Genomic DNA, 133,101 nt, shown 5'->3' on the forward strand with positions numbered 1-133,101 from the left:
GTAATGTTAAATAAAGGAAGAAAGATATAAAATTGTAGGCATAGAGTTATTCCAGATGTAAAATAAATATAATATGATTTATTCAAATCTTAAATACCAGACAAAATTAAAATCGTGTGTTAAGTAAGCATTTATTGATACACACTTAGGTGATGCATTGTCATGAAGGGCAAGGAAAATGATTATAATGACAGACACACATTCGTGCTTAATTAGTGAGGAAGATTATGATATGGTGTGGTTGTACATTTCCTCACTCAGCTAATGCGAGTTTATTTTGTAATTCTACAATTTCACGTTTATAGTCTCGGCCCATTCACACGGGTCTTATAGTTCACAGTTCAAAATACTGAAAATTATGAGGAAAAAGTAAGCTAACTCACAAAACTATCTCTTTTAAAAAGATTTATTTATTTATGCATACAAATGCTGGGGTGTAGGCCAAAGGTACAGCGTGTGAGTGACTCACCAGACACAGTGAGGAGTACAACAGGTAGATCCACTGAAATCCACTGCTGAGGGGAGCAGCAGGGAGACAGAAGAGGTCTGCTCTGTCTTGGGAGTCAACTCCATGGCCGGGGATCAAACTCAGGTCGCAGTGGTTGGCAATAGCTTGACAGTGCTGAGACTTTAACCCCTGTACCACCAGGGAAGCACTAAAAGTATTTCTCTTTTGATGAAAAATCACAGCTCACTGTTCCTCAGTGTATTTTATTCTAATGTTCAGATTTTCCACAATGTACACAACTCCTTTTCAGTTTCAGAACCAGCCAACCAAAACTAATTTAAAAATTAGTGCAATCAGTGGTTCAATTAGCCCCCTGTTCCTTGGCAGGTGAAAAGTAACCATAGAATATTTTTTAAAAACAGTCTTAAGAATTCTGTTGTGGTGGACCTCCCTGGTGGTGCAAGGGATTAGGACGCAGCCTGTGGAGCTGTCCACAGCCACTGTAGCACAAGTTCAATCCCCAGCCAGGGAGCTACCATCATGGCAAGCAGACCTCTCCTGGTTCCCCACTGCTCCCCACAGCAGTGTATTTCAGTCAATCTACCTGTTCTGTTCCCCACTCTGTCTCTGGTGAATCCTCTCCCCCCACACACAAACACACACTACTGGCCTGTACCCCAGATCTTGTATGCATAAATAAATAAACCTTTTAAAAAAAGCATTCTGTTGTGGTTATATGGCATGGTGGTGCCCAGGAAAGGGGGAGTTCCAGGTCTTGCCCCACCCAAGGGAGGGTGGAGCTGAGCAGGTAGGACAAAAGCTGGACAGGAGACTGGAGAAGGAAGGAAGCAGTGTGGAGAGCAAGATGGAGACCTGGAGGAGACACATGGAGCAAGGAGACATGTGAAAAACTGTGCTTGCCTTTTGGTCGTGGACTGGGTGAAACAGATGAGGGTGAGAGACCCGTGGGGAGGTGACAATGGCGGTTTTTGTCTTGATTTTGATTTTGCTCTTTTCCTCCCAGACTTGTCTGGCTATTTCTGACTCTTTCCTATGCGTCCCCCTGGAAGGTGCTTTGTGGCAGCTTTTGGGCCTGCTCTGGGCCAATCCCATTTGGCTGGACTTTTGCCCAGAGGGGATGGGTAACTTTGGGTGATTAATTTAGAAATTATATTCTTTGTCTTTTCTGTATTGTTTACTAATTGTATTAAAGTTCCTTTCCATTAAAGGTGTTATTTTTGTCTTGATGTGGCAGATGGCAGAACCTATTTAGAGCAGGCAGATTTGGGGGTTCTGGGGTACCCCTCTCCCTGCCCTGTAACAGTTATAAAAGATTCAAGGGTGAAAATATGGCATTCCTGATAGTAAAGCAGGGGTGGACAGAGCAGCTGCATGTCAGTTAATGTCAAGCTCACCTCGTTTTTGTTTGTGTTTTGTTTTCTGTTTTATTACTGAGGGGTGATGGATTATTGGAATATAAAAATTTAGAAAGGAAGATACTGTAAGGACAATTTATAAATCTTTATTAACCCAACTATGGAACGTTCCAGCAATCTAAGGTGGGGTCAGAAAAGATGATCAGCCAGAGGTGGGAGCAGAGAGGATTATCAAACTTAGAAGACCAATCCATTCTGAGACCAAGGCAATAATTTCCACAATAATTCCATCAAGGAACCTTATGAAAGAATACCCCTTACCCTGGCAAAATGCAGCTTTTTTTCTTTCAGAAGCCTGTGTCTATGCAGACGTCTCTCTTTGCTGTTCTCTTTTCTCAATAAACTTGATGCGTGCTAATGAAAAGGAACATTATTCAATTATTTGTCAGAGGGATCCAAGAAAGCCCCCTATACTGAGCGCTATCACCTGAATTCCATCAAGGGTTTTCAATTTTTAGTTTGAACTGAGGCTCCTACTCATTTGTTGGTCCAAATGAACACATTTTACCCTTTTTCAATTTTTAAAATATTTATTGTGCTTAGTCAACAAGCTTCATATAGTTATAGGTAAAAATAAAAAAACGGTGAGAATAATAAGGCACTAATTCAAAGTCCAGACCCTTCCAGCTTTTGATACAAAATGTCTGGGGCCTCTCTCATGGTGCAAGGGGGTAAGTCAGCACTATCAAGCTCCTGGCAGCCACTGTGGCATGAGTTCCATGCCCAGCCTGGGAGCTGGCCCACATGGTGCAGTAGACCTCTCCAGTCTCGCCCACTGCCAACCTCAGCAGAGTATCTCTGCATCTCTGGCCTACAACCCCATCTTGTATGCATAAATAAATAAAAATTTTACAAAATAAACAAGTACAAGAGGCCTGAAACTTGTACAAAATTATGGGAAGAAAAAGACAAAATTTTGAATGGAGCAATGACATTTCATAAAACAAAATTTGAAATAACTAATAAAACCTTCCTGTGACTAGTTCATTGCCTTTAGAAAAAGAAATTTAGAACATAATAGAATGAAATTCCTGTCTTCCAAGTCAACTTGTCACAGATCAATATAAATCTAGTGTCCTACTGTAACAGGGTGGTCCCCAGGAAAGGGGGAGTTTCCAGGTTTCCTGTCCCACCCAAAGGAGGGTGGAGCTGAGCAGGGAGTAAAGAAGCTGCACAGGAGACTGAGGAAAGAAGGAAGCAGGATGGAGCCAGAAGACCTGGAGGAGGCACAGGGAGCCAAGAGACACGTGAAGAAACTGTGTTTGCCTTTTGGTCGTGGACTGATTGACACACATGTGGGTGAGAACCATGGGGTGGTGACAATGGCAGTTTTTGTCTTAATTTTGATTTTGCTCTTTTCCTCTCAGACATGTCTGGTTGTTTCTGATACTTTTCTGTGGGTCCCCACTGGAAGATGCTTTAGACTTGTGGCAGCTTTAGGGCCATGCTCTAGGCCAATCCTGCTGGGTTGACTTTTACCCAAGAGGGAATGGGTAACTTTGGGTGTTTGATTTAGAAACTATAATCTTTGTCTCTCCTGTATTGTTTACTAATTGTATTAAAGTTCCTTTTCATTAAAGTCTCATGTTTTGTGTTGATGTGGTGGATGGCAGAACATATTTAGAGCAAGCAGGTTTGCAGGGTCTGGGGTGCCCCTCTCCCTGGTAGGCAACACTACCAAACAGAGCACTTTCATTTTCTGACTCATTCTAGAACTGAAAACCTGATTATTTCAGTGGAGGTTCCATAATAGACAAGAAATACGGTGATATCAAAATTTATATTGATTCATCTGTGAGTTCAACAGTGAGCCTATTTCTGGGTAAGCCTGCAAACCATACAAGGTCAGAAGCATCATAAATGAAGAGGGTGCTAAGGCTCAAGGAAAAGAAAGAAAAAACACTGGGGGGCCTCCCCAGTGGCTCAGTGGTGGAGCGCTGGGCTGCGAACCTGCCTGCAGCCTCTGCTGCATCGGTTCAATCCCCGGCCACCGGCGAAGGTCCCACATGGCACAGCAGACCTCTCCTGTCTCACCTGCTGTTCCCCTCAGCAGTGTATTTCAGTCAGTCTGCCTGTTCTGTTCCCCGCTGTGGCTCTGGTGAATCCTCTCACCCTCCCGCGCTTCTGACTGTACCCAGTGCTTGTATAAATAAATAAATAAATCTTAAAAAAAAAAAAAAACACTGGGAATAGCAAGAGTCATATGAGGAACCAAAGAATGCCAACAATATTTAAATCCCATTTTTTAAAAAGGAAATTTTATTTTTGCTAAAAAGCTACCCTATAAATGAATTTTGTCAACTGTCAATGACAGTAAGTCACTAGTACATAGCAGACGACTATTGCAATGTCTATCCGTGACCTTTATTGTTTTTGACGGGGTGACTTTCAAAGTGGCAATGATAGCAACAAATGTTGTAGTCTCAACCCATTTGAGCAATGTTGAAATGGAATTGTGTACCGACCCACAAAATGGACATCCTCATCAACATTTCCACCCAAGACGTAAAGACACTCGAGTCTTCCCCATCTATCTTAGAATTTTTAGATTGTCACCATCTTCGGAGGAAACGTGGGCTATTTACCTGTATCTCACTTTGAATTTCCAAACCGTTATGATGCAGCAAGATCATCGGGTGGGTGTCGCCACTGTGAGTCCTGTCCTCCTTTGTCAGGGCTCTCCTAAGAATTGGAGTGAAGTCCCGACCTGGGCCACGGGTGCGTGAAGGTCTGATCACTGTTGTGCTTTGAGTGCTCTGAGCAGAGGACTCAATGGAACAAGGTAAAAATGCACCATGGTCCACCCAGGAGCTCGCCCTGCAGCTGTGTCCATCACACCATGGGTCCCCCTGGAGCTGGTCGCTGCCTGTGACAGAAGCTGCACAGACTCTCTGAGCACCTTCATCCTCCCCGTAGCCAGAAGCTCTGCCCTGGGGGTGCAACAACCACACCATCTCCTCACTGGGCCATGAGGGATTAGCGCCTGCCTGGCAGTGTCATTCCAGGCATCGAGGCCCCTGACAGTTGAAAGAGAGGTGGGTAGGGCTGCTCCAGCACTTCCCCGTGCCCAAGAAGATGCCAGGTCTGTGCTTCCACCTACACTGAATAAGGAGAGAGAGGAGCTGACTGGCAGGGGCACCAAGACTACCCGCTCTTGTCCCGACCCGCGGGATACATAGGCACATAAGAGAAGGGCTGAGGATTGAAATGAGGGCCTTGAGACAACTTGATGCTAGCGCATGCTTCTTTATTTTCCCTTTTCCTTCTCTTACTTTTCCATGTCTTTCTTTTCCCTGTCTTTCTTACTTCCCTGGCCTTCTCTCTGCTCCTCTCGCAGCACTCTCCTCTCTCATGGTTCTCCTCTTAAATCTCTTTTCTTCTCCCGCTCTCTCCCGCATTCTCCTCTTATATCCTGGTAGCTCCTCCCCCGGTACCTCCCAGTCTCATGTAATTTACAGGAAAAACCTGTGGTTCTCCGAAAGCGAAACGTAAAGCGAAACTTAACTCATGGCATGCATACGCAACACGGTGCATGCTCCGGACGGCTCCGGACACCCTCTGCTGAAATGGAAGGTTCTAGGCTCAGGCAGGCCCAGGGGGTGTAGGTTTTTCTTTTTGTGGCTCCAATACCTGAGCCACAGTTTCCTCATCTGTACAAAGGAAAGTATCTCCTCAACTCTAGAGGTGGACACGACCCCTTCACCTGTTGTTGCTGAGCGCCCACTGTCTGCTAGTTGCCTAGGACACGAGCTGAGCTGAACCCACAGCTCAGGACACCCTCACAAGCAATCGGGGACACAGGGAACTTCAACAGACACACAAGAATTCTGACGGGAAGTTTGAGATACCACAATCTTCCCTGGAAGGGGCACCTGACACGCTCCTGGCCAAGGGGGCATCATGCAGGGCTCCAGTGGAATGACCCTTGAAGTGGACTCGGTCAGGTGAATGGGGTGGGGGAGAGAGAAGGAGGCTGTCAGAGAGGGGCCGCAGGCCTCAGACAGCAGGAGCAGATGGCAAGACTCTCGCAAGCTTGTCTGGAGGCTTGGACTTTAGCCTGAGTGAGGACATGGGAGTCACTGAAGAGCTCTTTGAGGCTGTAAATAAATGACGTGACCCACAGGTTTTCTTGTGAGGGCAGCGAGGACCGAGGGAAGGACTGAGACAGCCCTCGGGAAACATCTGGTTCCTCCCTTTCCTCTCCCCAGGGAGGCAAAGATAGGAGGACATGAACCAACCCACCCAAGACAGCAGCAAAGTGCCCTTGCTCGCCAGGTACAAATTCAGACCCCAGGCCCAGCTTCAGAAAGGACCATCCACGGATCAGTGGGTCTGGCCCTGCCTTGTCCAGTGGCGGGTGACCAGCCCACCATCGAGGACTGTGGATTTTACAGACACACGTGACCAGAGACGTGGCTCTAACTTCATTATCCACTTCATGTTTTCCAGTTTCACATTTTGAATTTCCTGACTTAATTCTTCTCCTTGATTCCTTTATAAAGCGTGCAAGTAAGTCACTTAAGTGCAGCATTTTCTCTGGTGGCACCATGAAACAAGTGGCAAAGGGATGATCTTACTGAGCATTTCATCAGCAGAAATGTGGATTAATATCCTAATATTATACGATCAACAACTGGTCACCTATTCTATGATAAAATGCCTTCGCCTTTCCATCTGAAACATCCTCTCTTCATCTCTAGAGAACAGACCTACTTTGTCTGTTTTAGAAGTTATAGAAAATAACACCTTTTTAGAAATTACAGAAAATAACACCTACATTTTTTATTAACACTCCTTTTATGAATGTTCCATAATTGGAAAAATGTAACAAACCTAGATGCGACTTCCTATTTGTATGCAATTTACAGATTCCATGCAATTCCAATACAAATCACCATGGTGTTCTTCAATGAATTGGAACCAATAGGGCTCAAATTCATGTGGCATCACAGCAACCTCTAGTAGCGAAAATTCTTCTGACTAAAAGGGTGGAGGAGAAAGGAGCTATTGTTGCGTTGGGCAACACCACGCTGCTAAAGAAAGGGGAGTCGGGAGTCGTGGAGCCGGCTACATAATGCAGGATGCTGCTGAAGCACAAGATCCTGGCCTTCTTATTGATCCACAGCATCGGTTATAAGTGCGAGGAGCAAAAGGAAAGGGGAAGGAGATGAAGGGATAGGAGATGAAAGAAAGGGGAAGAATGTAGAAGATCAGGGATTGTGAGTCTGCCCTCCAGGCACTTCTCATCTGCTGGATGACTCGGTATTGTCATGGAGGTCACTCCCCAATCCCCAGCCATGGTTCTAATCTTATCAACAAGGCTTCCACTGATCAGCTTCTGGGGTCCTTTGTTATACATCAGTCCTCAGCACCCCGGGGCGTTCCTGGTCATACCTTGGTGATGTATAAGTCGAGAGTACATGTTATACATTGGTCCTCAGCCCCCTGGGTGTTCCCAGTCATACCTCGTGATGCATAGCCTTCCCAGCGTGATCCAGCTTTGTGCTGTTGTTTGATTTGAAAGGGCACCTTGAAGGGTTGGGCTCTGCACCTAACTGACTGGGCCATCTTGACCTTGCTTAAAACTATAGGTGATAAAAACAATCGGTTTAGGAGTAGCAGACCCACAAGGTATTACACTCCCAGACATCAAAGAATACTACAAAGCTATTATAATGAAAACATTATTGGAATAAAAACAGACACAGAGACCAATGGTGAACTAAACTATGTCACAGGAGCTAAGACTATACATTGGAACAAGAATAGCCTCGTCCATAAATGGCGCTGGGGAAACTGGATTGCAACGTGCACAAGAATGCAACTAGACCACTACCTCACACCATACACAAACCAACTCCAGTGGATGAAAGGCTTGCATGTGAAACCTGGCACCATAGAATATACAGAAGAGAACATAGGCAAACACTCCATGACATGATGCTCAGAAACGTCTTTGAGGTTTCTTCTCCAGAAGCAAGGAGACCAGGGAGAATGTACACAACTGGGGATACAGCTAGAGACGGTCATCAACACAGAGACACCCGCCGAATGGGGGAAAATAGCGGCACACCTATGACAGATAAGGGACTGATACCAAAGATATACAAAGAGCTTACATGACTCAACAAAAACAAACAACCCAGTCCAAAAATGGAAATGCAAATCAAAACCACAATGATCTACCACCTCACTCCAGTGAGAAGGCCCCACATTAAAAAAGAAAAACTGGAAACAAGAAATGCTGGAGAAGCAGAGGAGACAAAGGAGCCTCTGACAGTGCTGGTGGGAGCACAAACTGGTCCAGCCACTGATACAGTTAACAAGTTTGTCTTTCCCCCATTTTTTGCAATTCCCCTTATCTAGCATTAACAGGATTGATGACTTGTCTTTCCCATTTGTTGCAGCTTCCCCTCCCCTTGGGAAGAAAAAAAAGCTGGCGCCACCGGTTTCCCTGTAGACCCTTCCCGCTCGCCCTAAGGAAAACAAGTTGGCGATCACCCGTCTCTGTGCCTTGACACCTTCCCCTTCCCTTAAGATGAATGAGCTGACACCCATCCATCTCCCTGTTGAGCTGGCGCCCACTTGTCTCTGTGCGGACCCCTACCCCCTCCCCTTCGCGGATGCCTACCCATCTCCCCCTGTATAAATACCCCTGCCCACTGCCAAAGAGGAGGATGGTGGTTTTTCGGACATGAGTCTGCCGCCCTCCTCATTTGTCGACAAATAAAACCGCTTTCCTTTTCCTCAAACTTAGTTTCCTTTTATTGGCTGAGGGAAACTGAGGCCGGCGTTCGGTAACACCACTATGGGCAGATGTGTGGAAGGTCCTCAGAACACTGAAAACAGGTCTACATATGATCCAGCATACCACTCCTAGGAATCTACCCAAGGACAGAAAAAACAGGAAACCTGAACTCCTGTGTTTATTGCAGCACTATTTACAGTAGCCATGGTATGGAAACAACTCAAATGCCACAAAACAGATGAATGGATGAAAATGTTGAGGTATAGATACACCATGGAATATTACTCTGCAATCAAAAAGACAAATTCATGCCACTTGTGGTGATATGGATGGAGCTGGAAGGGATGATGCTAGCCACAATAAGGCAGGAGAAAGATAAATATCAGATTGGTGCGAGCCAGGCTACCCATGCTGTTTGACAGGGTCCAGGCAGGAGGGAAATTCCTGAAAGGTTGGGAAGCTCCGCAGCCAGCTCCAGCTACTTCCTTTCATTTGTTTATGGCAGTTTTCACAATCATGGAAATTTTCTATAAAGCTTTAAAATGACATTATAAGTATTGACGTTAATGCTTGTTTTGGTAATGCGCACTACAGCAGCTTAACAAATGTACATTCCAATTGTATGGGGGATATAAAAATAAAATTTATTATTTTAAAAAAAGCTAACTAAAAAAAAATTAAAAAATTTGAGTATTTTGAGAGTATAAATAAATAAATAAATAAATAATGTACATTCCAACATAATTGATAATGTGACGATATCCAGTATTTCTCCATGTCCCCTGATTTGTAAATCACTTACCATGAGCAATGCTAAAATCTTCAACAAATCATGCTTGAAGGAACTGTTGGAACCAAACCTGGTAGAAGTCCTCACAAGAGGAGGCACTGAGGCGCCCCAGAGACAAATTGGCCTGAAAAAAATGCACCACATACTGTTCCCACAGTAGGGGGACCCACTGTCCCAGCAAACTAGGAAGCTGCCTTCTGATCTTACAATGCCTGCTTGACCTTTATGTAGTTAACTAGCTTGGCCACATAAGTCATACTCTGTCTAGCTCTTGGTTCTAGTTCTGAGAAATTTACTTCACTTAAAGAAAAACTGTAATCAGGTTAATCATAGACGAGGAAATTTGAGTAAAGATTGTGCACTGTTAATAATTTAAAAATAACCTCTAGAGAATGTAAAAATAAAATCGCATGATTGCATGATAAAATAACAAATTTCCGATGCATAAATAAAACTCCGCTGAGGCTATCAGGAGGAGATACTAGTCACCTGATCAAGTGTCAGTGTCTCCTCATTCCCTCATTCCCGCTGCCGCCTTCCTTACCTTTGTGGACCCTGCCTTGGCTGGAGCTGGACTCCAGCATCAGATGGTTTCACTTACCTGTGAAATATAGAGAAACAGAACAAAAGGTAAAGAAAAAGGCAACCCTAGCAGGCTGACCAAGAGCTGAGGCATTCAGGAGGGGGGGGGAGGGAGGGGGGTGAACAGAGGGGAGGGAAGAACACAAGGCGACGGGTCATGGGTGCTATGGTGGTGGGAGAACTATGGGGACCACCCCTGAGGGGAGAAACCAATAACTACACAGAAATGAACAACTATGTAAGAAAAGAACAAAAGGGCCTCCTGGTGGCACAGGCAGTTGAGCGCAGTGCTGTGAAGCTGTCCGCAGCCTCTGCAGTGGCGGTTCGATCCCCGCCAGCCGCAGATGCCCACATGGCGCGGCAGATCTCTCCTGTCTCCCCTGCTGCTCCCCTCAGCAGTGTATTTCAGTCAATCTGCCTGTTCTGCTCCCTGCTCTGTCTCTGGTGAGTCCTCTCACTCTCCCACATATCTGGCCTGTACCCTAGTTCTTGTATAAATAAATAAATCTTTAAAAAAAAGAAGAAAAAAGAGAGATGCTCTTTAAGGACAGGGAAGACCCTAAGACAATATAAATAAATGAATGCTCCTAAAGGGGGTCTCATCCTGAATAATGCTGCAGGCACTGCCGAGGCATCCCCTCCTCACCAATTGTTCTAGATCTCCAGGAATTTTCTCTGGTAGGAGCAGCAATTAAGCCTGCTGTGTGGAAATAATTGGGAAAAGGCTGTTTTCAACTGCAGTCTCTTGCAAGCAGCAATCACCTTTGGGATTAGAGCCATTCTAAAACTATGAAGTCATTCACGTTCAATATTAATGACAGCATCTTCACGCAGTGGAATGAAACTTGAAAGTTTTGTTCTGTCTTGTTTTAGGCTGAAGCTCCTTCCTTATGGAGGAGGACGCCCAGCACCCAAGGACCTGTTCTGAGGATGGGTGGGGGCGCCCAGATTCCTTCCCTCCCCCGGCCTCCAAGAGGGTTACAATTTACCCTCATTTTATTTATTTTTTTAAAGATTTATTTACTTATTTATCCAAGCACTGGGTACAGTCAGAAGCACGGGAGGGTGAGAGAATTCACCAGAGCCAGAGCGGGGAGCAGAACAGGCAGAAGGACCGAAGGACACTGCTGAGGGGAGCAGCGGGCGGCAGGAGAGGTCTGCGCACCATGCGGGACCCTCGCCCTGAGGCCAGGGATAGAACTGGCGCTGCAGAGGCTGCGGGTAGCTTCGCCACCCAGCGCTCAACCGCTGCGCCACTGGGGAGGCCCTACCCTCATTTTAAAACCTCCAGTTCAGTACAAAACACAGATTTGGGAATCCAAATATATCTGGCCTTTGATCTCAGAGAAGTTACTGATCCATTTTGGACCTCAGGGTCCACGACTACAGGGTAGGAATAATATCTCTATGACGTCATTAATGGAGATCACATAACTAAAGCAACGAACTTGTTGCTCCAGCAGGTGCTCAATAAATGCTGATTCCTTTCTCCTATCCAGAGAAATTCAACTTCTCTCCAAAGCAAGCATAACAGAGGGACTGGCAAGGAAGGAGGTAACATCAGTTTAACATAGTAAAAGGTAAAGTGCAGCCTCCCCCCCCCCCCCGCCCAGTGGTCTAGGGGATAAATCTCAGTGCTGTCACCACAATGGTCTGAGTTCAAGCCTGGCTGGGGAGCTACCCACGTGGTGCAGCAGACCTCTCCTGTCTCGCCTGATGCTCCCCTCAGCAGTGTATCTCGGTAGATCCGCCTGTTCTACTCCCTACTCTGTCTCTGGTGAATCCTCTCACCCTCCCACACCCCTGGCCTGCACCCCAGTTCTTCTATGAAAAAATAAACAAAAACTTATTTGAAAAAAGATAAAATGGAGTATCTCCAAAATGTCCAGTTCCCACATGAGTCACTGTGGTTTACACAATCCCTGAAATAGGAGGAATCCTCTCAGCACCATCTATAGAGAAAAGATCTCAAGAGCTTAGAAAAGGGCCCTTCAGTGCCTCACATACTCCCCGTGAAGAAACTTTCCACCCCAATGGGTGACAGTGCCCAGCTGTCACTGCTGTGGGGTTTCTCGGATGCAGAGAGGGCCACTGCTTTCAATACACTGAATCGGTTAATAATAACCCACATCAGAAAACCAGAGACTTGTAGCCAGAGTGTGGCAGGCCGTGTGGCTCCTGGTCACTCAAGGCTCAGGAAAGCCTGGATTCTATTCAAGGGTTATTGTAAAGTCACCTCATGAGGCAGTTTCCAGGGTCAAACCCCCTTCAAGGCTCTGAATGGCCACATCACCTGCACGACAGGTAGTGATGCCTCGGCCCCCAGGCATGGGCCCGGGGCCCAGCACAGGTGGCATCTCAGACCCCATGAGAAATGCAGAGCTCCAGGCGCCATGCAACCCACTGGGTCAGAACCTGCACCCCGGGAGACTAGGACTCGACTCTGCCCTCCTGCCTGCTGGACCTGGCGTAGGGGGGGTGTCAGGCCCCCGAAAAGTTTACAATACATTCCCCAAATTATATCCTATGTCCACAGAAATAAAACACACAGGTCAATGGAACAGCGTGGAGAACCCAGAAAACCCACCCGGGGGTTGATCAGTGCAGCAAAGAGCAGCTGGCAGCAAACACGGGGGATGCGCCTTCATTCAGGGGCGCTGGGCACCCACAGGGTCACACTCGGCAATGTCCTGACCCCCATGTTCCTCCAGGACCCAAAGTGACCCACGCAGAACTCCCCACAGCCCGCCCCGCCCTGGGCCCCTGACATGCCGCTCTGCATCAGCCACCGGCAGGGAGACGTCCTCACCTCCCTCGCTCTGGGGCCGCTCCTGAAGAAACCGTGTTCCCGCAGGCAAGGACTTCACCCCAAGTCCCAGGAAGTGAGTGCCACAGCGAGCCCGGCTGCTGGGGAGGCGGGAGCCGGGCACAGGGGCGGGGCTGCAGGTGCTGGTGTAGGGGGCGCTCCAGGACTGGGGGCAGGCTGACCCTGACCCTGAACCTAACCCTACCCTTGACCCTGACCCGACCCTGACCTGGATCCTGACCCTAACCCGACCCTTAACCTCTAACCCCTACCCTAACCCCTAACCCAAACCCTAACCCTAAACCCTAACCCTGACCTTGACCCTAAACCCTAAACTCTGACCCTGACCCCTAACCCTGACCCTAAACCCTGACCCTAACCCCTGACCCTAACCCCTGACCCTAACCCTAACCCTAACCCCAACCCTGACCCTAACCCTAAACCCTAACCCCTGACCCTGACCCTAACCCCTAACCCTAACTGAACCCTGACCTATTCTTAAATGGCTCCAGTTGTAGTTCTCATGGGTCCAGGAATAGTCTGGAAACTGGTGAATTGACAGGAATGTAAAAAAAAAAAAAAAAGCTCACTTTGTAGCTTGCACCAAAACTCAAATTGTCCACAGGGAATTTAACTGCAACGTCATAAGATGTGATACTCGATGTGCACATTCTTGAATTCACTATGATGAGTAACACATGACGCCAAATGTTGAGCCATAAAAGAAAACGTTATGGCCCTCCTGGTGCGCAGGGTTGAGCCCCGAGCGTGATTCTGTCCACAGCCTCGGCCAGGGAGTGACCACAGGGCACAGCAGACTCTCCTGACTCGCCCGCTGCTCCCCTCAGCAGTGGATTCCAGTGGATCCGCCTGTTCTGCTCCCCACTCTGTCTCTGGGGAGTCCTCACTCCCGCACCTCTGGCCTGCGCCCCAGTTCTTGTGTGCATAAATAAATTTTTAAAAAGAGAAAACATTATAGCAACGCTTTATAAACTTAAAAGTATCTATTCTGCAAGACCGTCCAGAAAAGCAAAGGTAAGTCACAAGCGTCTCCACGGTGTCTACGGCGCTTTCCCTGAGGGCCGCCCTTTAACTGCTTCTCTCAATTTTTTTTTTACTTTCACATTTAGGGTGATGGCGAGTTATAGGGTGTTACTCTGTCTTCCTGGGAACCTGCCATGTACAAGGGACTGGGGTCTGTGATAAACAGGGCCAGGTGGAGGCGAGTGAGGGACAGGGTGACACAGGCCGTGGAGACAAGCCCATGTGAAGCTGCCAGGGTGGGGTGCATGTCAGTGCCCAGTGAGGACTCCCCAGTGCAGCGCTGGGTGGGGCTGAGCCCTGTCCTCAGGGGACCCTGTGGGTGAGCAGCCAGGCCCTAGGATGCGATCAGCCACCAGGTGGCAGCAGGGGACAAGAGACCGGCAGGGCCATGGGGAGGGAGTCCAGCAGCAGTTACCACAGAAACCCTGCCATGCCCAGGGGTGGCCCAGCTCTTGGCTCCTCAGGTCCACGTTCCATCCCCTGGGCCGCGGCTGCCCATCGCAGGCCTAGCCCATCTCCCACCACCCAGATCCGCAGACCCCAGGAAGCCCCTGCCTGCTGCCCTGCTCCTGCCCCAGCAGTAGCTGCTGGGACCAGCCCCAGTGCTCAGAGCCCAGGGCAGACCCACGGGCACTGGGGGGTGGGGGTGAGCCTGACCAGCAGCCACAGCCCAGCAGCTTGGTCGGGGCCTTGGAGCTCATCCCCGGTCCAGCCATCCATGCCCCAGGCGTGTCCACCCTACGCTGCCTGCCAGCTGGCCCTCCCACAGCACCCAAGCCTGCGTCCAGTTGGCACCCACCTGGCAGGCCAGGGGTGAGGACACACCCTCAGCTGCTCCACCTGCACGCTCACCTGCCAGGTCCTGATGGGCAGGTCAGACCTGCCCTGGGGCCAGGTGAGGCCCCAGGGGTATAAAGCAGGCTGAGGCGGCTCCGAGTCCCATTGCTGCGGCCATGAAGGGGACCAGCACCCTCCTCCTGGCGGCGCTCGCCCTACTCTGCGCCTGCGGTGAGTCTGAGCACCGACGGGTTTCCAGCACTCTCAGGGCGGGGTGGGGGGGGCAAAGGCCCCGAGCCCCTGGCAGTGAGCAGAGCCTGCTCCCAGAGGCCCATCCGCCACCCCTAAGGCCCTGCTGACCCCAGCCCCAGGCGGCCACCCTGGCCAGCAGCCAAGACCAGCAGAGCCCAGCCCCAGCCCAGCCCCAGCCCCAGCCCCAGCCCAGGCAGCCGGGCCCACCCTTGATGCCCAGGTCAGCCCGGCCGCACAGCAGCCGGAAGCCCCCACCACACCAGGGGCTTGCCATCCCCAGCCCCCCACGATCTCGGGGAGCCAGAGTGGACAGAGACAGCCGAGGGTGGGGTGACGGGAGGGCCGGGGCAGGCAGCTGCAGGGTGCTCTGGAGGAAGACCTGGGCAGGGTGGAGGGTGGCAAAAGGGCCACCAGGCAGGCTGGGCAGTCTGGAGGCCAGTGGCTGGGGCTGGGGAGGCCTAGGGCCGGCTGGGACGGGCCCGCCCTGGGTCATCTTGTCCACTGTGCAGGGCTGGCCACAGGACAGGACACCAATGACTTTTTCATGGACTTCCTGCAAACGCTGCTGGTGGGGACCTCAGAGGAGCTCTACGAGGGGCCCCTGGGCAAGTTTGACATCAACGACGAAGCCAGGGCTGCGCTGACCGAGCTCAAGTCCTGCATCGACGGCCTGCAGCCCATGCACAAGGCAGAGCTGGTCAAGCTGCTGGTAGGGCGGCTGGGGGGCCCTGCTCCCTTCAAGACCTCGGCCCTAGCAGGACATAAGCCCTGCTGCCCAGGCCTCTACCGAACAACCAGGGCAGCACCCCCGAGTTACCCCGCAGCCGCCCAGTCACCCAGAGTCACCCGCAGCAGCCTACAGCCACCCAGGCGCCCACAGCGGCCCCAGTCAGCCTACAGCCACCCCAGTCACCCCTAGCTACCCAGTCCCCCACAGTGACCCAGTCACCCGCAGCCGCCCCACAGCTGCCCACAGTCACCCGCAGCCACCCGCCGCCCAGCCTGCCAAGCCAGCAGAGGCAGCCTGGCAGGGTCCCGGGCAGCTGTCTGCCTGCAGCTGGGCCTTCTTGCTGCCCCGGGCACGGCGCCCCAGCTGCTGGCCCACACACGTCCACTTTCCAGGTGCAAGTGCTGGGCACCCTGGATAGCTCCTAGCGCCCTGGGCGCCGCCGCCAGCCAGCACAGCACAGCCAGGACGGCCGACCGCCGCGGTTGCTCCCCAGACTGTTGGATCAATAAAGCCTCGTGCAGCTCAGGCTCAGCTCCTGTCTCCCGCACGCGCCCCCACCCCGCAGGGCCCCGCAGAGCCCCTCCCCACGGCTGGCGCGGCGATGTGGCAGGGCAGGGCCCAGGGTGGCCAGAGGCCAGGTCCGCGGGGTGGCACGAGGGTGGCCGGCTCCGGGAGGGTGGGACGGACAGGTGGGACGGCTGCCACGGCACTGCGGGTGCTCAGGTGGGGGAGCCTGCTCACCGGCAGGTCAAGGCCAGGAGAAGGGCAGCGCTGGGCGCCCGGGCCCGGGGGTGGGGGCTGCGGGGAGAGCAGCCTGAGAAAGGCCGGGCTGGCAGCTCTCCATGTCCCGCCAGACCTCCGCCTGAACCCAGAACCCAGCCAGCCAAGCCGGCCTGCGCCTCGGTTTCCCCAGCGCGCCGGTCTCCACTGGGCAGGGCTGAGGTCAGCTCCGCCCACCCCACTCTCGCATGGCACCCCCCAGAGCAGCCCCTCAGCCTCCCACCCCGCTCCTCTGCCACCCTGTGGGAAGCCAAGCAGGTGCGGGGGTGGGGCCCAGGCAGAGCCCATTGTCCGTCTCACAGCTCTAGAAGCCTCCTCCACACCTGGCATTCTAGAGCTGGGGCGCCCCTCCCAATTCCAGAATCCCCCAGGGAAAAGGAGAGGGAGCGAGGGAGGAAGAGAGAGGGAGGAAGGGGGGGGAGAGAGAGAGGGGGGTAGCGAGAGAGAGGGAGAGAGGGAGGCAGGAGGGGAGGCCTTCTCCTCTCCCCTGTTCCAGACCCCCTAGCACCAAGGCCGGGGGCGCCTCTGAGGAATTTGGTCCGCAGGGTGCTCTGGGGGCTGCAGCTGGACCCGAGAGGTGAGGCCCCTCCACGCAGCCCCTCCCTGCACCCCCAGCACAGCCTCAGCCAAGGAAGGGCCCCACCTGCCACTGCCCCCATCCTCTGAGCCCCTAGAGCCGAAGGCGTGGTCGGCGAGGGCGGAAGGGACAGAGGTGCCAGGCAGGCCTCACGCCACCAGGGCAGGGGCCAGGGCAGAGCGGAGCCAGGCAGGAGCCCTCTGCCCCTAGACCCCCAGCGCCAGACCCCACTGTGGAGGGTGTGGCTGCAGTGCTGCCTGCCGGGGGCAAAGGCAAGGATGGGCTGGGGGGCTGGGCCCCGGCACCCGGTCACCTGCCCACCTGTGCCCGTACCAGCCATGGCGGAGGATGTGTGGGTGGGCACCTGGAGGCCGCACCGCCCCAGGGGGCCCATCATGGCCCTCTACAGCAGCCCGGGGCCCAAGTACCTGATCCCGCCCTCCACGGGTAAGTGCCCGAGGCCGGGCGGGGCTCTAGGGCCTGGGCTGGCCTGTTGAACTTGGGGTGGGCGGGAGGGTGAGGAGACCCTGAGGGGCCCCAACTCCCAGCCGCGGGCCCTGGGCGGTGGGATGGGGTGCTCCAGGCCGCTCACAGCCCCTGCCCCACAGGTTTTGTGAAGCACACGCCCACCAAGTGGCGGGCGCCAGCCTACAGCTTCCGGGGGGCCCCCATGCTCCTGGCAGAGAACTGCTCCCCGGGGCCCCGCTACAGCGTGAACCCCAAGATCCTGAGGACTGGCAATGACCTCGGCCCCGCCTACTCCATCCTGGGGCGCTACCACACCAAGACCCTGCTGACCCCTGGCCCCGGTGAGCAACCGGTGGGCCTCCGCGCTGCCCAGCCCCGCCGGCGCCACCGCACACCCCCCCCCCGGGGGTCCGGGCCCCCTCCCCCACGCAGGGGTCCCCAGTCGTCCCAGCTCAGCCTTGAGACCCTCGCCCTGGGTCAGCCCCGGGTCCATCCCCGCCAGAGGCCTGGGGCCAGGCCACGTCAGGCCCTTCCTTCCGTCTGGAGAGTAGCTGCGGCCCCACCCCCGTGTTTCCACACGGACGTCCTCGGACCGGTCTCGGCCGCCATTCCTGGGGGCCTGAGGCGCCCCGCGAGCCCCGGCCAGGCCGCCTCTGCACGGACGGCCCCGCTCTCTCATCCCAGGGGACTACTTTCCGGAGAGATCGGCCAAGCACGTGCTCGACGCGGCGCCCAGCCACTCCATTTCCGCCCGGACCAAGACCTTCCGTGTGGACAGCACCCCAGGTCCACAGCGACGCTGGCGGGCCCCCCGCCAATGGTTGGGGTCCCAGCTGGGGCGGGAGAGGTGGGCAGCGAGATGCCTGGCCTCCCAGACGGGAAGGCCCCGAGGGAGGAGCGGGGGGGGGGGGGGGGTGTCGCCCAGCCTGAGACTCAGTGCCCACGCGCCCACAGGCCCCGCCGCCTACATGCTGCCCGTGGTGATGGGGCCCCGCACGGTGGGGAAGGCCTCCCAGCCCTCCTTCTCCATCAAGGGCCGCAGCAAGCTGGGCAGCTTCAGCGATGACCTGCACAAGGCAAGGGCCACTGAGCCAGAGACGGCACCCCAGCCTGGGACCGCCAGCTTTACCCCCCTCCCCAGAGGCCACTCCTCATCGTGGGGCAGCCTTCGGGCGCCCAGCCCCCACCGGGTTACTGTCCTGTGGGGGGCAGGCAGTGGACGTGGACAGGACGAGGAGGCCCCGGCCTGGGCGGGTGAGGGCCCGGGCGGGGCCGGGAGCCGGAGCAGAGCAGGGCAGGTGTGGGAGGGAGAAGACAGCGCAGCCACGACGGGAGACACGACGGGAGACGCGGGCTCTGCTGGGAACTGCCCTGTGAAGGTCCAGAGGCAGCCGTGTGCCCAGGGCCCGGAGAGTGGGGAGGCTGGCAAGCCAGGGCCACAGCCCCCTCCTTGCCAGAGCAGCCAGCCCACAGGCCGGACACCCACCGGGCTGACCTCCCTACCTCTGGAGGGGTGAGCAGGGCCATGGAAGAGCAAGGGCGGAGCGGCCCCCAGCCCCGTGCAGCCCCCAGGCCCTGGTGCAGGCCCAGGCCCAGGCCCGCCTCGGACCCGGCAGGCCCCATCTGAGCCCCTCTCATGCCGCAGACGCCGGGCCCCGCGGCCTACCGCCAGACCGACGTGCAGGTGACCAAGCACAAGGCGCCGCAGTACACCATGGCCGCCCGGGTGGAGCCCCCCGGAGACAAGACCCTCAAGCCAGGGCCGGGCGCCCACAGCCCCGAGAAGGTCTGGAGGATCATGGGGCGGGGGGGAAGCAGCAGAGGACGGGTCGGCCCAGGGGGGGCACAGCTGGGAGCGCAACCCCAGGGCTGGGGGGGTCTGGGAGGGGACGGCAGAGGGGGCACAGCCTGGCGGGGTGGGAAGGGTCTGAGCCCAGAGGCCGCACTGGCCACATGCCTGACCTAACCGGGAGCACCAGGCGGCTCCTCAGAGCCTCTCCTCCCCAGGTAACTGTCACCAAGCCCTGGGCCCCCGTCGTCACCTTCGGCATCAAGCACTCCGACTACATGGCACCCCTGGTTGTGGATGTGGAGTAGGTCCCGCTGGTCCTCCGCACGTCCCCGGGGCCTTCCCGGCCAGCAGGAGGCCCCGCTGGCCTGGCTGCAGGGCAGGGCACCTGCTGGGACACCGGGAGCAATTATTTTTTTCTACAAGGTTTTCCCACTTGCTAAGCTTCTTCCCTTCTGTGCCGACAGTCAATAAACCATGGACTCCATTGGTGACAAGGTTTGTCTGGGGTGGGGGCCGAGCTTTTCCAGAAAGGGCGGCTGTGGGATTCCTGCTCCCCTGCCGGGCCCTGCCCTCTGCGTCCTGCCGACTCCAGGTCACTCCTGCCCCAGCGCTCCCTGGGGCCTGTGACCACACCAGGGCCACAACACAGCAAGCGGACGTGCCCCTCACCCCTATGTGAGAGCCCCACAGGAGGCGGGCGCGGCTGCCCACCAGGCCCACGGCCTGAGTGCACCCACAGGTCATCACAGCTGCCGTGAGGGTACTGGTCACATGTCAGGGGAAGCCCGGCAAACACCAGACACCACGGGCACCTGCACTGGCCTCAAGACGGGGTTACCCAAAAGCTGCGCTGGGCTCCACAGCAGGCCGAGCAGGGACTGAGCCCCAGCTCAGCCTTGGTGAGCGCTGGCCACAGGCAGGGCAGGCCAGGCCAGCAGCCACGGGGGTGGGTTATCAACACCCATTACCCACTGAGCCCCGAAACCACGTCACTCTCATGTCCGTCTGCATCCCAGACACGCGGCACGGGCAGGCAGGGGGCAGGCTGTGACCATGGCCGCCCGCACCCCGGCCGGCGGGGCCCCAGGGCCTAGGTCACCTCAGACAGGCTCTCCTCGCCCCGAAGGAACCAACACACCGCAGACCGTGTTTCTTTCATCCTTTCATCGTGAGATTGTTTATTCCAAAGGCTTAAGTGTCTCACCCTCGGCCCTGGGGGTGATGCCTGGCAGTCAGTCCCACTAGGCACGGGGCAGGCCCCGGGGGCATCAAAGCATGCAAGGCAAGCTGGGTGCGGGCCCCACAGCACTGCTCAGCATGGAGGCGCAGGTGTTCTGCCCGTGCCTGAGGATGGGCTGAAGCCGGGTGGGCTGCATGAGCGGTGGAGGCGGGAGCAGAGGACACGCGGGCTGTGGCAACCCAAGTATTGCAGGGTGTGAGTGGCAAGCTGGGTTTCTGGGAAATGCTGGCCAACAGGCCTCAGCGGGCAAAGGAGCACGGGAAATGGGGTGGCTGCGCCCCCGCAGGGGCCGGGCCCACGGAGGTCCCCATGCGAAGTACTTCGCGCTGGAGCCTGTGTGTGAGCCCAGGGGAGAGGTGAGAGAAGGCACCGCCCATGGGGTGCGGGTGGTTGGCCCTCAGTGAGGAAGGGGCGTGCACGGAGGTAGATGACAGTCGCAAAAGCAGAGTTGAGGCCTCACTTCCACGGGAGTTTCAGGCAATGGGAGCGGACCAAGGAGGGAGCCTCTGGTGGGCCCAGATGAGCTACCCGGCCCACGGTGCATGGGAGCAGCTGGGCGGGCCAAGGGCCAGGGAGGGGTGAGTGGGGACGGGCTCAGGACCCCCATGGGGTGGCTTGCTGTGGGAGGAGAGGCGAGGCCTGGTGGGGGTAAAGGCCCTTGCAGGAAAGCCCCACCCGCACGACAGCCCCCACCCCACTGACCGTGAAGTGGGTGGGCTCGTCCCTGCTGATCTGGCCCCCATCCGCCCTCCCCGGGGCATAGCTGCTTCCTGGGAAAACCCAAGTCTGTTCCTGGGTACGAGGCCACACGACCCAGAGGACAGGGCGAGGCCGCAGGCCACTCACCACATCCCTCGTCTCAGCCACAGGACTGAGGACACAGATCTCGGGGCCTTCAGGGGGCACCCAGGGGCTCTGGGTCAAAGGAATCAGCACTGCTTTCAGCTTCAGAGCCACGTCTGCATCCTTTGTCCACACCAGTCACCTCGGATGCCGAAAGCGGCCTTTCCTAGACAAGGATGTCAGAGCCGCAAGGACCAGGAGAAGGACTGGCGGTCACACACAGGCGGCCACGTCCAGGGCTCCCAGCTGCTCCGCTCAGATCTGGCCCCGCTGATGCCTCTGCACCCAGCATGGCAGAAGGGGGCGGACCTGGCTATCGGCCCAGCCAGCATGAGTGCACTGGGTCAGAGGCAGCCGAGGGCTCCCAGCCACGCAGGAAGAAGGCTCCTGAGCCACGACTGGTGTTTCAAAGGAGTATTTCGTAGCAGGTCCTTGGAACCCAACACACCAGGGAGGGGAGGAGCCCTCCGGAGCCCAGTCTCTGTGGCTCACGTCCGTGTCCTGGACACGAGATAGGAGAGGATGAAGAAGGCCACAATCAGGCCCACGGCCATACCACAAAGGAGTCTTCGGTTGTCACGTCCAGACCGTGCCATTGAAGAAAAGCGCTTTACGCTCCCGGTGAGCAGGCCCGTCACACTCGAGAAGTCCGAGTCCTGAGGGGACCAGCGGGGTCACATGGGGGCAGTCCCTCCGGGGTCCACGCGCTGACAGGGGGCGGGGGCAGAGCTGGCCCTTACCATGCCGTCCAGGTACCGGTTCTGGTCCTCTGCGTCTCTGTCGATGTCCAGGGCCAGCTGGTAGGGACAGAGAACTTGGGGTCAGGAACCCTGGGCAGCACAGCACCCCCACCTGGCGGCATCAGGGGCCCAGCCACCACCTGGCTCCATGCAGGCGAGCACGGCCGTGGGGACAGGGATAAGAACCACGCAGAGCCCTCCAGGCCTCTCCCCTCCCTCTGACACCCACGCTGGGGAGCAAAGAAGCGGTGAGTGGACCCCACTGACCGACTTGAGCCTGGTGACCTTGGAGGCCAGGCTGTCGGCCATGCGCTTGTTCTCCCGGTCGAGGATCTCCTCAACAGCGCCAGGGCTCTGAGCTGCAAGAGGAGAGAAAGGCTGGGGGTGGAGCGGGGTACATCCCCGGGGACCACACACCAGGAGCCCCCCCTTTCTGGCTTCGGGATTGTCAGTCCAGCCCCACCTGGCCAAGGTGGCCCTCTAGGGGCCGGGCCCACGGAGGTCCCAGTGCGAAGTACTTCGCGCAGGAGCCTGTGTGTGAGCCCAGGCCCGCGTGCCGCCGGCAGGGGCAGAGCACCCCCGAGGGGTTCAGTTCAGCCTCCACCTGCTGTCACCCCGGACAAAGCACACGCCTGCGCCGCGGGAGCCCAGTCTGGCCAGAGGGCAGCAAGCCTCCCACGGGGGTGGACAAACCCTGGAGGGCCGGGGCGGGAGAACTGGGCCCTGCAGGGCGACGGCCCCAGAAGGCGGGCGGAGGAGGCCCGCGGACAAGCCCCCAGACTGTTCCCGCCCCACAGAGCGCCTCCAGCGGCGCCCGCGCCGGCGAGCGCGGAGGCCCGGCCCGTGACTGGACACGCCCGGCGAGCTGGGGTGAAGTCCTGAGCGGCCCCCCGGCGTCCCCGCTCACGCCTCAGGGCGCACAGCGGCCCAGGGCGCCGGGCACGGGCGTCCCGGGGGGCGGACCGCGGCGGGGCGCGTCCGGCGCGGCCACCCCTGCCGGCGCGGGCCGCGAGGCTCCAGCGACCGCACCGGCCCAGCCCGGCCGCCGCCGCCGCCCTCCCGGGGAGCGCCCCGCTCCGGGCGCGCTGCCCGCGCTCACCCCGCGCCCAGTCGGCCATCGCGGCCCGGCCCTGCCCGTCTCCGGCCGCCGCGGCGCCTCAGACGTGGCGCGTCGCGCAGGACTTCCGGCGCCCGGGCCCGCCCCTTCCGGCCGCGCAGGCGCGTCAGCCCAGGGAGGCCGCGCAGGCGCGTCACCGAGGAAGGCCGCGCCCCGCGGCCGGCGCCCCAGGCGGGGCGGGGCGGGGCGGGGCGAGCGGGGCGGGGCGGGGCGAGCGGGGCGGGGCGGGGCGGGCGCGCTGCGGGGCCCGGAACCGGGAGCCGCGCGAGGACCCGCCCTTTCTCCGGCGCCGTCCCGGGGGCGCCATGGAGCCCCGGGCGGTGGCGGACGCCGTGGAGGCGGGCGAGCAGGACGCGGTCCTGGCGGCGCTGCGCGCGTACAACCGGGAGGTGAGGGCCGCCGGGGCCGCCGGGGGCGCCGGGGGCGGGGGCGGGCGGGCGGGCGGGCGGGGGCGCCGCGGGCCGGGCCGGGCCGGGCCGGGCCGGCCCCGAGCGCCCGCTGAGCCGCCGGCCTCTCCGCAGAACTCGCAGAGCTTCACGTTCGACGCCGCCCAGCAGGAGGACAGGAAGGTGGGCGCGGGCGGGCGGGCGGGCGGGCGGGCGCGCGGCCCGGGCCCGGTGAGACACCCTGTCCCTGCCCGGTGAGACACCCTGTCCCCTGCCCGGTGAGACACCCTGTCCCCGGCCCGGTGAGACACCCTGTCCCCTGCCCGGTGAGACACCCTGTCCCCGGCCCGGTGAGACACCCTGTCCCTGCCCGGTGAGACACCCTGTCCCTGCCCGGTGAGACACCCTGTCCCCTGCCCGGTGAGACACCCTGTCCCTGCCCGGTGAGACACCCTGTCCCTGCCCGGTGAGACACCCTGTCCCCTGCCCGGTGAGACACCCTGTCCCTGCCCGGTGAGACACCCTGTCCCTGCCCGGTGAGACACCCTGTCCCCTGCCCGGTGAGACACCCTGTCCCCTGCCCGGTGAGACACCCTGTCCCTGCCCGGTGAGACACCCTGTCCCTGCCCGGTGAGACACCCTGTCCCCGGCCCGGTGAGACACCCTGTCCCCGGCCCGGTGAGACACCCTGTCCCTGCCCGGTGAGACACCCTGTCCCCGGCCCGGTGAGACACCCTGTCCCTGCCCGGTGAGACACCCTGTCCCCGGCCCGGTGAGACACCCTGTCCCTGCCCGGTGAGACACCCTGTCCCCGGCCCGGTGAGACACCCTGTCCCCTGCCCGGTGAGACACCCTGTCCCTGCCCGGTGAGACACCCTGTCCCCGGCCCGGTGAGACACCCTGTCCCCTGCCCGGTGAGACACCCTGTCCCTGCCCGGTGAGACACCCTGTCCCTGCCCGGTGAGACACCCTGTCCCCGGCCCGGTGAGACACCCTGTCCCTGCCCGGTGAGACACCCTGTCCCCGGCCCGGTGAGACACCCTGTCCCTGCCCGGTGAGACACCCTGTCCCTGCCCGGTGAGACACCCTGTCCCTGCCCGGTGAGACACCCTGTCCCTGCCCGGTGAGACACCCTGTCCCCGGCCCGGTGAGACACCCTGTCCCTGCCCGGTGAGACACCCTGTCCCGGCCCGGTGAGACACCCTGTCCCTGCCCGGTGAGACACCCTGTCCCGGCCCGGTGAGACACCCTGTCCCTGCCCGCAGAGGCTGGCGGAGCTGCTGGCCTCGGTGCTGGAGCGGGGGCTGCCGCCCGCCTGCCGCGTCGCCTGGCTGCAGAGCGTGCGCATCCTGTCCCGGGACCGCGGCTGCCTGGACCGCTTCGCCGGCCGCCGGAGCCTGCAGGCGCTGGCCCGCCACGCCGGCCTCTCCGCGCCCGAGGGCCCGGGCCTCGAGGCCCCCGACATGGACGCGGCGCTGGAGGCGCTCAAGTGCCTGTGCAACCTCGTGCTCAGCAGCCCCGCGGCGCAGGTGCTGGCGGCCGAGGCGCGCCTGGTGGTGCGGCTGGCCGAGCGCGTGGGGCGCCGCGGCCGGGGCGGGCTCCCGCACGACGTCCGCTTCTTCGACCTGCGCCTGCTCTTCTTGCTCACCGCGCTGCGCGCCGACGTGCGGCAGCAGCTGTTCCGGGAGCTGCAGGGCGTGGCCCTGCTGACCGAGGCGCTGGAGCTGACGCTGGGAGTGACCCCCCGAGAGAGCCCCCCCGAGCTCCTTCCCCCTCAGGAGACTGAGCGGGTCATGGAGATCCTCAAGGTGCTCTTCAACATCACCTTTGACTCTGTCAAGAGAGAGGTGGATGAGGTGAGCGCTCACTCGCCGGTGGTAGGCGGGGCTTATCGCAGCAGCGCGGTTCCTGGCCGTGCACCCCAGGGCTCCTCCGCTCTCCTGGGGAGAGGGCCTGCGCGGGCTCCCCTGGTCCACGCTCAGCGTGCGCGTGGAGGCTATGTGCCACACCCCCCCGCGAGGTGGCCGCCAGCAGAGTGTTCCCTCACCCGGGGATCTCAAAGGTGGGAGGGATGGGAGGGCCAGGTGCGTCCGTGGGGCTGCCCAGCGGGCCTTGTTCCTCAGTGGGCACCTGTGGGCCTCTCACCGGAGCCCTTCTCTCTGGTCAGGAAGACGCTGCCCTTTACCGGCACCTGGGGATCCTGCTGCGCCACTGCGTGATGGTGGCAGCCGCCGGGGACCGCACAGAGGAGCTCCGCGGGTGAGGGTGGGCTGGGGCCACCAGGGCTGTGGACCCCGCTCCACCCACGGGAGTCCTTAGCACTTTCTGGGTGGGGCGGACATCAGTTTTCCAAGGAGCACTGAGTACTTCTAATACCTATCGGGACAGGAAGGCATCCCAAGGTGCTTGGGTAGTGGCAGTGGACAATACAGTATCCACTAATATGGACGTTCACCCCATTCTCAGCAACTCAAACCTGCTGGGCCCTGGTTCCCCCAAGCTCACCTAAGGCACTGTGCACTGAGGGGGCACGAGGGGTGCCTGCAGAGCGGTCACCAGGGACCCACCCCCAGCATCAGCCCCGATCCCTGGTGTGCTGTCAGGCCCACGCACTCACGTCCCGTATGGCGGACGGGGCCACCGGCTGCAGGTGCTGGCAGCTGGCACTGACCCAGCCCCTCTCATCTGCCCCCAGGCACGCAGTGAACCTTCTGGGCAACTTGCCGCTCAACTGCCTGGACGTCCTCCTCACCCTGGAGCCACACGAAGGCTCCCTGCAGTTCTTGGGCGTGAACATGGATGTGATTCAGGTTCTCCTTGGCTTCTTGGAGAAGCGTCTGGACCAGGTCAGTGGGAGCCCGCACAGCAGGCTGTGGGCCCTGGGAAGCCTGTGGGCCCTGTCCACCAGTGGGGGGTGGTGGTCTCACCTTGGTAGATCCCAGCAGAAGAGGTCTGCAGGCAGCAGGGTGCTGTTCTCCGGGTGTCTGTGCCCTGCTCGGCCCCGAGAAGCTGCCACCCCTGCTTGTGACCCTAGATCCTCAGTGTCACTGCACAGGCAGTTTCGGGGACACGTGTCTGCGTCTTTGGCTTCTCTGAGGGGACAAGACCACCAGAAGCCTCCTGCCAGAAGCTTCCGGTCCCCGGGCTGCTCCACGGGGCGTTGGCTGATGGGTGCTGGGCAGCCCCTCCAGGAGCTTCCTGTTTCCCCACAGTGGGTGGGGCTGGGCGGAACCCTTGGGACCTGGCATCAGGCCAGAGGGCACTGCTGCCTTCACTGATGGCGTCGGGCCCCAGGGGTGCCAGGGAGGGTCAGGGCCCTGGCGCTGTGTCCCTGAGGCCATGTCAGGCTTGGCTCTGGCTGGTCGCCTCGGTGTAGAGGCGCGTTTGGAGTGGCTGTGTGGTTTCTCTGCGCCCAGCACGCAAGTAGCTGCCTGAGTCAGGGCCCACCCCATCCCTCTCGAGGCTCGCCTGGGCACCGGCTGAGCCAGCTGACTGCAGCAGGTCCTGAGCCCCTGCTGCCGGGCTCTGCTGGTTGTGTCGCCCGCCGGAGGCCAGCCCAGGTGACACAGGCTGCTCCGCAGACGCACAGGCTGAAGGAGAGTGTGGCCCCCGTGCTGAGCGTGTTAACAGAGTGCGCCCGCCTGCATCGCCCTGCCAGGAAGTTCCTGAAGGCACAGGTAGGGCGGAGGGCGGGGCTGGGCTGCATCCCAGACCCAGCCTCTCTGGGCTGGGCTGAGGGACGACCGTCTCCCAGGTGCTGCCCCCGCTGCGGGACGTGAGGACCCGGCCTGAGGTCGGGGAGCTGCTGCGCAACAAGCTCGTCCGCCTTATGACGCACCTGGACACTGACGTGAAGCGGGTGGCCGCCGAGTTCCTGTTTGTCCTGTGCTCCGAGAGCGGTGAGTAGGCGCCTGCCCTGGGCTGGCCCTCAGCAGCCACAGCCACACACTGACCCCCACCTGCCCCTCAGTGCCGCGCTTCATCAAGTACACAGGCTACGGAAATGCTGCTGGTCTCCTGGCCGCCCGGGGCCTCATGGCAGGGGGCCGGCCTGAGGGCCAATACTCGGAGGACGAGGACACGGACACAGAGGAATACAAGGAGGCCAGGGCCAGGTGTGTGCCTCAGGCCCTTGCCGCATGCAGCCCTCCCTGCCCCACACCCATAGACCCGTGTGGGGTGGACAGCGGGCAGGCCGTTCCCACGCCAGGCTCCCATCCCCACGTCACACATCCAGGGGTCACGACATGTTGGAGCAGAGGTGGGCAGCTGGGGCGGTGGGGCTCGCCCAGATGGCGGGAGCTATGGCTGCACCCAGAGGCAGGGCCCTCTTCCTGCGGCCAGGCGCCTCCCTGTTTTCCCCAAAAATGGCTTCTTGCCAGGTCAGCCCATGCAGGGGGCAGGGGTCACCCATTCCAGGCAGCCCCTGTCCTAGAAAGTCCCTCAAGTACCCACCCCTCCCTGGGAAACAGCATCAACCCAGTGACCGGGAGGGTGGAGGAGAAGCCGCCCAACCCCATGGAGGGCATGACGGAGGAGCAGAAGGAGCATGAGGCCATGAAGCTGGTGAACATGTTTGACAAGCTGTCCAGGTAGGCCGCCCGCAGACCCTTGATAGGCTGTCCAGAAGGACTGCCCACAGACCCCCGCCTGCACAGAGCAACCAGAGCAGGGCAGGGCCTCGGGAAGCAATCAGGCGGCCCAAGGTCTGGAGCTGTGGGCAGTGGTTACGGTTGAGGCCTGGTCAAAGCGAGGCCCCACACGGGGCCCGAGTTACGGCGGGGACTGGCGGTGTGGGCTGTGTGGGCGGCAGCGGGCGGGAGCACCAGGACCCTCAGAGCCCGCCCTGCCTCCCCTGCAGACACAGAGTCATCCAGCCCATGGGGATGAGCCCCCGGGGTCAGCTCACATCCCTACAGGATGCCTTATGCGAGAGCATGGAGGGGCAGTTCTCGGGCCCCGACTCAGACCCCGACTGAAGACGGCTGTTCCGCTGCACCCCCTCCAGAACTGGTGCTGCTTCCGGAGGTGTCCTTGGGTCTCTCGCCAGGGAGCCACGCCCCTCCCGCTTGGAGACCCCTTCCTCCCACGTTTTGTTAATGACCTGCCTCTGGCCCAGTACCTGATCTCTAGGCCTGCAAGGGCCTCGTCCTGCCAAAGCTCAGCCTTGGCGTCTGCAAGGGAAGCGGACCCTGCCCAGAGGGGCTGAGCAGGCTGGGGGCCTGCGGGGCTGCCTGTGATGTCAGAAACCCACCTCCACGTTTGCTTTGCCGTCCGTTCCTACCAAGTGCAGGCTGGGGGCCCCTTGTGCACGCCCATCCTGGCTTAGCCGCTGGCCACTGCATCCCCAGTCCCAGGCTCCCGCCAGGTGGGACTGTTGAACCTCAGTCTCCATGCTGGCTTAGACCATCGGCGTGTAAATGGAAAAGTCCCTCGTGAGCCCATTCATCTCTGTCTTGTGTCACAGAAACGCCAGCCGGAATAAAGAGACTTGAGCAAGAGTGTGTGAGCCCAAGCGTGAGTCATCCGGGCGCGAGCAGAGTTAGGAGTTGACTCCATTCTGCTCCGCACCAGCACATCTCGCGATATTCTTGATAAATGAGGCCACCAGGCCCCTTCCAGGTCCTGCTCAGCTAAATTTGCTGAGCAAGCGCCAGCCAGGCAGGGCTAGAAGGTGCCGGCAGGGCGGCCAGGGTTGGGGGCCAGTTAGGGCGGCCTAGTGCAGAAGGGGGGCGGTCAGTGCCCAGCCGGGACATGGAGCCAGGGCCTCCAGTCACCCCAGCAGAGCCCACCGAGATCCCTTTGGTGGGGTCCCTGCACTCCCTTGAGAAAACAAGTGAAGGGGTCCCCACTTCTTACATGAAAGTTTATTTTGTGGCAGAAATGAGAGATAAGGTTTCTCTCAAGTTAATTTTTCTCTAAAAATAACCCTGCTGAGGAGGCCAACTGCTGAGACCCAGGGGCAGCCCTGGGATGGGGGTGGCTGCCCAGCATCCATCTGCCCCAGCTCGAGGGGGTTGCTGTGGATGAAGCATTGGCACTGAGCTTGCGGAGTAGCATGCGCAGTCCTGCTGACCAGCGAAACCCACCCAATGGCACGGGGCTTGTGCTGGGGCCGCCAGCTCTGCTCCGGGCACCTGTTTCCACTGGGCCAGAACCCTGCCGAACTGCGTCCTCCAGGAGAGGTCTCCTCAGTACAGGCTGCTTCCCCTGCAGCCACTGCCGGACCGGGCGGCCACCGTTCTCCTAGCCGTCCCGTCCGCCCAGCTGGAACACAGGAGAGAAGGAGCCGGTTACTCCAGGGCCGGCCTGGGCGCAAAGGTCCATAAAGCGGAAGCTTTCCTATGTGGCAGTGCTGCCACTGGGCCTGTGAGGGTGCAGGGCCGGGGGGGGGGGGGTAGGTGTAGCCATGATGCCCACAAGCTCACAGGTAGCTCAAGCCAGGGCTGTGACTCATCCCCCAAAAGTCAGTCCTGAGAGCCACGCGTTTGACATTAGAAATGCTGGTGTCTGGTCCCAGAGGAGTCCCGCCCACAGCCCAGGGCCACGCAGCTCAGTCCCGCTGCTGCAGGGAGCAGCCGACCTGGCCCCAGGAGGTCCCCGCTGCCCAAGAGCACAACCCTGCAGGAGGCACCGCGCATGCACAGACTTCACTGTCCTCCACGTAGCGAGGAGAGTGGTTCCACTGACGCCGTGGCCCAAGAGCAATGAGGTGTGGGTTAGGGTGAACCCCCTTAGGGGGCTCCTTGGCTCAGCGGAGTGAGAGACCAGGCTGCGGTCAGCAGCTGGGAGGCTGTGGCCTGGGGTGAGGGCTGAGGCCAGCAGGGCGCCCCGCACAGACAGACGCCGCTTGGAGGTGGCTGCGTTTTAGGAGCTCGATGCCCGGATGGACGGGGCTATCCTCGGTCGCATGGCTGCCCAATTCTCAGGGAGACCGCCTGAGCAACCACCCGTCACCAGGCTCAACACCTGGGGCGCGGCAGGCCCAGTGACCACGGGGGCCGCAGCCTCACACCAGTGTCCCGGGGCACCCCTTAGCACAGGGCCCCCCACCCCCACCCAGTTCAGATGTCCACACCAGGCCCTGCCCTCTGGTGCCTCCTGGCTGTGGGGAGCAGAAGGCCATGGCAGGGCCCAGGCAGGCCTCCGTGTGGAGGTGCCAAGAACCCCGACGCCGGACCAGCAGCACAGATGGCCCCAATTGGCTGCAGAGGCACATCCACCAACACCTGCGTCCTGTCGCTGCTTGGGCGCTCAGGGTCTGCACTGAGCTTGCCAGGCCGGAGCCCCAACAGCCGTGCTCAGCAGACTCTACCTTCCCCATCTCCCGCTGGATGAGGTCCTGCAGCTCTGCTGTCCATCCCAGAAGCTCCACCAGCATTTCCACGCCCTGAACCACGTCCCCCAGCTGCACCACGTCCTGGCTGCGAGGGCTCCAAGCCAAGGACCCCACCAAGTCCCGGTTGATGAGCAGTCGGGGCACTGAGCTCCGCACGGCTTCAGACAGGCTGGCAAAAGGCTCCACCTGAAAAACCACCATGGTGAGGAGCTCGGGACACTGCACGCCACAGCCTCAGGGAACAGCAGCACCCCAGCCTGCACTGCCCCACAGATGTACCTCCAGGGAGGTCCCGAGGATGAGCAGCAGGTCTGCCATGGGGAAGTCCACCACGTGCAACAGGAACCTCTGGGGCAGCGGCTCCCCAAAGAACACAATGTCGGGCTTCACAATGCCGGTGCAGACCGGGCAGCGGGGGATCCTGTCCGCCATCACGTCCGCCTGGGCGAGACACAAAGCAAGCAGATCTGACTTGCGTTAAAGCCAAGACATTGTCGCTGCTGTCCTATGTTTCCAACATGACACTCGTCAAATTCCTCTTTCCCAGGCCTCGCCCTCTGAGAAGGGCAGAGGGACAACTCACCCAGAAGCCCTCCCCTGGGGAGGGTCTTCGGCAGACGGTGCAGGTGGCAGAGGCGAAAGACCCGTGAGCTTCCACCAGCTTGGAGGCTGGGATGCCAGAGGCTGAAAGGCAAGGCCGGAGCCGTGCTGCGCCCCAGGGATGGGCTCCGGCCACACCCAGAGAGGGTGCCCCCATCAGGAAAAACATGGCAAGTAAAATCATTTAAAGGCCATCAAAGGGCCCCCCTGGGGGCCGGAGGCTAGTCTCAGGCTGTCAGTGCTGAGGCCTGAGTTCAATCCCCAGCCAGGGCGCAGCAGACCTCGCCTGTCTCCCCGCTGCTCCCCTCAGCGGTGTATTTCAGTGGATCCACCTGTTCTGCTCCCCACCCTGTCTATGGTGAGTCCTCTCACCCCGCACCTCTGGCCTGCACCCCAGTTCCTCTACACATAAAATATTTTAAAACAAAATTAAAAAGATGATCAAAATAGCACCAAAAAATTAGACATTAGTTTAGAAAACTATAGCCATTCATTATCTGGGAAAACATTTTCCATTCCACAGGTAAGTAAAAACAAAAAAATAATATAAATGCGATAATTTCCCAAACAATAGTGGAAACCGGCCAAACAGGAGCTGGTTACAGGGCCTGTCTGGCAAGAGCCCATGGGCTCCTGCCTGGCTGCGGGTGACAGTTGCCGAAGGAAGGCCTCCCAGGGCCAGGACCCCCAGACTCGATACCAGGGAGACCCCACAGGTGCCCCTGAAACTCGCGGAGGACATTTTTGCAGACAAAGATGTTAGGAGTTGGGTGCACAGCAGTCACCAGGTTGGGGACAGATGAGCACCGGGTCCCCAGGCCACCTGGACCCTGCAGACAGGGGCAGGGGGGCGGGTGGTGGCGCGGAGGTGTGTCTGGGCGGGAGAAGGGTGGGGCGGGCAAGTGGGGAAGGTGGTGTGCAGGGCACTGGGGAAGCTGTGGGAAGGCAGGGGCGAGGCAGGGGAGGGCCGCAGTGTGGGCACCGGAGGGCAGGGGCGGCGAGGGCAGGTGGATGCGGCGAGGTGAGGTGGGGCAGTGGGGGGCGGCGCAGGCGGGGTGGAGGGAGGGGGGCAGTGCAGAGAGTGTGGTGAGGGGCGGGGGGGGGGGGGGTGCGAGGGCGGGAGCGAGGAAGGGGCAGGGGGCGCTCCCGTCCCACCTCGCTCCAGCCCGTCGATGTTCTGCGTGTAGAGGCGCAGCAGCAGCCCCTTCTCGTGCAGCAGGCGGAGGAAGTAGTGCGCGGCGTTGGGCCGGTAGTGCCCGGGGTTCAGCTCCTTGGCCAGCGCGAAAAAGGGCTTGGGGTTGTGAAAGAAAAACGTGAGCTCGAAGATGGCCTCGGGGTACGGGATGTCGTACTGCTGGAGGTTGCTGTAAAGGCCGCTCCCCGGGGACCTGCCGGAGGGGGCAGGAAGGAGGCTCAGGGCGGGGCAGCGGGGGGCGCGGGGCGCGGGGCGCGGGGCGCGGGGCGCGGGGCGCGGGGCGCGGGGCGCGGGGCGCGGGGCGGCGGGGCAGCGGGGGCGCGGGGGCGCGGGGCGGGGGCGCGGGGCGGGCACCTGAAGTCCGGGATGCCGCTGGGCGTGCTGATGCCCGCGCCCACCATGGCCACGACCCTCCGGCAGGCGCCGGCGCGCACCCGCTCGGCCACGCCCCGCAGGCAAAGCTTCCGCGTCCCGCCGCCGCCCCCGCTTCCGCAGACGGGCCTCCGGGCCCCCGCGAGGCTGCGGGCAGAGGACAGGGGCGTCGCGCTGGGGCCCGCCCGCGCGGGCTGACCCGGAGGCGGCCCGGAGAGGCTCAGGCCCGGCTGCGGCCCCGGGGCGGGGCGGGGGGCGGGGGCGCCCCTCCAGAAGCCGGGAGCGGCGACACCCCGCGAGGCCGCCGGCCGCTGTCTCCCCCGCAGGAGCGAAGAGACGCGCAACGGGCCCCCAGGCCCCGCGAGCTGGGGCGGGCGTCGGCGCCGGGCGGGCAGGGGGCGGGGCGCGAGGCCCGGGCCGGAGCCCCCCGCCCAGCCGCGGGCCCGAGGGCGCGGAGCGGGGAAACGGGGCGCCGCGGGACGGTCGCGCGCCCCACCCGCGCGCGGGGGCGGCCCTGGCCCCCGCAGAGCCCCGCAGAGCCCCGCGCGGCCGGAGCCCTCACACGCCGGGCCCGCGCCGCGCCCCCCGCCCCGGGTCCACGACGGCGGCGCGGCCGGCCGCGGAGGAGGCGCCGGGTCGCCGGGCGCGCGGCCTGGGCCCGGGGCCGCGGCTGCAGCGGGGCGGGGGCGCCGGCGCAGGGAGCCCCCCTCGCCGAGCGGGTCGGAGCCCCCGAGGGCGCCGGAAGGCGGGGGCGGGCTCCAGGCAGGCCCCCGCCAGGGCGACAGACGCCCGCGGCCCCGCCGCCCCGCCCCGCCCCGCGCCGCCGCCCGGACCAACCGAGGCAGGCCGGCCCGGGCCCGCTCCCCGCCCGGGCCCCAGGGGCGGAGCGCGGGGGCCGCCAGCCGAAGACTCGCCATGTCCCGCGCAGCCCGGCCCGCGACCTCGTCCCCGACGGTCACGTGCCGCGGCCCCGCCCCGGCCCCGCCCCCGCGGTCCCGCCCCGCCCCGCGCGCCTCGCCCCGCCTCCGCGGTCCCGCCCCGCGCCCTCGCCCCGCCCCGCGCGCCAGGGCCCAGGTGACGGGGGCGGGGTCCGCGCGCGCCCCGAGCGCCGGCCTCTCGCCCCGGAGACCAGGCCGGGATTCGGTCCGCGTTCCTGAGCTGCGTCCGACGCTTTTTCAGTCGTGACGGTGACGTTCGCACTTCCCGAGCGCTCCCCGCGGCCAGGTGTCCGCGCGAGGCCCCACGCGGGAGGCACCGCCATCACCCCCCACATCGGCGGCCGGGCCGGGCCCCGAGGGACGCGCCGCGCCGCACGCCGTCACCCTGACAACCAGCGGCGCCGGCCGCGGCGGCGCTCCCAGCCTGCCCCGCGCGACGCCGGGCCGGAAGTGAGTGCGCACTTCCGGCGGCCGCCGATCCCGCCGACTGCTCGCGCGCCGCGTCCCGGGTCCTGCCGCCGCCATGAAGGACGTGCCGGGCTTCCTGCAGCAGAGCCAGAGCTCCTGGCCCGGCCAGGCGGCCGTGTGGCACCGTCTGGAGGAGCTCTACACGAAGAAGTGAGCGCGCGGGCCGGCGGGGAGGCCGGGGCGGGGAGGGCCGGGGCGGGGGGCGCCGGGGGCTCCGGGGGGCCGGGCCGGGGACGGGGAGGGCCGGGGCGAGGGGCGGCGGAGGCCCGGGGGGTCGGGGGGGGCCCGGGGCGGAGGCCGGCCCTGCCTTGGGACTGCCGGGGTCGGGGCCTCACCGGCCCGGGCTGCCCACCGTCCTCGACAACCGGCGCTGCCGTCCGTGCGCGGCCCTCGCCGGCGGTCTAGCGACGGGCTGCGTCCGCCGGGGACACCTCCGGGGTCCCTGCTCGCCGCGGCGCTTCACCTTGGCCCGGCCGGGTGGGCGCGCGGGGTTGCTCGGAGACGCCGCGGCGGGGGGGCGGGGGGGGGCCGAGCCTTGCCAGGCTGTTCTGCGACTCTTGCTGGCGGCGGTCTCGGAAAGGAAATTCTTGTGCTTGGCAAAGGCTTGCTTCTGTTGGATATCACCTTGTGTTTTTTAAGCTTCTTTTTTGCGTTCTTAAAATTTTTCGATTTTTCATTTCACGTGGGGTTTGCCCTCGTCTTGGTAGTCCTGACGTCTCCCACCACCCTCTTCGCAGAGGGGGAAGCTGGGGCTCAGCTCTCGCCTCTGCCTGCGGGTCTCACCGATAGAGAGCCGGGGCTCCGTTAGACGTGTGACCCCAAAGTTCCCGTTTCCTTCAACCTGACGCTAGACTTGGGATAGTCTGGAAGAGCGTCCCCACGTGAAGCGAGAGATTCTTAGAGAAATTTGGTCGGCTCAGGCCCCAGAACCCCCTGGCGGAACCAGGAGGCCTGGGCGGTGGGCCGGGCCTCAGTGGCCAGCAGGGTCTGCCAGCGTTGGTGTGATGAGCCCACGGTCGACGCTGTGACTGGACCTGTGTTTGTGGGTCTCAAGGGACTTGTGTCTTTCAGGCTGTGGCATCAGCTGACACTGCAGGTGCTTGATTTTGTGCAGGATCCGTGCTTTGCCCAGGGAGATGGTCTCATCAAGGTAAGTCATTTGTCACGTTAGATCAGGTTGTGTAAAAGGACTTAAATATCAGGTGTTTCTCTTTAGCAAGCTACAATCACTTTGTGTCAGGCACAATCACTTTGTGTCAGGCACTAATCTAAGCATTTTGCATATTCACTCTCTGTGCCAGGGAGGCAATGCTGCTGATGCCCTGTGTTTTGATATAGAAGCAGATGCTGAGAGGTCAACTTGCCATAGGTTGCAGCTAGTGAGTGACAGAAAAAGATTCCACTACAGGCATTCTGGTTTCTAAAACTCCAGTCGTGTTGTAGCTTGCCCCTGTGTCTTATTGTTCATAGACTGTTTTCTTATTCTTTCATAGACTGTTGTGGTTTTTGGGGGAAATTGCTCAGAAATTGAAAATTTAGAACCTGAGGGGGGAGGGGTAGAGAATTATAGAGGTGGATCACCTGACACAGCTTCTAGGTAACTGCCAACACTCCTCTCCCTTCACCCCCACTGATCCTGCTCGCCCGCCCAAATCTTTGGTCCTGTGCTGCACTTGGGGTGGGTGCCCCATAGGCTACCTCTGCAGTAATGCTGACCAGCAGCACTTCCAGAATTTTGGCGACAGAAAAATAGAAACCACACCCTGCCCCAGCCTTCCCCAGACCCTCTAAGAAGCCCTGATGGGTCCTCTTAAGCCTCCCTGGCAGCCTATGCTCTGACACCTTGCTCTTGGGCCCTGACTGGATTGGGCTTGACACCTGCACTGGCCTGTGTGCACACAGCGAGCTTGGCCGCTTCCTTGCCCCTCCATGTGGCCTCCCAGGAGTCTCTTGTGGTTTTCCCCTCACTTTGACATTTTACTAATGGAAGGAACTTATCATAATCTGTAAACCTGTAGATTTTGTTGGACATTCTGTGTTTTGGATTCTGTGGAGAAATGGTAAATTAGAGATGTTTTAACATATGTTCCCTAAGATTTTTGATCATGGTGGTAGCTAATGTACAATAATTCGTTTCTCTCCTTTGTTTTGTGTTAAAATCACTGTCTACATATAGCAAAGTAGTTCCTAACCTTGTAAGTAACAAAGTATTTGGGTTGTCCACTTCAAGGTTACTGTTTCTGTGGCCAAGGTAAACCTTTAAAAGTTGTTGGAACTTGGCCCACAGAGGACCCACGCAGAGAGTGTTCATGAGTCTCCAGTCACTGGAGTGCCTTTGAGGGTTGGGCTTGTGGGTTTTTTCTTTTCTGTAATTGCATACATTACAGTAGATATCAGAAGAGTTGAGACCTCACCACTTAAAGAAGAATCCTTTGAGATAGTCCTCTGTATTTGAAAAAACCACTTTATTTAAAGGCTCTTAGACAGGTGTGAGCTTTAAATATCTTTTTTTTTTTTTAAAGATTGATATATTTATGCATACAAGAGCTGGGGTACAGGCCAGAGGTGTGAGGGGTGAGAGGATCCGCCAGAGAAAGAGTGGGGAACAGAACAGGCAGATCTACTGAAACATACTGCTGAGGGGAGCAGTGGGGAGACAGGAGTGGTCTGCTGCGCCATATGGCTAGCTCCCTGGCCAGGGATTGAACTTGTGCTGCAGTGGCTGCGGACAGCTTCATAGGTTGCATCTTAACCCCTTGTGCCACCAGGGAGGCCCAGCTTTAAATATCTTAACTGGCTCCCACAGAGATTTTTTTTTTTCCAATTTTATTGTGAAATTATTGACACATAACATCGCTTTATTTAAGGTGTACGGCATGGTGACTGGAGATGGATGTGTGTGAGATGATCACCACAGGTTACACCAACATCTGTCATCACACACACATTTTTTTTTTTTTTTTTTGAGAAGAACTTTTAAGATCTGTTTGCTCAGCAGCTTTCAGTATGCCCTGAGTGCTCTCAGCCGCGGTCACTGTGCCCAGTACTGGCCGAGCTTGACGCTGTGGTTCCTGCCCGTTGCCCGCCCTTGGTGGCCTTGCCTGGCAGCCCCAGTCCGTGCTTCCTTGAGCTCAGCCGTGGAGCCCTTCCGCACGCAGGAAGAGGCAGCCTTTCCCTCTTCGTGGTTGAGGCGTGCTCCATCCTGTCTGTGTAGCCATGTCTGTTAGTGCCTAGAGTACATTCAGAAGAGCGTGTCATCGTGTGATTGCTTGTCGTTGCACAAACGTCGTGGCGTGTGCTCACAACCTGGACTGGCCCGCTGGGGCCACTCCCCTGTGGGGTCCGCTGGTGACCACAAAGCCACGTTAAGTGACATGTGACTGTACAGCACGTGTCCTGTCACGGAAGTGATTCCATCTTCACACCGCAGAGGAACCTCAGATTCTCCTTATCCCAAGTGGACCTCAGTTGCCCAGTCACCTCCTGTGACCAGCCCCCTCTCTCGAGTCGGGTCCAGCTTACCAGCAGGTCTTGCTCCTTCACTCTTGGTCCTAGTAACTTTACCCTTGTCCCCTGCTGCCCTCTGCCACCAGTCACTCTAAAATAGAAGCGTGGTCATGTGCTGTGCCGATTCACCCCGCCCAGGCCAGAGACCGAGCCCCGTTGCTGCCCACTCTGCCCTTCAGAAACACTCCAGAGCTTTGCACCTGTTTGCTGTCATCTGGGGTAGCTCCCAGCTGACTCTTCTTCCACGCCATGTCTGTTCTCCAGCTGTGCTGCTTGCCTTAAGTCTCAGCAGTCGTCCTTTCCGGAGCACTTTCTCGGGGATGCCTCCCTTGTCTGGTTCGCCCTTGTGCTTTTTATCCCTTGCCCTTCCTTCACACCCTTGTGAGTGTGCGTTTACAAGTCTGTCATCTGTGCGAGGGACAGGAGCTCCCCAAGAGCCCCGCCTTTGTCTTCTACTTTGTGTCTGTCTAAAGCATCTGAGTCAGTGGGCTGACCAGGGAGGAATGTGGAGATGGGACATGACTGGCCTGCAGCCTCCTAAAACCTGAAGGAACTGCAGTCTGTCTGGCCAATGAACACTTCTGGCTGAGTCTGTTTTACTTTGGGGCAGTCACATAGGAAATTGTCTTCAGCAGATCTGCATAGAACAGGGTTCTGAGTCCCAAAGCCAGAGGAAGTCCCCCAGCTTTCTTCAGTGACCCGCTGGTAACTGTTTGTGAGGACTTGACAAGCCTAAGCATGGGCCTTGCATCACCTGGCAACCACTGCTGGTGCCTGCTGGGTGATAGGCTGTGTGGGGTTGAGGTCTTGCAGCATGAAAGTGCCCTCTGACGACTGTCCATGTTTTGGCTCTACAGCTTTATGAGAACTTCATCAGTGAGTTTGAACACAGGTAAAGCTCTTCTCAACTTCAGTTTTTTTGTTTTTAATGATTTATTTTTATTTACTTATGCATACAAGAAATGGTGCGGGGGTGAGAGGATCCCCCAGAGACAGTGGGGAGCAGAGCAGGCAGATCCACTGAGATCCACTGCCAAGGGGAGCAGCAGGGAGAACAGGAGGGGTCTGCTGCACCTGTGGGTTCCTCCCTGGCCAGGATTGCACTCGGGCCACAGTGGCTGTGAGAGCTTCACAGCGCTGAGACTGACCCCTGCACCCCAGGGAGGCCCCCGAGTTCACTTTAGCCCGGCACACGCTGATGCTCTCTGGCCCTCAGACTGTGGTTTATCTTTCAGGGTGAACCCCCTGTCCCTGGTGGAGATCACCCTTCATGTTGTGAGACAGATGACGGGTGAGTCTCCCTATGGTTGGAAAAGGAGTGATTCCGAACAGTGATTAAGATGCTTTTTCAGTTGAATCATTGCCTGTCGGTAGGAAGTGTCAGGTTCTAAACTCTGTTCTCGTTGTACTTTACATTCTGACCCGAGAGATCGCCCTGCCAAAAGCGCCTGTGGGGGAAGCCACGCTGTGCGGAGACCCCACTGTGGTTCTAATGACTGTTCTTTTTTTCCCCCTAGATCCTAACGTGGCTCTTAGTTTTCTGGAGAAAACTCGTGAGAAGGTAAATACAAAGTCTGCATCAGAGCCTTGCTGTCCACTGTGCTGGCTGCGCGCACGTCCTTCCCAGAAGCTCCATCCGCCTCTGTGCTCATTCAGCGCCGCTTGTCCCCACCCCAGGTGAAGAGCAGCGACGAGGCGGTGATCCTGTGCAAGACGGCCATCGGTGCCCTCAAGCTGAACATCGGGGACCTGCAGGTCACCAAGGTAAGGCTTCAAGGTGGTCGCGTTCAATGGCTTGTTTAAAACTGGAGGTCTCGCTTTTTCGCGTTAGTGTTTTTAAAAATAATTATTTCTCTTTATGTTTAAATTATAGAAAAGTTGCAGAAGTAGCACAGAGTGTTTTGCCACTTTGCACAAGTGTGTGTGAAAAAGAGAGATTTTCTTGGCCCAGTTGGAGAGAAAGTTGATGGTACAATGATTGCCCCCCTTAACACAGAGCCCCCACCCGAGGCCCCCTGCCCCCAGGGCGTTTGCCTTCCTTCTTCCCCTCCCTGCCGCCTGCCATGGCCACTCCTCTGCCACGCCTTGTTCCTGTGGTGTAATGTTGGAGTCAGCTGTGGAGATGGTGCGGACTGAGGTGGTCGGTCCCCTTGTTTAACTGGAGACCACGTGTTTGTTTTGCTTTGGTGACCAGAGCACTAAAGAGGGCACTCAGGTGTCTTGCACTTGCCCTAAAAATCGCCTGTCCTCTCTGCCTCCCCAGTCTTGACACGTGCACCCTTGCCGTGTGTGTTTTTGGTTTTGTTTTTTGTTTTTTTTTTTTTTAAGATTTATTTATGCATATAAGAACTGGGGTGCAAGCGTCAGAAGTGTTGGGGTGAGGGGACTCCCCAGAGACAGAGTGGGGAGCAGAGCAGGCAGATCCACTGAAATCCACTGCTGAGGGGAGCAGCGGGGAGATGAGAGGTCTGATGCGCCATGTGGGTAGCTCCCTGGCCAGGATCGAACTCATGCTGCAGAGGCTGCCGATAGCTTCATAGCGCTGTGCTTAACCCCTGAGCCACCGGGGAGGCCCACTTGCCATGCTTGTTTTGAAGCATTTATGACGCAGCTGAGGAAACTATAAGGAGTGCTGTGATGGCCACGGCCCTGCAGTGAGGGTGCCCTGGGAAGGCTCCCCACACATACATACACCGCGTTCCATGGCCCTTTGCTTGCCTGGGGCCTCCCTGGAGGTGGGGGAGTGACGGCGGTTTCAGCCGGTTGCCGGGATGATTGGCTTACGTCTGCATGCCTGGTGCCAGTGACCCGTGAATCTGGGGGAATGTTCCACAGCCTATATGTCCAGCCCCCGTTGAAGGGGCTCAGGTTTGTTAGCTACGGTGCTGTGCCTGTGTGAGGGGCAGGTGAGGCTGCAGGGGTGAGGCACACACTCTCCGCCTCCCCAACCTTGCAGAGCATTTCTCCCAGCGACCCCACCCAGCACCAGGCGGGCATCCAAACCGCACTGTGGCCCGTGGCCCTTCCAGGCTCTGCTTCTCACCCCCAGGTGGGGTCCAGGCTCCTGGCAGGCTGACCCTCGCCCCCACTATGGGGGCCACACTCTTCCCTTGTCTTCCTGTTCTTTGCTCCATGCCGCCGGGCACTCTCCCCTCCAGTGTCTCCTCGCCTAGCTGGCTCATTCATTTCTGCGTCTGGTGCGCTGTAGCCGTTTCCAGGCTATGCCTTGGCGGGGGCATCTTATCATATGTCACCTTTAAGGTGCTTTAAGTCACAAGGAAAGCTGGCTGTGCCTTTCTGCAGGAGACCATCGAGGAGGTCGAGGAGATGCTCGGCGCCCTCCCCGGGGTGACGTCCGTCCATAGCCGTTTCTACGACCTCTCCAGTAAATACTACCAGACCATCGGGAACCACGCCTCCTACTACAAGGACGCGCTGCGCTTTCTGGGCTGCGTGGACATCAAGGACCTGCCAGGTAACGGCTGTGCCCAGTGTCGCTGAGGCGCTGTCCACGCTGCATAGAGACGCGGCAGGAGGGATGCCGTCTGGGCCTGAACATCTGCGTTCTTTCCCCTCAGCATTGGGCTCAGGTGAGGTGCAGTCAGCTCCTGCCGGCCTGCCCCACCCCCTCTGCCTTGCCGGAGCCTCTGTCAGAGGCACGGCCGGAGGACACCTGACGCTACAGGTGGGGGTGCTCTGAACCCCACGCCTGAGGCGCTTGTCCCAAAAACTGGAGCAGCTGCCCAGTGGGGCTGAGTCACAAGGCCTTTCAGGGGTTGAGGTGGAAAGGAAAGTGACCCATGAGTTTGGGGGGAAACACAAGAAATACGTGTCTAGACGGGAAACCAGCGTGTCCTCACAGGACAGCGCGGAGGGTGAGGCCCGGAACCACACGGCTGGTGCGGGCTCCTTGCCGCGCTCCAGGAAGCGTGTTGGGAAAGAGCCGAGGGCCGGGGTGAGGAAGAGAAGTGCCTTGTGAGCAGAGAGCAGGTCAGGGCTGTCTTCCAGGGGCTGGACAGGCCCGCGGCACAGGGCCACCCACCCCGCGCGGCCCAGGGTCTGGCAGAGCTGACGCCGAGGGCGGTCACTTTCCTTTCTCGCATGGGCCGTTGGAAGCCGCGGGCCCCGCTTCTCGTGGGCGGGCTGTGACCCGGTGTCTTCGGCCTAGTGTCGGAGCAGCAGGAGCGCGCGTTCACGCTGGGACTGGCGGGGCTCCTCGGCGAGGGTGTGTTTAACTTCGGAGAGCTCGTGAGTAGACTTGGGTGGGGGTGGGGGGCGCGGGGGGCCGCTTCGCCCGCCAACCATCTGCTGTTGCAGCTCATGCACCCGGTGCTGGAGTCGCTGCGGGGCACCGACCGGCAGTGGCTGATCGACACCCTGTACGCCTTCAACAGCGGCAACGTGGAGAGGTTCCAGACACTCAAGAGCGCCTGGGGGCAGCAGGTCAGCGGGCGGGCGGGCGCAGGGCTCCGGGTTCTGTTTGGTAGGGACTCCAAGTCCGGGTCAGGTAACAGTGTCCCTCTGCCTCCCAGCCTGACCTGGCAGCCAACGAAGCCCAACTGCTGAGGAAGATCCAGCTCTTGTGCCTCATGGAGGTGAGCCTGCACCCCGAAACTGCCCTGCAGTCAGACCCTGGGCCCACACCACTCCCTCCTCGCCCTTGTCCTCACTGAGAAGCGTGACTGAGCTCGGAGGCGGGGCACTGAGGACAACTGCCTCTTCCAGCAAACACTGACAGAGACACCCTTGTCCGTGGTCTGACAGCTTTCGTTTGGAAGAATTATTTTTTTTTTCAGATGACTTTCACGCGGCCTGCCAACCACAGGCAGCTCACTTTTGAAGAAATTGCCAGAAGTGCAAAAATCACTGTGAACGAGGTACAGTTCTCAGACTCAGGGTGCTGCCCAGTGGGCTGGGGCTCAGCGCCCACAGAGGGACCCCCAGGTGCCCTTGAGCCTCAGGGCTGCCACCGTGGCGCCTCATGCCGTGCTCCCGTCTAGCCCGTTCTCTGCAAACACAGGTGGAGCTGCTGGTGATGAAGGCGCTGTCCGTGGGGCTGGTGCGGGGCAGCATCGACGAGGTGGACAAGCGCGTGCACATGGCCTGGGTGCAGCCCCGTGTGCTGGACCTGCAGCAGGTGATGGGCCGTGAGGTGGCTGCCTAGGAGGGTTTCCCTGGGCCCCCCTCCTCCCGTCTCCCCCACCCGGCGTAGGTGTCCTCGGGTGTGTCTGAGTCTTGTTTGGGTAGAAGCCACTTCGGGAGACAGCATCGGTCTTGAGTTCCTGCTGTGGGGCTGAGGGTTTCAGAGTCTCGTTTAACGTGAGCCTGGGCCCGGCCCTGCATTTTAGAGCTTACGGAGACAACGGCGCCGCTTGTGCTGCTGGTGCCTTTTAATCCTGAAATTGGTGCCTGCGCAGACACGTTCCTGGTCCTGTGATTCGAGCTCAAATCCCTCTTGTCCGTGTTTGTTGGGAATCTAATCCTGTGGTTTCCTCCATCCTTGCCTGTCGTCTCGCGTGTCTCTCCAAACCCCCTTGCGATAAGAGCTGCCGGGTAATCCCGCCTCCCCCCGCCCCCAGCTCTGGTGTCCTCAGTAGCACTGCCTTGACCTGAGCTGGGACCGGGGAGCCGCCTTGGCCCCAAGCACCTAACCTGTGTCCCTCTCCGCTCGCAGATCAAGGGGATGAAGGGCCGCCTGGAGCTCTGGTGCGCCGACGTGAGGAGCATGGAGATGCTGGTGGAGCACCAGGCCCACGATATCCTCACCTAGGCCACCTGCCCAGCCTCGCAGCGGATGATCCTGACCACCAAGATTTGCATTTGGGGGGCTGTCATTGATGGGGCCCGGCCACAGGGAGAGGCCTGCAGGAGGGAGGGGCCCCTGCAGGCAGGGTGTGTAGATGCCTGAGCGCTGCCTCCCCGAGGCTGCTCACCCTTGCACCCACCTGTGTGACGTTCCCAGCCGCCTGCATGTCTAATAAACACCTTGGCTTCGTCTCTTTCCTTTGGCTTCTCTCCCAGGACCTTGGAGGGTCTCCCCTGCCACAGCCACCCTAACCCTCTGGTGGGGGGGGGGCAGCGCACACAGAAGACTCCGTAGGCAAGTGGGTGGAGGGAAGGGTTTAATAAGTTAGCAGGGCCACGTCCTGTCCTGGAGCAGGGCGGGAGCCTCACGCCGAGCCGCCATGCTTGTAGCTCTGCAGGTTGCCCAGGACCCAGCCTGCGGGGATCAGGAAGCTGAGGAAGGTGACGGAGAGCCCCACGGCCTGCTCCTGGGGGGGGGGGGGGATAGAGACCTGTGAGTCCTTGGGCCAGGACTGTCCCGGGCCCTTGGAACCCAGTTGGGTGGTGTGGAGCCAGGAGCTGGTGAAGGCCTGCAGGGGCTGCCTACAGTCATGGTGGACGGGGGAGGCCTGAACCCCCACCCCCGACTCGAGCAGGCCCCTGACGGGGGCCAGTGCACCTGGTGCTCTGCGGGCAGTGGGCTGCAGCTGGTCCAGGCACCAACTGACCTTTGCCTCCCCTCCCCCCCCCCTGGGGCTGGCCTTGCGCCCTCAGACCTGAAGCCCAGTCAGGAGCCAGCCTCTCCTCAGGCTGCTGCTCCCAAGGACAACTCTGGCCTGGCACAGAAGCTCCTGCTCTTCCCCTGTCGCCTCTCCGGCTGTGTGACCTTGGGCAGTGACCTAGAGCCGGGTCTGTGTTTTAATCTGAAGCTGACCTGTTCTCCCACAGCAGCTCTCTTCCCCATGGAGGGGCGGAGCCTGAGGGCCCTTGTCTGCTCGGAAGCCCCTGGGGCCTCCGAGCAGACCCCAGGCCTGGCAGCTGCCGGGAGGCCCCGGGAAGCTGGCTGCAAGGGCCCCTCTGGGGCTTGGCTGACACCAGGGGTGCTGGAGCCTCAGGCCGCTGGGCACAGTGGCAAAGGCTCTGACCTGTGTCCTGGCCAGAGAGGACGTCCCTTACCCTTCAGCAGCCTGGCCCTCTGCGTCCAACCCACACCTGAGGCCCCCGGGGACCGTGCACCCTCCGGTCAGGTCACTCACTGCAGCAGAAGTAGGCGTCCTGGCTGGCTTGTCTGAGATGTGTGCCCTGGGGACTACCCCAGCCCTCAGGGGGGCTTGCAGCCGCCGGACAGCAGGGACCAGTCTCAGCATGGTGGTCAGGTTGAGCTCCGCCCGAGTCCCGCTGTGGTGTGTCCTCTGCTCGTCCGCTGCTCGCTTGGCCTTTTATAGCTCAAGGGGGAGCGCAGCTGTCCTGTGACTATTTGGCAGGAGGGTGTATGCAGGGCAGGAGAGCCTCACTCTGCGCCCTTCTGCAACCTGGGGGCGCCAGCAGGGCTGTGCATGGGGCCTAGGCGTCCACACAGAAGAGCCAGAGAGAGCTGGTAGGGAAGCGACCAGGGTCCAGCCGAGGACGCAGGGATGAGACGGCTGCAGCATCCGAGTGTCTGCTGGGGGCAGCACGCAGAACCCCCGCCCCCCCCCCCCCCGGGGCTGCCAGCCTGTCTGGGCTGCGGGCGGTGCAGGCAGGACCAGCCTGAGCCTCTCCTCTCCGCCACCCCATTGGCCCAGGCCCTGCATCTCTCCCTGGCTGTCGGAAGCTGATCCGGGACCCTCTGCCACCTTGTGCAGGCTCCTGACCCCTCTCTGGCCGGGCACCCGGTGCTCTGGTCACCTCCCCCCGGGTCATTGCCCCTCCCGGTGGCTCATGCCACATTGCACCAGCTTTCCCTTCCACCAGGGGCATGTGTGCTACCCCAGCCCCGCCATCAGCACCCCACTCGGCCCCCAGACCCCCACGTGCCCCCACCACACACAGGCCAGCCTCCCACTGCCTCTGTTCAGCCTCCTCACCTCCTTCCCAGCCCAGGCCGCCCCTGGCCAGCTCCCGTGCCCAGGCCCCACCTGCCAGGGCTGGCCTCCCTGCTGATTTGGGGGCCCTCGGGCCAGGCCCTCGGGGCGGCCCAGGCGCAGCTCCTGTGGAGGCCTGTGGGCGGCCTTGATCAGCAGACCTCAGGGTCCAGGTAGCGAGCACCGAGCCCAAGACCGGCTCAGACCCCAGGGACACTGAGGCAAGTCAGATGTGGTAGAATACTGCATCAGGACGACCCTGAGACCACCCGACCGAGAGCCAGGCCCAGCCGCTCCAGGCCACTCCTAGGCCCTGGCCACACCAGCACCATCCTGGGCTGGCCAGGCCAGTCTTCACCACGCGCCCGTCAGGCCCTCAGGGTCTGCCCCACAGAACTTCACTGTCCTGCGTGGGGAACCACACAGGCCCTCAATGTGAGGTGCACCTCTGGGCTCCCTGCCCCACACCAGGGCCAGGCCAGACCAGCTCCTGTGACTCGGTTTCCCAGAGGGGAGCCAAGTCTGGGCCCAGAGGAGGCTGCCCTGAATGTTATCTCCCCTGCCTGCCTCAGGCCGTGGGGGGCTCTCTGTGGTAATCCCTTCCGCCTGAACCTTTAATTATAGCTTTGGGTCCCAGCTGGGGATAAGGCCTGCAGCAGAGATCAGTCCTGAGTCACGGATAAGACTCACCCCCCAGGGCTGGCGCAGAGAGGGCCTCCACCCTTGGGGGGGGAGGGGTGGCAGTCGGTAGCCTACTGCACCCCAAGGCCTCATTTCCAGGCTTCCAAATGAGCCCTGGCCAGCCCAGCCCTGGACGTGAGGCCTGGCCAGAGGCTGGTGCAGGGGAGCAGAATGCAGGCCCCCGGCCTGAGACCCCAGTGCCACCCCTGCCCCCTTCTAGGCCATGGGGCTCCTGCGGCATCAAGCTCCAGCCTCAGCCCCGCTGGGTCTTCATCCCCAGAACCACGTGATCAGGCTGAGATCCACACACATCCCTGCTGCCCCCACCCGACTCTGAGGCTGCCCCACCACCCCAGGCCAGCCAGCCCCACACAGGGCACAGCCCGTGTGCTGGACTGTCCTCTACTGGGTCTCCTTCTAGGAGGCCAGGAGGGCCCAGGGAAAGGGATGGTGGTCAAGTGGGGGGTCACACTGAACCAGGAAGGAAAGGTCCCAAGGGGCTAGGTAGGGGGAGTGCCCTCTGTGACCGCCAGAGAAACTGAGGCTTGGAGAGGGGCAGGGCCCAGGGCTCGGGGGCCAAGCCTGTTCTGGGCAGCCTGGGACGGCATGGGCAGCCGTGGCCAGGGCTCAGGTGGACAGAGAGGCCTGGTGCTGGGTCCTCCCTCAGCTTTCCTCCTCCAACACACGCAGTCAGCTCCCGTTTCCTCCTGCCGGTGCCTACCCACGGTGGGAGCCCCGGCAGCCGCCCACAGGCCACCTGAGATGGACACTGTGGGCAGGTGGCGCCACCTGGTGTCCATACTGGGGGCCATAGGAGCTGCTGCAGCAGCCAGCGGCAGCCCAGACGCCCACCCTGCTCCCCTAAACAGCAGTTCCTCCCAGGGCTGCCGGACAGCAGCACAGTGGGCACCGCCCAGGAGCGGCCAGGAGCTCGGCCTCTGCACCATTGCCGTCACAGGAGGCCATGCCCCTCCTCACCCTCGCAGGCGGCCACATCCAGGGAAATCGGTTCCTTTAGGGTTAGCAGGATTCACTGAAATGAGGCCCAAGGGCAGCGGCCGGGAGGCGGGAACTGTCCCTTTCCACCCCGCGCTGGCCTCGGGCTTGTGTCCCCTCCCATGCAGAGTCCGCCCGCCCTCAGGTTTGCTGGTGTGGGGGTTCGTTTCACCCGGGACATGCGCCCAGATATTTGTTCAGGCATTATTCTGTGACAGTGACTCGCCGAGGTGCTTGGGGTAGGGACGGCCCTGCGGTGTGGGTGGCCCCTGCCGCCCACCCGGGGCCCCAGGCCGGGATGACCCCCATGCAGCCACACTGGGGGTTTATGGCCTCCTCGAGGGCGCACAGTCCTCATGAAAACTGTTTAGAAATCACCTCCCTGAGGGCACAGGGGTCAGTCTTAGCCCTATGAAGCTGTCAGCAGCCCCTGAGGCACGAGTTCAGTCCCCGGCCAGGGAGTGACCCACATGGCGCAGAAGACCCTCTGTCTCCCAGCTGCTCCCCTCAGCAGTGTGTTTCAGTGCATCGCCTGCTCTGCTCCCCACTCTGTCGCTGGTGAGTCCTCTCACCCCTGCACCTCTGGCCTGTACCCCAGTTCTTGTATGTATAAATAAATAAATCTTTTAAAAAAACACTATTTAGAACTATTTTGCAAGGCAAATTTTCCTCCCATTTATTATTATTTGTTATTTTCACCATTACTTATTTACCCACTAATTATTACTTATAAAATCATTCACATCAGGGCCTCCCCAGTGGCACAGCAGTTGAGCACAGGGTTGCAAAGCTGCCCTCAGCCTCTGCAGCGCCGGTTCGATCCCCGGCTGCCAGACAAGGGTCCCACATGGCGCGCAGACCTCTCCTGCCGCGCTGCTCCCCTCAGCAGTGTACTTCATCATTCTGCCTGTTCTGTTCCCCGCTCTGGCTCTGGTGAATCCTCTCACCCTCCCGCGCTTCTGACTGTACCCAGTGCTTGTATAAATAAATCTTTAAAAAAAAAAAAATCATTCGGGCCTCCCCAGTGGCGCAGCAGTTGAGCGCTGGGTTGCGAAGCTGCCCGCAGCCTCTGCAGCGCTGGTTCAATCCCAGGCTGCTCCCCGGCCACCAGGGGCGGGTCCCACATGGCGTGCAGACCTCTCCTGCCGCCCGCTGCTCCCCTCAGCAGTGTACTTCGGTCCTTCTGTCTGCTCTGCTCCCCGCTCTGGCTCTGGTGAATTCTCTCACCCTCCCGCACTTCTGACTGTACCCAGTGCTTGTATAAATAAATAAATAAATCTTTAAAAAAAAAAAAAAAATCATTCACATCAGTGTGGCCACACGGATACTTGTCTTAGAGGTGGATTATAATAGCTACTGGATTATTTTTCTACTCAGATTTTTTGTCAGCAGTGTATTTCGGTCTGTCTGTCTGTTCTGTTTCCCACTCTGTCTCTGGTGAATCCTCTCACCGCCTTCCCACCCCTGGTACCCCAGTTCTTGTATGCATAAATAAATCAATCTTTTTTTTTTTAATTTTCTAGAGGCATGTCTTATTTATTTATTTATTATTTGTTTGTTTGTTTGGTTTATACATGCACGGGGTACAGTCAGAAGCGCGGGAGGGTGAGAGAATTCACCAGAGCCAGAGCGGGGAGCAGAGCAGGCAGAAGGACCGAAGGACACTGCTGAGGGGAGCAGCGGGCGGCAGGAGAGGTCTGCGCGCCATGTGGGACCCTCCTCCGGTGGCCGGGGAGCAGCCGGGGATCGAACTGGTGCAGCAGAGGCTGCAGGCAGCTTCGCAATCCAGCGCTCAACCGCTGCGCCACCGGGGAGGCCCATAAATAAATAAATCTTTAAAAAAAAAAAAAAAAGAATCCCTTCCCGCCACGTCCCAGAGGCTTGGCTGGACACTGGGCTGCCTGGGTCTCAGCGGTCACTGGGCATACCGGGTCAGCCGGGCACTCCCAGGCGCTGCTGTCCAGAGCGGGGCACACGGAGCACCCCTAGGCACACTTCCAGGTGCTGCTGCCCAGCGGTCCCGGACAGACGTGGGTGGCCAGGGAGTCTGACCACAGGCACAGGGCACGGAAACCCCAAGGGCCCAGAAAGCTGGAGGGGCTGTGACCTCAGAATGAGTCTGTGCAAGGAAGAGTCAAACCCCAAGGGAGCGCGTGGCATGCGTGGCACCTGACCCCGACCCTGACCCGACCTCGGAGCCCAACCCCGACCCTGACCCTGGCGCCCAACCCTGAACCCAACCTGGTGACCTACCCCGCGGGGCGCACTCCTGGAGGGTGAGGCCTCTTTTCAAAAACTCTGGGGAATGGAGCATACCGGCAGTTGCCGAAGGCAGAGGGTGGGGGTGGGAGAAACAGACACAAGGTGCAAGCTTCCTGCCATAAACTAGATGGCCGAGGGTGTTACCGCAGCAGCTGGGCAGCGGGCAAGGCTTGTGTGTTCCAAAGTCGCCAAGATTGCTGAGGCTTCGCCCTGGGCCTCGGGAGGGGCTTCACGGGCCTCAGCGCAGCGGACAGCGCCCCACTGTGGCCGGGCTTGCGCTGGGGCCTGCGTAAGGCGTCAGTTCAGATGCCTGGTTCACCTGGTGGGCCCAACCACACCTCTCTCCGCTGCCCCTCCCCCACGCCGGTCATCCCCTGGGCTTCTGGCTGTGGTGGCCTGTCCTCTTGTTCAGGGTGGGGGGGTGAGGCCATGCTGCCACCGCTGGTCTCTGCCCTCAGTACTTTGTTCTCGGGCCAATGCCCTCTTGCCACATACGAGCTCCCTCCCATTCCGAGCTTCCTGGGGTGCACCTGTGCGTTCCCCTCCACCCGTTGGTGGACACGCCTGACCCCCAGGACTGGCGGATGCAGGCTGGGCCCCCAGGGTGACAGATGCGGGCTGACCCCCAGGCTGATGCCCAAGCTGGCCCCTGGGCTGCCGTTAGCAGTGCTGCATGGACCTCGTGGAGGAGGTCAGGACTCCTGCTTCCGGCCCTTCGGGGTAGTTCCTGCAGAGGCCCACGCCAGCCAGGAACAGGCCCAGCTTCTGGGCTTCCCAGCACTTGCTTCTCTCCATTAAAGCAAATGGGCGGCCGGCCAGGCGATCAGCCCGGTGGACGCGGTGTGGCTCTCTCCAGGCTCTGTCTGCATTTACTGCGGGCAACTTTGGGCCATCTTCCCGGAGGGGCATTCCTCGCCCTGCTGCGGGGGCGTGCTGTGCGCATCCTGGCCATGACCCCCATCTGTGGGCAGTGGGTCCTCCCAGCATAGGCCCCAGCACAGCAGGCCTGAGCCCAGCGCACCAACTTGTCCTCTCATGGCCCATGTTTCATGCTGTGTCCAAGCGTCAGCCCTCGTGTCCAGACGTCCCGTGCGCGCTCCCAAGAGCCCTACTCTTAGCTCCTAAATTTAAGTTAAATCTCAATTTTGAGTCAGACCTTCCTGGTGGAAAGAGCATCCCGGGCTATTCCCGAAGCCTCAAACCACATTTGGCGCAGTGAGTGGCAGCTGCGGACAGCGGGTCCTGTGCATGCACAGGGGCCAAGTGCCTGCCTGGGCCCCACGCTGTGCAGGGGCCGCAAAGCTGGGAGTCTGGCCCCCATGCATGGCCTTTGGGGACGGGCATGGGTGGAGGTCCTGGGGAGGGGCAGGGGGAGCCCTTGGATGACATTTGAGCAGAGGTGACAGGGCAGAGCCACTCATGCACCAGAGGGCCCTTTGGTCTCCTGGGAGAGGACACAGGAGGGGGCCGTGAGCTGCAGATGCACCCTGGGCAGGGCGGGGGGGCTGACTGAGCACCACGAAGTGGGCAGGGCCCTGAGGCCAGGCCCCACACACAGCAAAGGCCTCAGCTGCCCCCTGCATCCAGCCCGTCCCAGGGCCTCAGTGACAGGAGAGTCCCCCAAGAAGTTCCAGCAGACACTGGGGTTCCAGGCCCTGGGAAAGGCATCTGCATGGGGACCCCCCCATATATCTGGCGCAGCCACATGGTGGGTCTGTGCCCCGCAGCTGAGCACCCAGCCCGTCTTTGGAAGGAGAGCCCCACCCACCCGCCATGGCCTTCGGCAGCCCCCTCGGGAGGCTCAGGGCGAGGCGCCAGGTCAGCAGGAGCCCATGCAGGGTGAGGGCTCCCTGGTGCTGCCATGGCTGGGTGTACAAGGGCCTGGTGGTGGCCACAGCCCTGGGAGCCTGGGCCAGGGAGGCAGGTGTGGGTGCCCACACCTGGGGTGGTGCCCCAGTGCCGTGAGCCCAATAAAACTTTACAGCCGCCCTCCCAGGGGGGCCTGGTCAGCCTAGGCCACCAGCTAGCCCTCGGGGCGATGTCCGGCTGGCCCAGCATTGCGCTGGTGACCCCTCGGGCTGAGGCACTGGCTCTCCTGGCCTAGCGACCGTATGGAGCGTCCGGGACGGGTGAGCTCCCTCAGCCATCTCTGAGCGGGCAGCTCAGGCACCCAGTGCATCCGTCCACCTGGCTGTGCTCCCCGAGCCTGCCGTGCCCCGAGTGAGGCCCAGGCCCTGTGCCACCCACCCCCAGCCCGCAGGCCTGTCTGAGGCACAGGGCCCACAGGGGTGGCTTCCCCCTCCCTGCCGGCCCCGGCCGATGTCTGTGCAGGACAGAGGGGAGGCCAAGGGCCAGAGCGCCCGGTTCCCTCCCGGGGAGTCAGGTCTCACAGGAAACACTTCACTGACCCCCAGGCCTGGCCCTGTGGCCGAGGCAGGGCCTTGGAGACCTGGCTGCGTGGCCATGTTGCTCCACCCGGGACCCCGAGGCTCTGGGGGGCTGAGAGGGTGCCTAGAAGTGGGGGCTTTGGAGAAACGAAGACAAAGGAGAGGGCCATGCTGCTGGGCCCCATGGGGTGTGGATGCGAGGGCAGGGCGGATGGCGCAGCTGGGTGAGCGGCAGGCCCAGCCTTGGGCACAGGCCTTGGCCATGGGCCCCACCTGCTCTGGGGTTGGGTGGTACGGGCGAGGGACTGGGCAAACAGATCGATGGAGCAAAGACCAGCACTGCATAGCTGGGCGGCATGTGGCCAACGGTGGCCCCTATATGACTGTGCCATATAACCTAGGCGTGCCCGCTGGGCCTCAGATCCATGCCGCGGTGGCCCCAGAACCCGCCCCCTCACGGGGCCCTGAGTGCCCGGCCAGGTCCATGCAGGAGAGGCCAAGTCCCCCGATGGGGGCTGACAGGGCAGTCCCTGCGGGCACCAGGGCCTGGCCCAGGTAGCAGGAGCTCCTGGCTCCTTCCAGGAGGGCCACGAGGCTCCTGGCCCGGCGGCAATGTCCTAGCCCAGCTCCACCTGCCACGGAGAAGGGACCGAGGGGAAGCTACTGCTAAAAGAGCAAAAGGTCCCCACGGGGAGAGGACATTCGCAGAAGACGCCGCTGATGGATGACAGGACACATACCACCGGCTCAGGGGAATCCAAGACCAGAACCTCAGGGGCCAGGCGGGTGGCCGGCAAAGGGGCGGCGGTCCCCAGGAGGGCTCTGGGGTAGGGCAGCCGCCAGGTCCGACTGCACAGAGGGGCTTCGAGTGAGCAGGAGCGGGGACAGGCCTGGGGGCTGCAAAGTAGTGGCCCTGACTCTAAGGGGCCCGGAGGCGGAAGTAGGCCCGCGGTGGGGATGGGGACATGCGGTGCCTGGGGCGTTTTGTGGCCGGGAAGCTGGGTGACCTGGGCACCGCACACGCGGAGCAGACGCCAAGGCCAGCCCTCCGGCCTGCGCACTGAGGCCCTGGCCTGGCGTCGCTGCCGCATGGAGGCCACCGGCCCCGGCCCCCGCAGGCCAGCGGCTCCCTACACCTCCCAGGAGCTTTCTCTGCCACCCTAAGGGGAGCGTGGGGCCAGGCTGGGGAGACGTGGGCAGCGGGCAGCGGCGGTGAAAAGCGGGAGCCAGGGGTTGGGGGACCCAAGGGTGAGGCCCTCATGCAAGGCAGCTCCCTCTCGGAACGCAAGGACGGGTCAGGCGGCCAGCTCCAGGGCTCTCCGGGACATGCAGCCGCCTGGACCCCAGCCGACGGCCTGGGCAGGTCCAGTCAGCCTCCCGCGCCAGCCCCACTCTTCCCGTCCACTCGGGCCAGACCCCCACGGCCCCAGTGGCCCAGGAGGGGTCTGGGTGGACGGGGCTTGGGCCACGAGCACAGACGGCCCCTGTTCTGGCCCCCAGCAGGCAGGGTGGCCTCAGTGCCAGGTGTGGCCAGGGCTGAACTTAGGCTGGGGACCCTGGTGGGTCCCCTCAACAGAACCCACAGGCCTGAGAGCCCAGGACTTGAGGCCGGGCCAGGCCGGCAGCTCAGCTGCAGTACCCCAGCCGCCCACGGCACTGCCCACCCTGCCGTGGCCTTGGGTCTGGCTCGGCGGCTCCCTCCCAGGCAGGGCCGCCCTCCAGGGACTCTGATTGGTCAGTTTTATGGTTTTGCCTGTCCTGACCGCCCTGGCTCCTCGGGCGTGCGCATCACCTTTTTGATGCTGTAATTTGATTTCCAGTTTCAGCATCCGCTGCTGGTGCTCAGGGAGCCCGCGGCCTCCACAAATCTGCCTGGCGTCTCGAGGCCACCCCCACTCCGCCCCTGCATCCACCTGAGCGCTGGCATCACTCGCCCGGCACTGACCCGCCGCGCCGTGTCCGCTGATGGGCCCGTCCGGAGACACGGGCTGTGTCCAGGAGGCCAGGGCTGGTAGCTCCCTGCAGCCGCAGATGCTGCCTCCTCCGCAGCACCAGGGAGCTCCTGGTCAGCCGTGGCTGCCACTTCATGGCCACGAGGTAATGAGAGGGACAGGGACAGGAATTCCCAGGAGACCGCACAGCCACTGTCAGGATCGTCATCCACCAGGGAGAGAGAAAGTTCACGTCTCTGGAAAAGAGACCCCACCATGTCCCCTCCGGTGCAAGGGGTTCCCTCCCCGGGCCTGGGTCTGACCCCCACGGCACCCCTCCAGCCTGGACATGGGAACCGGGAGTAAACCCGACAGTCGCCCCGGCCCGGCTCCCCACCAGGCTCCCTCCAGCAGCTGCTCTGGCACCAGGTTCTGGGCTGCCTCTGGTCCCTCCAGTTTCCAGAGACTCCAGGCCGTGACCGCAGTTCTCCGGGGTCCACGGCAGCCTTGCGGGGCCTGGAGCGGGCTCCGCTGCCCAGGGCGGGCAGGCGGGGGGTCCTGACCCTGCAGGGTACGAGCTCCTGGGCTCGGCAGCCTATAGCCGTGGTCGCAGCCGGTCGCGGTTGGGTCCCTGTCGGGGTATGTTCAGGTTGAGTTTGTCCTCAACACTGGGGTGAGCCCACCATCCGCCCTGTGCTGTGCCCCTGCCACCACGAGTCCGGGGCAGCTTTGGGCGGATGAGGCAGCTCAGGGACAGCACAGGGAGCAGAAGCAGCGGAGACAAGGGCGGAGACATTCGGGAGGGTGGATGAGGGCAGTAAAGTTTAGGAGACGTTGGCCAGGGGAAGTACAAAGAGAAACTCAGATAAGAGCTGGCAAATGGCAGTCTGCCTCTGCGGAGGAGTGTGGCCCGGGAGAAGAGCCCCCCGGGGGATGATGAGGCTTTAGGAAAGGGCTCAGTGCCCCAGCAGTCTCGCCTCCTGAGGGCAGTCCCTGGGAGTCCTGGCTTCCGTCCTCTCGATAAACTGTTCTTCGCTTTCTTAAACAAAGTTTGTCTCTCTGCTCACTTCCCTGCAATGCCTGCGAATCCTTTGCTGGCTTCCTGGACAAGAGCCTGCGCTGGTTCAGGGCTGAGTGAGCAGCACACACGGCGCCCCCGTACTCTCGTGTCCTCACAGCGAGCCCCTGGCTTTATTCACTCCTTTTCTTTTTTTTTTTTTAATTTACATATTTATAAGAGCATATAAGAGCTGGGGTACAGGCCAGAGGTGTGGGGGGTGAGAGGACTCCCCAGAGACAGAGTGGGGAGCAGAACAGGCAGATTGAAACACACTGCCGAGGGGAGCAGCGGGAGACAGGAGAGGTCGGCTGTGCCCTGTGGCTTGCTCCCTGGCCGGGAGTTGAACTCATGCTGCGGAGACAGGCAATAGCTTCATAGGTTGTGTCTTAACCACTTGAGTCACCCGGGAGGCCCCCTATTTACTCCTTTTCTTCTGTCGCTTGTGGTTTGGGACCAGAGAAGCCGTGGCCTGACCCAAAGCTGCCCCGGGGCTTCCTCTGGCCGCTCCCGCCCCTTTCTGAGCCACGCAGGGGCGAGGTTCAAGATCTGCCTGCGCTAACCTGAAGGCCTTCACTCCGTCTTCCCGCCCAACTCCGTGGCCGAAGCACCGTCCAGCCAGTGGGGCCAGCCACCGCGGGCAGGGTCCGGCGGGTGGCCGCCTCTCGCCCTCATGGCCGACAGTTGTCAGCCGCTGAGGGCTGGTCTGGGGGCGGCTGCGGCGGCCTACCTGCTTCTGCGCAGAGGGCCGCTGGGCCCGCCCCCTTCTCTGCAACGTGTGTGGCGCTGGTGGACCCGGGATAGCCCCAGCCAGCCCTGGCCTTCGCAAGCGGGCCCACCCGTGCTGAGGGCTCTGCGTGTCGCCGTGGCCGGCTCTGGTTTCTTGTGAAGCGTTTGTCGGTGCTGCAGTCAGGGCGCGTGGGGACGCGGCCCCACGCCCACATCTCTAGGGATTGGTGAAGAATGGACGGTCTGCTAAATGCGCAGCCTGGGGCAGCCTTCATGGCGCTCAATTTGCCCCTGGTCTCCCCTCACCCACACCTCAAAAATAGCTCGTGGCACCTTCAAAGGCTCTTCCTCTGAGGTCAAGACGTGAGAATGGGCGCCGGGCGAGGGGGCGCCAGGGGCCTGACTGGCAGCTGCCATGAGGACGAAGCGTAGGGCTGTAACAGGGTGGTCCCCAGGAGGTGACAGTGGTGGGTTTTGTCTTAATTTTGATTTTGCTCTTTTCCTCCCAGACTTGTCTGGCTGTTTCTGACCCTTTTCTGTGGGTCCCTGCTGGAAGGTGCTTTAGGCTGTGGCAGCTTTGGGGCCTGGCTCTGGGCCAGTCCCGCTTGGGTGGGCTTTTACCCCCGAGGGGCGGGTGACTGTGGGTGCTGGGTTTAGAAGCTATGTTCTTTGCCTTTCCTGCATTTACTAATTATATTAAAGTTCCTTTTCATTAAAGTCTCATATGTTTTGTGTTGATGGGGTGGATGGAAGAACATATTTAGAGCAGGCAGGTTTGCGGGGTCTGAAGTGCCTTCTCCCTGACCCGTAACAGATTGAGGAAAAAACAGTCAGGACTTCCATGGGGTCCAGCTGGGGAGCCGTGTCCCCGAGGGACCCCCTGGAGTGACAAGCCCACGTTCCCCTTTGCAAGCGGCCAGTGGGTGGCACAGGCTGATGAGCTGGCATGGCCCGAAGGGGCTCCCCACCCGTCCATCCCTGTCTTTCCCTCACCCCCTCCTCCTGCCCCCACCCTGGCCTTCTCCACAGCTGTGCCCCTCCCAGTCCCCACCTCCTTCCCGTCCACAGGGCGGTCACACCCCCCAGAGAGGGCCAGAGTGCTGTTCCTCTGTAAGCACCTTTTCCAGAGCTGGGGCCAATAGACAGTGAGGGTTTATGGGGCACAGAGTCCACCGAGGGAAGGGAGGCACCTTGGTATCAGGCCAAGTCCCTGCCCGCAGCCTCTGGCTGCATCCCGCACGTGCTTCAATGAAACTGGGCAGTGCAGGGCTTGGGGAGGGGAGGCAGAATCAGAACTGGAGAGCTGGGGAAGGGGTGTACCGTTGGTGACCCCAGAAAGCTCAGCTCCAGAGGGAGCAGCCATCACTGAGGTGATGGGGCCTCGCTGACACCCTGGGACCCTCGGCACCTGTGGCGATGGCCGCAGTCGCCCAGCTGTCGGACACAGGGCCCCAGAGTCTGGCCCCAACAGTCCTCGAGCTGGCAGCCTCTGTCCCGCATGGCAGCACAGGGCCAGCAGGGGCCGAGGGCCTGCTTTTGTGGGGTGCGGCTGCCTGTGGGCTTCTGGGCCTCAAATAGCCAGTCTGGGGGGTGCCTCAGGGTCACATTGGGGGTCAGTGAGGGTGCTGTGAGGGCTGCAGGGGGGCCTTGCAGGGCCTGGGGACTGCCCATGCATGGGCCAGGGGCTGCCCTCTGCCCTGTGGATCGCAGCTCTGGCCCGTGGGGGCCTGAGGGGGCTGAGGGGGTGGGCCTGTGGTCTCATGGTCACCACAGGGTTCTGCCTGAGCAGTCGGGGCTTCTCCCCAGGACCCGGACCCCTGGAGGGAGCTAAGCCCTGGGGCGCCCTGGGACGGCAGGTTTGCTTGTGTGCAGAGAAGGGAGTGAGAAGCGCCCCGTGTGTGCTGGCGGGGCCCAGCCCTCCCTCACTCGGCCCCGCCTGGCCCTCGTCACTCCTGACCTCGGAATTTAACCCACTGAGGCCTGAGGGCCAAGGACTGAATCACACTCCTCTGCAGCAGCCCACCCTGCCCTGCAGCACTTGCACCTGCCAGGCCACACCCCTGTGCTCAGGGCACTGAGCCCATAAAGGACCAGCAGCGATCAAAGGTCACTAGACAGTCTGCTGGTTGCACAGCTGCTGTGGGGCCCTGCTGGGAGCTTGCTGACCGCGGCAGCATCCCAGGGCCAGCAGGGCTGGAGTCTTTGGGCCTGGCTCACGTTGAGCCTGGACACCCCTAGCCTGGGTAGGGCCACCTCTCTGACTGCCCCCTGCTTGATCGCTGACCCGGGGCAGTATCCCATGGACAGGGAAGAGGCCTCTGGCTGCCAGGGCAGGTGAGTGATGGCCCCTGGGGGGGGGGGGCTCTAAGCCACACCCTCACCACCTAGGCCAGGCATCCACAGTCTGCCCAGGGGTGTCCTGGGGAATTCAATGCACAGTGTGCAGGATGGTGCTTCTGGTGCCAGGTCTGGGTGGGAGGAGAGTCTCAGGAGTCTGACCAGCCCGGGGTGTGAAAGGGGCCGGGCGGGAAGGGGGTCTGGAGCAGGAGGGAGGCCCAGCAGCGGGTCAGAGGTGCTGGCTGCCAGGAGGGACCCCACTCCGGTGACCCCCAAGGGTTACCGGGCGTGCACCGCTCCACCGCCAAGCCCCAGCCTGAGTCCTGGGAGGGGGCTCCCTCCCCGCAGAGCCGCCCAGAGAAGGGCGCTAGCATCCCTGCCGGGCATCCAGGGCGGGTGGCGGGGAGGGGCGCGGAGGCGGCCAGGGCTCCGGCCGGTTGACCTGCCCGCCCCACCCCAGCGTGGAGTCCCGCGCCGCCGCCGCCCGCGAGCTGCTCCTGGCGGCGCTGGAGGACCTGAGCCAGGAGCAGCTGAAGCGCTTCCGCCACAAGCTGCGGGACGCGCCGCTGGCCGGTCGCAGCATCCCCTGGGGGCGGCTGGAGTGCGCGGACGCCGTGGACCTGGCAGACCAGCTGACCCACTTCTACGGGCCGGAGCCCGCGCTGGACGTGGCCCGCAAGACCCTGAAGCGGGCGGATGTGCGCGACGTGGCCGCGCGGCTCAAGGAGCAGCGGCTGCAGCGTAAGCGCAGGGGCGGGGTCCCGGGGCGCCCCCTTACCCCCACTTGGCCAGAGGCCGGGTCACAGGCCGCCCTCCTCGAGCCACCCCAGAAAAGGCGCGCTTTGCCCACCCATCCGCAGGCCCCAGGGCTGGGGTCAGAGTGTTCCTGGGAGCCGCCCCAACCGCCAGCTGCACCCCCCGGCGCCTCACTGCTGGTCTCCCTTCCAGGGCTGGGCCCCAGCTCCTCGGCGCTGCTGTCCGTGTCGGGTAGGTCGGTCTGTCTCTCTGGGTGGGAGGCAGGTCTCCGGCTGCCCAGCCCACCTCGGAGTCCGCGTCGGCGCGCCGCCCGGGCGCGGGAAGCGGGTCGTGGGAGAGGGCTGTGGGGCCGCGGGGGGACTGAGGCCTGTGCCGCGCGGACGGCGAGGGGCCCGGGGGTGCAGCTGACACCGCCGGCCTCTCCTCGCCGCCCCAGAGTACAAGAAGAGGTACCGCGAGCACGTGCTGCGGCAGCACGCCACGGTGAAGGAGAGGAACGCGCGCTCCGTGAAGATCAACAAGCGCTTCACCAAGCTGCTGATCGCGCCCGAGGCCGCCGTCCTGGAGGACGAGCCCCTGGACCCCGCGGACGAACCCCGGTCTGAGCGCGCGCGGCGCTCGGACACCCACACCTTCAACCGGCTCTTCGGCCGCGACGACGAGGGCCGCCGGCCCCTGACCGTGGTGCTGCAGGGCCCGGCGGGCATCGGCAAGACGATGGCCGCCAAGAAAATCCTGTACGACTGGGCGGCGGGCAAACTGTACCAGGGCCAGGTGGACTTCGCCTTCTTCCTGCCGTGCCGCGAGCTGCTGGAGGGCCCGGCCACGCGCAGTCTGGCCGACCTGCTCCTCGAGCAGTGCCCGGATCGCGGCGCGCCTTTGCGGCAGATCCTGGCGCAGTCGGAGCGGCTGCTCTTCATCCTGGACGGCGCGGACGAGGTGCCCGCAGATGCCGCGCCCTGCACAGACCCGTTTGAGGCGGCAGGGGGCGCGCGGGTGCTGGGCGGCCTGCTGAGCAAGGCGCTGCTCCCCCAGGCGCGCCTGCTGGTGACCACGCGCACGGCGGTGGCCGGGAGGCTGCAGGGCCGCCTGCGCACGCCGCAGTGCGCCGAGGTGCGCGGCTTCTCCGACAAGGACAAGAAGAAGTACTTCTACAAGTTCTTCAAGGACGAGCGGCGGGCGGAGCGCGCCTACCGCTTCGTGAAGGAGAACGAGACGCTGTTCGGGCTGTGCTTCGTGCCCTGCGTGTGCTGGATCGTGTGCACGGTTCTGCACCAGCAGCTCGAGCTCCGCCAGGACCTGTCGCGCACCTCCAAGACCACCACCTCGGTGTACCTGCTCTTCATCACCAGCATGCTGACCTCGGCGCCCACCGCCAGGCCTCAGGTGCGGGCCGAGCTGTGCAAGCTGTGCCGCCTGGCCCGCGAAGGCGTCCTCGCGCGCAGGACGCGGTTCCCCGAGTGCGACCTGGAGCGCCTGGGGCTGCATGGCTCCGAGGTCCAGATGCTGTTTCTCAGCAAGAAGGAGCTGCCCGGCGTCCTGCAGACCGAGGTCACCTACCAGTTCATGGACCAGAGCTTCCAAGAGTTCCTTGCCGCTCTCTCCTACCTGCTGGAAGAGCAGGGCGCCCCCGGGGGCCCCGCGGACGGTGTCGGGGCGCTTCTGCGCCGGCACGCCCATCCGCTTGGCCACCTCACACTCACCACGCGTTTCCTCTTCGGGCTGCTGAACGCGGAGAGGATGCGCGACATCGAGCGCCACTTCGGCTGCGCCGTGTCAGAGCGCGTGAAGCAGGACGTCCTGAGGTGGGTGCAGGAGCAAGGCTCCCCCAGAGCGGCACCAGAGCTGCCCCAGGAGGCCGCAGGGCTGGGGAACGCTGCGGCGCGGGATCAGGGGGCGCAGGAGGCTCCGGAGGAGCAGGGGGCGCAGGAGGAGCTGGAGGAGCTGGGGGCGCAGGAGGAGCCGGAGGAGCTGGAGGAGCCGGAGGAGCGCAGCTTCCCGCTGGAGCTGCTGTACTACCTGTACGAGACGCAGGAGGCCGCCTTCGTGCGCGAGGCCCTGCGCGGCCTCCCGCGGCTGGTGCTGGAGCGCGTGCACTTCAGCCCCATGGACGTGGCGGTCCTGAGCTACTGCGTGCGGAGCTGCCCCGCGGGACAGGCGCTGCAGCTGGCGGGCTGCAGACTGGTCGCTGCACAGGAGAAGAAGAAGAAGAAGAGCCTGATGAGGCGGCTGCAGAGCGGCCTGGGCGGCGGCGCGTGAGTCTCGGGGCGGGCGGCTGGGCGCGGGGCCTGCCTGGGCGCGGGAGCCTTCCCGGGCCACCGCGCCCGAGTGTCCCTCCGCGCCCGTCTGCTCACCCCACGAGAGGCGGGACTCGGGGCTGGTTCTGCCCCCCCCATGCCAGGCGCCTGCCGCTGCCCATCCTCTGCCCCAGCTGTCCTCGCGCGCCCACCCCACGTGGGTCACCCCAGGCGAAGCCCCAGCGTGGCGCCCGCCCGGCCCGCCTGCCCCCGGCCGCCCGCCCCGTGCAGCTTTCTCACAGGTGCCAGGCTATCCCCGAGCCCGCACGCACCCGCCGTCCCCCCCGCCCAGAACACTCCGCCCCCTCCAAGCCCCGGGCTCCCCTCACGGCCCGCAGCCCCTCGGCCCCTCGGCCCCTCGGCCTGAAGTGACCCGGCAGTGCCCGTGACACCCGCAGCTCCCCGCCGGCGCGACCCTCGCTCCCCCTGCCGGGGCTCACCGGCCGCCCGGGCCGGGCAGGTGCTCGGCGTGAGCGCAGAGCGGAGCGTGGCCAGGGCCGGGGACGCGGAGCCACTGCCCGGGCGCGAGGCAGCGCGGAGGGGCGGCCCTGGCTGGGGCGCCGCGCGGCAGGGCGCGGGGGGCGGGGGGGGGCCGGAGAGGGGCTTCCCCAGGGAGGGGCTGGGGCGGGGCTCACTGCCCTCTCCCGGCCAGGAGCGCGCCCACCGCCGCGCGGAAACCGCAGGCCTCCCTGCTGCGTCCGCTCTGCGAGGCCATGACCGACCCGCAGTGTGGCCTGAGCAACCTCACGTGAGTGACCACCCCGCCCCTTCGGGTCAGGCTCGGAGCAGGCGCCCGGGCCGGGAGGTGTGGGCGGCCCGGGTGGCGGAGCGACGGGCTGAGAGCCCGCGGGCAGGACGTCCAGGGCGGGGTGGGGCGCGTGGGGCGGGGCTCCTGGGCGGGGCTCCTGGGCGGGGTGTCCTGGGCGGGGCTTGGGGGGCTCGTGTGGCGGGAGGGGTCAGGAAGGCGGGGCGTTTCCTCCCCAGCGAGGCCCCCGGCGCTGCTGGGACCCGGAGCCTCTCTCCGCGCCTGGGCCTGTAGGTCCGTTTTCGCCGTCCAGGGTTGACGTGAGAGTCGGCGAGGCCACGTGTTTCTCAGTCATGGTCAGAGCTGGGCCAGCTGCCCCGGGTCGGCAGGAAGTAAGGGAGCCACAGGACTAGTTCTTGGGGGGTGACCAGGCCTGAGCGCGGCCAGCTGGTCTCCTGTCAGCTGCGCAGCAACTGGAGGCCCGCAGATGCGCCCTACGGTGCTGCCTGGAAGGCAGGGCGGACTGGAGGGGCACCCACGCTCCGCCCCACAAAGCTCCTGGGTGCTGAAAGAGAGGGCAGGGCTGGGGCCTAGCAGCCTGCAGGGGCCTCTGCCCAGGAGGGGGGATGCGGGAGGTGGGGCTCCAGCGACCCCCCCCTGCTTCCTGACCACAGGCTGGCCCACTGCAAAGTCCCGGACCTGGCCTGCCGGGACCTTGCTGAGGCCCTACGGAGGGCGCCCTGCCTGGTGGAGCTGGGCCTCCTGCACAATGCACTCAGCGCGGCCGGCCTGCGAGTGCTGGGCGAGGGCCTGGCCTGGCCCCAGTGCCGGGTGCACACGCTCAGGTGAGACAGGTTGGCCGGAGGGGTGGGTGGGGACACAGCAGCGTCTGACACCAGTGCCCCCCAGGATGCAGCAGCCCAGCCTCCAGGAAGCCCTCCAGTGCCTGCTGGGCGTCCTCCACCAGAGACCGGCACTGACCATCCTGGACCTCAGCGGCTGCTGGCTGTCGGAAGCCACGGTGACCTGCCTGTGTGCTGCCCTGCTGCACCCAGCGTGCCGCCTGCAGACCCTCAGGTGCAGGAGGGGGTGCTGGGGACACAGCTTCTCCCCGGGGGTGGGGGTGGCCTAGGGCCTCGCTAGACCCCAGAGAGGAGCCCCTCCCGGGCCCTCCCAAGCACTGCCCCAACCCCAGCCTCAGGTCTGTCCTGAGGAAGGAAGCTCTACCCAGCCCAGGCAGGCTCTGGTCAGAGAACTATGTGCTGCCTGCTGCCCCGGCCAGTCTGGGCCAGTGACCCCCACAGCCTTCCATTCCCCTGAAGGCCCCGGCCCCTGCCTCAGCCTCTGACACTCTCTGACTGGCCACCTGCTGGCACACTGCTCCTCTGGCACAGCCCAGGCCCCTGCCTGTCCACCACGGCTCCCCTCCCCACCTCTCCCCACCCTGCCCCCTGTGACACCCCAGCCTCACGGGCACTGTCCTGCGCCCGTGCTGCAGGCTGACCTCGGTGGAGCTGAGCCAGCTGTCGCTGCAGGAGCTGCAGGCTGTGAAGGCTGACCGGCCTGGTCTGGTCATCGAGCACCCAGCGCTGGACAGCCACTCAGAGCCTGAGCTGGGGTTGAGCAGCACCCTCTGAGGCCCTGGGGGCCAGAGGGGGACGGTGGGTGCAGGCTCCAGTGACCGGCAGAGTTGACCTCCCCATTCCAGGGGGAGAGGGTGTGCTCTCTGCCCTGGGCCTGGACAGGCCTCAGGCGTGACCCTCCCCCACAGGTTATGCCTGTGTCCTCCGCAACCTGGCTCCTCGCCCCAGCCCTGCACCCGCAGACGCCCCCCTGGTGTGCATAGCCAGACCAACCCTTTGCCGGTCCCACCCCTCCGCAGTGCGGCCCCTCGCCCTGCACCTCTGCCAGAACTGAGCCTGAGGTGTCCACTCATGTCCACAGTCATCAGGAGTGGAGCTGGAAGAGTGGCCGGCACTGGGCGGGAGGTGATGGCCAGGTGGGCGGCCTTCGTGCCATAATAAATTCTCCTTGGGGAGCCTCCCTGGTGGCGCAAGGAGTCAAGCACAGCACAGTGAAGCTATCAGCAGCCTCTGCAGCAAGAGTTTGATCCCTTGGCCAGCCAGGGACACCCACATGGCACAGCAGACCTCTCCTGTCTCAGCTGATATACCTGTTCTGTTCCCCACTCTGTCTCTGGTGAATCCTCTCACTCCCTCTACCTCTGGTCTGTACCCCAGTTCTTGTATGCATAAATAAATTTTTACAAATAAATGAATCAATGAATTCCCCTTGGGCCTGGCCTTGGTCAGCTTCTGCCGCACACAGCCGGACGCTCCTGCCCGCCGGCCTGGAGCCCCACCTCACTGGGGGACAGGGAGCTGGGAGGTGAGGCCAGCAGTGGCAGCCCCCAGACATTGCTGGGCAGCCAGCACCTGAGACCCCGGCCCAGGTGGGAGGCCCTGGAGTCAGCCCCTGCCCTCCCCAGGGGAAAGCTCCCTCCATAACCCACCCTCATCCAGGGGCGCATTCCACAGGCCCCTCTGGGCAGGCGTTCTGGGCGGGAGTCACCAAACCCACAGCCTCACGGGCTCTGGCGGCATCCGGGAGTGCAGGGGCCTGGGGCCCGGAGGCTGACCGGGTGGACACACGCAGGCGGGCAGGCGGGGCGGGGCGGGGCTGGCGAGGGAGGGGCGTCTCCGTGCAGGAAGGCTGGGGAGCGCACGCTCGGGCTCCGGCGGTGGAGGGGGGCGTAAGCCGGGGTCTCGGACAGAAGCTGCAGGTGCCAGGCCGGGGTGCCAGGGGAGGGCGGCGGCTCCCGGGGCAGCAGCAGGGGCGGAGCTCACGTCTCGCAGCTCTGGGGCTGGGACCCCAGATCAAGGTGGCCGCCATCGCCGTCTGCGGAGGCCCCTTGGCCCCGGCTGTGCCCTCCGGGGCCCAGCTCCCTGGCCTCCCCGGCCGCTCTCCAGGGCGCCCAAGGCCTGGTCTCCAGCGGGCCCCGCGGGCCGAGCGCGGACGGCGCGGGCGGGAGCGCGCCGGGACCGCGGGGCAGAGCGAACGGGGCTTCGCGGGGGCGGGGCCGCGACACTCAGGCCTCCTGCCGGCCCCGGAGCCCGGGAGGCGCGCGGGGGCAGGCGGGGCCGCGGGGGGCGGCGTCGCCCCTCGGAAGGGGCGGGGAAGCGCCCCGAGGCGGCGGGGGGCCAATGGCGAGGCCCGCGCCGCCCCGGGGCGGGACCCGGTCGCCGCCCGCCCGGCCGCCTCGGGGGGAGCCGGGTCTTCGGCCCTCGCGGACCCGCCTCCCGCCCGCCCTCCCGGGGCCTGCGCGACCCGACGGGACCCGCCGCGGTGAGCCCCAGGGCCGCCCGCCCGGCCTCCCCCACCAGCTTCCGCAGCTCGGGGCCCGCGGCGCCCCAGGCCGCGCCCCTGCGCGCCCCTCCCGGCCCCGCCCCGGGCGCGCGACACCAGCCAGCCCGCCCCAGCGCTGCAGGCCGGGGGAGGGGGGGAGGGGGCGGACAGGACAGGGGGTGCAGACAGGATGGGGGGGGGCGGCCCCAGGGCTGAGCCTCCCGCCGCCTCCGCACTTCCCCGGGTCCTGGGGCCCGGCCTAGGGGCTGCCGCGGTGACTGGGATGCAGGGGCTGTCGGGGGACCATCAGCCAAGTCCCAAGGGGGTTTGGGGGCTCACAGAGAAAAGGAGCCCCAGCCGCAGCGGGGGCTCTGACCCCTCCTTCTGTAGGCTCCCTGACCGAGCAAGCCTTTCCATGGAGGGTGCTGGCGAGGACCCCACCATATTCAAGGCCCATTCCCTGCCCGGTGACCCCCGGCTCTTGGCCACGGTGACCAGCCCATACCTGGGCACACGTGTGTACAGCGCCACCCTGCACGTCAGCGGGGTGTACAACGGGGCTCAGGGGGACGCACACCGGGCCGTTCTGCCCAGTCCCCTCAACGTGGGGCTGGAGGCCCCTGCAGGGGCCAGAGAGCAGTTGGTCAGCACCTTCATGCTGGACACTAACACAGGTAACTGTACCTGTCCTGCTGCCCCGTCGGTCCAGGTGAGGGGGGGCCAACAGCAGGGCCTGCCACCGCCTCTGACTGGGCCCGCCCGGCTCACCAAGAGGAGCGGGCCTGAGGCCCCCAGACCCCCGCCTGGCTGGCTGCTGGCTCTGGCCCAGACGGCCCCAGGCAGGGTCATGGGGGGCGGGGCCTCTGCTCAGCCCAGAAGGCAGGTGGCTGTGCTGCCCCGCTGGGCCGCAGGGACCCACCCGTGTCTCCCTCTCCTTTCCCAGGCTCCTTCCTGCACACCCTGGAGGGCCCTGCCTTCCGGGCCTCCCAGCGCCTCTACGCCCACCGGACCCTGCCACACGTCCTGGCCTCCAGCGTGTCCATCGCCCGCCGGGCCCCGGGACGCGGTCTGGTCACGGTGTTGTTGCGGTCGGCCTTCTCTCCAGAGAGCCCAGACCTGGCCCTGCGTCTGGGCCCTGACCACCGGGGAGCACGGTGAGAAGCGTCCCGGGGGCCGGGGGGGCCCGGGGCGCCTGTCCTTGAGACCGGCTGTCTCTTGCAGGTACCTGTATGGCCACACCCTCACTCCCGAGCAGCCCGGGGGGCCGCGGCAGGAGCTGCACATGCTGTGGACCCCAGTGCCGCCTGCCCTGACCCTGGGGGCGGACGAGGAGGAGGGCACCTGGGAGTTCCTGACGGTGGTGGGCGGCAGCCGGGCAGAGGCCCAGGCCCGCCTGGACGAAGCCCTGAGGCTGCAGGAGGGGGGCGCGGTGTACGGAGTGCATGTCCAGGCCTGGGCCCAGCTCTGGGCAGGCTGCGGCCTGGACGTGGCAGGGCCCCTGTGCCTGCGCCAGGCCCTGCGGGGGGCCCTGTACTACCTGCTCAGCGCCCTGCCCCAGCCCGGGGTCCCGGGGGGCGCCTGCCATGGCCTCAGCCCCGGGGGCCTCTCCAACGGGAGCCGCGGCGAGTGCTACTGGGGCCACGTCTTCTGGGACCAGGTGTGACCCCCACTCGTGTCCTGCCAGCATCTGCCACAGGGGGGCGGCTCCAGGGCTGCAGGCCCCCCCAGGAAGGGCTCGGCTGCCACCTCTGATGGGGGTCTCCTGGGCAGCCCCTGCCACAGCTAGGAGGGGACACCTGAGGTGGGGGGGTGTTTCGGCCACAGCGGGGAGGTGTTTGGTGAAAAAGAGAGATGCAGGCCAGGAGACCAGCAGGCGCCAGAGGCCCGAGGCATCTACCCTGGGCCTGCGGAAGGCGTGCGGGAGCTGGCGCCATCAGCTGGGGAGCGGCGTGGGCACACGTGTGTGTTCTGGGAAGGCCCTGCTGCGTGGGGTGTGGGCAGGGCAGGCGGACGCTGGCCTGAGACCCTGGGACCCTGGTGGGACAGAGGAGGGAGGCTCCAGGCCTGAGACCAGACTAGGACGCCAGAGCAGTGCCAGGGCTGGAGATGGGGCAGCCCAAGTGGGCAGCATGGAGGAGGCAGTGAGGATCCCCAAGAAGCTGCCAGGTGTGGGGGGCAGGTGCCGAGAGGGTGGGCGCAGCAGGGCCTGCTGTGCCCCCAGGACCTCTGGATGTTCCCGAATGTGCTGATGTTCCACCCTGAGGCCGCCAGGGCCCTCCTGCAGTACCGCATCCGGACACTGGGCGGCGCCCTGGAGAACGCCCGGAAGCTGGGCTGCCAGGTGAGGGGCCTGCGTGTGCACCCTGTGGTCATCCCTGCCCCCCCAACCCCACAGCCCCACACACACCCCCACCCCGGCCTGCTCGGCTCCCTCGGCGGGGCCAGGGCCCCCAGGATTCTCACGGGGCTCAGCCACCCGCAGCCTGCACTGCACAGGCGGGAGCGGCGTCTGGGCCCTCGCAGCCGGCCGGGTCAGCACACGGTGGGACCCACGTGACTTCAGCCCAGCCACCTCGGGAGGGCACCGGGGCGGGGGACAGGGGGTGCCCTCAGTGTCGCCTGGGGGGTGGACTAAGGCCAGGCGCCCGGTGAACAGCCAGTCTGCCGCCCTAGGGAGCCAAGTTCGCCTGGGAGAGTGCGGGCTCCGGCCTGGAGGTGTGCCCGGAGGGCGTCTACGGCGCACAGGAGCTGCACGTCAACGGGGCCGTGGTCCTGGCCTTCCAGCTGTACTACCACGCCACCCAGGTGTGAACACCAGGCCTGCCCACCTGCTGAGCGCGGGCCCGGGCCGGCTCTCACACTGGGCACCTGGCGGGGTGGACCCGGGCAGCGGGATCCGGGCCCTGGGTGCCATGGCCTCCGTCCCCAGGACGTGCAGCTCTTCCGGGAGGCTGGCGGCTGGGACGTGGTCAGCGCGGTAGCCGAGTTCTGGTGCAGCCGCGTGGAGTGGAGCCCCAAGGAGGGGCAATACCACCTGAGGGGTGAGGGCCGTGGGCGTGGGCTGTCTCGGGTACAGGGGCGGTGGGTGGGGGCGGTCTGGGGGCCGCAGGCAGGGGGGCATCCTGGGCAGTGGCGGGGGGCGCAGGTGCTCACTCAGGCTGTGATGTACAGCACCTGGTGTCGCTCGCCTCGCACTGGCTCAGGGTGGGCCCTGACACTTGCACTCAGTGCGTCTCGCCCTTCGTGCCCAGGAGTCATGCCCCCTGACGAGTACCACTCAGGGGTGGACAACTCGGTGTACACCAACGTCCTGGTCCAGAGCAAGTTAGCGCGCCCCACCTTGTCCTGCCCCCGCACCTCCGCGCCCCGCCCTGGCCCCCCCACCCCCCCCACCGCGCCCCCCACTGCACACCCCCAGCCAGGGCCCTGGGAAAGCTCTCCTGCAGCCTCCCTGCCCCTCCCCAGCCTGCGCTTCGCTGCCGCCCTGGCCAAGGACCTGGGGCGATCGGTGCCCAACCTGTGGCTGCGGGTGGCTGAGGGAATCAAGGTGCCCTTCGACCCGGAGCGGGGCTACCACCCGGAGTTCGACGGGTATGAGCCGGGTAAGTAGACATGAGCTCCTTCCGGGCATCTGTCCCCAGCCCCCTCCCAGCCACCCTGCTCACAGGCCTCTGCTTCCAGGGGAGACAGTGAAGCAGGCGGATGTGGTGCTCCTGGGGTACCCGGTCCCGTTCTCCCTGAGTCCTCGCGTCCGCAGGAACAACCTGGAGGTCTACGAGGCGGTGACGTGCCCCCGCGGCCCGGCCATGACCTGGGTGAGGCAGGCGGGGTGCAGGGCTGGCCTGCGGGGTGCGGGGCTGGCCTTCTGGCCGCAGACAGGCCTCACGCCCTGTCTTCCCAGAGCATGTTTGCGGTGGGCTGGCTGGAGCTACAGGACCCGGCGCGCGCGCGCGCCCTGCTGGACCGAAACCTGGCCAATGTCTCGGAGCCCTTCAAGGTCAGCCCGGTGGGAGCACACACCCGCGGGGCCAGGGCCGGGGCCAGAGCCAGCGTCCTGGGGTCCCACACGCACGGCGCTGCCTGCAGGTGTGGACAGAGAACGCAGACGGGTCGGGAGCTGTGAACTTCCTGACAGGCATGGGGGGCTTCCTGCAGGCAGCACTCTTTGGATTCACCGGGTTCAGGTGACGGGGGTGGCAAGGGGGCAGGCGGAGAGCCGTGGGGGGGGGGGCGGGGAGGCGAGAGGCAGGAGTGCTTACAGAACCACCCCACCCCCAGGATCACCCAGGCAGGCCTGACCTTCGACCCCGTGTGTCCCGAGGGGGTGTCAGCAGTGAGTGTCCGGGGAGTGTCCTACCTGGGGAATAAGCTAGACTTCTGCTGGGCCGCGGGCTCCGTGACACTGGAAGTCACAGCCCCGGGGGACCCCAGCGCCCCCCCACTGGAGGCCGAGCTGTGGCCCTCGCAGGCTCGGCTCCCCCTGCTCCCAGGTAGGCATCTGCTCCAGGTGATCGTGGGGCGTGGGCCCTGCAGCCCCTGCTGCACCGCACCCCAGGACACCCCTCTGCCCGCAGGACACAGGGTCTCTTTCCCCTACTCAGCCGGCCGGGTACAGCGGGCACTGGCCCAGGGGGCAGCAGGCTCCACGCCTGCGCCTGGGAGCACTTTCTGAGGACATGGACAGCTGCCCTCAGAGCCTCTCTGGACATCCCACTCCAGCCCCCAGGCTCCTCCCTGCCCCGCTCAGCCAGGCTGCCGGCTTTAGGAGTGTCTCTCGGGTCCTCGCCACAGGCTGCACCCACCTCTTTCGGACACCCTCCGCCCGCCACCCCAGAAGTCTGCTCCCGGCCCAAGGAATTAAAGTCCTGACTGGAGCACGGTGTCCGGGGTCCATTTGCAGACCAGGCGGGGGGCTGTGCCCTGCCCGGGAGGGGTGAAGCGCTGGAGCGTGAGCCTGTGCAGCCCTGCCCTTGGCATCCACGTTCCCTGGACGCAGACACCAGCCCATGCACTGACAGAGCGTCGGGAGGCAGGGGGAGGAGGTGGCAGAGCTGAGGCCGGTGGCTGTGCGGTCAGGCAGACTAGTCTTCCAGCCCCGGCGCTGGCATCAGGTGGGCAGCCCTGTACCCACAGGCCCCAGGTGTCCTGTGCCCGACAGCGAGCAGTGCCTATGCACCAGGGCCTCTGCACACAGTGGGGCAACTTGAGGGACCATGGTGGGCAGCTGCTCAGGGGCCCCCACTTGGCCAGGAGGCTGGGCCAGCAGCAGGATATGGCTGCCGGTGACCTTTCCTCCTGCCTGTCAGGACGATATCTGCATCCCTCATCAAATGAGGGGCTGGCAGAGCTCCCCACTTTGGGAGATGCACCCAGCTCCCAGCTGCAGTGTCCACCAGGGGTCACCCCTTTTGGGGCCAGAGCTCAGGCTGGCAAGTCCACATGCTGGTCTGCGGCCCCTGGCTGGGTCCAGTGTGGCCTCATTGACCACTAGGGGCCAGCGTGCCAACCGGCGCACACCTCTGCCCCAGGGCCACATGGGCAACAGGCCTGTGGGGGTGGGGAGCTGGACCCCCGGCACACAGCCCGACCCCATCTCTCCTGGCTCTAGGGGGTGTCTGGGTTACTGCAAGTCCAGACGCCTCCCAGCCCGGGCCCGGGGCGGGCCCAGGGTGCCCTGGGAGGGACAGGGCCTGGGCGGTGCCCCCAGCCTGGCCTGGCCTGCAGCTCGGCCTCTACAATTAGCTGGCCCTGTCATTGGCCCGGCCACGCGGGGCGTGTGCGTGACCACAGGCCTCTGTTGGTTCCTGGGGGTCGGGCCCCAGAATGCCCAGAGTCCATGTGTCCCTGCCCTGCTTGTGAGTGGGCAGCTGGCACCAGCACAGCAGCCCCTGCTCACGGGGTCCAGCCCCATGCCAGGCGAGGGGGCCCTGTGGGGACTGATACCCTCGAATTAAAGGGAGATGTGGGGCCTCCTTGGTGGCACAGGAGTTAAGTCTCAACACTGTGAGGCTGTCCACAGCCTCTGCAGCCCGAGTGCGATCCCCAGCCAGGGCCAGGGAGCTGCCCACAGGGCGCAGCAGACCCCGCCTGTCTCCCCGCTGCTCCCCCCAGCAGTGTGTTTCAGTGGATCTGGCTGCTCTGCTCCCCGCTCTGTCTCTGGGGAGTCCTCCCCTCCCACCTCTGGCCTGCACCTCAGCTCGTGCGCGTAGATAAATCTTTAAAAGGAAAAAAGTCTGGGTTCCCACACTTCACCCTAAGACACTCAGTGCTGGCGAGGGCCGTGGGCGGAGGGGGGAGGGGTGTGCCCTGACAGGAAGACAGCCCCTACCCGGCAAGGGGCCAGGACAGAGGCACAGGAAACACCTTCTAGAACCAGCCATTTTAATCGAGAACTCACGCCGAGCCTGGTGAGGGGACAGGGCAGCAAGGGGCCTGGCCTGGGCAGGGCTTGGGGGAGGGGACCCAAGTCAGGGTCTCTGGGGTCACATGAGGTGCCCAGCAAGCTGAGGCTTCGGGGGGGGGGGGGCGTCCTGCGCTGGGGTCCTGGGTCGGGCCAGGGCCCAGCCTTGGGGTCAGTCGTAGTCTGAGTCGTCAAACTTGGTGCTGAAGAAGGCGGCGGAGTCCTTGGCCAGCCGGGACAGGTGCAGGGCACCGGTCACCACCAGGGCCAGCAGCAGCAGCGGCGGCACCAGCGTCTACATGGCGGCCAGGATGTTGTAGCACTTGGCTCTGGAGCCGAGACGCCGGGCCGCCTCCAGGTCCCCCGCAGCCTTCTGGTCTCGGGCCTGGGGACCGGGCAGCACAGGTGTCCACCTGCGCCTGGGGCGGGCGCGGCCTCTGCCCCAGTGCCCCAGCGGGGAGTGGGCTGGACAGGACATCTGGACTAGGGATGGGGCGTGGGGGCTGAGGCACCCTCTCCACGGCCCCGCCTGACCCCCAGGTGGGGGGGGCACCGCCCCCCACCCAGCTCTGGGCCCCGGGGCCATGCCACGCCACGGAGGTCTCCAGGGCCTTCTGTGGGTGGGGAGTCCTCTGGGTGTGGAGACCCCCACCCCACCCGGGGAGCGGAACCAGGGAGGCCCCTCTGGGAGCGACGCAGTCCAGGACAGCCCCTCCCTCTGGGGGGATGGCACCCCCGGCAGAGGGGAGCAGCGCTGGAGGGCAGGGCTGGGGGACACCCTCTAGCTGGGGCGCAGCTCCTGGGGAGAGGCCTCCCCCGCCAGCGCGGCCGGCACCCCGGCACCCCCGCCCGCCGGGCCCACCTTGATGGAGCGGGCGAGCGCCAGGAAGCCCAGGCAGCACAGGTTCAGGTAGAGGGTGCCGAAGGCCGACCAGATCAGGTGGTCTCGGGGCGGGGGGCGCGGCGCCCCCAGCGGGAGGGCCGTGTGGGCCGCGCCGTGGGCCGGGGGGGCGGGGGGGGGGCGCCGGCGCCCGGGGGTCCTCGCGGGGACGCGCCGTGTCCGTGGGCTCCAGCGCCGTCTGCCGCGCGGCTGCTCCAGGGTGGGCCCCGGGGCCGCGCTAAATAGACCCGCAAATTACAGCCCCGCGGCCGCCCCGCCCGCGCCCAGCCCCCCCGCCGCCAGCCCGCGGCCGCGGGGGGCAGGGGGGCCCGCGGGGGCGGGGGGGGGGGCCGGGGGGGGGCCGGGGAGGGGCGGAGGAGCCCCTGGACCCGCGCGCTCCGGCCTGACCTGCGGAGGGCGCGGGGGAGCAGCGGGCTGACGGGCCGGCGGGGCCGGCGGGGGGCTCCGGAGCTGGGGGGCAGGTCCTCGCGCGGCTCCTCTGACGCTGGAAGCAGACCTGGGGGTCGGCAGAGGCAACAGACCCGAGACAGCTGCCCTCGCCCAGCTGCGGGGTCGCCCCCTTCCTGGGGGCTCTGAGGGTGCTGGAGGGTCCGCTTGGCTTGTGGGTTCAGAGCAAAGGCCCTCCCCCTTGGGGGTGCTCCTGCTCCCCCTGCTCCAAGCCCCGCTGACCCCCATGTGCCGGCGGGGCGCAGCCGCCCACTGCCCAGGCCCAGCACCCCAGACCCCAGAGCCAGGCCCAGTGGGCGGGCAGAGGCCCTCCTGGACCCAGCGCGCCTGCAGCTGGGCACCTGGCACTCAAGGGTCTTTGGTGATGACAGGGGGTGCCCGGGTGCCCCTGCCCTCAGCCCCGCCTGCCCTCAGCAAGTGTGGGCAGCGCTGACCCCAGCAGGGCACACAGGACCCCCACAGCGCCAGTCCCTGCTTGGACACGTTGCCCACTGAGGAGTCGTGGCTGCCTGGGCTGTCGCTCCACCTGCTCAGGGTTGTTGCGAAAAAGACCCCGACGGTGGGGTGGGGAGGGCGGGGGGTGCCCGCCACTGGGGCAGGTTCACGGGCACTGCAGGGGCTCCCAGTTGCTCTGCAGCTCCCCCAGCCGGGGCTCTCTGCCATGCCCCGTGAGGCTGTGGCGGCCAGCCTTCACCTGCCCCCTTCTGCCCCCTCAGCGGGCACCAGGCCGACGGGGCCCAGGCGCCCTCAGCCCTGCGCCAACGGCCAGCGCCCGCACATCAGCTCGTGAGCACAGGGCAGGGCTCCCACCGCCCCACAGCCACGCTCTGGCCCTGAACTCAGTGGCCAGTGCTGGACCCACTCCAAAGGGCTCAGCGGGTCCTGGGCAGCACCAGTGCAGGGGAGGAGAGGCTGGTACCGTGCGGGCCGGGGCGAGGTGTGGGTCTCCCCAGCGGGTTCTGGAGTAGAGGGCTTGGGAGCAGGCCCCAGCCCCGCGCCCGCTTAGCCCTGTCCCCCAAACCAAGAGCAACCAGATATTCACCACAAAACGGATTTACTTGAAAACACAAAGTCAGTTTGGATTGTGCGGTCTAGGGCGACTCCAGTCTCCTCTGTCTCCCGCGGGTCCAGAGGGCGCTCTGCTGATGGCTCTGCCCTCCGCCCCCCAGGGGGCCCCTCTCAGCTCCCACAGCCCCGCAGCTGGCCAGGCCAAAGACTGGCCCTGCAGAGTTGCTCACCCGGAGACATACCACTGTCTCCTCAGGGCACCGGGCGGCGGGGTGGCTGGAGGGAGAGGGGTGCTGGCCCAGGCTAAGCTGGGTTGGGGGGCGGGGAGCTGTGGAGATTCAGATGAGGCTTTAACCTTTAAAATGTTATTTTACGAATAATATTCGGGGGGCCTCCCTGGGGGCACAGGGGTTAAGACCCAGCACTATGAAGCTGTCCGCAGCCTGAGTGCAATCCCCAGCCAGGAGTGACCCCCAGGGCGCGGCAGACCTCTCCTGCCTCCCGCTGCCCCCCTCAGCAGTGTGTCTCAGTAGATCTGCCTGTGCTGCTGCCCACTCTGTCTCTGGGGAGTCCTCTCACCCCGCACCTCTGGCCTGCACCCCAGCTCTTGTGTGTGTGAATAAATAAATCTTTTAAAAAATAATAATAATAATAATATTTGGGTACCATAAAGGCTTTCTGTTAGCGCCGTAATCAGCGCTTACCCTGACTCCATCCCTGGCTTCCCAGACTAATGGCACAGTTACTGCAGCCCAGGCCTGAGGAGAGAAGGCCCCGGGCTCCCCAGGACCCCGCCCGCTGGAGCGCCCTCAGGGCCAGGGCTGAGGGGTGGCCCCAGGGGCTGCAGGTGGCTGTGCAGAGGGGTCCTGCCGGCTCAGGGCAGGCTGGGGGAGGCCAGGGGACTCCCAGGCGGGAAAGGTCCCCAGAACCCACCCAGAGCCCTAACAGAGGGCGGGGAGGGGCCAGCTGGACCAGCCCCCTGAGGCCCGGGATGGACACCCCCCAGGACCTGGACCCACCCCTGAGTAACCTGACACTGTCTCCGGTCCTCCCTCCCCACTCCCAGCCAGTGAATCAATTTACAAAATTCCAGGAAATAAAAACTTCAGGGAAACTGCTCTACAGAGACACCCGCTGAACCTCCACCAGGCTCTCAAGGGACCAAGCCCACTTCCCCAGCAGGATGCACAAGGAGGAGCACGAGGTGGCGGTTCTGGGGATGCCCGGCAGCCTGGCCCCGGGCATGGCTCCCGACAGCCTGGCCCCGGGCATGGCTCCGGACAGCCTGGCCCCCGGGGCCACCACCACCACCGTGGTCACCATCCAGCCCGAGACCGCCGAGCCCGACCACGTCGTGTGGTCCCTCTTCAGCGCCCTCTTCATGAACTTCTGCTGCCTGGGCCTCGCGGCCTTCGCCTTCTCCGTGAAGGTGCGTGTGCCGCCCCAGGGCCCGGGCCACCTCGGGAGGGGCAGGCGCCAGAGCGCGCCTGCTGGTGTGCCCGGCTGGGGACCGTCCCCCTGGCTGGGAGGGCTGGGACGACATGGCGTGGGGGGCCAGGCCCGGGGGGGGGGTGACCTCCCGGAGGCTGAGAGCCCGTGAGGAGGAGCCGGAGGCCCCAGCGGGACACCGGGATGGGGAGGCTGGTCCTCAGCCCTGGGCAGGGCAGGTGGGGCCGCCCCGGTAGAGCCCTCGTGAGCCCCGTCTCCTCCCCAGGCCAGGGACCGGAAGATGGTGGGCGACATCCTCGGGGCCCGGACCTACGCATCCACCGCCAAGTGCCTGAACATCTTGGCCCTGTGCCTCGGCCTCCTCCTCAACGCCGGCCTCATCGCGCTCCTGGTGATCGCCGGCATAGCCGTTTATGCAGCTATCCAGGAACGCAGACGCTTCTAGTGTCTGCCCTGCTCACCTGCCCCTCCACCCCGGCCCCCTCCCCTGCGCTGTCCCCTGCCTGTCACAATAAAGACCGCCCGCTGTATCTGATGGTGCCTGGTGCTTCCTGCGGCCCCGGCCCAGCCTCCTGAGACGCCCCCTCACGCCTGTGTCCTCTCCCTGCGGAAGCAGCACCTGGGCCAGGCGGCCAGGAGAAGGGACCCTGCCCCTCGTGAGCCCTGGGCGCTCGAGGTGTCCCCAGCTCACTGCTGTCCTGCTGGCAGGCGGGCAGGCAGGTGTCCACGTCCATGGAGCGGGGTCCTGGGGGGCATCTGTGGGCCTGGCCCAGGGTGGTCCAGCCACTGCCTGACCGCTGCCGCCGCCTCCAGCCCCCAGGCTCTGCCTGGCTCCGGGGGAGGGGTGGCCTGGCTAGAGGCTGTGCTGGCAGAGTGCAGGGCTGCAGAGCCCATGCCACTTGGAGCCCACACTCCAGGGTGCCCTGTGAGGGAGCCTGGCCTAGCACCCAGAGGGGCTGCCATCCTGTGGCCCCTGCACACCCAGGCTGCAGGCTGGGGTGGGGCTGGTCAGCTGCGCTGGGGGGCCCTCCAGGGCGATATATGACAAGGATCTGCAGTGGGTCGGTGCCCAGCAGCTGGGGACCCCTCTGTGCCCAGTGTCCATGTGGCTGGACACCCTGGCACGGCTGGAAGCCTCGGCTGCTCTCAGGGAGGTGGTGTGGCTGAGGAGACAGCCCAATGGCCTTCTCAGGTGCAGAGTGGTGTGGAGGGGCGCGGGGGGTCCCCGGGGGTGGCCTGCAGAGAGGAGCCTGTCTGGAGGGCATGGGAAGCGTCTCTGCCTGCATGGCCCGCGGTGAGCCCTGGAGTGGAAGTTTGGGCCAGACCCCAAGAGGCCCAGAGCACCCACACCCTCGTGGGAGGGGTCTGGGTGGGGCAGGACTGAGTGCCCCTGGTCTGCTTCCCCACCCCACGCTCCCCCCCTCGCCAGGCCAGTGCACCTCTCGGGAATCCACAGACTGAGGTGTGTCCCTCCAGGAGGCGGACCTGGGCCCTGGCGGGGAGGCTCCCTACTTGGGAGAGCCAGCCCCCACCTGCCAGGGACCGCGTCGAGGGCCACGCCGGCCACCAGAGCAGGCTGCTCCCTTGGAGCCAGATGGGGGCAGCCAGGGCACACTCAGCCACCCAGGTCTCCGCCAGTCGCACCTGGGCAGGTAGGAGGGTGGCGCGCAGGGCACGGTAGGGCTCCATTTCGGGCAAGCACGGCCACTCAGGAGGAAGGGGCTGCAGGGGCCCTGCCCAGGCACAGCTGCCTGTGGATGCTGCAGGGCCAGGCGCCGGGGTGTGGGGAGCCGCCAGGGGAAGGCGGTCAGAGCCGTTGCTGCAGGGCTGATTCCCACTCACATGTCCACTCCCCCTGGACCCGGTCACCTGGGGTGTCGGCTCTGTGGTCGCCCCGCGAGAGGCAGGGGAGCAGACCTGTGTCCCCCACGGCACAGGGGCTATGGGGTGTGCCTCTCCACCGGTGTGGATGTGGACTTGGGGCCCCTGTTCTGGGGAGAGCCCCCCTGTGTCTCCAAGGGACGCTGGGTCCTGCCGCGGGCTGTGCCGCCCCCGTGGTGGTGGGGGGGTGGTCTGCTCTCTAATGCCAATGACACGCCGGACACGGCCTGTGGGTGAGAGGCATTTACTGACTTGGTGGCCACAGGCCCGTCTTAGAATGGCAACCGGGCACGGCCACGGTGAAAGGGCTGGTGGGCCGGACAGCCGCTAGTAGCCTCTGCTGTGCTGGACAGCTGCATAAATGGCCATGCCGGCCAATACCAGGAGCGCGATGAGGCCGGCGTTGAGGAGGAGGCCGAGGCACAGGGCCCAGATGTTCAGGCACTTGGCGGTGGATGCGTAGGTCCGGGCCCCGAGGATGTCGCCCACCATCTTCCGGTCCCTGGCCTGGGGAGGAGACGGGGCTCATGAGGGCTCTACCGGGGCGGCCCCACCTGCCCTGCCCAGGGCCGGGGACCAGCCTCCCCATCCCGGTGTCCCGCTGGGGCCTCCGGCTCCTCCTCACGGGCTCTCAGCCTCCGGGAGGTCACCGCCCCCCCCCCCCCCGGGCCTGGCCCCTCACCCCATGTCGTCCCAGCCCTCCCAGCCAGGGGGACGGTCCCCAGCCGGGCACACCAGCAGGCGCGCTCTGGCGCCTGCCCCTCCCGAGGTGGCCCGGGCCCTGGGGCGGCACACGCACCTTCACGGAGTAGGCGAAGGCCGCGAGGCCCAGGCAGCAGAAGTTCATGAAGAGGGCGCTGAAGAGGGACCACACGACGTGGTCGGGCACGGCGGTCTCGGGCTGGATGGTGACCACGGTGGTGGTGGTGGCCCCGGGGGCCAGGCTGCCGGGCGTCCCCAGCACGGCCACCTCACGCTCCTCCCTGAGTACCTCACAGCTGCCCCGGGGGAAGCCGGGCTGCAGGGGCTGGGACATGTGGTTCATGGCTGGGGTGAGGCCGACAGGCTAACCGGGTCTGGGATCCCTGGACTCTCCTTCCTGAGCAGTTTCGATTTCTCTGAAGTTTCCTTTTCCTGACTTTTGGGGGTTTGGAATTGGCTGAGAGCCTGGAGGGAGGGAGGAAGGAGGCTGAGAGTCAGGTTACATGGGGGCGGGGCCGGCCCAGGTCTTGGGGGGGTTTCCTGTCCAGGGCCCTCAAGGCCCTTGTCTCAGCCTGCCCCTCCCTGCCCTCAGCCCTCAGGTGTGGGGGGTGCTGGGTGTAGGTCAGGACCCTTCAGAAGCCCCTGGCCTCAAGGTGTCTCCTGGGGTTTTGGGGCTTCTCCAGGGTGGGCCTGTGGCAGAGGCATGACAATGGCCTTTCCTCTTGGGCTCCCCAGGCCTGGGGGCAATGGAGGGAGCTCTTGAGCAGAGGGCTGCTGTAGGTGCCCCTGCTAGCCAATGCAGCCCAGAGCTGGGCCTTGCCCTCCCTAGGAGAGGTGGGGTTGGAGCCGCTGCCTTTGCCCTGAGGCCCTCGGGGCCCAGCTCCAAGCTGTTTTATTAAAATTTAAAAAGTTAGGGCCTCCCTGGTGGCTCAAGGGGTTGAGCACAATGCTGGGAAGCTGTCCGAAGCCTCTGCGGCATGGAGAGCTGTACCCACAGGGCACAGCAGACCTCTCCTGTCTCCCCGCAGCTCCTACACGAGGCAGAGAAGTTTACATTGGGTCAGCCCATCACTGTGTGTGTGCCACATCAGGTTTTGACATTGCTGGAGCAGAAGGGTGGACTTTGGTTAACCGCTGGGCGAATGGGAAAATATCAAGCAGCTGTGTTGGACAATCCTAATGTGAAGCTGCAGGTTTCTAATTCCCTGAATCCCGCCACACTGCTTCCAAGCAATGCAGACGGACTTGAGGATGACACTTTAATCCATAACTGTTTAGAAACCATAGACACAGTGTATGCCAGCCGACCAGATCTAACGGACCAGCCTCTGCTGGATCCAGAGTGGCAGCTATTTACAGATGGCAGCAGCTTCATGGACCAAGGCCGTCGATGTGCTGGATATGCAGTGGTGAAGCTCCAGAACACCGTGGAAGCCAAGGCTCTTCCGGCAGGTACATCAGCACAGAAAGCCGAATTAATAGCCCTGACCCGTGCCTTGGAACTCTCAAAAGGTAAAAGAGTCAATATATTTACTGACTCCAAGTACTCTTTTATGATTCTCCACATGCCTGGGGCCATTTGGAAGGAGCGGGGACTTCTTACGGCTAGCAACAAGGATGTCAAACACCCATTAGAAATCCTGGCCTTGTTAAAGGCAGTGGCTTTACCATCAGCTGTCGCTGTGATGCACTGTCCTGGCCACCAAAAGGGTGGGTCTGACTTGGCAAAGGGCAACAGGGCAGCTGATCGGGCAGCTAAGGCCGCTGCCCGTTCTGCCCTCCAGGGTGCACTCATCCCTCTTGTGGACCTGACTCAGTATGCTCCTGAATACACCGAGCGGGAGGAGGAGAGAGCTCGTGCGTGGGGATTTACTGAGTTTGACCCCAGCTCCACTCGGAGAGTAAACTCCCATGGGATGATCCTCCTCCCGGAGGCCCTGGTATATCCGGTGCTAAAACATCTTCACGAAGGATCCCACTATGGGAGAGATGCCTTATTAGAAACTGTGCGCCCATATTTGAAGGGACCATATTTGCATAGAATAGCACAACGGATCACCCGAGGTTGTCAACTATGTGCCAGGAATAACCCCAAGACTGACTCCCACCCCAAAGCCGTTGGGGTTCAATATCGAGGCAAGTGCCCTTTTGAGGACTGGCAGGTGGACTTTACACAAATGCCTAGAACAACAGGCAACTTCAAATACCTGTTGGTTTTTGTGGATACGTTCTCGGGATGGGTGGAAGCATTTCCCACAAAGACGGAAAAAGCTCCCGAGGTTGCAAAACAGCTGCTAAAGGAGATAATTCCTCGCTTTGGGTTGCCGGATTCTATCCAGAGTGATAATGGGCCAGCATTTGTCTCTGATGTTACTCATGCAGTAAGCAGTGCCTTACAGATCAACTGGAAATTGCATGCTGCATGGAGACCGCAGTCTTCTGGGCAAACAGAAAAGATGAACCACACCTTAAAGAAAACCTTGGCGAAACTGTGCCAAGAAACACAGCTTCGTTGGGACCAGGTACTATCCCTTGCCCTCCTCCGCATAAGAATGGCACCTAGAAGTGGGCTACAATTAAGCCCCTTTGAAATTGTGTTTGGAAGACCCTTCCAGGCCTCAGTTCTGAAAGCGAGTCCGGAAATAGCTCAAGATTGCCGGATCACACAATATGTGAAACACATCCAGGAGGTTCTGACAGTAATTCATAACTTTGCAACCTCGAGAATCTCTATGCCTCCTGATCAACCATTGCATCCCTTCAGACCTGGAGATCAGGTCTTACTGAAGACCTGGCAGAGTGGGGACGCCCAAAACCAGCTGTCAGAAAAATGGACTGGTCCCTAGGACGTTCTGCTGAGCACCCATACTTCTCTGAAACTTACAGGTATAAAACCCTGGGCACATCATTCCAGAGTTAAGAAAGCGCCAGAAGGAACTGACCCAGAGACGAAGTCCCATTGGTCTTGTGAACCCATTGAAGATTTGAGATATTTATTTAAGAAACAGAAAGAAACTTGAATGTTACCGACTTCTTTTCCAGTTATTGTTGCAGGATACCTAAGAACTCTTTTTTTTTCTGAAGGAACCCTGAGAAAAAAAACTAACATGCTCTAACCAATCTCTTCCTTTCAAAGTTTAGGAGATGTGAAATAACATCTAGGATCATGCATATGCTGACAGTATTTTTTTTACATAGAAAGGTTTTTAATCTTGATTTTGTTATTTCCTGTCAACTTTTGTTTTTTTACTTTGAAGTTTTTTTTCTGCTTGTTTTTTTTTTTATTGTTACTTTGGCCTATCAGACAAACTGCAGTTGTATGGGATATCCCACGCGTGATGAATGGTAACTAAAGAGCTCTTTGTGTCTGTATGTTGTCTGTCTGTATGTCCTTGTGTCTAACCGTCTTGACCTCCAGTGATCGACAAATTGGTATACATGGTGCCCATATAAGTTGAAAAAAAAAAAAAAGAGTCTCCAGTTATGAGAAAAACAAAAAGTTATGGTTTGATTGTCAACATTGTGCTACTGAACTAAGCCGGTGCCTTCATAGAGATTGAATATTGTTGTTTCTGCTAATTTTCTGATATTTATGGCAAAGCTTCCCAAAAATCTAAATTCAAGTACAAATTTGGTAGCCTGTCATTTGACTGATGCAAGGAAATTTTGTGGAACCTCAGTAGAGCTCCTGAGACACTCCACGAAGTTTCTCCTTTTACTCCTGGGAAGGCATTACATGAATTTGTTCTATTTGGCTTTTACCTAATGAAGTAAAACTGAAAGGGAAGCATTGTCACTTGGGAAAATGGTAAAACTTTGGTATGTACAAGATGTTAACAGTAGTATCTGGTATGTATGTAAATTGTCAATGGTGATTGTCACCTTGTATTATTGTATAATTCAATTGTTTCACACCTACAGAAATTGTTTCCGGAAATATAGGGAGAAAAGGTCTCAACAGATTCCTATTGATGGAACTGTTGAGAGTAAAAAACTTTCCTACAAAGGACTGAATAGACCTGGAAATACACCTGACATTTACTAAGGTTTCTTTGACATAATACTGGAAAATTTTTTTTATGCATTCTGTCCTGAATCCACGAAATTTTTGTTTTGTTTTGTTTTGTTTTGACTAACCAGGATCTGCAGAAAGGTTGTAATTTTTTTTCCAGCAAAGCTAACTTGTCACATTTTCTCTCCCCTTGATACCAACACAGCATACAAATAGTGGTAGTAATTTTTGCTACTTATTTCAGAGTCTGTTTTTGCATAACTTCCATAGGGATTTAGTCTGTTTTAACAAAAATTGGACGTGGGTTTGATTGTGTGGCTTTGTGTGGAGTTCTTCCAAAAAGTTGAAAAAGAGCTGAACCAAGAAGAGGAGAACCTGTTTGCCTTGTTTGTAGGGTTCCAGAGACCTCCAAAGAAGGTGAGGAAGCCGCCTCCATGGGCAGGACTGGACAACCCGGCCAACGAAAATGCCCTGGTACCCTCGAGAAGAGGAAAGCCCAGGTGGAGTCTGATGAGACCAACTTTATACCTGAAGCCTACATCGACTGGATGCCACCGGTTCGCTCTGATCCTGTATGGAATATTTCAACAAAGCCAGCTAAAATTGCTGTTAGTTATTTCTACCCTGTGATTTTATGCAAAAATAGGAAAAATGGTTTAAAAGTAGATTTAGTTTGCAAACTTTTGCTTTGCTGTTAAAAGTTTGGGATCAAGGTTGAGAAAATTTGTGTTTTTACATCAGTTGAACCATTTTAAGATTTTTTTTCCTGAAATTTTTACATATCTGCTGACTTGTTTTGGCTAACGCCTCCAGATTTTTTTTTTTTTGGCTTAAACTGATGAACTATTTTTCCTGGAGTGGAGGACTTTTGCTTTCCACAGTGGACAAATACCTGGAGAGACTGGTTTTCTTTCACACTGGAACCTGACAAAACGTTCATCTGAGACTGCATCCCAACCTCCATATATTTGATCTTCATCACCATGGAAATGGTGGCAACAAGTGAAAGGGGGGAATTGTTAGGGGAAAAGGCGGTCCCAAAGCAAATTCCATACAGCCTTTGTGGACTCCACCCCCACCCCAGGTCAAAGCCAAAGACACTGGGAACTCCAAATCCCATCACCACCCAAGGGAAGGTGGCTGGGACCTGAGGGTGGGGTTCAGCAGCCAGGTGGATACAAAAGGCAGACACGTGGGCTTTGGGGGGGTCCCCCATTTTGGCTCTCCGCCAGCTCGCACCGTCCAGCCAGCTCGGAGAGTGACTTTGGGTTTCCAGGTCGTCGGATCGGGTAAGACGCATTAAAGACTTTATTTCCCTATTTTCTCCCGGAGTTGTACATTTTCCTTATTTCTTTTTCTCTTGTAAATAAACCTTTTATTAACCCTTTTGCGTGTGTCTGTGGTAGAGTATTCATAAGTCCCTTTAAAGCGCGCGGGTGAGGACCCACAGCCAGGAACCCGTTTAATATCGGGGCTGCTCTATAACAGGAGCGGCCGGCGTCCAGGGCTGCTCCGAGCCGGCCTCCGGCAGCGGCTCCCCCTGCACATCCTCAGAGGCTGGGGCCTCTGCCTCGCCCGCCTGCCCCCGGGTGTGCCCAGCGACCTCGCACCTTCCTGTTTTTAGTTTTACTTGTGAGCTTTGTGTTCGTGACACCTGCCCTGAGGGCGGGCTGTGGCTTCGGGAGGAAGCAGGGGTGCCCTCCCCACCCGCCCCCGGCAGCGCCCCGTGGGTGGAGAGACTTAGGTGCCAGGCCCCGGCTGCATCCGGTGAGAGTCGGGGTCTCTGACGCTGACTCGGGGCTCAGGCCTCTGCCGCCTCCCCTCACCCTGGCCCCTTCAGCCCCCCGACCCGACCCCCAGCGCCCTGCACCCCGAAGCGCCTCGGCCCCGCCCTTCCCAGCCGCAGGGGCCAGGGCTCCGCGGGGCCGGGGCGCACCCCGCCTCCGGGGGGTCACGCTGGGCGCCCGAACCCGCCTTCTGAGGGCCGCACCCCGCGCGGCTGCACCCCACTCGCGGCCGGCCCCTGACGGCGGGGGCTGCACCGGGCTCGGGCAGGGAACGGGGCGCCCGCGGGGAGACTTGGGGAGACTTGGGTCGCCGCGGGTGGCCGGGAGCCCTGCGCGGAATCAGGAGACCTCGGCGGCCAGCGGGAGGGAGGCCCGACCCACCGGGCCGGGGAGACACAGCGCGGGCGTCCGAGCGCCCCGGCGGCAGCGGGCGGGGCCTGCGAGGGGCGGGGGGCCTGCGGGGGGCGGGGGGGCGGGGGGCCTGCGGGGGGCGGGGGGGGGCGGGGGGCCTGCGGGGGGCGAGGGGGGGGCGGGGGGCCCCTTCACGAGGCCGCGGCTCCACCCCAGGCCTGCGGGGCAGGGCCCGGCCGCAGCGCGCTCTTATGCAAGTGCCGACTTCCTGGCTCCTGGCATGGACCAATCAAGTGCCAGCTGCGAGCTGATTGGTGCCAAATAGCCCAATCAGCCACAGGGTGAAAAATGGCCCAACCAGACTCGTGTAACCAAAGCCAGCCCCGCGCCGGGCTCGGGCAGGCGCGAAGCCCGCTCCTGGGTCATGGACGGGCCAATCAGCGCTGTGGGCTGAGGGGTCAGCGTCCAATCAGCCACAGGGTTGAAAACTGGTCCAATCAGACTTGGGGGCGGGGCGCCCTGAAGCGGCTATAAGGGGGGGGGCGGGGGGCGGGGGTTGTCAACCACTGGAGGTCAAGACAAGGACACAAGGAAAGGACATACAGACAGACAACATATAGACACAAAGAGCTCTTTAGTTACCATTTATCACGCGTGGGATATCTCATGCAACTGCAGTTTCACTCATTGGCCAAAGTAACAAAAAGAAAGCAGAGAAAAAAATCTCAAAGGTTAAAAAAAAGCAAAAAGTTAAAAAAAAATAACAAAATCAAAATCAAGATTGAAAACCTTTCTGTGTAAAAAAAAAATAGTGGCAGCATATGCATGATCCTAGATGTTATTTCACGTCTCCTAAACTTTGAAAGGAAGAAGATTGGTTAGAGCATGTTGGTTTTCTCAGGGTTTCTTCAGGAAAAAAAAAATGAGTCCTTGGGTATCCTGCAACAATAACTGGAAAAGAAGTCAGTAATATTCAAGTTTTTGTCTGTTTCTTAAACAAATACCTCAAGTCCTCAATGGGTTCACAAGACCAGTGGGACTTCGTCTCTGGGTCACTTCCTCCTGGGGCTTTCTTAACTCTGGAATGATGTACCCAGGGTTTTATGCCTGCAAGTTTCAGAGAGGTATGTGTGCTCAACAAGACATCCTAGGGACCAGTCCATTTTTCTGACAGCTGGTTTTGAGCATCCCCACTCTGCCAAGTCTTCAGTAAGACCTGATCTCCAGGTCTGAAGGGATGCAATGGCTGATCAGGAGGCACAGAGATCCTTGAGGTTGCAAAGTTATGAATTACTGCCAGAACCTCCTGGATGTGTTTCACATATTGCGTGATCCGGCAATCTTGTGCTATGTCTGGACTGGCTTTCAGAACTGAGGCCTGGAAAGGTCTTCCAAACACAATCTCAAAGGGGCTTCATTGTAGCCCACTTCTAGGTGCCACTCTTATGTGGGGGAGGGCAAGGGATAGTACCTGGTCCCAACGAAGTTGTGTTTCTTGGCACAGTTTTGCCAAGGTTTTCTTAAGGTGTGGTTCATCTTTTCTGTTTGTCCAGAAGACTGCGGTCTCCAAGCAGCATGCAATTTCCAGCTGATCTGCAACACACTGCTCACTGCATGGGTGACGTGAGAGACACATGCCGGCCCATTATCACTCTGGATAGAGTCCGGCAACCCAAAGCGAGGGATTATCTCTTTCAGTAGCTGTTTGGCAACCTCGGAAGCTTTTTCCGTCTTTGTGGGAAATGCTTCCACCCATCCCGAGAACGTGTCGACAAAAACCAAGAGATAGTTGAAATTGCCTGTTGTCCTAGGCATTTGTGTGAAGTCCACCTGCCAGTCCTCAAAAGGACACTTGCCCTGATATTGAACCCCAATGGCTTTAGGGTAGGAGTTAGTCTTGGGGTTATTCCTGGCACATAATTCACAACCTCTGCTGATCCGTTGTGCTATTTTGTGTAAATACGGGCCCTTCAAATATGGGCGCACTGTTTCTAATAAGGCATCTCTCCCATAGTGAGATCCTGAAGATGTTTTAGCACCGGATATACCAGGGCCTCCGGGAGGAGGATCATCCCATGGGCGTTTACTCTCCAAGTGGAGCTGGGGTCAAACTCAGTAAATCCCCACGCACGAGCTCTCTCCTCATCCCGCTCGGTGTATTCAGGAGCATACTGAGTCAGGTCCACAAGAGGGATGAGTGCCCCCTGGAGGGCAGAATGGGCAGAACGGGCAGCGGCCTTAGCCACCCGATCGGCTTCCCTGTTGCCCTTTGCCAAGTCAGACCCACCCTTTTGGTGGCCAGGACAGTGCATCACGGCAACAGCTGATGGTAAAGCTACTGCCTTTAACAGGGCCAGGATTTCTAATGGATGTTTGACGTCCTTGTTACTGGCAGTAAGAAGTCCACGCTCTTTCCAAATGGCCCCAGGCATGTGGAGTATCATAAAAGAGTACTTGGAGTCGGTAAATATATTGACTCTTTTACCTTTCGAGAGTTCCAATGCACGGGTCAGGGCTATTAATTCAGCTTTTTGCGCTGATGTACCTGCCGGAAGAGCCTTGGCCTCCACGGTGTTCTGGAGCGTCACCACTGCATATCCAGCACATCGACGGCCTTGGTCCATGAAGCTGCTGCCATCTGTAAATAGCTCCCACTCTGGGTCTGGCAGAGGCTGGTCAGTCAGATCTGGTCGGCTAGCATACACTGTGTCTATGGTTTCTAAACAGTTGTGGATTAAAGTGTCATCCTCAAGTCCGTCTGCATTGCTTGGAAGCAGTGTGGCGGGATTCAGGGAATTAGAAACCTGCAGCTTCACATTAGGATTGTCCAACAGAGCTGCTTGATACTTTCCCATTCCCCCGGCAGTCAACCAAAGTCCACCCTTCTGCTCCAGCAATGTCAAGACCTGATGTGGCACCCACACAGTGATGGGCTGACCCAAGGTAAACTTCTCCGCCTCGTGTAGGAGGTCACAAGTGGCAGCTACACCACGCAAACATGGAGGCCATCCCTTAGTGGTGTGGTCCAATTGTTTGGACAGATATGCAACAGGCTGCATTTCTGGTCCCAACAATTGGATTAGTACTCCAAGGCCAACACCCTGTCTCTCATGTACATAAAGTCTGAATGGCTTCCTAAGATCTGGAGGCCCTAATGCTGGTGCTGAAATCAACTTTACTTTTATTTCTTCAAAGGCCTTTTGACATTCTGAGGTCCAAGACAAAGGTTCAGAGTCCAGGCCTTTGAGAGTATCATACAAGGGTTTTGCTATTAATCCAAAGTTAGGAATCCAAATCCTGCAAAACCCAGCCATACCCAAAAATCCACGCAACTGTTGCCGGTTGCTGGGGACTTTAAGGGCTGAAATTACTTGTTTCATTTCTGTCATCAAGCTCCGTCTGCCTTTCCTAATTTCAAACCCCAAATACGTCACCGTTTGTTTACAGATCTGTGCCTTTTGGGGTGACACCTTATAGCCACATTCTGCCAGGTGGTTCAGTACCACTATGGTTTTTTCCAGACAAGATTCGTAGTCTGGACTTGCAATCAATAAATCATCTACGTATTGCAATAAGACTCCCTGGTTTAGTTGAACCTTCCTGAGATCCCTGGCCAGTATTTCCCCAAAAATAGTTGGGGAGTTCTTAAACCCCTGTGGAAGCACAGTCCAGCAATACTGGAGAGTGCTCTTGGACTTAGGGTCTTGCCACTCAAAGGCAAAAAGCGGTTGATCCTGGACATCTATTGGGATACAGAAAAAGGCATCCTTCAGGTCTAATACCGAAAACCACCCGAAGTCACCAGGTATGGCAGTTAATAGGTGTAGGGATTAGGCACAGTGGGATGTAAATCCCGAACAATGTCATTAATGGCCCTTAAATCTTGGACAAAACGGTACTCGCCTGTATGGGGTTTCCTCACTGGCAGAATCGGAGTGTTGTACGGTGAGCGACAGGGCCGAATGAGTCCAGATTGAAGGAACCTTTTCAATACTGGCTCCATTCCCCTCAAGGCCTCCTCCTTTAAGGGGTATTGCTTCCTCCTCGGGGTTCTGCTCCCCTCTATCACTTCTATTTTTACAGGCTCAGCATTTTTCGCACGTCCTGGGGTTCCATCAGCCCATACCCATTTACTTACTTTTTCAACAATTTCTGGAGGTAAAATTTCACCTTTCGGTGGAACATCTTGAGTAAGTAACATCTGGAACCGCAGAACATGCTGGCATGCTGTAGGTGAAGCCTCTGATGTTTTGGTGAGAATATAATTCGTGCGTTGAGCTTACTTAAAAGGTCACGACCAAGGAGAGGGATTGGACAGTCCTCCATGTATAGGAAGCTATGCTGGAGCTGTGTGGTGCCCGGCCGGCACTCCAAAGGTTGCAGGAAGGGTGTCTGTTGTGACTTCCCTGTAACCCCAATGACTGCTGCCGTCTCTTTGCTCATTTTGGTTAATTTCGAATTCAAAACTGAGTGTGTCGCTCCAGTGTCCACCAAGAAATCAATGAGACGATCCCCCACAGCGAGGGTTACCCGGGGCTCTGAGGGGGTTATTCTAATGGGCTTCTCTAGATCTAGTGGAGCCCCCAGGCACCCCTATTCTGCATCTGAACTTTCTCCATGAACTATCATTTGTCTCCTCTGCACTTGGCTCTAGATTCCTTCTACTCTGTCTGTATTCCCTCCTATCTTCACCTGAGGCTCTGCCCTGTGCTGTCATTTGTCTCCTTTCCTCTGTGCTGGGCTCTCGATTCCTTCTCTGTCTGTATTCCCTGCCATCATCTGAGCCTCTACTCTGTGCTAACATTTGTCTTCTTTCCTCTCTCCTTGGTTCCTGGTTCTGTGTGCTCCTTCTATATTCCCTCCTGTAACCCCTACGTGAATCATCATGTCTTGGGGTTCTCTGTCTTCTATGCTGCCTTCTATAATTATTGCGTCTGCCGCTTCCCTGTAACCTGGGACAACTGTACTTCCCATGTCCCTCTTCCCTACAGAAAGCACACTGATTTCTTCCTAGGGGTTCGCGTCTCTGTCCATTATTGTTTCCCTGAAACCCTGTCCTGTGCTCTCTTTGTAAGAAAACAGTCGCAGGTTTCGGTCTCCTGTCCTCTCTATTATTAAAAACCCTAAATGCCAGGTCCACTACCTGGGACGGACTCATCTCTGTGACGCCGTCCACCTTAGCTAACTTTTTCTTTATGTCTGGGACACTATGGGTAATGAAAGCCATAGTGATCAGATGAGCATTTTCTGGGGCATCTGGGTTTATATCCTTGTGGTTAGTGTAAGTTTGAATAATCCTCTCAAGGAACTCTGACGGATCCTCATTAGCTCCTTGCTCGAGTTGCAATATTTTGTTAAAGTTTTTTTGTTTGGGGATCCCCTGCTGCAGTCCTACCAATAAACATTTTTTGTACAGCTCCAACATCGCCGTTCCTCCATTGTTAGGGTCCCATCCAGGATCTCTCTCTGGGACAACAACCTCCGGCTCTGGGGACTGCCTATCCTGTTGGTGGAGACGGTCAGCCTCCTCCCTGGCTTTCCTGAATACCACCCTCTGCTCATCCAGCGTTAATAAAGTATGCAGCATGGACTGTGTAATAAAGTATGCAGCATGGACTGTGTATCTGCCCAGTTAGGGCGGTGGGAGACGAAGATAGAGGCAAACAAGTTCGCCATCCTCTGAGGAGCCTGCCGGTACGGGGAACAGAGCTCCTCCAATTCAGGAGGTCTGCAGTACTGAAAGGATGGTGCGACCAAAAGTACCCAGCAGGTCTCCCATGTTCATTTAAGCCACCCATTGGCATCTGGCGAAGGGGAAACTGCCCTGCCTCAGGGTGATCCTTCCTGCCAAAATGGGTGCCGAGTCTAGTGTGGGGAGGAGACGCCATTTTAGTGTCCTCCCCAGAGGGCAGTGGAGGCTGTGCAGCCTCAGGGGTCTGCACGGGAGGGGCCTTGTCACGTGGAAGAGGATTTTGTCCTGATGTATTTAAAGTATTTAAAATATGATGCTCCTCCTCTTCTAACTCTGCTCGCTGGCAGTCCTCATGGAACGGGGAAGGTCTATCCTTTCTCTGCACCATTAGCCTAGCCTTCGCCTCCGCCATATCTAATTTATGGAGGGCGGCCTGTATTTGGTCCTGCATACCTTTAAAAGCTGACTCAAAAGTCCGATTTTGTTGTTGCACTTGATACAGCATGCCTTGATAAGCTGACTCAAAAACGTTACGATTTTCATCCCTTATACTCTTAATAGTTAAATCAAAAGCCTGAATTTGTTGTTGCATGGCTATGTTAAGAGCCTGAATGTGTTGTTGCACATTCTCAGTATGTGAAGTAGAACTTCTACCTCTCACAGAAACAAGAATGTAGCAAATTGCGCTTACACATATTACCAAAAAAACACCCAGAAGCACAGTCTGTAAAGGGATGGCTTGTAAACCACCCATGTATGTATACAGTAGTAAAATCATGTGCCATACACCAGGCTTCATCAAATTATTTACATTAATGAAACTGGTGGTGATATTTAATGGAAGCAGGCTACTCAAATCAAGGCCGGAAGGAAACTGAAAGAACTCAGGCTAGGGATGAAACTGTATAGGCTCTTGGTTGAGGCCATATTTGAGTCAAAACGCACCCACAAGGGCTGTACGCACAGGGAACAAACAGACTTTTCAGGACTAGAGACAAATATGACACTGCGAGTCCTGCAGAACTAGTGCGCTTATGGTGACCAACGCAAGGAATGTTACTTTGGGCTGGTCAACCGCGGGTGTAACGTGGAAACCACGCTGGGCGCCAAACTGTTGTAGAGCAACCCCGATACAAAACGGGGTGCCTGGCTGTGGGTCCTCACCCGCGCGCTTAAAAGGACTTATCAATGCTCCACTGCAGGCACACGTGAAAGGTTCATAAAAGGTTTATTTACAAGGGAAGGGGAAAGGAGGAAATGTACAGCTCTGGGAGAAAAGTGGGAGACAAAGTTTTAAATGAGTCCTACCCAGTCCGCCGATCAGGAATCCCAAAATGGCGCTCTCAGAGTTCGCCGCCAGCCAGGAGCGGTGAAGCCAGGAGGCGAGCGATCGCGAGCCAGAGAGAGAGCCCAAGGCCCACGTGTTTGGTTTTTTATATCCATCCTGGCTACCCAACTCCACCCTCAGGTCCCAACCACCCTCCCTTGGTGGTGATGGGATTTGTCTTTCCCAGGGTCTTGATGGCTTTAGTCTGGAGTGGTGGTGGCGTCCACAAAGCCTGTATGGGATTATCTCAGGACATCATTTCCCGCTAACAATAGCAGGAATCTAGAGAACCTAAACAAGGGACTAGGAAAAAGAATAGCTGTAAGAAAGTGAAAATCAAAATCAACAGGCAACTATAAACCACAGACACTCTATGGGGGGTGGGGAAAGGAGGGATTGGGGTCAAAATAAGGGGGGTTGTAATTGCCTGGGGAATATAAAAATAAAATTTAAATTTAAAAAATAAAACAGGTGCAGCATCTGAAGCATGGTGCTCCCTCCTGCAGCTGCCTGGGGCCCAGCTGCAGACTCCTCTCTAGACTGGCCCTGTGGGCTCCCTGAGGAGGGGAGGACCTAGGGAACCCAGACCCATCAGCCCATTGGCCCCACGCCAGCCATGAACCACGTGTCCCAGCCTCTGAGCTCTGGCGCCTGCCCCAGCAGCCCCAGCTGCTATTGTTATAGAGCAACCCCGATATTAAACGGGTTCCTGGCTGTGGGTCCTCACCCGCGCGCTTTAAAGGGACTTATGAATACTCTACTACAGACACACACAAAAGGGTTAATAAAAGGTTTATTTACAAGAGAAAAAGAAATAAGGAAAATATACAACTCAGGGAGAAAATAGGGAAATAAAGTCTTTAATGCGTCCTACCCGATCCGACCTGGAAACCCAAAGTCACTCTCCGAGCAGGCCGGACGCTGCGAGCTGGCGGAGAGCCAAAAATGGAGGACCCCCCCTAAAGCCCACGTGTCTGCCTTTTATATCCACCTGGCTGCTGAACCCCACCCTCAGGTCCCAGCCACCTTCCCTTGGGTGGTGATGGGATTTGGAGTTCCCAGTGTCTTTGGCTTTGACCTGGGGTGGGGGTGGAGTCCCCAAAGCCTATATGGAATTTGCTTTGGGACATCCTTTTCCCCCTAACAATTCCCCCCTTTCACTTTTTGCCACCATTTCCATGGTGATGAAGATCGAATATATGGAGGTTGGGATGCAGTCTCAGATGAACATTTTGTCAGGTTCCAGTGTGAAAGAAAACCAGTCTCTCCAGGTATTTTTGTCCATTGTGGAAAGCAAAAGTCCTCCACTCCAGGAAAAATAGTTCATCAGTTTAAGCCAAAAAAAAAAAAAAAAAAAAAAAAAAAAAAAAATCTGGAGGCGTTAGCCAAAACAAGACAGCAGATATGTAAAAATTTCAGGAAAAAAAAAATCTTAAAATGGTTCAACTGATGTAAAAACACAAATTTTCTCAACCTTGATCCCAAACTTTTAACAGCAAAGCAAAAGTTTGCAAACTAAATCTACTTTTAAACCATTTTTCCTATTTTTGCATAAAATCACAGGGTAGAAATAACTAACAGCAATTTTTAGCTGGCTTTGTTGAAATATTCCATACAGGATCAGAGCGAACCGGTGGCATCCAGTCGATGTAGGCTTCAGGTATAAAGTTGGTCTCATCAGACTCCACCTGGGCTTTCCTCTTCTCGAGGGTACCAGGGCATTTTCGTTGGCCGGGTTGTCCAGTCCTGCCCATGGAGGCAAGCTTCCTCACCTTCTTTGGAGGTCTCTGGAACCCTACAAACAAGGCAAACAGGTTCTCCTCTTCTTGGTTCAGCTCTGTTTCAACTTTCTGGAAGAACTCCACACAAAGCCACACAATCAAACCCACGTCCAATTTTTTTGTTAAAACAGACTAAATCCCTATGGAAGTTATGCAAAAACAGACTCTGAAATAAGTAGCAAAAATTACTACCACTATTTGTATGCTGTGTTGGTATCAAGGGGAGAGAAAATGTGACAAGTTAGCTTTGCTAGAAAAAAAATTACAACCTTTCTGCAGATCCTGGTTAGTCAAAACAAAACAAAACAAAACAAAAACTTCGTGGATTCAGGACAGAATGCATAAAAAAATTTCCAGTATTATGTCAAAGAAACCTTAGTAAATGCCAGGTGTATTTCCAGGTCTATTCAGTCCTTTGTAGGAAAGTTTTTACTCTCAACAGTTCCATCAATAGGAATCTGTTGAGACCTTTTCTCCCTATATTTTCAGAAACAATTCCTGTAGATATTAAACAATTGAAGTATACAATATTACAAGGTGACAATCTACATACATACCAGATACTGAGAGGTTTTTTGTATACACATTTTAGAAAACTACTGTTAACATTTTTGTACATACCAAAGTTTTACCATTTTCCCAAGTGACAATGCTTCCCTTCCAGTTTTACTTCATTAGGTAAAAGCCAAATAGAACAAATTCATCTAATGCCTTCCCAGGAGGAAAGGGAGAAACTTCGTGGAGTGTCTCAGGAGCTCTACTGAGGTTCCACAAAATTTCCTTGCATCAGTCAAATGACAGGCTACCAAATTTGTACTTGAATTTAGATTTTTGGGAAGCTTTGCCATAAATATCAGAAAATTAACAGAAACAACAATGTTCAATCTCTATGAAGGCACCGGCTTAGTTCAGTAGCACAATGTTGACAATCAAACCATAACTTTTTGTTTTTCTCATAACTGGAGACTCTTTTTTTTTTTCAATGTCTGTGGGCACCATGTATACCAATTTGTCAATCACTGGAGGTCAAGACAGTTAGACACAAGGACATACAGACATACAACATATAGACAAAGACAGCTTTTTTTTTTTTTTAGTTATGCCACGTAGAATATGTTATGTAACTGCAGTTTCACTCCATAGGCTCAGAAAAAAAAATGTCAAAGTCCAAAAAAAATGTGGAGTGTTGCCGGCAGAAAAATTTCAGTTGTCATCCTACAAACCTAAGACTTTGGAAATAGGAAGGAAAAGTTTTATTAATCACAAGGGTTACACGACCTTGTTTATCACCTTAGGGTTTTCAGTGTTGAAGACTTTTTATTAGAAGTCAATCCTGGGGTATTCTGTACAGCAGCTGAAAGAATAAAAGTAACAGTTAACTTTTAAGCAAAAGTGTTAGGGGGAAAAGGATGTCCCAAAGCAAATTCCATACAGGCTTTGTGAACTCCACCCCCACCCCAGGTCAAAGCCAAAGACACTGGGAACTCCAAATCCCATCACCACCAAAGGGAAGGTGGCTGGGACCTGAGGGTGGGGTTAAGCAGCCAGGTGGATACAAAAGGCAGACACGTGGGCTTTGGGGGGGTCCCCCATTTTGGCTCTCCGCCAGCTCGCACCGTCCAGCCAGCTCGGAGAGTGACTTTGGGTTTCCAGGTCGTCGGATCGGGTAGGACGCATTAAAGACTTTATTTCCCTATCTTCTCCCTGAGTTGTACCTTTTCCTTATTTTCTTTTTCTCTTGTAAATAAACCTTTTATTAACCCTTTTGTGTGTGTCTGTAGTAGAGTATTCATAAGTCCCTTTAAAGCGCGCGGGTGAGGACCCACAGCCAGGAACCCGTTTAATATCGGGGCTGCTCTATAACAAAAGGAGTCATCTCTTGTTAGCCACCAAGCAGGCACTCCTTGGGTTTCCTGGAATAGAACCTGAAAAAGCAAAATCAAATTATCAGTAATTAACTTTCAATTAAAAGGAGTCCTCTCCTTACTTCTGTTAGCCATTCTGGGACAGAAGCTGAAAGAGCAGATTCAACATCTTAGCACAAATTACACCTCCCCCACACTAGGGAGGGACAGCAACAACACAGGTATGAAAACCTGGTACAGTTACATGATGCACCCTAAAGAGTGCTTTCCACAACAGACCTTCCTCAATAGGAAGCAGAACTTAGAATCTTGTCTTACACCAGCAATTGAACAAATCCAGGATTCAAAATGGCAAACATGCCCAAAACAAATTGTGTAGACAAAATTCACAGCAGCAAATCCTTTCAAAATCTTGTTAATTTTTCTGATCCAGACTTTGCAAAAATTCAAGTTATCTCCAAGAATCCATCAAGGCTACCAGCAATTACCAGTTACTGCTTAAGGGTACTCTGCACTTAACACCCAGGCATACATTTGCTAATTTAAACACCACTGCTCCACAATTGGCTGGCAAAATGCATCAGGCAAAGAGCAGGAAGTAGCCAAAGACAAAGCAACATACCACTGAAGAACCATTATTGCCTTTAGAAATGCTAATGAGACAGTAGAGATTACCAAAAAAAGTCCCAAAGTCCTAGCAACAAGAACCTCTGAATTTTACAAGAGCCCGCCAAGTGGCCTCAGACGCCATCTTTGATCTGGCCACATGGTCCAATGCACTGCCCAATCTTTTGAGTAAAACTGGCACAGAACAATTTCCACAAATTAAAATCTCTTAGCAAGTCACCACAAACAAACTACACACAAACACACAGAATCTTCACAAAGCCCAAGCCAGTTTTTCAACAGCAAATCGACATATGAAACAAACACACCAGAGAAACCAAAAATCACATTTGCGCTTATGGTAGCCAGTGCCACAGGGAAGCCCAGCTTCCCCATGGGGCTGACTAACCACGGATGGCTCTGTCCTAAATCACGTTGGACGCCAAATCTGTTATAGGACAGGGAGAGGGGCAGCCCAAACCCCGCAAACCTGCCTATTCTAAATGGGTTCTGCCATCCGCCGCATCAACACAAAACATAGGAGACTTTAATGAAAAGGAACTTTAATAAAACTAGGAAAGAATACAGGAAAGGCAAAGAATCTAGTTTCTAAATGAAGCACCCAAAGCGACCCGTCCCCTCGTGGGTAAAAGTCCATCCATATGGGATCGGCCCAGAGCAAGGCCCCAAAGCCTGCCACAAGGCTAAAGCACCTTCCAGTGGGGACCCACAGAAAAGGGTCAGAAACAACCAGACAACCCCGGAAGGAAAAGAGCAAAATCAACATCAAGATAAAAGCTGCCATGGTCACCTCCCCACGGGTCTCACCCACATCTGGGTCACCCCGTCCACGACCAAAAGACAAGCGCAGTTTCTTCACGTGTCTCTAGGCTCCACGCGCCTCCTCCAGGTCTCCTGGCTCCATCCTGCTTCCTTCCTCAGTCTCTTCTGCAGCTTCTCCTCTTCCTGCTCAGCTCCACCCTCCCTTGGGTGGGGCAGGGAACCTCCCCCTTTCCTGGGGACCCTCCTGTTACAATGAGGAGCCCTGGTAGCTAAGAGGAGTACAAGGTGGCCGCGCTGGGTCGCCCAGCAGCCTGGCCCCTACGGCCAGCACCATAATCACCATCCAGTCTGAGACCTTCATGCCCAGCTCTATCTGGTCAGAAAAGAACCAGGTGGAGCATTACAAAGTCATCAAAAAGGAAGGACTGAGGACCTCCCCTGGAGGTGCAGCGGTTGAGCGCTGGGACGAGGGTCCCACATGGCGCACAGACCTCTTGTGCAGCCCACTGCTCCCCTCAGCAGTGCGCTTCGGTCCTTCTGCCTGCTCTGCTCCCCGCTCTGGCTCTGGTGAATCCTCTCCCCCTCCAGTGCTTCTGACTGTCCCCAGTGCTTGTGTAAATAAACAAATAAATCTTAAAAAAAAAAAAAAAAAGTGCAGCTTCTTCACATGTCTCTCTGCTCCCTGTGCCTCCTCCTGGGTCTCCATCCTGTTTCCTTCCCTCCCCAGTCTCCTTTCTAGCTTCTTTAAAAAAAAAAAAAAAAAAAGATTTATTTATTTTTATACAACAACCGGGGTACATGCCAGAGGCTCAGGAACATGAGAGGATTCACCAGAGACAGAGTCGGGAACAGAACAGGCAGACTGAATAAGTACACTGCCGCAGGTGAGTCAGGAGAGGTCTGCTCCGCCATGTAGGACTCTCGCCGGCTGAACAGGATCAAACCCACGCTGCAGAGGCTGTGGACAGTTTCACAGTGCGGCGCTCAACCACCTGAGCCGCCAGGAGGCCCCTCTTTTCTAGCTTCTCCCAGCTCAGCTCCACCCTCCTTTGGGTGGGGCAGGGAACCTGGAATTTCCCCTTCTCCTGGACACCACCCTTTACAAAATTTTACCTGAGTAAAAAAAATAATGTGACTTTAGAGGCCAACAAATGACTGCAGAGCAGCTGCAGCCCTCAGGCATGTGGCCGGTGCTCAGGGTGGATCCATCCCGGCCATGTGGCCTCAAGAAGGGCCTGGGGGCAGGTGCCAAGGCCCCTCCGAGGCTGCACGGGACGGGCATGGCTCTCTACACTGACCTGGCAGCTCCCTTCAAGGTTTGGGGCACAGGGTGCCAGGCTCAGAACGGGTGCAGACAGGTTCTTTGGAGGATAAGAATAGAAAAACTGGAAAGGAGGCCCCACAAGACCAGAACGCTGGCTCACACAATGCCAAGTGCTGGAGGTGGGGGTAGAGGGATTAGCATAGCCCTTAACCAGCTACCGGAACTAGGATCCTCAGGCGCCAAAGCCCAGATCACAAAGCCCAAGACCCAAGCAGTGTCAGAGGCTGCAGGGGGTTTCAGGGGCAAGACCTGAGGGTAAAGATATGGAGATTGAGGCCATTGTAGAAATCTGGCCCCTTTCAAATTCTACATAGTTTATTCAAAACAAACCACTCCGCCGCAAGGAGTGAGCCCCTCCCAAAGAGCGGAAGACAGTATCAGGGCAGCCTCCGCCCTGGCGCTGGGCAGCCGTCTGTGATTATGCTGGGGCTCCTCACCAGCTCTCTCCTCTGCAGGGCAGCAGCTTCCTGCCTGTCCGAGACCTGGACCAGGCCAGGGCTTCTCTTCACTGACCTCCTTCAGCAGAGGTAGCGCGGCTCAAGGCCGCCAGCTGCAACCAGGCAGGCCTCTCTCAGCAAACCTGTTCCTTTCAGGGCAGCTCTTCCTGCCCAGTGGGGTCCATGCAGGTGTCCTCTATTCTTCTGTCCCTTTCTCTAATAAACCTGCTCTTTAAATACGACTCATGTCTGTCTTGTAGAAAAATTTGCCTGGGAAATGCACCGCATGCAGCTCAAAGAGGAGCTCTGGGGAGACCTCGTCCAGAGTGAACCCAAAGCCCCGCTCCCCAAACCCACTGACTACAAAGAACCACATCAGGTTTATGGCCGGTTTCAATAACGGCTTTTTGTTTCCCTTATCAATTCAAGGTTTTATGGCCCATTCCTATGGCAACATCCTGGTTCCCCCAGTCCCTTCAAGCCTCCCAAGCTGCCTTGGGGAGCAAAGTGCAGGGGCTGAGTTTGCATACCCCCAAGTGTCACCCCACTGACCCCCAACAGCAGAGAGCCCTTCTGGGTGAGCTGCTGCCACCACGCTCCAACAAGGACCCTCAGGGTGGCCAGGGACAGGTCCACACGGGAGTTCCCACTACTAGGAGCCCGGTCCAGGCCCTCACTGACCGTGCCACAGAAGGCATGGATGGGCCCTATCCTTTCCTGAAGGCCCAGGGGGCCAGCCCACCTGAGTCCCCCTCAGGGCCAGGGCAGACAGGGGGCCTCAAGGGGCCTGGAGCCCGGTGGGGGGAGTGGCCCTGGAGGTGGCTCATCTGGGGCTGGAGGTGGCTGTGCGGGGGGGGGGGGGGGGGGGGGGGGGGGGGAATGGCTCAGGGCCGGGCTGGGGGAGGACAAGGACAGGACTCCCAGGCAGGAAAAGGTCGCCAGAGCCTACCCACAGCCCTCACTAAGGAAAGGGAGGGGCCCGCTGAGACCAGCCCCCCCTGAGGGCCCTAGACAGGAAACCCCCCCAGGACCTGGACCCGCCCCCATGTAACCTGACTCTCAGCCTCCTTCCTCCCTCCCTCCAGGCTCTCAGCCAATTCCAAACCCCCAAAAGTCAGGAAAAGGAAACCAGAGAAATCGAAACTGCTCAGGAAGGAGAGTCCAGGGATCCCAGACCCGGTTAGCCCGTCGGCCTCACCCCAGCCATGAACCACATGTCCCAGTCCCTGCGGCCCGGCACCAACCCCGGGAGCTATGAGGTGCTCAGGGAGGAGCACGAGGTGGCCGTGCTGGGGGGGCCCGGCAGCCTGGCCCCCGGGGCCACCACCACCACCGTGGTCACCATCCAGCCCGAGACCGCCGTGCCCGACCCACGTCGTGTGGTCCCTCTTCAGCGCCCTCTTCATGAACTTCTGCTGCCTGGGCCTCGCGGCCTTCGCCTACTCCGTGAAGGTGCGTGTGCCGCCCCTGGGCCCGGGCCACCTCGGGAGGGGCAGGCGCCAGAGCGCGCCTGCTGGTGTGCCCGGCTGGGGACCGTCCCCCTGGCTGGGAGGGCTGGGACGACATGGGGTGGGGGACCAGGCCCAGGGGGTGACCTCCCGGAGGCTGAGAGCCCGTGAGGAGGAGCCGGAGGCCCCAGCGGGACACCGGGATGGGGAGGCTGGTCCCCGGCCCTGGGCAGGGCAGGTGGGGCCGCCCCGGTAGAGCCCTCGTGAGCCCCGTCTCCTCCCCAGGCCAGGGACCGGAAGATGATGGGCGACATCCTCGGGGCCCGGACCTACGCGTCCACCGCCAAGTGCCTGAACATCTGGGCCCTGTGCCTCGGCCTCCTCCTCAACGCCGGCCTCATCGCGCTCCTGGTGTTCGCCGGCATGGCCATTTATGCAGCTGTCCAGCAAGGCAGAGGCTACTAGTGTCTGCCCTGCTCACCTGCCCCTCCACCCCGGCCCCCTCCCCTGCGCTGTCCCCTGCCTGTCACAATAAAGACCGCCCGCTGTATCTGATGGTGCCTGGTGCTTCCTGCGGCCCCGGCCCGGCCTCCTGAGACGCCCCCTCACGCCTGTGTCCTCTCCCTGCGGAAGCAGCACCTGGGCCAGGCGGCCAGGAGAAGGGGCCCTGCCCCCTCGTTCAAGGTGTCCCCAGCTCGCTGCTGTCCCGCAGGCGGGCAGGCGGGTGTCCACGTCCATGGAGCGGGGTCCTGGGGGGTGTCTGTGGGCCTGGCCTGACGGCTGCCGCCGCCTCCAGCCCCCAGGCTCTGCCTGGCTCCGGGTGATGGGTAGCCCGGCCAGGGCTGTGCGGGCAGAGTGCTGGTCTGTGGGACTGTAGAGCCCATACCACCTGGAGCCCCACTCTGGGCTTCCCTGGCTGGGAGCCTGGCCCAGAACCCAGAACTTTCAAGACACCCAGCTCGCCCCCTGTGTGTGTGTGACCCCCACGGCTGTCCTCGCTGCACCTCAAGGCTGTGCTGATGGCCCATGGACACTGCTTCTTGGGCACCCCCATTTTATGGAGAAGTAGCCCATGTGGGAGCCTCCCTGGGGACCTGGGGTTCAGTCTCAGGCTGTCACTGCTGAAGCCTGAGTTCTATCCCCGGCCAGGGCGTGACCCACATGGCGCAGCAGACCCTGCCTGTCTCCCCGCTGCTCCCCTCAGCAGTGTGTTTCAGTGGGATCCGCCTGTTCTGCTCCCCACTCTGTCTCTGGGGAGTCCTCTTATACCCCTGCACATCTGGCCTGCACCCTAGTTCTACCCAAAAATAAAATCATACCAAAAAAAAGATGCAGTCCTTGTGTGTACACAGGCCAGTTATTCAAAGGTGAAAAAAAAATTTTTTTTTTAAACATTTATACAAGAACCGGAGTACAGGCCAGATGCGGGGGGGGGGTGAGAGGATCCACCGGAGACAGAGCGGGGTCCTCCGTCTGTCACTGATAATAGCTTTTGTTGGTTATATTGAGGTGTCTGGATGGATTAGTTCAAATATACTAAATAATGAAAACTCCTGTCACCCTTTGGCTTTATTGAAATGTAGCTACTGGCATGTGTACCCGAAGTGTCCCCACTCAGCCCTGGGTGACCTGCAGGCAAGGAAGGGCTTGCAGCTGCCCAGCAGGGCCTGTCGAGGTGCCCAATGGTGCCTGTGGGTGCAGTGCTGGGACCCCGATCAGAGGCGGGTGCTGGGCCTGACTCTGGTACGCAGCCCTGGAGCCCCATGCGGGTGCAGGACCTTCAGGTACAGGGTTTGCCCCAGTTACTTTGGTGGGGGGGAGGGCAGTGCAGTCTGGGCACCGCCCCGAAACGCCTGCCTTTCCTTGCAGGGAGGACCAGCGGCCCGCGGCCCTGCGGCTCCTGGGGTCCAAGCGGGCCTCCCAGCTTGAGACGGCAGGCGAGGCAGTCCCGGCAGCGCCCCTCAGAGAAATAGGGCAGAGCAGGAGGCCTCACAGCCGTGACAGCCATCACAGTGGCCCTTGAGCACTGGGCCCCTCAGCAGGCCCCCACCTCCTGGGCTGGTGACCCAGCAGTCAGGAGCGCCCCCTCTGCCCTCAGCGCCTGCCAGCCTGTGCCAAGCGCCCAGCTCCGAGGCAGGACCGGCCGGCGGGTGTGCTCAGTGGTGAACAGTGGCCCACGTGCCCGCAGGGCAGCCCCATGCTGGGGGGTAGGGGCGCTTCCTTCGAGGGCCAGCGTTGGCCGCCCCTGCCCGGCAGGTGCATGTGGCCTTGGCTGGTGGCTGGAAAGCAGGGGGGCCGGGGTGCAACCCATCGCGTTCGGCCCCACAGCCTGTGAGAACGACAGAGTCTGGGATGCAGTTTCTGCCCCCGTCAGGGTGTGCGTGGGGTGCCGCTCGCGGGCGCGGAGGGGTCACAAGCTCAGGCCAATCCCAGAAAGACCGGGACAGCAAGGGCTGAGGGGGTGGGCTCCCCTTTCATTGGGCTCCTGGGGACTCGCTACTGGGGGGTGCTTTCCCACTGCCTTGCTTTGTCTCATCACCCTTTGTCGCCCAGGGCTGTGAAGCCCCCCAGCTGCTGCTCTCCCCACCCTGCCCTGCGGCCGCCCCCACAGGTGCACCCGACCTCCTCCCTCCAGCCCCCCAGGTGTCCAGTCCGGCCCTTAGGTGCTTCCAGGTCACCCCTGCCTAACAAAGGGCCACACCAAGGGCTTGGGGCGCGGGAGTTGGGAAGCGCAGATGAAGACCAGATACATGGAGGGGCGCTGCAGCCTCTGCACGCTGGGGCGAGGGGCGCCGGGGCTGGCAGGGTCACCTGGATCCCCTCCAGGCCGCTCCAGGGCACATATCGCTGCGCTGGAGCCACTTTAAGAAGTTTCTCCTCAGCGTCCACTTCAAATTTAGCAAGAAAAGGGGGTCTCGTCAAGTCAACCACAGCTGCCACTGTGGTGCGGGCCCGGGACCCCCTGGCCTGGCCCCGGTCCAGTCATGGTTGCCACAAGGAGACCTGCGAGCCTCCGCTTTAGAAGAGCCCCTCACCCAGCCCAGAGGGCAGGCGGAAGATGGGGTGCCTGCCTCCCTGTGGGGAGTCCCCTCGCTTCCCACCCCTCCTCCCTTCTCTCCCCTCCCTCCGCTCCCCCTCCCCCTGCCCCCTTCCCGGGCCCTCCCTCCCCAGCAGCCTCTCTTCCTCCCGGGGTCCGGCTGTCTTTGTTCAGCGACTGCCCGTTGCACTGAGTCCCAGGCTTGAGTGTCGCTGGGGCTGGACGCCTGGCAGGCGCTTTGCTGGCCGGGAGGCAGCGGCTTTCATTTGTATTTCTCCAGTGACGAGTGACTTTTAATTTTTTGTTTGGAAGCCGTTTTCTCTTTTATGGAAACGGCCTCTTTTCCTCACTTTTCCTGCTCAGCGCCTAAGATCTCCTGCCCCAGGAGGCCAGCGCTTGCCCTGCGCTCCCCACTGGTCAGCGCTTGCCCTGCCCTCCCCAGCTGCCCTGTGCTTGGCCGGGCTCTTGTCACGCCAAGCCGGCCCCTGCAGTCAGGCTCACCCCCCTCTTCCGCTGTGGCTGGATTTCAGACCCCAGAAAGGCCCTTCCCGGAGAGGGCGGGCTGTTCCCAGTGTCCGCAGCTTCAGCCTGGCCTTTGGACCCCAGCCTAACTTGGGGTCTGTGCAGGGCCTGGGCCTCCGGTGGGCCCCGGGTGTCGGCTGACCGTGCACAGACCACGTTCCCTCAGCTCCTCCTGGCTGGGGGTGCCGGGTGGCTGCTGGGCAGGTGCTGGGGTTACTTGGGGGCTTCTGGGGGTGCTGGGGAGATGCTAGGGTGCTTGGGAGGCACTGGGGATGCTGGGTGACTGCTGGGGAGGTGCTTGTTGGTTACTGTAGCACTCCTCACTGCAAGCAGATGGCACAAGGAGAAATGGAGGCCCTGGCCAGTGAGTCGTACCTGCAGCAGTGCTGGGGCTGCTGGCAGGCTCCTGGGGTGTTGGGCAGCTGCTATGCAGGTGCTGGGGGCACTGGGGGTGCTGAGGGCTTCTGGGAGTGCTGCTGGGGGTGCTGGGGGCATCTGGGAATGCTGGGGGCCCTGGGTGGGTGCCGGGGGTCTTCTGAGGGTGCTGGGCAGCTGCTGGGGGTGCTGGGAGCTGCTGGGTGGCTTCTAGGGGTGCTGGAAGCATTGGGTGGCTGGCTGCTGGGGGGGCTGCTGGGGGGGCTGGCTCTGCTTGCCACTAATCATGCCTTTGTGTCCAGATGCAGCGGCCGATGAGGTAGCTGCGATGCTATGCAGGCGGCTGGCTGCTTCCTCCTCGGCTCTTGGTGTAAGGGAGCGGCTCTTACTCAGTGGGCGCGGCTGTCTCCAGGCACCGGGTGGGGGGACACTTTTCTCCAGCAAACAGGAAGGCCCCTGTGCACAGAACTGGGGGCCTGCGGCCCGCAGAGGTGCTGGCCAGTGGGCAGCTCCCCTTCCTTCTTCCCACCCCTGGTCTCTGCCGGTGGGGGCCTGGGTTTTCTCCTCAGGAAGTGGACAGTTTCCAAACGGCCTGCGGGCCCTGGTCGTGAGGGACCAGGCAGAGCTGGACGCCCCGGGGCGGAGCCGCAGCGCCCCAAGCAGAGCCCCGCTGAAAAGCCACCAGCAAGACCACCCTTCGGCCGTGACAGCCAAGCCCAGGCTTGGGGGGCCAAGGCCCGAGGCTCCCTGGGGAGCCGCCGGCCCCGCCCGCCTTTGTCTCGGAGCCCTCCGGGCCTGGGCTCTCCAGGTCAGCGCCCGCCCTCGGGCTCGGCTCGCGGGGAGGGTGCCGCGGCCTGGGGGCCACACACGCCCTGGGCCCACCTGCCACAGTCTCCCCTGAGAGAGACGCCCAGGTGCCCTGGGCCTGGGCGCGGACCCCGCGCGGCCAAAGGGTCAGGCCCGGCAAGAGGCGGCAGCGACCCCGCCCGGCGTCTCCGGGGCCTGCGGGCCGGGGGCGGCGCCGTCCGGTGGGCAGGCGGCTCGAGAGGCCGCCGCCGGCTTTCCGGGCCGTGGGACCGGCCAGCAGAGGCCCTGCCGGGCCCGGGCTCCGGCTCCCCAGGAGCGCCGGGCGCGCAGGCCTCCCGCGCGGGCCGGGCGGACCGGCCCGCTGAGCCCAGGCCCCGCCCGGCGCAGGCCCCGTCAGGGCGCAGCGCCTCCCGCGGCACCTCGGGGAACCGCGACGCCCCCGGAGCTCCCGCCCCCGCCGCCCCCCGCGCCCCCCGCGCCCCCCGCGCCCCGCCGTCCAGGCTGCCCCCTCCGCCTCCGGCGCACCCCACGGGGGGCCCCCACGCCCCGCCTCCCCCCACCCCGCCCCCTCCCACCGGCCCGGGCCCCGCCCCCGCGCGAGCGGCCCCAGCGCCGACCCTCCCCGCCCGGCTCCCCGCGCCCTGGGGTCCGGCTGGCCGCGCGCAGGGACCCCCGCCCCCTGACAGCCTCCCGGCGCCCGCCCTGGGGCAGCAGGCCAGGCGCGCTGGCCCCCGCGAGTCAGGAAAGGCGCCGCCCTCCCAACACCCCACACACAGCCCGGGGCCCCCCGCAGGCCTCGCTGCGGACCCCCGCGGCGCGCCCCCCGTTCTGGGGGCGCAGGGCCTCCCGGAGCGCGGGCCTGCGGCGCCCCCTGGCGGCCCCCGGCGGATCGCGCCGTGAGCGGAGCGGGGAGACCAGGCGGGTCCCGCGGCCCCAGCTTTGTCCAAACCCCCAGATCAGTTGTTGTTTATTTATCTATGCACACAAGAACCGGGCACAAGCCAGAGGTGGGGGGTGAGAGGACTCCCCAGAGACAGAGTGGGGGGCAGAACAGGCGAGTCTCTGAAGCACACGGCCGAGGGGAGCAGCGGGCAGACAGGGGGGTCTGCTGCGCCCCGGGGGTAGCTCCCTGCCGGGGCCCACCCTTGTGCTGCAGGGGCTGCAGACAGCATCTTAACCCCGAGCGCCACCAGGGAGGCCCAAACCCACAGATCTCAAGGGCGCAAAGCTGAAGCGCATGCCTGGAAACCCAAAGTGGGCTTCGGGCCCGGGGCCCGCAGGGCCAGAGGACACTGTCAGGGAGCAGGGCCCGCGGGCGGGACACACCTCTGCAGGGTGGGGAGCGGGGCAGCCCCCGGGGATGCAGGCGCCGGCAGGGCGGCGGGGATGGGGGTCACCCGGAAAGGCGTGAGGGCTGCGCGTGTGACCACGGGTGTCACCGCGGGGGCACCAGCCTGGACCTCTTGTCCAGGACCCTGTCTGGTCAGAGCCAGGCTCCCGCGGAGGAGGGGCACCCCGGGCCGGGCTGTCAGCTGGCAACAGTGCAGGGGAGCAGGCCCAGAGCACCGGACAGGGCTGTGCCAGGCAGATGCCCATGCCACGGCTCGTCCCGGCAAGGGCTGGCGGATTGAGGAGGGGGTGCAGACAGGACTCCCCGCAGAAACTTCCAATGGGTTATGTATGCCCCACCCAAAGCGGGGAGCAACACCAGGTGCCCAAAGCGCGGCTGGGGAGTGTAGGACTTCGGGGGCCCCTCACAGGGGTGTGAGGAAATGGGTGGGGCCCTCTCAACCCAGTCGCCCGGTCCCATCAGCAAATGCCTCCAGCCCTGGCGACCCTCAGTCTCAAACCTGGTGCCAGAGGGTCCTGGACAGGGTCCCGGGCAGGGAAAGCCAGTGGGGGGAGTGCGGGGAGTGAGGGCCAGCAGTGACGCTCACCTCAGTGCCATTCAGGGGGCAGCTGGGCCCTGGGGTGGGGGGTGGGCCTGTGGCTACCAGCTCAGCATTTCCATGAGCTGGAGCCTGAGGCTCGTGTCTGGACGCTGACCAGGCTGCATCATGTGCCCCAGCGAAGGCAGAGGGGACACGGAGCAGGGAGGCTGGGGGGGCCGACACAACGGGCCCGGGGCTAAAACACAAGGAGGGGAGTTGGTGTCCAGGGGCAGCCTGTCTCGCCCCACCCTGCGGCCTTGGGGCTGCCGTGGTGACAAGGAGCCAGAGCTGCCTCTGCAGGGTGTGTCTCCGCGCTGGGTGACCACCCCGAGGCAGGAGCCCCCAGCCTCCCCCGGACACACACACCCTGGGTCAGGGAAGGTGCCGGCCGCCCCTTGGGCCTCCTGCCCTGGATGCAAGGGGCTGGCGGCCTGGAGTCGGGGCCGCCACCAACGTTGGGCTGGTATGGGACGTGGGCAGGGAGGCAGGGCACAGGGAGGCAGGGAGAAGAGCGCTGGCCGGACGCCGGGAGGGCACGTGAAGTGGGCGAGTGGGTCACACACCCGCAAGACAGCTCCGCTCCTGCCCAGCTGACCCCCAGGGCCCCCACCCCGCTCGGCTGACCACCATGGACCCCAAGTCAGGTCCAAGACTAGAGAGCTGGGCTGAGCAGCCCTCCTCCCGGCTGCCCAGATGTCCTGTACTCCAGCCCGCCTAGCTCTGTCCTCAGAGGCCTCCACCTTGCCCCTCTGCTGCCCTGTCCAGCTGCCAGCCAGGTGACACCCTGGCGCGCCAAGCTGAGGCCCTTGGGCCTTCCTCATCCCCCTCAGGGGAAGCCGTGGGCTTTTGAGACCCTCCTCAGCCTTCCTCCCTCAAGCCCTTGACCCCTGCCCCCACTCGTTCCCCCAAACTTCCCTCCTCTTGCCTGAGTTCAGTCCCGCGGGTGGGGCTGTCCTGTGGGCAAGAGGCCCCACTCCACGACTGGGCTGAGCCCGTCGCCGCCTTTCCCACGCCCCAGGCCTCGCGCCCCCATCACCGCACACCTGGTTGCTGGGTCCGGGTTGTTCTTGCCCCCTAACCCCATGCAGCCCGGACCCTGCGTCCCTCCCCGTCCTGCGCCCCTCTGTCCCCGGTCCCCCCAGCCAGGGAGGGTCCTCACACAGCCCCCCACCCCGCACCCAGCGCGGCGCGGGCGGGCCCCTCCCCGTGCCGTCCCTCCCTCCACCCCCCGGCCCGGGCCCGCGCCCCTCGCGCCCCCCGCGCCCCCCCACCCCCCCCGCGCCCCCCCACCCCCCCCCGCGCCCCCCCACCCCCCCCCGCGCCCCCCCACCCCCCCCCGCGCCCCCCCACCCCCCCCCCGCGCCCCCGCGGGCGCGCCCAGGTGGATGCGCGTTGCGCGGAGACGACGAGGGCGCGCGCCCCAACGCGCCGGCCCGCCCCGCGCGCGCATTGGCTCCCCGCGGGCTGCCGGGCCGCGATTGGCGGGCGCCGCGCGGCCGGCCGGGCCGCCCCACGGTGGTGGCGCCGCAGCGTGGATGCCGCCCGCGCCCCGCGGCCCCCCAGCAGCGCGCAGCCCGAGCGGCCGGGCGGGGCCGGGCCGGGCGCCGCCGGGAGCCGCTCCGCCGCCCACCCCGGGCCGCGGCCGAGGGCAGCGGGGGGCGCGGCCGCAGCCGGTGGCCGCGGGCGGCGGACAAAGGGCCATGCGGGGCCGCGGGGCGCGGCGCGGGAGCCGGGGGCCGCAGCGGCGCCGCTGAGCGCGGCCGGGCGGGGCGGCGCGATGCCGTGGCTCCCGGTGAAGAAGCTCCGCAAGCAGGTCAAGCTGCTGCTGCTGCTGGTGCTGCTCACCTGCGCCGCGTGGCTCACCTACGTGCACCTGAGCCTGGTGCGCCAGGGCCGCGCGCTGCGCCAGCGCCTGGGCTACGGGCGAGGTAGGGGCGCGCCCGGCGGGGGGGGCGCGGGCGGGCGGGGTCCCCAGGCACCGGGCCGCGCCGTGGGCCGGGCCCGCCCGGAGGCCCCGTCCGCCCCCAGCGCGCAGGTATCGGGGCGGGGGGCGCGGCGCGGCCGGGCCCGGCCGCCCGGTGACGTCATCAGTGACGCGCGCGACCCTCCTGGGAGCGTCCCCGCACCTGGGCGGCCCGGGAGGGGGGCGGGCGGGCCAGCGGCGCGGTGCGCGGGGGGGGGGGCTCTTGGGCGGCCCGGCTCGCCGGGGTTTCCTGGAGGCCGGGTCTGGGGGAGCCTCCACCAGTTGCCGGTTCCCCCGCTGCTGGGGAAGGCTGAGGGGCAGAATCCTCCACCCCACACCCCCCCACACCCCCCCACCCCCCGGGGCAGGGCAGAGCTGACCTGCCCTGGAACACCTGCTCTAAACCTGTGACCTCCTCAGAGACGGCCATGGGGGGCACATAAGGCGGCAACCGGCAGCCCCACCACACAAACCCTCACCCCCACAACAGCCTGCAGTGTCACCTCCCAGGCCTGGGAGCTCCCCTAACTCTGGCTGGGACAGACCTGAGTCCACAAAGCCAAGCCCGTCCTGCCCAGCGCCGTGGGGACGTCTGCTTTGGCGAGGGGGCTCCTGGAGGGGCTCTTGAGCTTGTGGCCTTTGACTTGCCTTTCGGGAGGAAAGGCACTCATGAATTCTTGGGGTGCGAAAAGGAGGCGGGGCCGGAACCCCGGGGGGATGGGAGAGAGGGGAACACCGCAAGGCAGAATTAGATGCCCAATGGGTCCCCCTCCCCCCTTCCACCTGCTGAAGCCCCCCCTCACGTACCTGCAGCCCCAGCTCCAGACACCCCAGAGTCCTCGCACCTCAGAGCCAGGGGCCCCCAGCATCCCTCCGTGCCTAAAAGAAGTCCCCCAGCTGTCAGCACACCAGGCAGGCAGGACCCCGAAGTGTGACCCAGTGACACAGAACAAAACCAGTTCCCCCTCAGCCACCTTTGCAGCTTTCCAGGCAAGCCCAGTCCCGGCCGGCCTGACCAGCAGGTCCAGCTGGGCATCTAACTCAGCAGCTGGGGGCGCAACACCCACCTTCCAGCCAGACAGAGGCCCTGTGGTGGGGAGACCCCAGGAGGGCTGGCAGCCACGCAGCCTCTCCCCAGGAGCGGCCCAGCCAGATTGCAGGCTGCTGGCTCCCTTGGGTGCCTGCAGTGGCCCCGGGGAGAGTGGCCGTGGGGGGCACCAGCAGGCACCGCACTGGGTAGTGAGTCCTCCTGCTCTGAGGCTCAGACCAGAGTGTGGATCCTCCTCGGGGGGCAGCGTGGGATGTCCAGGCCCCAGCTCGGGGAGGGGCCTGGAGAGCTGGGACAGTGGGTCAGGCATGGTCTGCTCCAGGATAGGGCTGTGGGACATGCAGGCTGTGGAGATTGCCTGGGAGTGTCCCCGGAGGACAGCCTGCCTCCAGGCTGCCCTGGCTCCAGGTCCTTGGACTGTGTGCCTGTCCCCCTGCCCAGGTGCTGCCCAGCGCCCTGGGCAGCTGCAGCACACTCTGTGGGCTGGCCTCCCTGGCAAGCCCTGGCACCAACCCACAGTGAACTCACTCCGCATGGGCAGAGTGCCCTGAGGGCACAGAGCAGGCCAGGGGGCCTTCCTGGAGGTGGCGCCACGGATGAGCATGGCCAGATGGGTGTGCTGGGCAGGAGGTGGGAAGAAAACCTCCAGGTCGGGCCTCTGGAGCTCCAGGGAGGCCAGGGGAGGCTCGGCAGGGCACACGCCGGCCTTCCTCCACCCCAGCCCCGTGCGGGGGCCCAGTGACGCCCCGCGCCCCCGCAGATGGAGAGAAGCCGAGCGGCGTGACGGACGGCGGGGGCGCGCGGGCCGCGGGCGCCACGCAGAGGGCAGAGGACTCCAGCGAGAGTCGCGAGGAGGAGCAGGCGGTGAGCTGGGGCGCTCGGCCACGGCCGTGGACAGGGCTGGCCCGCGCAGACGGACGGCGCGCTGGGGCGGGTGGGCCCTGAGGCCCTGAGGCGTGCCCGCCGGGGGCTTCTGATGGGCGCGTCTCCCCAACCCCCTCCTCTCCTAGCCCGAAGGTCAGGACCCGAACTCGCGCCTCCCCGGGAGGGCAGGAAGGCCCCCCCCACCCAACCTCACGCAGCAGGCGCCGCCGTGGCGGGAGGAGGTGAGCGCGGGCGCGGGGGTGGGGGGCCCCTGCTGAGCGGAAGCTGAGCCCCCTTCCCCCCAGTACAAGGGGCAGGTGAACCTGCACGTGTTCGAGGACTGGTGCGGGGGCGCCGTGGGCCAGCTGAGGAGGAACCTGCACTTCCCTCTGTTCCCGCACGTGAGTGCCCGGCGGAGGCGTGCGGGAGGGACCGAGGGGCGCGGCGGGGCTGCCACAGCGGAGGTCACTGCCCCGCAGACGCGAACCACCGTGAAGAAGCTGGCCGTGTCCCCCAAGTGGAAGAACTACGGGCTCCGGGTCTTCGGTTTCATCCACCCGGCGCGAGATGGTGCGCGCTGCCCGGGGCTGGCCGCGCTGGGGTGGGGGGGACCGCCAGCCCCAGCTGGCCCTGAGCCCGCCCCGCGCCCTGTCCCGCGGCCTAGGAGACGTGCAGTTCTCGGTGGCTTCAGATGACAACTCTGAGTTCTGGCTGAGCCCCAGCGAGAGCCCGGCAGGCGCCCAGCTGGTGGCCTTTGTAGGCAAGGTACGCCGGCCCTGACCCAGGACCCGCCCTCCCACCCAGCCCCTGCCCACGCCCCAGCCGCCCTCGCCCCTGGCCGCCCTCGCCCCCGACCACCCTCGCCCCCGACCGCCCTCGCCTGGCTGCTGTGGCCTCGGTCACCGTCTCTACCAGCTCCTCAGGAATGGGGAGCTCGTGGGCTGGTACCCCAAGACGGGGGTACCAGCCACCCTACTGCCCCTCTGTGTCACCCACCAGACTGGCTCGGAGTGGACAGCACCTGGGGAATTCACCAAGTTCAGCTCCCAGGTGTCCAAACCCAGGCGGTGAGTGACTGCGGGTGTGTGGGGGGCTGGGCAGGCGCGTATCTTCACCTGCACACCCACTCCATGCACACCCACTCCACGCACACCCCGTCCACGCACACCCACTCCACGCATACCCTCTCCACACACACCTGCTCCATACACACCCCCTCCACGCACACCCTCTCCACACACACCCCCTCCACACACACCCCCTCCACGCACACCCCGTCCACGCACACCCGCTCCATGCACACCCACTCCATGTACACCCTCTTCACGCACAGCCCTGCCACGCATGCCCGCTTCACGCACACCCTCTCCACGCACACCTGCCATGCACACCCTATCCACGCACACCCACTCACACCTCACCGTGCACCTGTCATGTCCCACCAATCCACAGTCCACCCTCGCCCAGGGGCCAGCCCTGAGCCAGCTCCTCTGGGCTCTCCGTCCGTCCGTCGGACTCCTGGGCATGGCGGGACCCCCGACTCCTGTGTCCCCAGGCTCATGGCCTCCCGGCGGTACTACTTTGAACTACTGCACAAACAGGACGACCGCGGCTCGGACCACGTGGAAGTGGGCGTGAGTGAGGCGCCCGAGACCCTCTGTCTGCCCCCCTGAGGGGCTACGGAGTGGACCCTGCCCTGGCGAGCAGCACTGCTGGGGGCTGGGCAGGCTCCGCGGGGATGTGGGTCTCGGGCAGCTCAGGGAGAGGCCGTCACGGGAGCACGGGGACCAGAGAGGCTAGGTGGCGCATCCGGTGCGGCCCGGTCTGACACGGCCGAGGCAGCACCGCCCGTCTGTCGTCCTTGGGAAGCTGAGGGCCCCGCGGCCAGATGGGCCTGTAGCGCTCCCTGGACGGCTAGGGCTGTCCCAGGGACGAGCCTGCTGGGTTTGCGTCTTAACCCGTGGTCACTGAGGAGAGGCCAAGAGGCTCCTGAGCCAGGGAGGTGGGACTGGAAGAAATGGGGAGGGGCCACAGGGCGGGACAGGCCTGAGCCCTGCGGGGGGGGGGGGGGGGGGGTGTCTGGAGGGCCGTGCTGGGCCACTGTACTCGCTGCTGAGTGGGGTCGCCCTAGTGCCACTTGGTGGAGGGTCCTGGCTGGAGACCGTGGGCACCGAGAGGGTGGCCAGGAGGGTCCCGGCTGAGCAGGGGACAGAAGGTGGTGTGAGTTGGCCCCCCAGAGCCCAGTCTGAGGGGGTGGGAGGGGTGGTATGTCGGGAAGATTGGGTGGTAGCCAGAGTGAGGCAAGGGGACCTGGGAGGGCCAGACTGGAGCAGATGTGGGCAGAAGCCAGAACCTGCTCTGGAAGTCAGGAGGGCTGGATGGGGCTTGGGGACCCCAGCATTCTGGGCACCCCTCAACTTCCCCGCTACCCCTACTCGAGGCCCCAGCGACCTTGCCACCCACCCGCCAAGCTTTCTGATTCCTCCAGAGGGTTGGCCACAGGGGACCCCCGCCCCAGGTCAGGGCAGACCACTCCCTGGCCGGGGGAGCTGCCCCAGCCTGCCCTGACCCTGCCGCCCTCTCTGCCCCCAGTGGCGAGCCTTCCTGCCGGGCCTGAAGTTCGAGGTCATTGGCTCTGCTCACCTGTCCCTGTACACAGGTGCCTGGGGGGGGCTTGGGGCTGGGCTCTGGGGAGGGGCCTCTCGGCGCCCCTGGCCACCCACGCCTATGTGCCCTAGACGAGGCGGCCCTGAAGATGGACCAGGTGGCCCACGTGCCCCAGTCTCCGGCCAGTCACGCGGGGGCGCGTCCGCCGCCGGGGGAGTCCGGCGCCGACATGCTGCGGCCAGACCCGCGGGACACCTTCTTCCTCAGTGAGCGGCGGGAGGGGGCGGGGACCGGGGGCGGGGGGGCGGGGGGCGGGGGGCGGGGGGCCGCCCCTGACCACCGCTCCCACAGCGCCGCGGCTGGAGCCGTCGAGCCTGGAGGACGTGCTGCCCCCCTGCGCCTACGCGCCCACCTACGTGGTCAAGGACTTTCCCATCGCGAGATACCAGGGGCTGCAGTTTGTAAGCGCCCCGCCCGCCCGCACCCCCAGACCCGCGCCCGCGCGCCCGCGCTGAGCCCTGTGCCCGCCCCAGGTGTACCTGCCCTTCGTGTACCCCAACGACCGCACGCGCCTCACGCACATGGAGACCGACAACAAGTGCTTCTACCGCGAGTCGCCCCTGTACCTGGAAAGGTGGGCCGCGGGGCGCGGGGGGCGGGGCCTCCGCGGGGCCGGCGCTGAGGCTCCCCGCCCCCCAGGTTTGGCTTCTATAAATACATGAAGACCGACCGGCCCGAGGGGGCCGAGGGGCCCGAGGAGGAGGAGGTGCAGCGCCGAGCTTTCCTCTTCCTCAACCCGGACGGTGAGCGCGCGCCCCGCCGCCCCCCGCCCCCCGCCCCCCGCCCCTGTGAGCGGGGCCCCCAACCCGCCCTTGCTGGCCGCAGACTTCCTGGACGACGAGGACGAGGACGAGGGCGAGCGCGAGCTGCTGGACAGTCCGGAGCCCACGGGGGCGCCCCCGCCGCAGAGCGGCCACCTCGTCCCCGGCCCGGCGGCCCCCACGGAGGCCGAGGCCGAGGCCGGGGCGTCCCCCACGGCGCCCTCGCCCCCCAGCCCCCCGGACCAGCGGACCCCCCGGCGCGCCCGGGCGCTGAGCTGGGCCGCCCGCCCCCGGCCCCAGTTCCTGGGCCGCGCCCCGCCCCCGCGCCCCGCCCCGGAGCGGCCGCCCCCGAAGGTGTACGTGACGCGCGTGCGGCCGGGACTGCGGGCGCCCCCGCGAGCCCTGGCGCCGCTCGGCCCCCGCGGCCCGCCCTGGCCGCCCTTCCCGGGCCTCTTCCTGCGCCCCCGGCCTCTGCCCCGGGTGCAGCTGCGGGCGCCCCCGCGCCCGGCCGCGTCGCGGGGCCGCAGGACCGGCGGCCCCGGGGCCACAGCGCCGAGGCCCCCGACCCGGCCGCGGGCCACGCGCGGGAGCGCGCCGGGACTCGAGGCGCCCACGGCGGACTTGAACTCGTCCGAGGCGCGGCCCGTGACCTCCTTCCTGAGCTTGTCCCAGGTGTCCCGGCCGCGGCCGCCCGGGGCGGGGGCGGGGGGCGCGGAGGGGGCCGCGGACGACGAGGGCGCCCCGGGCGAGGCCGCGTCGGAGGACAGCGCGGAGGCGGCCGGCCCGGCGCTGGGCCGCTGGCGCGAGGACGCCATCGACTGGCAGCGGACCTTCAGCGTGGGCGCCCTGGACTTCGAGCTGCTGCGCTCCGACTGGAACGACCTGCGCTGCAACGTGTCGGGCAACCTGCAGCTGCCCGAGGCCGAGGCGGTGGACGTGGTGGCGCAGTACATGGAGCGGCTGCACGCGCGCCACCGCGGGTACGCCCTGCCCAGGGCGCGCGGCCGCCTCCCCCCAGGAGCGGAGGGGCCGGGCTGCTCCACCCAGGGCCCCTGCCCAGTGCTGGGGCTCCCCAGGCCCCAGGGCCGACTCCCAGCCCTGCCCCTCCCCATCTCGGGCCTGAACCGGCACGGGCCGAGTCAGCCTGGCCAGATGCACCCCCCTGGGCCTGGCCTTCCAGGGCCACGCTGACCTTGGTCTCCCGAGACCCAGGAGCCAGTTGTGTTTCCACCCCACGTGGACGGGACAGTGGGGGGGCACGAAGGGGGCACAGTCGGCAGGTGATGGGCGGGGTGGGGGCCTGTGACCTTTACAGCCAGGCCCGGGACACTGGGACAGACTCAGCAGAAGGGGGGCCGGCCTGTCTGGGTTGAAGGTGGTCACTTAAGAGTGTGGGCAAAGCCCGAGGGGGCATGAGGGGCAGGCTTGGTCAGGTGGCGGTGAGGGGGCCCAAAGGAGCCCCCCCCACCTCCAAGCATGGACGGCGGGCTGCCCAGCAGCGTCAGCCAGAGAGCCAATGGACACCCAAAGCTTGGGGGGCGGCCCTTGACCTGGAGAGCATGGTGGGCAGGGCGTGCCCTGTTTCTGAAATGAGGAGAAGCCTGTGCCAGAGGGCACAGTGGGGGAGAAAAGTGGGGTGCTTGACAGGGCTGGGAAGGGGATGCAGGGCTAGCAGGGGCTTCCAGCCTTGGGATTCAGCCCCTGGACTGAGGGGTGCCAGCAAGGCAAAAAGGAGACCTCTCAGACGACCGGATGAGCTACCCAGGGCCCTGGAGAGGAGGGGTTGGGACCCCCAAGACAAAGACCCCTGGGAAGAGGACACTAGCTAAGCTAGTCCAGTAGCCCCAGGCCACACACGGCCTGCCCCCCCCCCAGACTGTACCTAGGACGTTGGACCCTGCCGCGGGCAGCCAGGAGGGGGGTCCCCACGCTGGTCAGATGTGACTGGGCAGGAGTGGCCCCCCCCAAGGAAGGGGTCTGGCCTCAGGAGGGCGCTGCAGAGGGTGGGGGCAGCCACCGGGAAGGGCCTGAGGGGTGAGGAGGCAGCAGCTCCGCGGGGTGCTGGGACGCCCCACTTGGCTGAGTCCAGAGCCCTCCTTTCGGGCTGGTGGCTGCCTGCGGGGCGACTGCGGGCAGCGGCTAAAAGCCCCAGGGACTGACCGGCCCCGCCTTCCAGGCGCTTCTCCCTCCTGCGCATCGTGAACGTGGAGAAGCGCCGCGACTCGGCGCGCGGGAGCCGCTTCCTGCTGGAGCTGGAGCTGCAGGAGCGCGGGGGCGGCCGCCGGCGCCTGTCCGAGTACGTCTTCCTGCGCCTGCCCGGGGCGCGCGCGGGGGACGCGGACGGCGACGCCGCGAGCCCCGAGCCGGGCCCCGCCGCCGCCTCGGCGCGCCCCGACGGCCGCCCGGAGCTCTGCCGGCCGCTGCGCCTGGCCTGGCGCCAGGACGTGATGGTGCACTTCATCGTGCCAGGTGCGGCGCGGGGGGCCGGCCGGGGGAGGGGGGGGCCCGCCGGGCGCCGGGCTCAGCCGCCCACCCTCCTCCAGTGAAGAACCAGGCGCGCTGGGTGGCCCAGTTCCTGGCCGACATGGCCGCGCTGCACGCGCGCACCGGGGACTCGCGCTTCAGCGTCACCCTCGTGGACTTCGAAAGCGAGGACATGGACGTGCAGCAGGCCCTGCGCTCGGCGCGGCTGCCCCGGTAACTGCGCCCCCCCAGCCGCCGGGGAAAGCGCCCCTGTGCTCCTCGCGAGGGGGTTCCCGGTCGCCCCCAGGCGTCCTGCTCGCTGACCCCTCCCCCCAGGTACCAGTACCTGCGGCGAAGCGGGAACTTCGAGCGCTCGGCGGGGCTGCAGGCGGGCGTGGACGCGGTGCAGGTGCGCGGGCGCGTGCGGGGCGGGCGCGGGGGTGGCCCGGGGAGCGGGGCTCACGCCGCACGCGCCTCCAGGACGCCAGCAGCATCGTTTTCCTTTGCGACCTGCATATCCACTTTCCCCCCAACATCCTGGACGGCATCCGCAAGCACTGCGTGGAGGGCAAGCTGGCCTTCGCGCCGGTGGTCATGCGCCTGGGCTGCGGGAGCTCCCCCGAGGACCCGCACGGTAATGCCCCGGGCCCCAGGAGCTCCGCGTCCCCCCCACGCCCGCGGGAAATCTGGGGCCCCCGGGGCCATGCCCGCTCCCAAGAGCCGCCCCCAGCACTGCGGCCAGGTGGGGAGCCCCGGGTGTGGCCCGGGATGGAGGGGACCCCGTGCCAGGCCCCTGGGGTCGGGGGTCGCCTGCGGGGTCGGGGTCACGGGGCCGGCTCTTCCCCAGGGTACTGGGAGGTGAACGGCTTCGGCCTTTTTGGCATCTACAAGTCGGACTTCGACCGCGTGGGCGGGATGAACACCGAGGAGTTCCGGGACCAGTGGGGCGGCGAGGACTGGGAGCTCCTGGACAGGTGGGCGCCGCGGGCCCCCCTCGCGCAGCCCCTGCACCCCGGGGCCCGGCACCGGGCGGAGGCGCCCCGCTCCCACCGGGCCCTCCCCGCCCCCGGCCCCAGCCAGCTCGCACCCCGCTCGCCCTGCGTCCTCACCGCCCCCCCAGTCCTCACCGCCCCCCCGCCCCGTCCTCACGCCCCCCCAGCCAGCACGGCCCCCTCACCCCCTCGCCCCCAGGGTCCTGCAGGCGGGACTGGAGGTGGAGCGGCTCCGCCTGCGCAACTTCTTCCACCACTTCCACTCCAAGCGCGGGATGTGGGCCGCCCGCAGCCGCCGGGGCCCGCGCGGCCAGCCCTGAGGACGCGGGGCCCGCGCGGGCGGCCTGGGCCGGACCGGGCGCCGGGCCGCGCCGGCCCATCTGCGATGATTTCTGTGAAATTTACGGTAGCGATGACGTTGTTTTCAGGATTTCCGAGCGTTTCGTCTGTTCTGTTTTTTATTCAGAATGAAATGAAATATTTTTTTTAGTTCTGACTGGTCCTGTGCGCCTGCTTCCTTGGGAGGACAGAGCTGGCCTGGGGGTGGCCCGCGCGCCCAGGCCCTGAGGTCCCAGAGACCAGCGCAGCGGCCAGCAGAGAGCCTCCCCCTCCCCCCTTTCCTCCCCTCCCCCACCCCTCCCCCCTCCCCTCCCCTCCCCTTCCTGGGTCTGGCAGACCCAAGGGCGGGCATTCGCAGGGGTCAGCAGGGACAGCCCACGGCCTCCCTTCCCTTGGGCTCTTGGGGCTGAGCTGCCCGCCAGGCGCTGGACTCTGCTCCATGGGTGGCTGCGGGGCAGGGCCCTCAGCTGGAGGAGCCTGGCTGTGGGCCCAGAACCGGGGCTGCCCTCAGAGGACCCACCCGAGCTGGAGGGGCCGGACCATGTCCCGGCAGTTCTGGGGTTTCCCGGAGCTGTGCTTCGGGACCACCTGCCGGTCTGGGAGGCTCTGGCGGTGCCTGCTCCTTGGCTTCCGGCTCCTTTCCCCGTGGCCGGGCCAGCATCCCGCCTCCCTCACCTCTGCTTCCATGTCACCCCGCCCAGCTCTCGCCCTGCCCCTGCGCCAGGCCCACCCGGGGCCCAGGCGTCTCAGTAGCCGTTCACCTGGTCCCCCCTGCGTGTAGGCACCAGGCGCAGCCAGTCCCAGCGCCCTGCGGGGTCCCCATGACCCTCGGGGAGGAGGCCCATCTCGGGCGACTCCACTCTGGTGGCCCCTGACTGGGTGCAGGGCAGCAGCAGGGCCGGGTGGGCACCAGCCTGGCCCCAGGAGGTCCCAGAGGGGATGGGGAGGGCGCAGGTGACCAGGATACGGGCCGCAGGGAGGGACACTGCCCGCCCGCACGTGCCCACAGAGGCCGCCAGGGCCCAGCCACACTGCCCACTCCTTCCTCGGTGTCCAGTTTCGAAGGATTGTCTCAGAAAAGGCTCACACTGGGGTCAGGAAGGGGGCTGGCGGGTGCACGGCAGGAAACGCCTCTGGGAGCTGCCGCCCAGCGAAGGCTCCCGTAACCTGCTGACCTGCGTGAGGTGCTGGCCGCTGTGCCTGGCACTGAGGGACGTCTCAGCCAAGAGACAAGGCCCTGGGGCTTGGGCCTGGCCTGCGGGAGCAGCTGGCAGAGAGCTGCTGGCAGCGGCTGCAGAGAAAACCAAAGCCCTGAGGAGAGCGGCCCTCGGTCAGGGTAGCCCGGAGGCAGGCCTGAGAGGGTGGCGCCCTGCAAAGCCTGAGTGGAGATGGGGCTGGGGGCAGACCCCCAACCTCCCGCCCAGCACAGCCGGGGCCCAGCAGTGAGATGCAGCAAGGAAGCCAGAGACGCCGGCTGGGAAGGAGAGTGTGGTCCAGCTTGCAGGGGCAAGACCATCCGCGCCGGGAACCCAGAGGAATCACCAGAAACGCCCCCCGGGCTGATCAGCGCTTGGAGCAGAGCCGCGGGCCCAGGGCCCCTGGGGAGGGGCCGCTCAGGAGACCCCACGCTTCCCCACGCGAGGCCACAAACAGCGGAGTTTGAAATATTTCTAACGCGTTGACATTGGCCCATCGGAAGTGCGATCTTAGGTATACGTCTAGGAAAACACGGGCACGATCTCCATGAGGAAACCACAAAACTGATGGATGGCTTCAGGAAAATTAGCACCCAAAAGAGCTAAATCAATGGGGGGCACCAAGCCTGTGGGCAGGGAGACTGGACACCAAGATGCCCACTTTCTCAATGGAATCTGTGTGCTCAGCCGTCCCAACCCCACCTGGAACTGCCTCGACCCCCAGAGCAGCCAACGCGCCACCCAGCAACCCCAGAGACATCCCAGCTGGGGGCCCTGTGGCTGGCGCGAGGACTGGCGGCTCCACGGGACAGACCAGTTGCTCCGGACAGATGGAAACACAGGCTGCGAGTCCTGGGCAAAAGCACAAGAGCAGAGCTGGGCAGACGGGACATCTACAGCCAGCTCGGAGCAGGTCAGACCTGGATGTAAAATGTGAAACTAAGTCCCCGAAGGTGGCAGGAGAAACCCAAGGTAAACTTAGGTATACCTGGGCCTCCCTGGTGGCGCAGGCGGTTGAGCGCAGCGCTGGGAAGCTGTCTGCAGCCTCTGCAGTGCTGGTTTGATCCCGGCCGGCCGCGGAGATACCCACATGGCGTGACAGACCTCTCCTGTCTCGCCCGCAACTCCCCTCAGCAGTGTATTTCGTCAGTCTGCCTGTTCTGTTCCCCGCTCTCTGGTGAATCCCTCTTACCCTCCTGCATGTCTGGCCTGTACCCCGGTTCTTGTATAAAAATAAATAAATCTTTCGGGCCTTCCTGTTGGCGCAGGCGGTTGAGTGCAGCTGTCCGCGGCCTCTGCAGTGCCGGTTCGATCCCCGCTGGTCTTGGAGCAACCCACATGGCGAGCAGACCTCTCCTGTCTCACCCGCTGCTCCCCTCAGCAGTGCATTTCATCAGTCTGCCTGTTCTGTTCCCCGCTCTGTCTCTGGTGGATCCTCTCATCCTCCTGTGCATCTGGCCTATACCCTGGCTCTTGTATAAATAAAATAAATCTTAAAAAATAATAATAATAAATAAATAAATCTTTAAAAAAAAAAACTTGGGTATAGCAATGACTCCTTTTTTAAAGATTTATTTTATTTATTTATTCACACAACAGCTGGGGTGCAGGCCGGAGGTGTGGGGCGAGGGGACTCCCCAAATACAGAGTGGGGAGCAGAACAGGTGGATCCACTGAAACACGCTGCTGAGGGGAGAAGCAGGGAGATGGGAGAGGTCAGCTGTGCCCTGCGGGTCACTCCCTGGCCACCCAGGGACCGAACTCATGCTGCAGGGGCTGCAGACAGCTTCACCTGTGCCCTCAGCGAGGCCCTGTAACAATGACTTTTTAACACAATAACAAAGGCATGATCTGTGAAATAATAAATCGACAAGATGAACCACACCAAAATTAAAAACTTCCTCTCTGGAAGACAGTATCAAGAAGGAGATGATGTGTCACAGACTGGGAGGAAATATTCTCAAACGACAATCTGATAAAGGACTATTGCCCAAAAATATGTAAATGCCTTTTAAAACACAACAACTGGAAAACAACCTAGCTGAAAAATGGGCCACAGACCTTAATAGACACCTCAAAGACTTACAGGCAGCCAGTAGGCGTAAGAAAAACAGCTACGTCATCAGGGAAATGCAAATTAAAATCACAACCAGATACTCCACATGCTCATTAGACGACCCAGATCCGGCGCTGACCCCGTAGGGCCTGCTCCTGGGGAGGGAGGATGGTGCAGCCTCTGGGGGCCCCAGTCGATGGTTCTCATAAAGCTAGGCACGTTCTTACTACTTAGTTCAGCGCAGCGCCCTCGTGTGCCCAAGGAGCTGGAGGCTTCCGTGCACACACCCAGCCCGGGGCGTCTCCAGCAGCTCCAGCAGCTCCAGCAGCCAGGACAAGCCTCGGAAGCATTCATGAAGCCCGCCGGTTGGGGAGTGGACACAGCGGGCCCCCAGATGTGGTCTGCTATTCAGGGCTGCAAAAATGAGCGATCGGACAGTGAAAAGATGTGGAGGGGCCTCCCTGGTGGCACAGGGGTTAAGTCTCAGCACTATCAGGCTGTCACCACTGCAGCCCGAGTCCGATCCCGGCCAGGGAGTGGCCCACAGGGCACAGCTGCTGTCTCCCCACTGCCCCCTCAGCAGTGTGTTTCAGTGGATCCGCTTGCTTTGCGCCCCACTGTCTCTGGTGGGTCCTTACCCCACACCTCTGGCCTGCACGCCAGCTTTTATATGCATAAATAAATAAATCTTAACAGGAAAAGATGTGAGGCGTTCTCAGTGCCTACTACAGGTGCAAGAAGTTGGTCTGAGAACGCCACACGCTGATGAGCCCAATTCTCTGGGATTCTAGAAAATACAAAGCTGTGGGGCCAGAGGAGGCGGGCGAGCGCGCAGAACAGAGAGGACTGTGACCCCGAGTGGGGGACGCAGCAAGCCAGGAATACACACCGCCACGACCAAACCCTAGCCTGCGCGTGGCCGTGGGTGACGAGGTGTCAGCAGAGGGTGACCGCAGCTGCTGCAGGCTGGCGGAAGGTGTCGGTGACCAGGGAGGATGAGCGTGTGGGCGGGCAGGGAAACAGGAGAAATCTCTGTGCTCCTCCTGGCCAAGCTGCGAATCAAAAGCTGTCCTTGAAAAACACAGTCTTTAAAAGCGAATGACAGGGCCTCCCCGGTGGCGCAGCGGTTGAGCGCTGGGTTGCGAAGCTGCCCGCAGCCTCTGCAGCCGGTTCGATCCCCGGCTGCTCCCCGGCCCCGGAGGAGGGTCCCACATGGCGCGCAGACCTCTCCTGCCGCCCGCTGCTCCCCTCAGCAGTGTCCTTCGGTCCTTCTGCCTGCTCTGCTCCCCGCGCTGGCTCTGGGGGATCCTCTCGCCCTCCCGCGCTTCTGACTGTACCCAGTGCTTGTATAGACAAACAAACAAACGAACAAATAATAAATAAATAAATAAATAAGACATGCCTCTAGAAAATTAAAAAAAAAAAAAAAAGCGAATGACAGAAGTCCCCGTTTATTTTCTGGGTGTTGTGATGTGTATTTCCTAGTTAAAAAAAACATTAAATGATTGACGGAAGCAAAGGAAATCTAAATGATCTGACCCTAGGGAGGGGGGGTAAGAGAAAAATAAAACCTCTACAGAAACAAAAGTCATTTTAGGAACTTAAAGAAACAAGAACAACTATTGCTGAAAACTCAGTCGGAAACACAAAAATCAGGCTGGAGAAAAGCCGTGAAGAGAAAGGGAAAGTGACGCAGCTCAAGCAGCTCCCGGGAGACGCAGCGGCGGACGCGAGAAGGAGCCGACAGGGAAGACGTGACAGAAAATACGCAAGAGACGCAGCAGAAGAAAACGCGTCTGAAATGGCGCCGGGGACCGGAGCGACAGAGTCCCAGGGCGGCGGGGCCTCCGTGGGGCGAGGGCGCGGGGCCGGGCTCGCCTGCCCCGCTCTGTCGCGCCCCCCGTGGGTGGGGGTCCGCGAGACACCCCCCGACTGCAGGGAGGAGCCGCCCGGCCTGGCTCCGGCGCTGACAGCCCAGCGCAGCCCCAGCAGCCAGGAGCGGCCGCCCCACGAGACACGCGGCGAGGACGGGCCGGGCCGGAGCGGCGCTCGGGGCAAGACTCGGGCTCTTCCCGGACCCGAGAAAGTTGCCCCAGGAAGCAGCCCAGCCCTGGCTTGGGGGCCTTGGGGCGTCTGCAAAAACGTCTTCCCACCAGCCAGCGGGGCCTCCCAGGCTGCTGCCGTCCGTGGGGTCCCTGCGGGCCAAGGACAGAGTGAGGGCATCGAGCCCCGGTGCTCGGGCCACCCCGTAACACACCCGGCGTCTTCGCTTATCCGGGACCCAGCCCTGGAGCCCGGCCCAGGGCACTGGCTGGCCCCTGCAGGCGTGGGCACTAGCGGCAGAGGGGCGGCGGCCACTCCTCACCCTCCCTCCGGCCACCAGCCGCCCTGCCCCCCAGTCTCTGCTCCCTCAGGTCTCTCTCCTGGAGACGGTAAGGGCGGCCCTTCCCAGCACGCACCTCAGGGCGCCCACTGCGGCCGCCGTCTCCTGGCGGCTCCGCTCGCCCACCCACTCCCGCGTGGGTCCCTCGAGCAAAGCCTCTTCCTGGAGCCTCCTCTGCTGGGAAGGGGGGCGCCCACGGGGCTCTCGGGGCTCAGCAGACTCCATCCTCTCAGGCAGCAAGGCCGGAAGGCCTCAGCTCACGGCGGGGCCCAGACCCAGGAGGGGTCCCGAGAAGCGTCAGCGCCCCCAGGGAGGGGCTGTGCGGTGGGAGCTGCCCCCCTTCTCCACCCAAAGGCGCCGGCCTGGCACGGCCCAGCCGGCTCGCGGGGGAGGCGGGCGCTGGGCGGGACTGGGCCCGAGGCCCAAGCGGGCCGTGGAGGCTGGGGCGAGCGTGGGTGCAGCCGCCAGCGTCTGACGGATCTGCCTGCGGGCAGTGCCCCCGGGCTGCGGAGGGCGCTGGGGCCTCCCAGGGCAGCCATGTTGGCTCGGGACCTACCTGGAGTCCCGCTTCCGGCCTGAGCGCTGCCCTGAGCCTGGTCCGCCGCCTCCGGCTCCCCCGCCCGGTCCCTGGCACGGTCAGGGCCCCCTCGTGAGCACGGCCACTCAGGCAGCGGCAGGGCCCCCCCAACCCCTGCCAGCACCCCCCACTGGCCCTCCGCACCCCATCCCGTGCCTCCTTTAGAGACTCGTGGTAGTAGCCGGGCCCTCGGGGCTCCTTCCTGAGCAGACTCTGTGGCCCCCGCGCCTCACTCGCCTGGAGGATCTGCGCCCCACCCACCCAGACCCCGGGCCGGCCACCTCCTCCAGGAAGCCCCCCGTGAAGCTCAGGCTGCCGAGTCCTCCCGGTGCCCCCCAACACGCCGGTGCCGGGGCCAGAGGGCCGTGGCAGTGAGGAGGCACAACCCCAGGCCTCGAGGGCGCGGAGCCCGGGAGGCTGCTGGGCGCCGCCGCCCTCCCTGTCCTGAGAGGGGTCACCCCACGGAGCCGGCCTGGGGCCCTGCCAGGCTGTTGACAAGAGGCCCAGGACACTCCCGCCCACCGCCCCTGCCCGTCGCCCTCCAGGCCACCGAGCCCTGTCCCCACTGGCTCCTGCCTCCAGCGGACACGCTCTGGCCAGGCTGCCCCTCTTGGGCCCGGCCCACCGGCCAGGCCTCTGTGCCCGGGGCCGGGGGCGGTGCAGGGCGGGCCGGGCCTTGCCAGGCGTGCGCCTCGGGGCCGCTCAGTGCCGCACAAACTTGTCTCCCAGGATTTTTCCACACAGAACGCGTCTCCCAGGGAAGCAGCCGGTCTGATGGGCTGGGCCTGCGCCTCCCCACCCCGCCCCGCGGCGCCCCCAGTCCCGTCCCAGCCAGAGGCCGCCCTGCGGAAGCACGGGCCCGGATGGAGCCCAGGACCCCTGCGCCCTCGGCGGCCTCTGCGAAGAGCCACAGGGCCGGCAGCATGCAGACCACTAGCCTGGTAGGCCCCCCGCGACCCCCAGCCTCTGCCGCTATTTCTGGAGACTCGCCCTCCCCCCGCTGCCCGACCTCGGCTCTCTCCGGCCTGCCCAACGTGGGGCGCACACTTAGGGTGGCCTCCGAGCCCCACTTTTCACCCCAGGCCGCTGCCAAGCAGCCCCATCCCCATCTGGGCTCGCATGACCCCCCAGGACTGAGCAGATGGAGGCAGATGTCCGGGCACGGGCGGGGTGGGGGGTAAGGGTCTCCCGTGGGAAAGGGAGGAGGCTGTGAGGGGCCGGCTCAGCCCCATCCCTCCGGCCCTCCTTGGCTTGCCCCCCCATCCTCCAGGGCCTGTGCCGGGGGCCTGACAGTGGGGTGAACCCCCAGGCCTGGGTCCCCTCCCGGTCCAACCGTTCTTGGGCCCCACTTTCCCGACTCCGGGGTTCCCACAGCACACCCCAGCTCCTGCCCCCGGCCCGGGGAGGGGGGCCCCTCTGAGTCAGGCCCCTGGGGCGGCCCCGCCTGAGCTGAGCCCTGACTCACGTGTTGGGACAGCCTCCCACCCCAAGCCCGGGGCAGGAGCCAGTGAGGGGTGCAGAGAGGGCCAAAATGCCTTTGGGGCGCAGTAGAGGGGCTGGGGTGACTTACGGGGTCTACAGGAGGGGTCTGGGGACCCTGGGCCCGGGGCTAGGCAGGCTACCACACACCTCTGGGCTCTGGGCTCCGAGACCAGGGAGACCAGGACGGGGCTCCAGGCCCAGCCCACCGGCCGGCCCCGCCCAGACGCCTTGTTTTCTCCCCCTGATGCCGGGGCACACCAGCCCTGGCGCTGCCCGCAGAACCCCGGCCTCCCTGCCCCTCCCCAAGGCTCAGGACCTGAGGGCCTGGCCAGCCCAGCCCAGCCCGCCCCACTGGGTCCTCAGCCTGGTGCAGAGCCCCTGCACCCCCACAGGCAGGCCCCGCTGGAGGTGGAGCTGGCCGGGCCTGGGCAGGCCAGTTCTTCCGCACAAATTCCACCTCACGCAGGTGGCGGCCCCTCCCTCCCACCTGGCCCCAGTGTCCCCGCCCCCAGCTGAGCTCAGGGCTGGGCGGGCGTCTGTCTTCAGGCCAGCGCTGGGTGAGGCCAGCAGGGAGGGGACTGCGGGGACAGGGCCGTTGGGGACAAGACGGTGAAGACAGTTCAGGCTGGAGGCGCCGCCGTGGCCCAGGCCCGGCAGACCCAGCCCGGCCCGCCTGCCGCCATGCAGGACGGCAACTTCCTGCTGTCCGCCCTGCAGCCCGAGGCCGGCGTGTGCTCCCTGGCGCTGCCCTCAGACCTGCAGCTGGACCGTCGCGGCACCGAGGGGCCAGAGGCCGAGCGGCTGCGGGCAGCCCGTGTCCAGGAGCAGGTCCGAGCCCGGCTCCAGCAGCTGGGCCAGCAGCCGCGGTACAACGGGGCGACTGAGCCCGAGGGGGGGGCCGAGATGGCCAGAGGTAAGCAGCCGCGGGCAGGGTGGGCGCCGGGCGGGGGCTGTGGTGGGCCGGCGGCCGGTGGGTGTGGTGGTGGAGGGCCAGAGGCCGCCGGGCCAGCTCCAGGTTCAGCTCCTGACTCACCAGGCCATACCCTGAGTCACTGCCCCGCCCCGCAGGCGTGGGAGAAGCCAGCCGGCCTCCTGCTCCCAGCAGGGACCCAAGTCCTCCATCCAGACAGCTGGGCCCACTGGCCCCTTCGCCCCGGTGCCCCACGGTGGGGGTGACGGGAGGGAGTCGATGGGCATGTGGGCTCGCCAGGCCAGGCTGTGGGCACATGGGGCGGCACTGTCGGGCCCTCCCCGCACAGGCCGGCACGTGGGCTCAGGGGCCCGGCACCCCAGACGGAAGCTGCCCCGCCCTCGGGGTGAGCAGGCCAAGGGGGAGGGTGGCTCCAGAGGCTGCACAGGAGCCACCTGCCCAGCTGGGCCAGGGTCTGGAGTGGGGGGGGAATTGCAGGGGGCACCAGTGACCCGGAGAGTTGGGGGTGGGGGCAGGGCCTCCCCATCAGATCCACCTGCAGGAAGCCAAGCCACCAGTGTGTGTGCACACGGGGTGTGTGCGGGTGTGCATTCCTGTGAGTGTGTGAGCATCACAAGTGTCTGTGTGCACGTGAGTGCACACATGTGTGCTCCACTGTGTGTGTGAATGTGTGTGAGTGCATTGTGTTAAGTGTGCGCTGTGGTCGTGTGTGTGTGTACAGGACTGTGCATGCATTGTGTGTACACGTGTGAGCTGTGTGTGTGTGTACACGTGTGAGCTGTCTGTGCGTGTACAAGGTTATGCTGGCATTGTGTGTATGTGTACTCGTGTGAGCTGTGTATTAGGTTGTGCTGGCATTGTGTGTAAACATGTGAGGTGTATGTATATGTGTACAAGGTTGTGTGTGAGTGTGTACACATGTGAGCTGTGGGTACGTGTACAGGGCTGTGCTGGCATTGAGTGTGAGTGTGTACACGTGTGAGCTGTGCAGAGCCATACCACCCAGTGCGTTGGGGCGCTGGCCCCAGAAACGCTGCCATTGCCCTGCCTGGCTGCGAGGGGGCCGTGGCAGACCGTCGGACCTCAGGGCTCTCGGGGCTGGACCCACCACCGCGGGCGCAGGCCCTTCCCCAGGACTGGCCCTGGCTGGGACAAGAGGGTCAGCGAGGGAGCGCCGGCCTTCCCTCCCTGGACCTCGGCCTTGCTGGTGGCCAGGCCGGTGCCGGGGTCACCGGCCAAGGAAGGAGCAGGGAGGGGTTAATTACCACCTGGCCACCCTGCCAATTAGGAGGCAGAGGATTATAATTTGGGGGTGGGGGCAAGGTCCCCGGGCGGGGGTGTGCCCCCTGGGCTGGCCTCACTAGCGTCAAAGGGTTAATAGCCCCTGCCCAGAAGCCTCATTAACCAGGGCGGGTCTGGGAGCCGCTGGGCGGGGCGCTGGGGCCGGGCTGGGGGAGGGGCCAGGCCTGGCCCTTCTCCGCACCCCAGTCCCTCCGCAGGCCCTCCTGCCAGGCTGCCGGGCATGCCGCCTTCCACCACGTTTTGGGAAGCCCCTGCAGGGATCCCAGCAGAGGCTGACCCCAGGACCCCGGTCCAAGAGGCGCTCTGGCATCACCAGGCGCCCCCACTGCCTTGTACCCCACTCTGAGCGATCCGGTCTCCAGCTCTTCCTGTGCCCCGTGTGTCGGGACCTACCGCCAGCCACGCCCTGTCCACCTGTCCCCCCAGTAGCCATCCTCCTTCCACCTCATGCTACCCGGCCCTTCACCCCCCAGTCAGTCTGTCCAGGCGGCTCCCTCCTTCCATCCCCTGCCCCCACTCGCCCGACTGTCCACTCGCCACGGAGTCGGGCTGGCACCCCGAAGGGGCCGGAGTGGCTCTGCCCAGTGGGACAGGGAATGCCCTGCAGGGGTCTGGTCCACGTGGCCCACGCGGCCACAGGAGCAGGCGCCCCGGGCTGGACCGCAGGCCGCCGGCCAGCCTCCCACTGTCCATGTCCCCAGGCGCGTCCCGCGGCTACTACCATACCCTGCAGACCGGCTTCAGCTCCCGCTCCCAGGGCCTGAGCGCGGAAGGCGGCTCGGTGAGTGGAGCCCGGCGGGCCCTGCGGTTTTGCGGGGGGCTCGGGGAGTCGGGGCGCCCCCTCACCGCCCTTCCCGCCCGCCCCACAGAGCTTCCGGCCCATCGCCAAGCCCGCCTACAGCCCGGCCTCCTGGTCCTCCCGCTCGGCCGTGGACCTGAGCTCCAGTCGGAGGCTGAGCTCCGCCCACAACGGGGGCAGCGCCTTCGGGGCGGTGGGGTACGGGGCAGCCCAGCAGGGGCCCCCCATGCCCGGCCGGCCCATGTCCTTTCACGAGCGTGGCGGGGCTGGGGGCCGCGCGGACTACGACGCCCTGTCCCTGCGCTCCCTGCGGCTGGGGCCTGCGGGCCTGGACGACCGCTACAGCGTGGTGTCCGAACAGCTGGAGCCGGCGGCCCCCGCCAGCTATAGGGCGTTTGCCTACGAGCGCCAGGCCAGCTCCAGCTCCAGCCGGGCAGGGGGGCTGGACTGGCCCGAGTCTTCTGAAGGGCCTCCCAGCCGGACCATCCGTGCCCCGGCCATGCGGACACTGCAGCGATTCCAGAGCAGCCACCGCAGCCGCGGGGGTGTAGGGGTGGGCCCGGGCGGGGGCCTGGAGCCCATCGCCCGGGCGCCCTCCGTCCGCAGCCTCAGCCTCAGCCTGGCCGACTCGGGCCACCTGCCGGACGTGCGTGGGCTGGACAGCTACGGCGGCCATCGTACTCTGCAGAGGCTCAGCTCAGGGTGAGCGGGGCCCGGCTCTGGAGGAGATCCTGCCCTGGCCCCGCCCCCCCATGACCCCTGACCTCTGGCCCCTGGCTCTGCAGCTTTGACGACATTGACCTGCCCTCCGCCGTCAAGTACCTCATGGCCTCGGACCCCAACCTGCAGGTGCTGGGCGCAGCGTACATCCAGCACAAGTGCTACAGCGATGCCGCAGCCAAAAAGCAGGTGACTGCCGTGTGCCCCGCTGTCCACAGCCCCCCACGTTGTCCACAGCCCCAGCACGGGGGCCAGAGAGGTGACTTGCATCTATTTGCATCTCCCTGCTCTCATTTATACACACCTCCATACCTGCGCACACCTGCACACACCTGCACATCCCAGCATAGTGTGCACACCTGTGCACGTCTGCACACAACTGTACATGCCTGCGTGCACCTCCATATCTGTGCACACCTGCACACACCTCCACACCTGCACACACCTCCACACCTGCATCCATCTGTCTCACCACAGCGTGTGGCGGCGGCATGAAAATGCATTACCCACGTGCAGAACAGTGAGGAGCCCAGAGGGAGGCACCAAGAAAGTGCAGCCCAGCTCCAAGGGCCACCTCGCTCTTATTTAGAATCAGGAAATAAAAAGAGCAAAGACGCAAGCGGGCAACGGGGAGCGCACACGGGCACGGGGCGTGCGTGTCCAGCTGCTCCAGCTGAGGCTGGGAACAAGGAGGAGGCGAGGTCGTCTCGGTGCTCAGGCCGCTCCGGCCCTAACAGCCGCGGCTGTTTCTGCACGTGCCGCTCGCGGCAGGCGCGGACGCCCACACCCGGGCTCTCGCCCCGAGAGGCGCCCATCGGCGCCCCTGCTCCCGCACCGAGGGGCGCAGAACAACGCAGGGGCGGCCAGGCAGAGGCCCGCGAGTCGCGGCGCTGAGTCAGGCCAGCTCCGCCCGCACCCGCGCGCCTGCGGCACGCGCCCCCCCCCCCCCGCCCCGGACGCCCCGTGCCAGCTGCCGCCCGGTCCCCGCAGGCCCGCAGCCTCCAGGCGGTGCCCCGGCTGGTGAGGCTCTTCAACCACGCCAACCAGGAGGTGCAGCGCCACGCCACGGGCGCCATGCGCAACCTCATCTACGACAACGCCGACAACAAGCTGGCGCTCGTGGAGGAGAACGGCATCTTCGAGCTGCTGCGGACGCTGCGCGAGCAGGACGACGAGCTGCGCAAGAACGTGACAGGTGGCCCGGCCGCCCCGCCCCGACGGCCCCGCCCCGCCCCGACGGCCCCGCCCCGACGGCCCCGCCCCGCCGGCCCCGCCCCGCCGGCCCCGCCTGTGGGCCCCGCCCCGCCCCGACGGCCCCGCCCCACCCCGACGGCCCCGCCCTGCCCCGACGGCCCCGCCCCGCCCCGACGGCCCCGCCCCGACGGCCCCGCCCCGACGGCCCCGCCCGTGGGCCCCGCCCCGACGGCCCCGCCCTGCCCCGACGGCCCCGCCCCGCCCCGAAGGCCCCGCCCCGCCCCGACGGCCCCGCCCGTGGGCCCCGCCCCGACGGCCCCTCCCGTGGGCCCCAACCCGCCCCGCACCGATGGCCCCTACGGCCCCGCCCCAGGGCCCCCCTCCGACCCCCGGACCCGGCCCTGCGCCAGCCCCGCTGCCCGCTGTCCCTGTCCCCAGCCCCCCGTTCGTGCCCCCAACTTGTCCCGTCGCCTTCCTTGGCACCCACGGCGGCTCCTGCGGCCCTGGCGAGGGGTCAGCCCGGCCGCGCGTCCCCCCCGCGCCGCTCCCCGGAGAGCCGAGGGCGCGCTGACCGCCCCCGCCCGCGCAGGCATCCTGTGGAACCTGTCCTCCAGCGACCACCTGAAGGACCGCCTGGCGCGGGACACGCTGGAGCAGCTCACGGACCTGGTGCTCAGCCCGCTGTCGGGCGCGGGGGGGCCGCCGCTGCAGCAGCAGAACGCCTCGGAGGCCGAGATCTTCTACAACGCCACGGGCTTCCTGCGGTGCGCGGGCGGGGCCCAGGGGGCCGGGCGGGGTGGGGGGTGCGGGGGCCGGGCGGGGGCCGGGCGGCCGCGGAGACGCCCCGGTGGTCGCCAGTCGCCGGGCCCAGGGCGCGGGCGCAGGTGTCGCCGCCGCGGCCCTCGCGGGTCCCAGGCCCTGGCGGGCACGGGCAGGCCCGGGGCAGGGCGCGCGGGGGCAGCGGGCGGGCGCGGGGCTCAGGCCCCGGGCCGGGTCCCCGCTCGGCGGCTCTGCCGGCCCGCGGGGGTGTCTGATCGGCCCCGCCCGCAGGAACCTCAGCTCGGCCTCCCAGGCCACTCGCCAGAAGATGCGCGAGTGCCACGGGCTGGTGGACGCCCTGGTCACCTACATCAACCACGCGCTGGACGTGGGCAAGTGCGAGGACAAGGTGAGGCCGGCGGCCCGGGGGCGGGGGGCGGGGGCGCCCCGGCTCTGACCGCCCCCCCCCCCCGCCCCGCAGAGCGTGGAGAACGCCGTGTGCGTGCTGAGGAACCTGTCCTACCGCCTGTACGACGAGATGCCCCCGTCCGCCCTGCAGCGCCTGGAGGGCCGCGGCCACCGCGACCTGGCGGGGGCGCCGCCCGGGGAGGTGGTCGGCTGCTTCACCCCGCAGAGCCGGCGGCTCCGGGAGGTGCGCGGGGGGGGGGGGGGGGGGGCGCGGGGGGCCCCGCCGGCCACTGACCCCGCGGACCCCGCCCTGGGCCCCGCCGGCCTCCCCGGGTCCCCCTCGGTCGCCCTCTGGCCGCTCCCACCCGCCTCCGGTGCCCGCCGGGCCCGCTGACCCTCGCACCCCGCACCCAGCTGCCCCTCACGGCCGACGCGCTGACCTTCGCCGAGGTGTCCAAGGACCCCAAGGGCCTCGAGTGGCTCTGGAGCCCCCAGATCGTGGGGCTGTACAACCGCCTGCTGCAGCGCTGCGAGCTGAACCGGCACACGACGGAGGCGGCCGCCGGGGCGCTGCAGAACGTGACGGCGGGAGACCGCAGGGTGAGCGGGGCGCGGGGTCCCCCCCGGGGGGCGGGGCGGGCGGGGGCTGGAGGCCCGTGCTGGGCGGGGCGGGGCCTCGCGTGGGGCCGTGGGGGGCCGGGCATCCCACACCCGGGGCTCCGGCGTGGGCTGTCTGCGAGGGGCAGCTGGGCTGACGGGTGAAGGAGCCGGAACAGCGTCAGGGCTGAGGCTCTGCCTGGAGGGCCCGGACTACTGGGCTGCAGGGCACTCGGCCAGCAGCCAGAGGGACAGGGGTGGGCGCTGGGAATTGGGCGAGGCCTGAGCCCAGGCCCACGAGGAGCCTTCCCGCTGGACGCGAAGGCAGGAGAGGGGGCACCTCGGAGCGGCTGGCCAGCCTCAACGCTCCAGGCTGAAGGTGGGGCCCTGGGGGGCCACCGGCTGACCTGCCCTGCCCCTGCCCTGTCCCTGCAGTGGGCAGGCGTGCTGAGCCGCCTGGCTCTGGAGCAGGAGCGCATCCTAAACCCTCTGCTGGACCGCGTTCGGACCGCTGACCACCACCAGCTGCGCTCACTGACCGGCCTCATCCGGAACCTGTCTCGGAACGCCAGGAACAAGGATGAGATGTGTGAGTCCAGTCGCAGCGGCCGTGGGTCCTACTTGGGTCTTGACTGATGTGGAGCTGCTTTTCGGGCAGAGGGAGCCGGTGGTGGGCAGAGGTGCCAGGTGGCTGGGAGTGGGGGTGCAGATGGTCCCCAACCTTCCACAGCCACCAAGGTGGTGAGTCACCTGATCGAGAAGCTGCCGGGCAGCGTGGGTGAGAAGTGCCCCCCTGCCGACGTGCTGGTGAACATCATCGCGGTGCTCAACAACCTGGTGGTGGCCAGCCCCGTGGCTGCCCGGGACCTGCTCTACTTTGATGGCCTCCGCAAGTTGGTCTTCATCAAGAAGAAGCGGGACAGGTGAGTGCCCCCTCAGCCCCAGTGCCCGGCCAGCTGCCACTGGCCATGCCGTCCCGCTAACCCTTGCTCCCTGCAGCCCCGACAGTGAGAAGTCCTCCCGGGCCGCCTCCAGCCTCCTGACCAACCTGTGGCAGTATAACAAGCTGCACCGAGACTTCCGCGCGGTACGTCCGCATGGGGCGTGGGTGCCCAGCTGAGCCTAGCCCACTGGGCAGCCAGGGTGCGGGCAGGGCGGACCAGCAGTGGGCAGGTGCCCTGACTCTGTCCTCTGTCCACTGTAGAAGGGCTACCGCAAAGAGGACTTCCTGGGCCCATAGGCCCCCCTGCAGGAGGAGAAGGCAATGGGGCCCAGCCTCGAGGACGGACGGCTCAGCTCGGGCTGTCCCCGGCCAGCCAGGAGGGGAGGGAGGGCCCAGGGCCCGGGCCTCTCGCCAGAGCCCCGCACATCTTCGAGGGCCT

At 62.8% G+C, this 133,101-nt stretch overlaps 15 protein-coding genes across 17 annotated transcripts; 10 read left to right on the forward strand and 5 right to left on the reverse strand.

Moving 5' to 3' along the window:
* Positions 1-14,807: 14,807 nt before the first annotated feature.
* Positions 14,808-16,038, forward strand: SCGB1C1 (secretoglobin family 1C member 1; the record flags this gene model as incomplete). Its single annotated transcript, XM_084230948.1, has 3 exons — positions 14,808-14,862; positions 15,393-15,592; positions 16,006-16,038. 3 exons carry the CDS (start codon positions 14,808-14,810, stop codon positions 16,036-16,038), a joined length of 288 nt encoding a protein of 95 aa, XP_084087074.1.
* A 1,270-nt stretch (positions 16,039-17,308) lies between these two features.
* Positions 17,309-19,535, forward strand: CIMAP1A (ciliary microtubule associated protein 1A; the record flags this gene model as incomplete). 2 transcript variants are annotated; one of them, XM_084249701.1, is made up of 6 exons in its annotated part: positions 17,309-17,417; positions 17,579-17,779; positions 18,123-18,224; positions 18,393-18,514; positions 19,084-19,224; positions 19,446-19,535. In XM_084249701.1, 6 exons carry the CDS (start codon positions 17,309-17,311, stop codon positions 19,533-19,535), a joined length of 765 nt encoding a protein of 254 aa, XP_084105827.1. The 2 variants fall into 2 exon arrangements, with proteins under 2 accessions (XP_084105827.1, XP_084105828.1); XM_084249702.1 differs by lacking the exon at positions 19,084-19,224.
* Positions 19,536-21,801: 2,266 nt separating this feature from the next.
* BET1L (Bet1 golgi vesicular membrane trafficking protein like) lies at positions 21,802-23,171 on the reverse strand (the record flags this gene model as incomplete). The annotated part of the gene is made up of 4 exons (XM_084249667.1): positions 21,802-21,969; positions 22,054-22,110; positions 22,321-22,412; positions 23,153-23,171. 4 exons carry the CDS (start codon positions 23,169-23,171, stop codon positions 21,802-21,804), a joined length of 336 nt encoding a protein of 111 aa, XP_084105793.1.
* Positions 23,172-23,475: 304 nt separating this feature from the next.
* On the forward strand, positions 23,476-28,994 carry RIC8A (RIC8 guanine nucleotide exchange factor A; the record flags this gene model as incomplete). The annotated part of the gene is made up of 10 exons (XM_084242475.1): positions 23,476-23,559; positions 23,692-23,739; positions 24,822-25,412; positions 25,724-25,815; positions 26,252-26,402; positions 27,138-27,233; positions 27,311-27,455; positions 27,527-27,671; positions 28,029-28,148; positions 28,418-28,994. The coding sequence occupies 10 exons, from the start codon at positions 23,476-23,478 to the stop codon at positions 28,533-28,535; spliced, it is 1,590 nt and encodes a 529-aa protein (XP_084098601.1). The 3' UTR covers positions 28,536-28,994.
* A 495-nt stretch (positions 28,995-29,489) lies between these two features.
* On the reverse strand, positions 29,490-33,130 carry SIRT3 (sirtuin 3). The gene is made up of 6 exons (XM_084249303.1): positions 33,045-33,130; positions 32,651-32,883; positions 31,479-31,579; positions 31,175-31,336; positions 30,872-31,081; positions 29,490-29,823 (listed from the first exon to the last, which is right to left on the reverse strand). The coding sequence occupies exons 1-6, from the start codon at positions 33,089-33,091 to the stop codon at positions 29,803-29,805; spliced, it is 774 nt and encodes a 257-aa protein (XP_084105429.1). The 5' UTR covers positions 33,092-33,130; the 3' UTR covers positions 29,490-29,802.
* A 1,393-nt stretch (positions 33,131-34,523) lies between these two features.
* PSMD13 (proteasome 26S subunit, non-ATPase 13) lies at positions 34,524-43,972 on the forward strand (the record flags this gene model as incomplete). 2 transcript variants are annotated; one of them, XM_084245308.1, is made up of 13 exons in its annotated part: positions 34,524-34,618; positions 35,540-35,618; positions 38,833-38,867; positions 39,211-39,266; positions 39,493-39,536; positions 39,653-39,739; positions 41,279-41,450; positions 42,144-42,223; positions 42,293-42,418; positions 42,508-42,570; positions 42,772-42,852; positions 42,996-43,112; positions 43,650-43,972. In XM_084245308.1, 13 exons carry the CDS (start codon positions 34,524-34,526, stop codon positions 43,743-43,745), a joined length of 1,131 nt encoding a protein of 376 aa, XP_084101434.1. In that variant the 3' UTR covers positions 43,746-43,972. The 2 variants fall into 2 exon arrangements, with proteins under 2 accessions (XP_084101434.1, XP_084101433.1); XM_084245307.1 differs by lacking the exon at positions 35,540-35,618 and having other exon boundaries at positions 38,833-38,888; positions 39,150-39,266.
* Positions 43,973-44,094: 122 nt separating this feature from the next.
* On the reverse strand, positions 44,095-45,159 carry LOC311180405 (cytochrome c oxidase subunit 8B, mitochondrial-like). Its single transcript, XM_084248224.1, has 2 exons — positions 45,016-45,159; positions 44,095-44,247 (listed from the first exon to the last, which is right to left on the reverse strand). The coding sequence occupies exons 1-2, from the start codon at positions 45,124-45,126 to the stop codon at positions 44,146-44,148; spliced, it is 213 nt and encodes a 70-aa protein (XP_084104350.1). The 5' UTR covers positions 45,127-45,159; the 3' UTR covers positions 44,095-44,145.
* A 12,122-nt stretch (positions 45,160-57,281) lies between these two features.
* NLRP6 (NLR family pyrin domain containing 6) lies at positions 57,282-63,637 on the forward strand (the record flags this gene model as incomplete). The annotated part of the gene is made up of 9 exons (XM_084248258.1): positions 57,282-57,403; positions 58,104-58,199; positions 58,663-58,943; positions 59,151-59,189; positions 59,395-61,213; positions 61,908-62,003; positions 62,675-62,845; positions 62,910-63,077; positions 63,499-63,637. The coding sequence occupies 9 exons, from the start codon at positions 57,282-57,284 to the stop codon at positions 63,635-63,637; spliced, it is 2,931 nt and encodes a 976-aa protein (XP_084104384.1).
* Positions 63,638-65,760: 2,123 nt separating this feature from the next.
* PGGHG (protein-glucosylgalactosylhydroxylysine glucosidase) lies at positions 65,761-70,181 on the forward strand (the record flags this gene model as incomplete). Its single annotated transcript, XM_084235129.1, has 13 exons — positions 65,761-66,019; positions 66,289-66,499; positions 66,567-67,002; positions 67,567-67,686; positions 68,019-68,150; positions 68,275-68,386; positions 68,597-68,669; positions 68,811-68,947; positions 69,027-69,160; positions 69,247-69,342; positions 69,432-69,529; positions 69,624-69,835; positions 69,920-70,181. 13 exons carry the CDS (start codon positions 65,761-65,763, stop codon positions 70,015-70,017), a joined length of 2,118 nt encoding a protein of 705 aa, XP_084091255.1. The 3' UTR covers positions 70,018-70,181.
* Positions 70,182-71,917: 1,736 nt separating this feature from the next.
* IFITM5 (interferon induced transmembrane protein 5) lies at positions 71,918-74,341 on the reverse strand (the record flags this gene model as incomplete). Its single annotated transcript, XM_084249510.1, is given in 5 exon segments — positions 71,918-72,040; positions 72,044-72,130; positions 72,608-72,764; positions 72,766-72,835; positions 74,332-74,341. Coding segments are annotated over 5 exon segments (447 nt in total).
* A 943-nt stretch (positions 74,342-75,284) lies between these two features.
* LOC311181211 (interferon-induced transmembrane protein 1-like) lies at positions 75,285-75,995 on the forward strand (the record flags this gene model as incomplete). The annotated part of the gene is made up of 2 exons (XM_084249522.1): positions 75,285-75,530; positions 75,816-75,995. 2 exons carry the CDS (start codon positions 75,285-75,287, stop codon positions 75,993-75,995), a joined length of 426 nt encoding a protein of 141 aa, XP_084105648.1.
* A 1,763-nt stretch (positions 75,996-77,758) lies between these two features.
* LOC311181218 (interferon-induced transmembrane protein 1-like) lies at positions 77,759-78,491 on the reverse strand (the record flags this gene model as incomplete). Its single annotated transcript, XM_084249535.1, has 2 exons — positions 78,231-78,491; positions 77,759-77,938 (listed from the first exon to the last, which is right to left on the reverse strand). Exons 1-2 carry the CDS (start codon positions 78,474-78,476, stop codon positions 77,759-77,761), a joined length of 426 nt encoding a protein of 141 aa, XP_084105661.1. The 5' UTR covers positions 78,477-78,491.
* Positions 78,492-99,084: 20,593 nt separating this feature from the next.
* On the forward strand, positions 99,085-100,077 carry LOC311177118 (interferon-induced transmembrane protein 1-like). Its single transcript, XM_084242894.1, is given in 3 exon segments — positions 99,085-99,468; positions 99,470-99,550; positions 99,832-100,077. Coding segments are annotated over 3 exon segments (426 nt in total). The 5' UTR covers positions 99,085-99,303; the 3' UTR covers positions 100,012-100,077.
* Positions 100,078-107,995: 7,918 nt separating this feature from the next.
* Positions 107,996-117,472, forward strand: B4GALNT4 (beta-1,4-N-acetyl-galactosaminyltransferase 4; the record flags this gene model as incomplete). Its single annotated transcript, XM_084253044.1, has 20 exons — positions 107,996-108,146; positions 109,990-110,093; positions 110,240-110,335; positions 110,399-110,494; positions 110,573-110,663; positions 110,758-110,858; positions 111,093-111,160; positions 111,649-111,727; positions 112,686-112,752; positions 112,832-112,966; positions 113,052-113,161; positions 113,234-113,334; positions 113,400-113,503; positions 113,586-114,501; positions 115,698-115,990; positions 116,065-116,218; positions 116,321-116,393; positions 116,465-116,618; positions 116,832-116,958; positions 117,176-117,472. The coding sequence occupies 20 exons, from the start codon at positions 107,996-107,998 to the stop codon at positions 117,294-117,296; spliced, it is 3,141 nt and encodes a 1,046-aa protein (XP_084109170.1). The 3' UTR covers positions 117,297-117,472.
* An 8,218-nt stretch (positions 117,473-125,690) lies between these two features.
* PKP3 (plakophilin 3) lies at positions 125,691-132,959 on the forward strand (the record flags this gene model as incomplete). Its single annotated transcript, XM_084235037.1, has 13 exons — positions 125,691-125,922; positions 127,944-128,023; positions 128,112-128,743; positions 128,827-128,950; positions 129,752-129,956; positions 130,545-130,719; positions 131,006-131,123; positions 131,196-131,366; positions 131,537-131,722; positions 132,155-132,308; positions 132,450-132,642; positions 132,719-132,806; positions 132,924-132,959. 13 exons carry the CDS (start codon positions 125,691-125,693, stop codon positions 132,957-132,959), a joined length of 2,394 nt encoding a protein of 797 aa, XP_084091163.1.
* Positions 132,960-133,101: the final 142 nt, after the last annotated feature.

Source organism: Talpa europaea (assembly GCF_964194135.1).
Source record: "Talpa europaea genome assembly, chromosome: 1".
NCBI classification, from domain to species: domain Eukaryota; kingdom Metazoa; phylum Chordata; class Mammalia; order Eulipotyphla; family Talpidae; genus Talpa; species Talpa europaea.

Bases quoted from the DNA above. Each gene is read 5' to 3' on its own strand.
- SIRT3 (XM_084249303.1), bottom strand. From the start codon at position 33,091: ATGGTGGGCGCGGGCATCAGCACGCCCAGCGGCATCCCGGACTTCAG. The intron at 31,580-32,650 runs GTGGGACGGGAG...CTTGCCTTTCAG, and splicing joins CATCGACGGGCTGGAGCGAG to CCTCTGGCATCCCAGCCTCC. The intron at 31,337-31,478 runs GTGAGTTGTCCC...TGTCTCGCCCAG, and splicing joins CCCCAGGGGAGGGCTTCTGG to GCGGACGTGATGGCGGACAG.
- LOC311180405 (XM_084248224.1), bottom strand. From the start codon at position 45,126: ATGCTGAGACTGGTCCCTGCTGTCCGGCGGCTGCAAGCCCCCCTGAGG. The intron at 44,248-45,015 runs GTGAGTGACCTG...CCCCCCCCCCAG, and splicing joins GGACGCCTACTTCTGCTGCA to GAGCAGGCCGTGGGGCTCTC.